The sequence below is a fragment of the Elgaria multicarinata genome, chromosome 1, assembly GCF_023053635.1.
Source record: "Elgaria multicarinata webbii isolate HBS135686 ecotype San Diego chromosome 1, rElgMul1.1.pri, whole genome shotgun sequence".
Classification (NCBI taxonomy): Eukaryota; Metazoa; Chordata; class Lepidosauria; order Squamata; family Anguidae; genus Elgaria; species Elgaria multicarinata.
Window position 1 is genome coordinate 116,838,945 of NC_086171.1, and position 130,296 is coordinate 116,969,240.

The 130,296-nt window shown below is 39.7% G+C and overlaps 3 protein-coding genes across 4 annotated transcripts in view; all 3 read right to left on the reverse strand.

Moving 5' to 3' along the window:
• Window positions 1-8,655: 8,655 nt before the first annotated feature.
• ZNF281 (zinc finger protein 281) lies at window positions 8,656-13,782 on the reverse strand. The gene has a single exon (XM_063135283.1). It carries the CDS (start codon window positions 13,658-13,660, stop codon window positions 10,967-10,969), a length of 2,694 nt encoding a protein of 897 aa, XP_062991353.1. The 5' UTR covers window positions 13,661-13,782; the 3' UTR covers window positions 8,656-10,966.
• A 65,151-nt stretch (window positions 13,783-78,933) lies between these two features.
• Window positions 78,934-117,743, reverse strand: KIF14 (kinesin family member 14). Its single transcript, XM_063117438.1, has 29 exons — window positions 116,614-117,743; window positions 114,625-114,876; window positions 113,789-113,879; window positions 112,186-112,284; window positions 111,175-111,227; window positions 109,910-109,940; window positions 108,884-108,991; window positions 107,524-107,640; window positions 106,810-106,928; window positions 103,926-104,098; window positions 101,861-102,008; window positions 99,927-99,990; window positions 99,490-99,674; window positions 98,528-98,630; window positions 98,188-98,348; window positions 97,384-97,531; window positions 96,514-96,666; window positions 94,884-95,001; window positions 92,213-92,303; window positions 91,683-91,821; window positions 89,152-89,252; window positions 88,529-88,614; window positions 87,103-87,324; window positions 86,768-86,952; window positions 86,391-86,549; window positions 85,145-85,267; window positions 83,842-83,916; window positions 83,283-83,421; window positions 78,934-79,333 (listed from the first exon to the last, which is right to left on the reverse strand). The coding sequence occupies exons 1-29, from the start codon at window positions 117,741-117,743 to the stop codon at window positions 78,942-78,944; spliced, it is 4,965 nt and encodes a 1,654-aa protein (XP_062973508.1). The 3' UTR covers window positions 78,934-78,941.
• A 4,958-nt stretch (window positions 117,744-122,701) lies between these two features.
• DDX59 (DEAD-box helicase 59) overlaps window positions 122,702-130,296 on the reverse strand; it is a 14,746-nt gene continuing 7,151 nt past the window's right edge. For both annotated transcript variants that reach the window (XM_063117459.1, XM_063117451.1), the window contains exons 5-8: window positions 128,211-128,462; window positions 126,095-126,247; window positions 125,031-125,159; window positions 122,702-122,989 (exon numbers count right to left, since the gene is read on the reverse strand). In XM_063117459.1, coding sequence (XP_062973529.1) covers window positions 122,729-122,989; window positions 125,031-125,159; window positions 126,095-126,247; window positions 128,211-128,462 — 795 coding nt within the window. In that variant the 3' untranslated portion in view covers window positions 122,702-122,728. The remainder of the gene's footprint in view (window positions 122,990-125,030; window positions 125,160-126,094; window positions 126,248-128,210; window positions 128,463-130,296) is intronic.

The following is a 130,296-nucleotide window of genomic DNA, read 5'->3' on the forward strand; positions in this document are numbered from 1 at the left end:
GGGGGCTTTCAGAAACTTATGGACCGGGTTTTAGAGGGGCTGGGGGCTTTTCCATATGTCTACTTGGATGACGTGGCTGTGTTTAGTGACACCTGGGGGGCAGCATTTAGAACATCTAACCCAGGTGCGTGGCTGGCTGCAGGAGGCCGGGTTAACAGTGAAGGCCTCCAAGTGTCAATTCGGGAGGGGGGAAGTAACATACTTAGGACATCGAGTGGGACAGGGAGCGTTAAAGCCTATGGAGGCCAAAGTAGAAGCAATCCAACAGTGGCCCACCCCGCAAACTAAAAAGCAGGTCCAGTCCTTTTGGGGGCTAGCGGACTATTATCACAGGTTTGTTCCCAGCTTTAGCCAGCTAGTAGCTCCCCTGACGGATTTGTGTAAGAAGAGACAGCCGGTACGGAGACAGTGGATGGAGGCCTGCCAGCAGGCATTTGAAGGGTTAAAGGAAAAATTAAAGCGGGCTCCAGTCCTCCGAGCACCCGACTTTGATCAGCCGTTCGTGGTCCAAACGGATGCTTCCGAAGCGGGGTTGGGGGCGGTGCTGCTTCAGGAAGGAGAGGGGGGCAGCTTCAGCCCGTAGCGTTCATCAGCAAAAAGCTGCTGCCCCGAGAGAGGGCCTTGGCTACCATCGAAAAGGAATGTTTGGCTATTGTGTGGGCAGTGGGGAAATTGCGCCCATACCTTTGGGGACGGCCTTTCCAAATACAAACTGACCACTCCCCGCTATGCTGGCTGTCCCGGGTCAAAAACACCAACCAGAAACTGTTAAGATGGAGCTTGGCGCTGCAGGATTTTGATTTCACCATCTCCCATATCAAGGGCAAGGAGAATGTTGTGGCGGATGGGCTTTGGACGGGAGGGAGAAGTCAAGGGTTGGTGCAAGAAACCCCTGCCCCTGCGTGGGCACAAAAAAGAGAATAAAAAACAGGGGTCAATGTGTTAACTGGGGAAGGTTAAAGGGAGATAGGATGGAATTTTCTAGAAATTCCATCTTAAGGGGGGAGGTGTAAGGGTAGGGTGAGAGTTAACTGGGCCTTGGGACTGGCATGTCTTTTAATTTATGAATTTTATGGTTCCATAGGAAGGGAGATAAGAACCAGGCAGCTGTATGAGGGGGAGAAGACTGGAGCCAAGCCGATTGTAACTGTCTTGTGTCCTTGACCATCCCGGGCAGAGGTGTGAAGAAATTCCACGCATCAAAGCTGAAGGGAGGGGGGAAGGAGCAAAAAGAATAGTATAAAGACTTCCTTGTGAATAGAACAGGGGGTGTCGGCTGAGTTCGGTCTGGGTGACGTATGACTTTGTAGTTTTAGTTTTTAGCTTGCTTGTTCTGGGTTCTTATACATTTATGCATGCTTTTATGGTTTTATTCTGCTAACCCCATGTATTCCTACCCTTTTCCTAATAAATGGTCTTAAACCTCATCTTGTGTGAGCTGTGAGTGTCTGTGCCTGGGGATCCGTGCTAAATCCAGTTAAGAAGCCAGCAGGTTGCTGGGCGCTCTTCCTTTACAGCCCCGCTTTCAAGGGCACGGCTCAGCCTTGTCTGCACATGCAGCAGAATGAGATAACAATGAAGTAGGACACGGAGATGTAGCACACTATAACACTTCAGGCTATAGGTGGGAAATGGCAGTTTTCAAGGCTCAAAGCCCTTTGCAAGTACGGAGAAAAGGGAAAACTAGAATATCGGAGGAAGAGTGAGAAGCTGTAGTTCAACTCTCAACTTGCACTGTTAGTTTCCTGCTTGCAAGGATATATATTAATGCACAGAGGAGCATTCAAAACTGTGATTCCTCCACCTGCAGCCTGAAAGGATACAGTTACTACCTAGGGATGCTGGAGAAATTCAAGATGGACTAAAATGAGTTTGGATTTCTAAGAATCCAACCTGCAGAATCCACTTCAGACCAGCCTCCCCAGGCTGCACAGAGTCGGCAGACTTCCAGATTCTTATATTTACTTTCCTGAAATTTACGCAAATTCATTATCAGGAAAATATGCACATTTCTGCAAAGGGATATGCCATGCTGGAAAATATTTATGTATTTATTTAAAATATTTATATAGCGCTCCCCATTGGAAAATTTCAGAGCGGTGTACAAGATAAAATGAAAATAAAAACAGAATAAAACAGTTAAAACAAAATTTAAAAGAAGCAAAAACAGAGATTCAAGGCTACATATTAAGGAAAGGCTTCTTGGAATAAAGATGTTTTCAGGAGGCACCGAAAGGAGTACAAGGTTGGAGCCTGCCTGACCTCCAGAGGCAGGGAATTCCACAGGAGGGAAAAATAGGGTAGGTCGAACGGAAAGGGGGCACAATGTTACATACCAACATTAGTCATGTAAATTGTTGCAACTTTCTTACGAATTTTTGTATTTTTCCAGATAACAGCAAAAAAAATCAAATCTGTTTGTGAACAGACTCCAGAATGAACGACACTGCGCAATCCATGAAATACGGAATGGATTTTACACAATCCATACATCCCCATCACTATTACCCCCAGAGAGCTACTGTGTTATTCTGCCACATGTGTAGACCAGAGCTCATATGCGTGCATAGATCACCACAACAGGACCAAGAGTGGCTGCCACCTCAGCGAGGTGTTGGTGTTAGGCCACAGTTGTAGCATTGTGCTAGCACTGGAACCCCAGGCTTCTTTTGTAGGCACACTGGAAGCTGAATGTCAACGTTTCGGATGGAGATATTAATTTGCCAATTGCTCTAAAGGTATTTAGGGTATGCATAAGAACAAGATACTTTTAAAAAAGTAATTAATATCAAATTATATTTCTTTCTTTTTCTTTTGCTTGAAATTTTACTAAAATGTTTTTCCAGGTACAACTGCAGCATAAAGAAAACTACAGATGATGGAAGTCAGAAAGAAAGAACAAAAAAGAAAGAGCAAGGTCTCTATAACACCAGGTGTGCATAAAATACACATTGTTTGCACCTTAAATGGATCTCTTCCTACCACTTTCAACAAGCATAACTAGTACATTTGTGAACATGTTGTCCAACCTACTAATATTGGAAAAAAGGAAACTTGCACCCTTCTGCTCTCTCAGTTCTTGTAGGCAGTGCATTTGCCTTCGTGTCAAATCAAAATATTGATCCACCTTTTAAAAACGCGAGTCTTCAAAAGCCAAAGTGTCTTTACCAGGCAAGAAAGACAGGTGACGAGTTATCAGGGTAGTAGACAGGAATCCAGGACTGTGTTCTGAGGATGCTGCATCTCTGGAAAAGCTGACTGTTTCAAATTATTTATTGTCTCCTAGACCTGTTATTTTTATTTTATCAAATTTAATATAATTGTATCCTGCTACCTAATCCACAGGGTCACTTGCAGCAGCAAACAAAACATTAAAAAGTTTTAAAATGCAGTAAAAGACAAAATTAAAGTTCTAGTCACAAAAAATAAACCTATACCAAAAGAATTCCAGCTGAACCCAGCAATACTGATTTGTCAAAGAATGCTAACCTTTGAAAATATTTTGAAAATATTTATTCCAGAGTCTGAAGACTAGACTGCCAAACCACCAATCACCATTTAGAGCAAAATAAATACATACGTTTCAATATAAACTTAGAGCATAAAAGATATGTTATGTAAAAGAAAGAATGTTGACATAGTCTGCCCTTTGCTAAGTGTGCATTCATTAGGGAATCTTAACACAAAAGCCAACTGTGGCATAAGCATAAGTGTGTGTGTGTGTGTGTGTGTGTGTTTAAGCAAAATAAGGAAAAGGTTCAAAGTTGCTAATATGTTTTTTTAAAGCACAAAAGAAATCTATGGCAAAGAAATAAATGTTTCAAAATCTTTTCAAGAATTCAAATAGACTTTTGTTCAAACTTGTTAATAACCCACCCACCCACCCACCCACACAAAAGACATCCATGGCACAAAGATGTTTCAAAATCTTTTCAAGAATTCTGAGGAAAATGAGATTAATTTCTCACGGGACAAAATGGCTATCTTTTAAGATCCAGAGAATTCAAAGAACACTTTGCTTTTTCATGCAAGACTGAATGGCAACTTATATGGGAGAAGGAAAATGGGTGTACTCAGGGACACCATTGAGATGAAGTCTAAACTGGTCCTCTCACTCTGGTGACCCCAGTCATTCAGAATCATGTATGTACCTATCTGATTCTAAATATAGCCCTATTGACAGTGCAAGTTCCAATTTACTGGGAGCCCTTAGGCAAGACATCTTCAATGGACCCCCTTCCTCAGTGATGTCATGTTGTGTTTCATGGTTTTAATTGTGAACTGCCCAGAGAGCCTTGGCTATTGGGCAGTATAAAAATGTATTAAATAAATACATAAATTGATATATTAAAAAGTATTGTGATTTACTTCTGCTTTCATTTTTTTAAAAAACACCACTGTAACTGCCATACCATGCTTTGGGCTAACACTTTGTATGTGGACAATAGATAATCTACCTTTTGGGAAAGGGCCACAGGTCAGTGGTGGGGCATATGCTTTGCAGGCAGGAGGGCCCAGATTCAACCCCCACCATTTCTAGGTAGGGCTGGCACAGACTGCTGTCTTATTCAGGAAAACTTGTTGCCATTGCAGAAGACAACACTGAGCTATATGGCCCAATGGTCTGGCTCAATATAAGACAGCTTCCTATGCACTAACACATTCATGCAGTTCATTCCGATAAGTGAATGGCACATCACATTTAGAGCCAAGCTGATGGAGAGTGGCGGAGAGGGCTTGAGGCATGGGTTGAGCAGGGCCCTGCTTCCAGCAGCCTAAGAGCAGAAGGGAAAGGAACTTTTGGATGCAACTCACCAAGTATATTTTTTTTTAAAAGACTGGAGACAACACATCCACTTCTTCACACACAATGAAACTGAAGAGCTAGGTTTTATTTCTATCCTGCAGTTATTTCATAACGTTTTCTAACGGCCTTGGAAATAAGCCCACAAATGTTACTAGCCTACAAAAAGAAAAAAACTAACTGCCTGTACATCAGTGTTGAACGTGGGAGACAACTCACTCACCTGCTTTGAATTTCTTGCTGCCCAGGATAACCAGACAAGTGCTTAAAAATAAACATCTGTACTTACAATCAGAATGGCACACAGTTTACAATTTTTCCAAATGTTTGCTCTCTCAGTTGTGGATAAAACATATTCTTCCGAATTCATATTCTGCAATACTCACCAATAGTCCTTAAATGCATTTATTTTAAAAAATATTTCCACAAAACATAGGGGTCTAAAACTGCCAAGTCAGTGGGGAGGGCGGGAATCTAAGATGTTTCCCACATTGTACTAAGTAAAACTGAACCATCAGCATGACACCATCTACACTGTGAATTTTTATGAATACCCTCTGAAGAATATTCCAAATTATTGCGGCACCAAAGGAATTAGATTACCCACCTCAAAAATATTCTGCATCCCCTCCCCCAGCCCCACTGTAAAACTTTTACTCTGACTGAAATTTATAATTCTAGTATTTAAACCTGTCACAGACTTCTTTATTAAATGCTCCGAAGTATACATGTCACAAAGTATACATGTGAACTGCACTTACTGTACTTCTCCCAGGCATTTAACAACATATGCTAAGTTTGTTTTTAATGGACCCCAGAACTTTTATTGTTTAAATGGATAAACTCTGTGTGTGATTTTAAGGCAGCTTTAAAGACTAGCCTTTTCTGGCAGGCCTATCCAGATCAATGTAAAATCAAGAATTTTTAAGATGTACTAATGTACTTTCGGTACTAATGTTGTTCCCCACCTCGATCCAAAAGGAGAGACGGGTAAGAAATATATTATATTATTTATTATACTGTTGTTTTTATGCTTTTGATGTTTTTAAATTTTGTATACTTTTTAAAGTTCACTGTTTTAACTTTTGTAAACTGCCCAGAGAGCTTCGGCTATGGGGCGGTATATAAATTTAAGAAATAAATAAATAAAACAAGACACTCCAGGAGCATGAAAAGCAGAGAATGGGAGAGGCAAGCAGGTATACTGGGCTGTAACCAGGGTCAAGGGCATGTTACCTGTGCCACACATGTCAGAAACTAACCACCCAGATCTATCATTATTGCAGTCAAAAGCAGACTTTTCCAACCTGGTTTTAGACTTTAATTCCCAGCATTCCTGATCATTGGCCATGCTGGCAGGAGCAGATGGGAAATGAAGTACAAAACGTCAACTGCAGGGCACCATGTTGGGGGAAGCGTGGTCTAAAGTAGCAGACTACCAAAACGTAAGTAGGGGATGTTGGCATGACAAACCCAGAATTATCTTCTCTGGAGCAAGCCTGACAGTTGGGATTTACAAGGTCTGCCTTTTTCCATTTTGGTTGCATGTGGACTGGTTCTCTTAAACACCGGGATAGTTGATGTGTTAACCAGTAAAAAGTGGAGGCTGTTAACCTTTAATACATCCTCTCTCAGTGCAGCAAATCACACTAGATTTATTTCTGGGCCATTCCAATGTATAATATCTTCAGGTGTCATCCAAATATTTAAAGCAATTCTGCCCTTGATTCTGGTATTTTTAAGATTGGAGCATAAAGTAGTGCAATGAAATTACTAGAAGGCAAAATTATTAGTTCCTACTACTACTGAAAAGAAGGGTTGTAGCTTGTCTATATTCTGAATGGGACAATGTAAGGAAGAAGAGAAATAACTATTGGAAAATTCTTAAAAGCCCAAGCAAACATGCTTCCACTGCCTGCAAGCGCTTTGTGAATTTTCTCCTAAATTTCATTTCTTTTCCCTGCTTCAGCCTAAAATACATTGACTTTTAAAAATGAACACATAATTGAATTTGGAGGATACTGACTATATTATTTAATCATTAAATTTTAATACCATTATTCACCTTTTAAGAGACTAGAAAAACCGGTTTTACAAAAATGGAACAAAAATTGTTTTTAAGCAACTCTAACTTCTGGAGAACTTTTGCACAGCTCATTGTCTTCAAAGGAAACACCTCAGCTCAATTTACTTCAGCATCAATTTTTACACCCATGCTATTTCATACCTATGACTAACAATGTACAAAAGCTGTACTCTCAATAGTAGTCTTTCACTTCTTTTGTAACCATTAAGAAATCTGTGCTCGATTTAAGATGGAGTTCAGTGTTTAAGTAAAAAGGGCAACTATATTATCATTTATAGGTTCTCTCCTATGTCTCGTTCATAATCAAGTACACTGTGTTGCATCCAAAGTTTCCCTTCCTCTAGAGGAAGAAGAGAACTTTTTGATGCAACCCCATCATTTTTGAAAAGATTAGAGACTACTCATCTGCTTGTAAAGAATTGCTTTACAGTTTACTCTTATATGAACCAATTAAATATAATAACTAATGCTGCAATCTCATGGCTGTGTACTTGGAAGTGTTATTGAACAGATTCATGCATATGTACTTGGATGTGTTATTGAACGGATTATTTAACCCACAAGCTGTGGCACCCACAGACAGCCAAATGAATATGCAACATCCACAGGTGCCATATTGAATGTACAATGCCAGATTTTATATGCAACATCCACATAGGGGTTGTCCTGTTGTGCAAACCCAGCGAGCATATATTATTCAAGGGTTAAACAACCCTTGCAGAACTCTAAAACAGACCATAGGTTATGTAAGAGATGTTTAACCCTCATATATACCATGCTCACCAGATTCTCATAAGACAATAACCCCCAAACAGGGTTTCCATAATCAAAATGGTGTCTGCATACGTTGCAGCCTCACCACTGATTAAATAACCCATGGCAGGTTGTTGTGTTGTATGAACAACCCCACTGTGTTCAACAGGGCTTACTCCCAGATATGTATGTTTAGGATTGTAGCCTAAGAGACTGATCATTGAAAGACAAAATGCTCAGTTAAAATCTTGCCTCTGCCATGCCTTAATCAAACCAGTCTCAGCTTCCCATCTGTAACAAGGCAATAATAATGGGAGGCTTCTATGTTACTATTATCTGCTGTCCCCATGTTTTTAAATTATTTCCTTATTAGGTTTTAGTACTGCACAACACTTTGAACATTTTTAAATGGAAAAGTGGAATATATATTTTTAATTTAAATAAAATGTAATTTATTCAGAAGTGGGACATATATAAAAACCTTGTTGTAAGGATTAAGATGTTTATGAAGCACCTTAAAAATGCTAAGAATTATTATTACATGTGAACCAAAACAATCCAGGTGGCATACAAGAAGTATACACACTGCTCTCAGTTACTCAAGTAATTTCCTATCCAACTTAAGGATTCACATGAAGAGGCTTGCTTCTAAGCAAGTAATGTCCACAGCTGGATGGGGACGATGCAAGACTACAAGTGATTTTATTTATACCTTGCCCCTCAACAGGTTTCTAGGTCTGCTGGGAACCCAAACAGGCAATATTTAATTAATGACAACACACTATTTAGAACTAAAAGTCGCAAGTGAGTATGTGGCAAATTCTTCCACTAAGCATAAAAGGAATCAAAAACACAGAACCTAACACATTTCATTAATTCAAAACAGTATCAAACAAATGTTTCCAACCCAAACATTTCAAAGATAAATTATTTAAATCTCAAAATAACGAAAAAGAGTGTTTTTATTGTTCACCTAAACAAGTTTTACAATAAAAATACCTTTAAAAGCAAGCAAGTTATTCTTCTTCTATTGTTCCAGCAATTTAGTTTAAAACATTTTATGGAATTTTCTTGACAAAGCCAGTTGTGTAACTGGATAGATAATACAACAGCATCTTCTTTTCTTAGATTTTTGTGAATAGCAGTTTTAATTGGTCACAGTCTAAAGCAAACAATCCCAGAACACACACACACTATCCAGTACACACAATATAAAGAAAATAAATCATAACCGCTGTGGAACAGAATACCCCCAAAACAAAGACAAAACCCATAGTAGAATTACACAGTGGTTAAGGTACACTTGATCCCTTGATGATAAGTTGTGCTCTATGCCTAGATGGCAGGGGAAATTAACAGTACTAATTTGAAGGACGGGAAATACATAATCAAGTATATATACTTAAGTGGGACTTAATTAATTATGCATTAGTAATAAGGTGGCAGTTCATTTGGTGAAACGGTGTTCAGGTTGGTTTGGCGGGCAGAGAGGAGAGAAAATGGGTATGTTTAACATTTTGTAACAATTTAAGAATTTCATAGTTCTGTAACACCACCTTCATAACAGAAGTGTTTTACACTTGTACAATGTTAATTACTTTATTTTACATGGTAGCCTGCAATAGGCCAATTACACAATAAGACTGCACACAACCACTGGTACTTTTCTGCCTTCAGAAAGCACGTAAGATAGAAACATCACCAAAAGTACATTTTAAAAAATCTGCATAAACATCACCAAAATTACATTAAAGAACTAATTAGAAAAAAAATACATCTGAAAAAAAGTGGTTCTGGGCAGTGCAACTGCTTTTTAGCAGTTTGAAAATAGCCACTAAGTTTTCTAGCAGGTTTCCGTGGCTCCACAGGTTCTAAATAAGATTCACATATCATAAATAATGTACCACAAAATATACATGAATTTGAGCAACAATTACTTGGGAAGATTCTGGCTACAATAAGCCACATAGATATTAGTCACATGGTTCATATATTTAGGCCAACCTCTGAATGGAAGTAAAGTTTTAAAACACAAGCCTGCAAAGTGTCCTTCTACACTTCCATGTAACCACATGTAATCTTAACCCCACCCCCCCACCCCAAAATACTCAAGACTGCCTGTGGACATGGATGACTAAGCTAGTAGATCCCAATACATGTTGCAGGGCCTCTCTATGTACAAATGAGTAATTATTTATTATATCTTGTATGGAAACCGTTATGGCCTTCTAAAATAAAGGGGCATTCAACTTTTTTAAATTGTTCAACTTTTGATGTCACTAGACATCAGAAAACACATAATAAGTTATGCAATCTTCTGGAATGTAAATCTTCTTAAATTCCAGCTGTTTAGCTAAAGGGAACAGGAATGGATCACAAATCATGGAGAGTGGGCTTGATATAGAAAATAGTTGATAAAAGAAGGGGATCTAAGACACTAAACAGAAATACTTAAGTAGGGGAAAGAAGGATTGGAGGCCAATTTGGAGGATTTAAAATATATATAATAAATAATGCATCCCAGAATTATATAAATTATTCCTGTAATTTTAATTTGGGGTTTCCAATGACATCAAATTGCCACTTTAAAATTCCTCTTGTGGATTATGCCATTCAAATCTCTTTACAGAATTAGTCTCCAGGAAAAAAATGGGGGTGGACATTATTGTTTTTATTAAAGCTATCATTCTAGGCTTATACCAAGGATCTGAGAATATCTATCCCACCAATCTGGAATGAATATCATCATCTGGAAGAAGAAATGAAGTACATTAACAACTATAAACAAGCTGTAGGTAGCTATGTTCTCAGAATTTTATATCACCCAGATAAGAGACAGCAATTTGTAATGTCTTAGATCCCTTTGTTAAATGGTGAAGTAGATTTGCCACTTATTTGTAAATTGAAAACTCCAATACACCAATAGTGCACAGAATCTCGTTGCTTCATTACATTTTCCTGAGAGTAAAGCAATTAAAATAAACCTTAATCCTAGGAACAAAGGTTTTTTGTTTTCTTTTTTTCGTTTTTTGCATTTTGCAACTTTTGGGCTATTCCCTGACAATCTAAATATGTAAGTTTGATTGCTAAACACTGTCACATAAAAACAAAAAATGCAAACTATCAAGTCTATTGATCTGATTAAAAACCATAATACAAACTGATCTAAAATTACATTAACAAAAACTAAATATGAAAAGTTGCATTGAAAGGGCGTATTACATTAGTTGTATTAGAATTGTGTAGAAACATTCCAATGGCAGTGTTATCAAAATAAAACTAATACATTAAGACCACCCCAAAAGCTAGTCGCACTTGGAACTTTACCTATAACTTTGGCTAGTTGGGGTCTTTACTCTTGTACTACATGGCTCACTTACATCAGACATTATATTTGTATACCCTGAGAAATCTGATACTGAAGTCCTTACTCTATGGTCCACTTCCCCATTAGAGTTAGCAATGAAAGTCATTGGCACCCTGCTGCCCGTCTTAAACTGAGAACCAAATGCTTGTGCAAAGGTCTCTATCTGATATGTTGCTCGATGCTCTAGGTCTTTTTGAGGATCTATCTGGTTAGCTAGCTCCTGAGATGGAATTGGAAAGCTCGTTGAAGATTCTAGGTTTTTTTGTTCCTTCTGGCTATTCAGTTTTTGAGGTGTAGACTGATAGCCCGATGAATTGTCTATGTTTTTCTGGGAGTCTATCAGATCATCTAGTTCTTGTGAAGGAGTCAACTGTTGATGGGTTGCCTCCAAAGCAGATAAATAAAAACCAGGCTGAGATCCAAGCAACATCCCAAAAGGAGGCTTTGATAATGCAGAGGTAACAGATTGGCCGAAACCACACTCAAGTGGAGATGTAGTGTATATTTGTTTGTCTTGAAACAAAGTATGGTTATGAAGGCTTGAAGATAAACTTACAAATTGGAAACTTGGCCCAAAAGCAAAACCAGTGCTATTGGTTGTTCTTTCAAAAGCATGTTGGAGGTATTTTGAGTATTCTTGCAACACACTTGCTTTGTCATTTGAAGCTGTTTGGGAGCTGGGGCTCAGATTCTCTTCTTGAACCATCTCTGTGTGGTCTCCTGAAGCATGCAAGTCCACACGCTGTTCAGTGATGCTGAAGGGATCTTCTTTCTGGCCTTCTGATTTGTGAGAGTACTGCTCCAGAATACTTTGCAAGACTTCATCAGGAATGCTAGACTTGTCATGACAAGATTTGATGTCAGCATTTAAAGATGATGAGTCAATAAGAGATAATGGGGTTTCACTGTCCATAACACTTACACCTGCAGACTGAATAACAGACGGTTGGGAGGCCATATGCCCAACATTTATAGAAAAGGCACTGTTACTGCTGGCAGTTTGCAAATATCTTCTTTTCTTTGAAAATTGCATGGCATCATCATAATTGCTACTTAATTGACCTGGTTTACTACTTGCAGCTTGGAGAAGGCCAATAGCATCTACACTAGTATTTGCAACTATGCCAAGAGAGCCACTTGGTTTTCCAGACAATTGTTTTTGACCAAGAAGGTCCGGTAATGGTGACACAAAGTTCAGAAAACTCTTGTCTGTACCTTTCCTGTTTCCTTTTTTAAAGACTAATTTTGGCACCTTTTTCTGTAGCTCTTCTATCCCAGTGCCAATCAAGCCACCACTGGAAGACACTATAGGAATCTCCACCGCATAATTCTGCAAAGTCATATTAGATGCAATTTGTGACTCAGATACTTTATGACCAGGCTTATGGTCTTTGTTTTCAGTGGATATACATTTTGCTTTGCTTTTTCTCCTTGACGAACCTGTATTTCCCTGAGACAACATAGACAAGTTGCCCATGTTATGGTTTGATGGCCCAGGATCCATTCCAGCACTTGCTTTCCCTATGGCTTCTCCACATGTACGTCTGTGCTTCAACAGTCTATCAGTCCTTGAAAAATACTGCTGACAGGTTTCACATTTGTATGGCTTTTCTCCACTGTGCGTCCTCTTGTGTCTCTCCATATGATACTTCTGGATGAACTTCATACTGCACTGGTCGCACCCAAACGGCTTCTCCCTGCTGTGGATCTTTTCGTGTCTCTGTAGCAAATACTTCTGAATAAACCCCATGTTGCACTGGCTACACTGGAAAGGCCTCTCGCCGGTATGAATGAGCACATGCCTGCGCAGGTGATAGGAACTCCTGAAGGCAGCACTGCAGTGTTCACAGACATGAGGTTTCTGGCTAGGGGACAGCATGGCAGCTTCTCCATCTCCCGTCACAAGGGGCTTAGATGAAGCGCTCGACTTCCTCTTGGCTTTGATTCCCTGAGATTCCGACTTTGGCCTCTTCATCTTCCTGGCCTGTGTGTCATGCTTGGGCTCCTCCGAGCCAACAGGACCCACCTCACCACCACTTCGAATGCCCAGCAGCAAGTCTCCTCGGTGGGGATGGTGATGCAAATGGTGGAAAAGGCCGAGGTCTTGTATCACACTCTGGCTAGCCCCTTCCACTCCGCCTCCACTGCTACCAAGGCTGGGGTGCCTCTCCTCCCCAGCTATCCCAAAGAGGCCCCCAAAATGGTGGTGATGGTGATGCTGCTGATGCTGTTCTTCTTCCTCCTGGTCGCTGGGCTTTTCCTGCTTGATATTCACCAGGGAGTGGAAGAAGCCCCAAGAGCCCCTCTGGGATGAGGAGCAGGGGGCAGTGAGAGGGAAACCCCCCGCCGGCTCTTTCTTAAAAGTCATGCCCTGAGGGTGAGGAGGAGGTGGCGGTGGTGGGGCGGGGGGCTCGGCGGCCGTTGCATTCGTCGCGGTGGAAGAAGAGGAGGAAGACGAAGAGGAGGAGGCGGCGGCGGAGGCCGAAGTCAGCCCACAATGATGCGGGGGCGCGGCTGGCCGGGTGAAGCTGGTGACTGGCGGCAGGCGGTGATTGAACATGACCATGCTGGGGGGGAAAGTGGGCTCCATCGCCGCCCTCTTGGAAGAGCCGCCGCCGCCGCCGCCCAGGAAGCCGCTGCCGAGTTTCATATTCCCCTCGGGGACCGGGACCGGGGAGGAAGGAAGGAAGGAAAGAAGGAAGGGGCGGAAGGCGCGGCCCTCAGGGACTGCTGCTGTTGCTGCCGGCCCTTGCAGCCGCGGCCGCTCGCTTTTTAACTCACTGGCTCACCCGCCGCCGGCTGTCTGTCCGCCTGCTTGGCCCGGTCTCTCGCTCGCTCGCTCGCTCGCCCGCCTGCCTCCGCGCTTCAGCGCTCGCTCGCCCGACGGTCTCGGCAGCCGCCAGCCGGGCGCATCCTTCGCCGCCGCCGCTCGGCCCCACCCGGCCCAGCCTAGGCTCGCCGCCTCCGCCGCTGTTTTCTCCTTACGGCCGCCGCCTCCGGTTAAAAATTTCGCCGTCTTCGCTCCACAATGGAATTAGCAGAGCCCCCCAGTAAGGCCCGCACTGCACATGCGCCACGCGCGGCATGCTGGGAAAGATTGCCCAGTCAGGAGGGCAAACAGCGTTGTGGGGGAGAGGGAAAGGCGCAGGCGCGGGTGGACCCCCTTCGTCTCTTCTCCTCCTCCTCCTCTCCCTGGTTCGCTCCCTCGACGCACATTACCTCACCCTCTCACCACAGCCGGGCCGGTTTCGCTCCGGTCAGGCACCCACTCAAAAAGGGGGACTCCGGTGTCCTCTCGTTAATGATGAATTGGCCCTATGAGAATAAATACAGTTATTTATCCCTCGGTAGCGGGTTATAAATGGGCACATATCACGCCTTATATCTTTTACATGTATTGGAGGGGAGGATCACGCTAGGCACACACAACATTGGTCCAGTCATATCCATTGCCTGCATCCTGATGCCTAATCATGCTTACTCGGGAGTAAGACCTATTGATTCTAGTGGGGCTTACGCCCCTGGGATGCAATGTAACTGTAGAACTGCAGCCTTAAAAGTTCCAGGAATTAATCGATATAGCAGGAACGAGCAACAAACGGCCAGGTAATTTCGGGAAAAGAGGAAAGCAGAGAAGTTTGCATTGCCCGCAGCTAACCATTGACGTCCCTGACTGAGTCAGCGTTTACATTGCCAAAGAGCGGCTTAAATGTTCAAAAGGCTACCATAGATTCGTGGTGGATACCGGGAAATACTTCCTGACTGTAAGGCCAGTGTTGAGCAATAGATCAAATTAGCCATGGGAAGTTGTGAAATTTCTGTCCTAAACAATTTGGATGAGCTATCAATGATAGATATTTAAAGGCTCATGAGTTTTGCAGCTGGAATAGGTTGAACCAAGGAATTCACAAGTTTCTTGCCACTTATCTCAATCGATGTTTTCCTGTTCACTCCATTCACTTTATAAACATGCCTGTTTATAAAATATTAGAGATTAAAAATCAATCCCATAGCCAACTGCACACAGACAAATTACCCCATCTTTTCGTTAAGAGACAACTTTATATAGCATTGTAATGCCCATTTTTGAACTGAAAAACCCGCACTGTGACTTGAACATCAATCCCAGCCAGCACAGCCAATGGTTAGGAATGCTTGGAGTTCTAGTCCAAAACATCTGGAGGGCACCAGGTTGGGAAAGGCTGGTATAAAGTCCTCCTCTGGGTGCCTACTCCAAGGGGAGCTCAGAGGACGGCAACAAGAGAGAGGGCCTTTTCTGTGGTGGCCCCCCACAATTGTGGAACAATCTGCCCGACGAGGCCCGCCTGGCGCTGACATTGTTATCTTTTTGGCGCCTGCTCAAGACTTTCCTCTTCTCCCAGGCATTTAGCAATATGTAATTAGCCTGGGTTTGTTTTAGTATGTTTTTGTGATTTAAAATTTTTGTATATTGTTTTAAAGTGTTTTTATCCTATGTAAACCATTCAGAGAGCCTCGGCTATGGGGCGGTATACAAATGTAAATAATAATAAATGTACCAGTTGCCTTCACATTGCATATGCTGTGGCACAACACTTTTTCAGAAACTGCATTTCCAGGTGCTCTGCAACTTTAAAACAATACGTTATTCTGGCTACAATCTTGGAAAGAGGGGCAAAAATCACTGTAATTACTGCTCAGAGGCATTTTTCTCACTTTTATATGATTGATGAAGAGAGAAAAAGTCAACTTACGGGTAAATAATTTAAATGCCTGCCTTTCTTCATATACAAATTAAAGGACAATTTCTATGAAATTAGGTAAAGTGACAACAAAAGGCTGAAGTGGATATCACCAATCTTTAGTGAAAGGTAGAAATCCCAATATATTTAAAATGGAACACTTTTTGTGAGGGATTATTAAGAACAATTTTTTTGGAGAACGCGAAAGTCTTTTCAGAACTATGAAACTTTTGAGAGTTGAGTCAAATACTCATAACTCAATCAAATAAATAAAATAAATAAATAAATAACTGTCCAAAAATTCCTAATGTACCCTCAATGTGAGGAGGGGTACCTATAGATTTTTGATACTCTGTTACAGTCTTTGTTGGTACTCAAACTTTTATATACTTCTGCTCTAATCATTTGCACAGCTAAGCACAACGCACATGGTTTTGGTTAATTTTAAAAAAATCTTGAACCCTTCTAAAAACAAAAGCTTATGAAAGAAACTGCAATATTGGGGCATATATTATACACATTATACAAACCTGATGATTCAAAACTTCATGTGTATGATATCGATTATGCTCAGATAATATTTTAATATTGTATTTGTTTACGTGAATCTATCAGCACTATAGCCACAAGGAGACCTGGCATCCTCTGGCATGTTGCAGGCCCTGTCCAATTGCTCACTAAGATGTAAACCTGATCCAGTTTCCAATGTTCTGTTGAATGAGTGCAAAGGCACTGGGATAACTAATCTCAGAGAGCCACTCTAGTGCTGGATCTACACTACTGCTTTAAAGCGCTTTATAACAGTTTTGATAACTGTATATGGAGTGTGTCCTGGGCCCCAACAGTTGTCAAAACTGTTACAAAGTGCTTTAAAGCAGTAGTGTAGATCCTGCTGTAGCTAGAGTGCTGGACTGGGACTTGGTTCTGAGGTCTGAGTTCTGAGTTCTAGTCCCCAGTTGGCTGTAAAGCTCACTGGATGACTTTGAGCCAGTCACTGACGCACAGTCTGACCTATCTCACTGGGTTGTTGCGAGGATAAAATAGAAAGGAGGAGGATCACATAAGCCACCTTGGGTTCCTTGTAAGAGGAAAAAAGGTGGGATATAACTGTAATAAATATATAAATAAATACTAGACACACATTTTTAATGTAAAATTGAATGCAATGTTATTAATATTGAATAGCTTTAAACATATTAGGCTATTCATATTTAGGTTCTGGCTCTTGGGCATTGATATCTGCACAAACGTATACAATACCCCGTGTAACCTTAGTTCCCTTCACCGCAAAATTTCCGGCTATAGGCCTGTCACTGCCATCTATAGTTAATCACGCTAGCTACACACAACAAGACTTTTCTGCACTTGCTTCTATCAATTAACAACTAATTATATTAAGTTCTAGTCCAGAGAATTAAATTCAAGTTGATTATCATGCTGGCAGCTAAAGATAGTACATATATTAAAATATTTCACACTTAAATGTACGAAATATATAAGAATGCCATCATAAAACTATGCATGTGTGTACCATTAACTACCTAACAACAACATAATCTTGAGGAAACAGTTAACAAGATAAGTTCTGGGAATCTTTTCTTCCAAAACCAACATGTATAAAATGAAGCAGTTCAGTTAAATAAATTTGCAGTTATATTTGAGGAGATTTAATATACCTAGAAATGCTATTTTACCTTCTCTTGCATAAAAAAATAAACTGAAATGAATGTTTTAGCACACATTTAATATATGCAAACATACTTAGGGGTAAAGCTCAAAATATCCTTCATTACAGTATACTAGAAAAAATGACTACTTGAAAAAGAAGGTTGCAATCTGCTGTGCACTTTTACTTGGGAGGAAGTCCCATTGAATTCAGTGGTCTTACTTTTGTTGTTCTATTAAGTAAGCACCCATAGGATCTGCCTTTCCCCTTTGTATTTGATACTAAATAAACTATGAGGTTTACTTTAATAAAATTAGAAACAGTGTCAACTTTTGATTGCAAAGGTATTTAAAAGTTTGCAATGTATTATCATGCAAATCTCTCTGGAATCTCTTAGGCATGCCCAAAGTAATTTCTGCAGCTGATTAACAAGGAAAGATTTAACATTTATCTCTTATACTGTTATCAGAAAACCAAGATGATCAAATTAACTTGCACAAGGTTGTCTGCCACGTTCACAAAACCCTGAAGGAGTAAAACACACGCACACACGTCTATAGCATATGCAAAAGGATACAAGCCAAAGTGTAATGCATCCAGCTGAATCTGCATGCTGTTCAATACTATTATTTTTTAGACTTCATGACAATATAAATGGCACTCCACCCCACCCCCTCTTAAACAATTTGAGAAAGTTCATCTTTTACTGCATATAAACTGTAACCTGATTTTGGGAAGTTTTAAGACTGTCAAGTGTAGCGAAGTGTTAAAAAGAAAGACTAGGAATTCAAAAACTTAAAGCAGCAGTAAAATATTAGTCAATGTCTATGAGAAATGAGTCTGTCCCTTTATTCAGGGTGTATGTGTTTAATGGTAAGCTGGGATGCATATAAGCTAGTCCAAGCATGAAGGGCAGTAGGACACTCATATGGAAAGCCAACTTTGTCCCTCAGTTATCAAGATAAGAAACCTGTCATTTCTCTCATTCACTCTGTCAGCCTTGAGATACTCTAAGCAGACTTACCTCTGTGTTGTACACCCCATATATCAGGAAGATGAAGAGACCCTGTAAAATAAAATGGAGGGAAAAAGCTGTTAACTCTAATCATTTCAGCAGTAGAAATACCTGAAATAAACTTTCCTGGGAACAGACAAAAGAAGACACACTTCATCAAGGTCAATTTATTTTTCTATTTTTCAACATTATATGCTGTACCTTGAGCATTTATTTGGTAACGTGGAAGTGCATCGCCTACCATATTTGAGCTACTGAACAATTTGGCATAAAAGACATCAAATATCTAGACTGTTAATTAATTAGACAAATGCACGTGATATCTAAATAGTGCATTATAAAACATCAGAAATGTGGTTTTAAAAAACCACCAGATTGTTGAATTTTTAAATACTTAGTGAAAGTTTTCATTATTGCATTTCATTGCTATGTTCAAATTGACAGGAGCACAAAATATATAAATATGTATTCAATTCTGCTTGCAATTACATTGTTCAGTGATACATAAAGAGGATTTCTAAAGCTAAAAATAGGGACCTATGTAGACAGTTTTCCATTTAGTTGATCTCTCTAATCAGGGATTAATTACTAATAGATTTTTCGGACAGGCAGAGTTTACAGATGTAAAATATTTTACAATATAGTAAAGTTTAAACCAGCTTCCTTAGAATAAACAGGTAATTAATTTTTTCAAATAAAAAGAAGCATTGATTGAATTCATTGTGAGTCGTTGCCAAGTTTCTGATCTATGCACCTTCAGGATAAAGTCTTCAAACTGTGCAAAACAATGCTAACTCCACCTAAATGTAGGCAAAACATAATGATAGTTTAAAAGACACACAAGCAAGGTATTGATGTTTCTCTTTAGGAAGAATTTCTATGTTTCATCTATCTTTTCAATTATTTTAATATTCCTGGTTTTTATGTACAACCACTGTGAAATAAATACATGAAAAGTGACTAGTTTCCTGGATTCAAGGCCCCATTACAGATTGTGTGATTATCTTCCATTATACAGCATTTTTATTTTTTGTGATATATCTATGTAGTCTGTAACTTCACAGTGCACACATTTTTCTAAAGATGAAATGAAACAACAAAAATATATTTAAAATCTGTATGCAGTTTGAAATTATTGCACTATTTCTACAATTGTCACAATTTCTTCAAAATCAAGAGGCAATCATCTGAAGAAGATTGTACAAAGCACATCTACTACTCCAAGGCAATATTTCTAAACAAAGTCTGGACATTAGCAGAAAAAATATTTCTTACACCAACACAATGCAGCTATTTTGCATCTGCAGGCACAATTACTATTGCCTGTGTTGTGGATTTCCAATTTCCATAACACCTGTTTAACATGAGTGCATTCTGACAAAAAACCCACAAAGCGTACATAGCATTGCCAGATTGTACATTTGTCTTTGTTTCATTCTAGGCCTGATTCTGCAAAAACCTGCGAATTACACACAATGGAGGTTATAAACAATGCAGAGTGTGTGTGTGTGTGTGTGTGTGTGTGTGAGAGAGAGAGAGAGAGAGAGAGAGAGAGAGAGAGAGAATAGTGCCTTAGAGCACAATCCAATGCATATTTATTCAGAAGTATCACTGAGATCAATATGGTTTACTTCCAGCAAGTGCATACAAGTTTGTAACTTGAATTTGATAAACTGAAAGCTAAATATTTCCATTGGTTTCAACTTGTATATCTAAGGTAGCAATCCTATGCATGGTTAGATAGAAAAAAGCTCTACAACTCCTAGCAACCCTCCAGTCAGCAACACTAGAGTAAACATGCATAGGGTTGTTGTGGCGTTACACCCCACAAGTCAGTTCCCAAATGTATGTCTGCAGTTTGTAAGTCTGTGGGTTTTAGAATGTTGGCCTGAGTGGGTGGAGTTAGAATGTCTTGGGAGGGGGGGAGTGATATATAAGGGAATGACTGAGGGATTGTGGGGGACTTCTTAGGCACTCTTAGAGTCTTTAGTGCTCTCTGTGTTTAGGGGATTTAAGTTCTGGGAAATTTGAGGGTCAGTGTAGAGAGTGGTGTCATTGGAGTGTGGTGTGCACATAGTTGATGTATAGTAATCAATACTGATAATAAAGAAAGCTCAAGATTGATTGTGTGAGAGAAAGGAAAGTGCGTATGTGAATGAGTGAAAGGACTGGATGAAAGGTTTCAAAAAGGTTTTTTAATGTTTTATTTGAAACAAAGCTTGTGAACTTTTAAAAATAAATTTTAATTATTTGGTTTTTAACTACTACAAAAAACCCACGTGTCTGTTTGGCATTTATCATCTGAGGTTTACACATTTAGCACCCACTCTGACAATAATTCACCTCAGCACATATAACTCACAGTGTTTCATTTTATATATTAAAATCCTTCCCCATTTAACCCCTTTCTCCATATAGTTTGGAGGAAAGTGGTTTTTATCCCTTGCCTCAGGCGTATCAAGCGGTGGTGCTTGACTTGAGCAGGGAGTAGCTGTGGCCGGGCCTGTTGTTCAGAGCCTGTGTTGTGGCAGTTGTACCCTTAAGTAATGTGTTTGGTATCAAGAAGTTAGAGACTTAGGCTGAGTTCGAAAGACACACTAATCAACGGGAGGGAGGGTAATAGGAACAAAATGGAAAACAACCATTGATTAGTGTGTGGTCCAAACTCAGCCTTAAAGTGCAATCCTGGTCATGTTTACTCAAAAGTAAGTTCCACTGACTGAACTCAAAGTGTGTTGGATTGCACCATTAAGTTTCACCAATTAATGCCATCTTATTGGATAGTTCCCATTCAATTTAATGGGGGATTTGCACAAGGGACGTTCCCAGTGAATTCTGCTTGTCAGTATTTTCTTGACGAAATTGCAGTTGCTTGGGCTGCAATTTTATCTATAGTTATTAGAGCAGCCTTCCCCCAACATGGTGCCTTCCAGATCTACAACTCCCATCAGCCCCAGCCAGCATGGCCAATAGTTAGGAATGCTGGCAACTGTAGTCCAAAACATCTGCAGGCTGCTAGGTTACAGAAGGCTGTATTAGAGCATAAGCCCTGTTGAACACAATGGGATTTCTGAGTAAACATTTGAATAATTGCCCTGATGGGCACTGATGTCAGACTTAAAGCTAAATTCTTTAACATTTTAAATCTCAATCAGACTTTCAAATAGCTTTTGTTGCTTTGAGCTTTTGATAGATACTAGAATTTCATACTTGGATTTTGCTTTGTGCATAGTTTACAGTTTTCTGGCTAAGCAGTAACCCAGAGTATTTTAAGACATAAAATTTTAAGAATAAATAAGTTGCTATGGCTTAGTAAGGATGTGGACTTAATTCTGTTGCAATCAGTGAGGAACAAGATTGCAATCCCAGTATGACCACTTTCAGTGAAATCAGTGAGCAATAATTTAGTCTTCAATCCTTTGCATATTTAGGATTGACAGAAATTCCCATTGAACTCAGTTGGACTGACTTCCAAGTAAACATGCATAAAATCAAACTATTAATTTCACAATAGCAAATCAATGTGTCTACCTTAGTTAAGACCAAAACATCTGGAAAGCACCAATTATGGGAAGGTGATATATTTGATTATGCCACTGGATATTTGCAGGATCAGGGACCCAGTGGCATTTCAGAATGTTAACCAATTAATGAATCTAATTGCCACTATATATCACAGGGATGGGCAACGAGCCAGACATTTTGGCCTACACCTCCCATCAACCCGAGCTAGCATAGCCAGTACTGACTGATGATGTGAGTAATAGCCAAAACATTTGGAGGGCCACAAGATTGCCCATCCCTGGTGTATCAACTTACCCTTTCACTTGATCAGAATAATTTCCTGATTAGCCAGTCCACAAAATAGTCTGAATCACTATTGTGACTGACTTGAGACATACTGGATATCTATAACCATTAGAAACAACAAGGTGACATGATAGCCTTTAAAATGACTGTATCTTCACTAAGCTAACATTACAAAGTCCCTGATAGCTTGTAAGCTGCTTGTAAACTCAGTACAATAGCTCCAGCTATGTCAACATCTATGTTCAGCTGGAGCTTTGAGACAGAATCATGACAGTTAAACCTAGCACATTTTGCAGGAATCTTAAACCGGTTTCTTTGTTTACAAGCTAAAGGGAAAATGACTTCAATAATATGTCACCCCACAGGTTTGAGCAATATTATAGTGACACTTCATCCCTGGTTATTTGGAACAACTGCTCAGCCTCTGTTTACAAATCTGTAGACTTCTGGCAAAGCAATAGCTTTATAACCAATTAGATAAAGTAGGATAGAAGTTTGTTTAATTAAAAAAATATATTGGTGAGTTCAGAGACTTACAAATTCTTCATGTTCTGTTCTGTTCTTGTTGGAGTCCAATCCTATGCATATTTACTTGGAAATAAGTGCCACTGAATTAAATAGTAATTAATCCCAAGTAACTCTGCATAGGCTTAAGGACTAAACTAAATATTATTTCATCCAATGCAGATTCCGAAACCCATGTTGTCAAAGTAATGTAAATGGAAGTGGAGGAGGATGGGGCTTGGAATAAATTGGTGCAATTTATTTATTTATTTAGAGTATTTATATAGTGTCCTTCATAATACATATGCTAAACAATATGAAGATAGGATGCTTAACTTTAACCCTGATCTGGAAATATGCCCCACATGTTCATTTTAGGAGAATGAGAATTTGGGGGGGGGGGGGAATTATTTTAAAATGGCCAAGATGGCATATGTAGGGGAGGATTGGTAAATACTGAGATAAAAATACTGAGATACTGAGATAATTCAGCACCCTGTCCTGCCTGCCACTTGTCCCCGGCCAACACTTTTAACTTAAATTTAAATTTTACTGTTTTAACTCTGTATTTTAATCCTATATCAACTTTGCTGTGTGGTTTTATCCTGGTTGCGCTTTTTATACTGTATTTCGTAATTGTGTTTTAACCTGTTGGGTGTTTTACTGTGGTTTTAATTTTTGTGAACCGCCCAGAGAGCTTCGGCTATTGGGCGGTATAAAAATGTAATAAATAAATAAATAAATAAATAAATGCCCTCATTCTACCATATTTGTGTGCTTTATTTATTTATTCTTCTACTGAAAGCATACAACATAATCATAAAACTATCAATAAAAACAAGTAGCAACCAATTTCTAAAGGCAAAAACAAATAACATATAATATAGCCAACACTTTACCAAAACAAAATATAACAGCCGCAAGGCTAAAAGATATTACACATTAAAACTGGCAGCAATAAAACTAGGTGCTACACATTAAAAGCCCATTGTAATAAAAGTGCCTTCGATGTCTAGCAAAAAAAGATACAAAGAGGCAGTCCGGCTAATTTCATTTTGGAAAGCATTCTAAAGTCAAGGCATCACCACAGAAAATGCCCTGTCTCTTGTGCTCAGATATCAACTATCCTAAGATGGCACTAAAAGCAAGGCCTCTGACAGAACTTAATTCCCAGGGAGCCTAGTAAGGAAGGAAATGATCCCTAAGGTAACTAGGGTGTGGACTACACTTGGGATAGGAGATCTGGGGCCTTCTAAATCACCCTTCTCCAACCTGGTGCCCTACAGATGTTTTGGAATACACTTTTTTTTTTACACAGGGCTTATGTCATGTGATCAAGGTTGGCTGCTCACAAAAGTTTGCGGGTCCTTTACACAATGTCATCAACCTCCAGGACCCCTCCTGCAGTTTATGACCTTTAGCCCGCTTTCTAAAAGATGTGAAATAATTTAATAAGGGTGTTATTCTTATCGTTCTGCTGTGTGAAATGCTGGTACTGCGCTATAATTCAGCCAATCAATGATGCTGTGTATTGGAAGAGATAGAAAAAGGAAGAATTCGACTCAACTCAACTCACATATTCACCATGAAAAAGAGCCCATCGTAATCTCAGAAAGAAACCGGAAGTAGAAAGCCTCTGTAAAGATGTGGGATTTTAGCCTGGCATGGTGAAGCCATATGGATTCCTGACTGTGGCCATGCTGGCTGGGGCTAAGGACAGTTGTAGTCCAAAATATCTCAAGGGCACCTGGTTTCAGGCCCTTTTGTGGCAGATACATTGCTGCAATTGCTTCTCACTGGGCTCACATCAATAAATATTGCATAGTATCCTTTGTGTCTAAAACATATTTTTGTGCTACGTACCAATGGGTAATGCTGCAATTGTGAGAAAAATGAGTGCTGCTTTCAAGAGTATGTGAGTAGTGTCATGTCATTTTCTAACATAATGCTGTGTCACATGTTGCTCAATATTGTTTTTGTTGCATTAGAAGTGGGAGATGGTTGTAAGATAACCTGTGATGGCTCTGAGATTTTATTTTTTACACTGTTTACTGGACAGAATTTTTATATACCACGGCTATGATCTCTTCCATTGCCCTGCACCTTGTTTTCTTTTGCTGCCATTTGGGAACAGCAGGAGCTATTAATGTCAAGAGGTTTTTTCCCCTCCCTTTCCCCCAAATTAAACCTTATGCTTCTCCCTCCCGTCTATCAAAAAGCATTCTTCAATCCCCACTGAAAACCAACCTGAAAGCCACGTCCAATGCTACCCCAAGTGCTATGTCTCAAACACACCTCTTTGCTCATGCCTTGCCTGCCACCCTCGATATTCATGTCCCTGGAATTAAGCACCACTGGAGTAAGCTTTCTAGAAGTCTTTTCAGAAGTAGTGGGAAGCCACTGGTCCATAGTCTCAGGGAGCCGGCCTTAGGAGTGGGCGAGCTGGGCGATCGACCAGCGTGCGACGCAAGCAGAGCTCAGTGAAAGTGTTTTGAATGTACTGTCTGCGGTGAGTTAGGGTGGCAAAAAGCAAGTGTCTGTAATCTTTTTTTCAAGGTTCTACAGGTTGTTAACATCACAATCCTATGCATGCTCAGAAAAAAAGTTCCATTGAATTCAATGGGGCTTTCTCCCAGCAAGTGTGTATAGGATTGCAGCTTTAGTTTGGGAATCCTCTGGATGGTTCTGCGAAACAGACTAGGGGAGGCGGGACCAAAGGCACTCCTTGCCCAGGGCACTATTTATTCTAGGATTGGCCCTGCACAGGCTGGATGTGGCTCTTCCTATCTGGCCCACAACCTCCCATTAGCTCCCACCCCTATGCAGCAATCAGGCCTTCTAAAAAACCCATTGCCATGCAGGAATTCCAGAAGGCTTGAAAAGGCATTCCAAACCTTATTTCCATGTCAAAGGAGGGAGTGGGTAGGGAAGAAACTGAATTCGCTCATAGTTTAAGCAAGAGATAAGAAAGAAGTGGGGGACTCTTCAAAGGAGATGGGAAAGCTGACTGAGCAAGGCCTGCCACCCCTCAACCACATCTTAGAGGCACCTGCTGCTTATATCCCTTTTCCCCCACACCACTCCTATTTTTTCTGCCACTGTGGGATAGCAAATATATCCTATTCTTCACACAATCATCTTTGCAGATACATTAATATGAAAATGCACTCAATCATAGCTATAGAGCTGGGTTGGTGCACATTACAAAATAGTCTTTTGTGGCTGTGGTTTTAATGGCTGAACATTCAGTCAACAACAGTCAGAAAATGGAGGACAAACTCCTCTTTCCTCCTCACAGAGCCACTCCCCCCACCCACCCAATGTGAAAGGTGAAGGTAAGGAAATGAGGTTGCCAAACTGGTTTTGCATGCAAAAGCCACTCCCAATGATGACTTACAGCAGCACACAGCTTCTCCACACCACAATCACTACTACATGGACAACATAATAAAGGGGGGGGGGAAGCTTTCATAATAGGGGTCCACAAGATATTGGAATAAAGAGTCGGAAACTACTAGTTGGTATGTGCATCATATGTGCTGCTAGTGATCCAAATGTTGGGGTACCAGGGGAAAAGCCTGGTGTAGATTGGCCCCTGGTCATAAGTCATTAAGGCTTTCAAGGCTAGAAATGAATTGATCCTGGAAGTAAATAGGAAGCCTCAACTGGTACAAAATGTACCACTTGAGGCTTCCAGGCTTAACTTACTGTCTGGAAGGCTTATGAGATCTTTGTTTTCAGCCAGAACCTTGAGATCCACAAAGTGCAAGAAACAACCTTCAAGTACAATTCTGAGTGCAGGAATTTGTTTTGAGTACCAGAACTGAACTTAGCTCAGAGGTAGGGTGACCATATGAAAAGGAGGACAGGGCTCCTGTATCTTTAACAGTTGCATAGAAAAGGGAATTTCAGCCCATGTCATTTGTATGTAGGCAGCACCTGGCGAAATTCCCTCTTCATCCCCACAGTTAAAGCTGCAGGAGCTATACTAGAGTGACCAGATACAAAAGAGGGCAGGGTTACTGCAGCTTTAACTGTGGTGATGAAGCAGGAATTTCGCCAGGTGCTGCATGCATACAAAGAATACCTGCTGACATTCCCTTTTCTATGCAACGGTTAAAGATACAGGAGCCCTGTCCTCCTTTTCATATGGTCACACTACTCAGAGGCCTACCACACTTTATTTATTTATTTATTTATTTATTTATTTTGCCAAACCATTTTCTAATTCCCATTGTTAAATTATCAGAGTCATTTTGTAGTTCCCATTGTTAAACTATTAGCCATTAGAAATCCTTGCTGGTCTACTTCAAATCATCCCAAAATCTCCAGATTTACCTTCTGTCCCATTCCTGCTGTAGAATGCATCACAATAATCCAGTCTGGAGGTATCTGAAACATGAATGTTAGAAGTCAAGCCTGCCTTCTCTTGAAAAGACTGGAGTGGTATATCATTCAAAGCTGATAAAAGGCACTAGTCACCTGAACAATGAATGCTCATCACCTGAGTAGTGAAAACGATGGATTAAGGAAGACTCTCAAGCTACATACCTGCCACAGGTTTAACTACCTCACCTAGATTGCTGGAGTTCTTGATGAATAGTATCTCCATATTATCTGGATTAAGTTTCAGTTTGTTAATCCCCGTGCACCCCTAAACATGCTCCAGAGACTGATTTATTACTTCCACTGCTTCCTCCCCAGGATCAGATGATGAGAACAAGAGGCAAAGCAGTATGTGACATCTGCATATTGATGACATCTCAATCCAAACCTCTGGATGACCTCTCCCAGTGGTTTCATGTAGATATTAAAACACATGGGAGACAAGATGGAACTTTCTTGTATCCCACAGGCCATAGAACATCACCACCTTCTGGATCTGGCCTTCTCAATAGGAATGGAATCACTGAAGAGCAGTATCATGTAAGCCCATTGCAGCCAGATGGCCGTGAACAATGCCATGGTTGATGCTATCAGAATCTGCTGAGCATTTGGCCCTAAGGCTACAATTCTATTCATATTTAATGGAGCACCACCAATATATTTCTGGGTAAACATGCTTGGGATTGGACTGCATGGTTGGTGTGGGTCTGAATCCTGACAGCATAAGAATGAAGGTTCCAGGAGAAAAAAATGGGAAATACCTTTCCCTATATCTATGAAGTTTTAATTTAGGTGCCTGTTAACCGAAGGTATGATTACTTTAATTGCAGATTAATGATCCATCTTTTTAATCAAAGGTTTTCAGTGATTGGGAACTGAAAGGGACCCTTATGCACAGCCAACATCTCCTGTGCACATGTGCCAGACCTCTCTTATGCTGCATTGGAGGCTGATTTGGAGGGCTTCCATGACTTTCTGGAGCCATATTTGGGGGAGGGAGAAGGCACAAGAGGTTGGAGTGGAAAGAGGGGTGTGATGTTGATAATCCTGGGCATAATCTAGCAGCAACCTCTCCTGTGTAGGCAGCCATGAAGTCATTCAAGAGAAACTCTCATCTTATTCATTTCAAATAAATTGGCACAAACAAAACTAGTGGATTATGCTGTTGGTTCTAAACAATGTCCATGCTTTTTTTTCTTTGAAATATCTTCTTTAAAATGTTGCCTCAAAGAAGGAATGATTTGCTTCTCTTAAAAATGGTTAGATTTAGTAGATATCCTCAAAATGCTAAGATGCTACAATATTTATTTTAATTGTGCATTAATTGACCGATCAGTTAAAAATAAGACAGCTAAAACATTTGAAAGCATCTTAGTGGTTGACAGCTCTAACATTAATGCTTACATTTTTCAATTACTAAAAATAAAACAGGAAGGAAACATACAAAAATCAGGATTTCACCCTTAGCAAATAAACTATTGATATGAACAAATAAATACCACTTTAACGTATGCATCTAATATTAACAATCTAATAAAACTGTTTATTAGAGGAATAAGTTCCTACACTGAAAGATACTTACAGTTATAAACGTACAACATGGGGAGACAGACAAAGAAAGACAATACTTCACATTAAGACATAGTGAATTAATTATGCTCATTTATTCAATGAACAAGTGTGAGGGCATTTTCTGCCTTAGCATTTGTCAAATGGAATTTTTTAAAAAAACAACACCCTACTTAGATTAGGAAAATATTTGTCACATTATTTATACAAATAATACAACAGAGATCCCAGTGAATTATATCAAATGTCGTTTTTGATGAAGGTATAAAACATGTTATCATTTCCGGGCTACACACCACATTCTAGCTATCTTTGTCTTTGCAGAAGTGGGGAGAGGGCCTCTATCCCAGTATACTGGTTGTTATTATTCATGCTAAAGAAGAATTAGAGATACTTTTTTTCATTTTTCATTTTCTATCTTTAAAGAAAAATCACAAAACTCTTCCATGCTTAATGTTGAATCTTGATGTTACTACTGAAAGCTGTAATAAATTGTGAAGGTTTACAGCAAATGACCCCTGTCTAGTGAACCCCATGAAGCCCACAGACTGATGGACTGGGAATCCTCAACCATGGGGCTGTCTTCACAGCGGTGAGTTGGTGATGCCTCACTCCAAAACCTCCCTCCACGTTATTGCTCACCCACAGCGTTGTCGGGTAATCCCTATGCCAAGGGGGGAGTGCAGGGTTTCCGGAGGCCATCCAGGTACCAGAGCTGCTGCCCCGCCCTCTCCCTGGTGGAAGGTTATCAATTGTCCGTCGCCTTCCACCAAGGATTGGCCCCAGGAATGAGGTCAGATGGTGGAAGAGATGTACTGACCTCACTCTCATTGAAAAAGTTGGGGTAAGTCGACTTTTTCAATGTGCAGCTTCGCAGGAAAGCCCTGCACTGGCTGCAAATCTGCAACTGTATAATATAACTGACACAGCACAATTCGTAGCCACCGCAGGGCTTTCCTGATGTATAGACAGCCCCCATGTTTCCTCAGTCCCATACCTAAAACAAGTGTACAGTCTATGGCAACCTGCACATTTACCAGCAGGTTGCATGCCATAGATGTCTTAAACCTGCTTATGAATCAAAGGCAACAGAGGCACTGTTGCTATTCTCTTCCTTGCCTGATTTTGATGCTGTGTGAGTCAAACTGTACTATACTGGCAAATCTCTGAATCACAGACTGATGTATATACATATCCCTTCCTAAAGAAGCTTGGATGTGATGTCATGCACACATACACCTATTTCCATATGTCTAACAACTATACTGAATCACATTTATTTAATGTCCACCATGGTCTAGACATCCCCCATCAATTAAACAACTTGAAGGGGAAGTTTTAAATGTAGTATTTCAATTTGATGAGTGGAATAGTTTGAAACAATAAAAAACCAGGGCAGGGTAAAAAAAAACACCCTAACATTAAAAAGCCTCATCCTATGCCATTAAACGCTTGGGAGAGTCTTAACCTGGCACAAAAATAGGACAACATTGGCACCAGGCAGACCTCACTGAGGAGAGCATTCCACACTGCATGCACACTGCATGACCATCAGCCAGTCAGCCTAACTTACTTCATAGGAGCTCCTTGGAGGAGGGGCAGAATAACAATGTAATAAATAATACACTTATGATATTTTCCAACTCCATGAGAACTTTCTGCAGCCTGGTATCATCCCTTGCAGTGTCCATTACAATTGCTGTGCTTTTACCACATTCCTCATTCTTAAATTCTTACTAGCCAAATAGCAAGTGCTTTGGTGATGAAAAGGATGGTAAAAAGTTGTTCTTCTACTCCTCCACCATCTTCCTCCAGTTCATTACTAAGGTTATTTATTGCCATGAGCAGAGCAATATTAAGAGAGCTTGCTGGAATGTTAGTTACTAATTCTATATAAAGAGATAAACCAAAATTATTTTATTTTGGTTCGTGATCATGTATTTTTGATTTTAATTTCAGGCAATAGTTAAAATAGTGGATGATTTTTGAAGACAAGGTAAAAGTTATGTCAGGTGAGGGACATAGGTGATTTCACTTTAAGAAGAGCTGCAAATAGGATCTTATTCTGTCCCTACTCCACTCACTTCCCCTTCCCCAGTAGACATATATGCTTGAATGCAAAATAGAGAAGTTCAAGACTCTTCGTTACATCCTCTTCTGATTGGTATTTTTAGTGATTTCTTTATTGAAAAAGCTGAACAGATCCTTCCAAATAAGAAAATAACATACACAATATTTAGAAGATTTTTATTTGTTTTACATCTCAACACAGAAGTAAATACTTAACGTTCATTTAGTGTTTTGTTTTGTTCTTTATAGTGTTTGAAGCATTTAGCATTCATTATCTGGATAAACATAGAAGCCCGGGACCTGGTCTAAACCAACTGTCAGGAACCAGAAAAGGTCAACTGAAGGTCTGCACCTCTGGATTGATCTTGCTTTTAAAACCGTACTATTAGCCAACCTTTAAATCTGCCTGTAGCTCCGTTGTTATTGTTGTTACAAAACAAAAAGGGAAATTCCATGAAGTGATAATAATGTTTGTCCACATCTGAAGACACACAGTGTGGTGAAAGTGATCAATAAATATTCACTTCCCCCAAAACGAATGCTTTTGGAATGCAGTGTTCAAAACATTTTATCACACTTTAGAATTTATATCTATCACGTCAGATGCACAGAGAAAGAGCTCGTGTAGGTAGGGTGTTGCATTGTGGCGGGATCCACCATTGAACTGCAGGTGTTCATTTCAACATTTGAAGCAAGCCTACAAGTGTATAGTGGTGTATGCATAGGCAGTGATCAGACATTAAAATGAACGTACAGAGTTCATAGTGGAGCTTATTTATTTATTATTACATTTATATCCTGCCTTTTTTCCTCCAGTGAACCCAAGGCAGCGTACATACCGTATTTCTTCGATTGTAAGACGCCATCAATTGTAAAACGCACACTAATTTCAGTACCACCAACAGAAAATAAATAATAATAATAATAATAATAATAATAATAATAATAATAATACAGAAAAAACACACCAAAGATACACCCGCGATTCTAAGATGCACCCCGTTTTTAGAGATGTTTATATTGGGGGGGAAGTATGTCTTAGAATTGAAGAAATACGGTAATCCTCCTCCTCTCCATGTTCCTGACATTCTGCTCCACTCTCAACCTACATGTGTTCTTTCTCCATGCTTCTGTCTTCTGATTTGAACAGAAGATCTTCCAGTAACTTCAAAGCTTTTCCCTTCGCCAAAGACCCAAGATATTTTGATGCATGAGGAAAAGGACAAGATTATATTCTCCCAACCATTCTACATGGAGAAGACAACTGGACTGGTTGACTATTGCTTCAGCACTGATGATGGGATAGTGCCCTCCACCATACTGAGAGCAGCGGGCTAGTTTAAGGGGCCTAGGTCAGACCATGTGACATACTCAGCTCTATCCTCCAACAGAAGGGAATGGCAGTGGGGAAGAGCCCACACCCACACATCTGCTGTCACTTCACTTGCCCTAATGATACAGCCAGCCCTGCTCATAGCAACTACACTAACCTTCCTCAACTTGCTGCACTCTAGATTTGTGGAACTACAATTCCCATCTTTCCTAGCCACTATGGCTGCAGTACACTATTCCAATAATTAGCAGATGGTATTTTTTAGCATTGCTTTTAATGCTTTGCTATGGTTTTATGTTCTCAACTTTTTATAAATTGCCTTGGTTGGCAATACAATACAATACATAAATGTAGAAAAACTCACCTGTAGGACATGCACTTGGGATCTAAGCCAAACTAAAGGTTTGGAGTTGCAGATCTTATATCTTTACTACAACACGCACTAGGGGACCTTTAATACCATGTAAAGTTTGAGATGTTGGGCAGTATAGAAATGTAATAAATAAATAAATAATTCTTAGTCTCTGTCTCCAGAGACTTATTAGCACCTTGGCTCACACCTCACCTTCTCTACTTCATCCCCCTGTTCTAAATATTCAAAGCTCTTCTATCGTTTAAATATAACTCCCCAATCAATTTATGTAATAACTACACACACAAAAGACAGCATTCCTTGTGTCTGTCAATTAAAAAATATATAGAATCTCTGTGGCTGAATGCTCTCTTTTCTTATTTCCTCTGTACAAACTAAACCATGCATCAAAAAATAAATCATGAAACATACCCATTTTAATTACACTTGCAAGTATGTGTTAATTTGTATTTGTTTCTCACTCTATCTTGAAGGCTTAGGACAGCTTGCATTGTTAGAGCTTGTCCTCGCCACTGGTTTACATCAGAGGTGGGGAACCTCAGACTCAGGGTCCTAATCTGGACTTCCAGGGTTTCCCCAGAGGGCCATGCCCCTTCCCCAGCTGCCCACTTCCCCCAACTACTTATCATTTGTACAGTTTTCCCCCCTTCTAAAAAAATGAAATGGCAGAAGTAAGAGCTTTACTTTACAAGACAGTACTATTTTTTGTATTTTTTGCCTACCGCCTTTATGTTCAGACTTGCCCATCACTGGAATATGCCCCACGAGACCTTCTATGAAATTAAATTCATCCTTGGGCTAGAAGAGGTTCCCCACTCCTGGCTTTCATTATCCCATCCTTGCCAATGAAAAGGGCAGGGTTTAATTTGAGCTAGGGGTCACCAAGGGCCAAAAGAGACATTACTTTATATTCATATTTAGTAGTTACACCTTTTTTCTTTTTCTTTTTTTTACAAAAAATAATAATACTCTAGGCATAAGATCCCCGATCTGAATCTTAAAAGCTCCCCTGCGTTCCATTCTAGGGTCATGATCTGGACCAAGGGCCCTATGGCTACTCTAGAGTATAAATGAAGGGGTGGAGGGAGATATAGCTGTTAGATATGGACTCGGAGTAAACTTTAAGTTAGATACAGATTTAAAGCAGTTCCAGTGCACTATCCCTGTTTTGTTTTGTTTACCCTCTGAGATCCCAATAGCAATTCCAGGAGGACAATTTAGATTGGGGAAATAGTGCAAGTGGAAAGGGTTAAACAGCCCCTGCACCAGCACTCCCAGACCAATCAGGCTGTTTTAAAGTAAAATTTAACAAACTCACACCACATGTAGTTTTGTTGTTATTTCCTAGCCCTGATTTTAATCCTAGGGATTATTCCTGGATCTTGCTAAAACTTTTCCCTACCACTGAGTAGCCATCATACATTTTCCCAACTCTAAGATTAAGATGAAGGGTGTTCAAGGAAGCAGGGGAAATGTTCTGAAACATCAGCAATATTCTACCACGGACCTGGGACCATTTTTCAATAGTTGTCAGTTAATATTATCAATCTCCAGGGTCCCCATATTGGGTGGGTCAGAGGTAGTATTTGGGGCATCAGAAGATACCCTAATGGAGAATGCATTGTCAGTGTAATTCCAGCCACCTTCTCTTCTTGCTAAAAAGAACATCACTAGCAATGAGATAGTATATTGGCCATGTGGATAAAAGCCGTCAAGATGTGAAGGGAAAGGAATCCACAAAGTCCTCTTTACTGGAGCATGCTTAATATTCCTGAGATGACACCTTGCAGCATTACCAATAATGGATTGACAACATGTTTTCATGTGTTTGTACCACACACAGTACTAATTATATTCATGGAGTAAAACACGCATCAGGGTTTTCTTTGGCCAATGGACTGAGAACAAAAATCCTGACTTATACGGTTATTTGGTTAAATAATAATTTGATGGTTAACTCATTATGGAACGCCTTCTATAAAAACAGTACAGTACATCTATTCTGGGATTGTAGGGTTCCGGCAGAATTCTCTGTGATTTGTTTATGATGTAGTGATGATTGACTCTGTCAGTTACTAATAAATGGTAAATAAAAAAAAGTAACCTGTGATATTAAAGTACTACATTAGCTACATCGCGATTAAATTACAGTAACATCACCAGCTATAAACCTTTATAGAATCTTCTCAACCGTGCAGTAATTCTCCTAACTATACGATTATGTAGAGCACAAATATTTCTTTGTAAGTCCGAAGCAATACATCAGGGGAGCATTTACTGCTAAAGCTAGATTGAGAGTAAATGCATCTTGGGTTGCTATGAATAAAAGCTCTAGCTTCTCATTACTTTATGACAAGACACAGAAATTCACTTTACTTTTCATTTAAGCTTTTCTGCTCCAGTTTATAGATGTATGCCTTCACGCTTTTATTCCCTTCTCGCTTCAGCCGTACGTAATAAATGATTATAAATTTTCACATTTGACCACCTCTCTGCTAGTCTCATGCTTAATGCACAAAGTTAGGAAGCTGCAGGTAAAAATTTCACAAACACTTTTATTTATGATGTTGTCCTTGGTAACGGAAATTTCAATGTACTGAAATGAAAAGTATGATTAAAAGGATACGACGACCTGACAAGGATAGTAGAGGGCAGCCTTCTATTTCCCACAGAAAATATATAATACTTTTTTGACATCAATTTCATAGAGAATAGACATGGGCTATTCATGAAAAAAAAGACACAAACATGTTTCTAACTTCAAGCGCTCTTGTCCCTTAAATGAAACTTCTGCCAAAACCCATCGTGACTCTGAATTAATGAGTTTCTCATGCAGAAATGAAACATAACTAATTTTCAATAAGTGTAAATGGCAAAACAATTTAAGATAAGTAGAGAAAAGCTACATTGGCCTTAAAAATCAGTTTATTTGAAATCTAAAAGAAGTTATGTCTTTTGTATAGCACCTACTTTGTTTTGAGTGCTTAACAAATAGATTAATACTTATTATTATAATAATAAAAATAACAGTCCCTATAAGTATTTCATTTTTTCCCTATTTACTGTTGATTGCAGCTTCCTTGCCTGTCTTGCTACTGATATTAAAACAAGCCAATTTTAACATTTCACTTATATATCCGACTTGTATTATTTCATATATAATTTACAGATTTTACATTTATCTATTATTTATTTCTTTTTCAAATTCATATCCACCCACTCACTTACTTTTGTGGTCACAAGAGATCCTCAAACCTTTTTTTTAAAAAAACGTATCAAACAGTAACATTCTAAGAGCAAAATAAAGTACTAGAATAAAATAACATGTAGAAAAATAAGATCCACCTGCTTGGTGGTTGCATAATTAGTTGTTCATTGCTTGTTCAACAGCAATATCAATGCCGGCATTGGGCATTTCTAGCACAACAACATTTTGTTGTCCAGCATTCCACTTATATTCCCATCATGGCAACAGTGTTTGGTTTGATTGACAAGTATCACACCCATGATGCTTACAGACGCATATGTGAAGTAGCCATCTTTAGTCATTTCCAGTAACACAGAGATGGATACCATGCCACTGAAGAGCAGCCACCACTTTTGATATTTTTATTGTATTACTCTTTAAAGTATCTGACTGAAATTAGCTGAGCTAGCTCCGGCTTGGCTCAGCTCAGGTGCTCAAGGAGTTACAGTTTGCAGTTCAGCTTGCACGAGCAAAGAGAATGTTGTCAGATTAAAACCTCACAAAGGTGCAGGGTGAAGACTGTAAAGACATCCTGAAAGAGCGGGGGTAGGAAACTCAGAGGCAAGGAAGCTAAGGAAAGAATGCAGACTAAGTAGAGACTAGACTGTGAAAGAGGAACCTAAAAGAAGGGTAGAGAGTTTGACAATAAAAGCAGAAAAGACTTAGCTATATGGCTTGTTTACCCTAACCTAAATGTGGATATTCCCATTTCAGGACACATGACGCAGCCATCCATTCACCATAGCGCCGGGTTTTTAACACGATAATGCGCATATTCGTAGTTGCGATTTACCACGACTTTTGGATCAAATTCGAGTTTGCACCGCATTATGATTATGTGTCTTTGGGGGAGTTAAATCGCATTTTGACATATGGGTGGAGCTTTGAGGGTAGGACAACATGATTGGCTGATTTCCCACCTATCAGCTGCCTCGTTCCTTTGCGCCATTTTTAGTTTGAATTCTCTGATTCTGCGGAGCTCCACAGAGAGAGCTTATTGAAACAAAAAGGGGGAAACAGGCATTCCCCTCGTTCCTTCGCCCCCTGCTCCTGGTTTGTCTGTTATATGAATCTGCGGAGCTCCACATATAAAATTTATAGCTTCCATTGTCTCTACTCCGTAACATCTAATCATCGTATTTGCGCATGTGCGCATTTATAACTGCACTATTTTAAAAAGTTCAGGAAATTAATCGCTGTTGCTGCTGCAGTGTGGCACTCTTTACCTACTTTTGAATCAACAAAAATTCGGGTTTATATTTAATGAGGAGCAATCCCGTTGTCATATAGACGGGGGCATGGAAATGGCATCTGAATCTAATCAGAGAGAGGACTTTAAAGGATCTTCACAGAGAGTTATAAGGTCAGGAGAAACTATATGCTAGGCAGGGAGACAGGAGTGCTAAGGCTGCTGGTCAAGAGGCATAAGCCCTGTGCTTGCACCAAGTACCAATATACACGTGGAGAAAGCTGATGGAGGAGAGTTGTGTTTGTAGTCAGAAATTTTGTTATGAGTGGCTAAGGGGCAGAGAATCATTGCAGAACAGTGAGAACATAATTATAAACAGCCTAATGTGTTTAATGTTATTTAATTTTAATAGTACTTGGTGATCAACTGAGTAGAAAAAGGAGCTTGGGTTATCCATGGGGGGGGGCATACCCCCACAGGTCTGCCTGTGACTACAGCCCTGATTACAATAGCTGGTGCCAACTGTGACCTCAGTCAATTGTTCAGTACTTCTGCACAGAGGCCTACACGCAGAAGCGGCTGCACCGAAGTTCTGCAAGCAGACATGCCTTACACCCACACCCACACACCTTCTGTACCACTATGACCATCTGCACAAGGTTAGGGTACTTAAACGAAGCAGTTGCTAGGGTTAGACTAGCCTTCTACTCCTCCACATCTTCTTCAAAAGGCAAAAACAGGGACAGAACAGGGACAGGGACCGGAAAATACAGCCAGGGCTCAGGCTCAAAATCTAGAAGGAAGAGATCATCATGCTTTTATATCTCCAATCTTAGAATATCTCCCTGACAGACCCAGCCTTTTCATTTGCCACATAATATAAGCACACACGCACACATCATGGACCATAGAGTAGAATCTATTGCATATTCAAGGTGGTCTCTACCTGAGTTGTGACAAGGTATTTTGCTATCTTAAAGAACTAACTTTGAGGCCACAATTGATCTTTCAAAAAGAGAGCCTTATTCCTTAGAACCAGGCTCTCCTAGATAATGCTGGAGGTGTAGCAAGGTGAGAATTGCTTTGTTTTTGTTTTCTCTGTATCTAACAGTCCATCAAGGCTGACTGACACAGACTGACACTCAGTCCTTGCTTCTGGTACCAAATTGAGAAGCTTTGTTAGAGTGGCATTACCGTGGGATGGAAGCATTCACTCAATCTTCCCATCTCAGTAGTAAAGCCCTCTATGCCTACTATTAATTATAAGAATGCCTAAGACCATAAGAGCAGAACTACTGGATCAGTTGGTAGATCCATCTAGTCCTGCATCCTCTTTCTCATAATGGCCAAGATACCTATGGGAAGCCTACAAGGAGAGCACAAAGGCAACATCCCTCTCCTTTTGTCCCACCCCACCCCACCAGCAATTTGTATTCAGAGCCATACTGCTTCTGCACCTTTGGGTCCTCACTCAAAATAGCTCTGTTCTGTTCAATAAGTGCTACTTGGAATACGTTGGGACCTTTTGAGCTAGAGATGTATCCTCCTGAACATGTGCAGAGCACTCAGATGGTGTTAGTGGGCTGGACTTCCCTTTCAGGGAAGTTACAAGCAATTACAAGAAGTTACCTATCAATTACAAGCAATTTTGTCACCATCAAAATTCTCCTTTATTTTAACAGTTCTAGATTATATCTTTTAATTTCCAGCAATTGCAACACCTCCATATTATCTGAGGAATGCTTCTGTTCAAAGACAGACCAAGACATTGATGGTGCCTTCCCCTGAGCCAAAGTGAATAATATCCAAATCTGGCCAAGTTATTTTGGTACCAGAGATAGAAAATACCACAAGCACCTTTCCCAGGGAATTTTTGGAATTACAACAAAAATAAATTAAATAAAAAATAATTTGCTACCCTTTCATGCCCCACCCCATACAGCTACCTGAGGCAGCCGCCTCACTCTGTCTAATGGTAAGGCCGGCCCTACTTTTGTTGCAGAATGAAAGAAGTGCCTATGAGAAATCTTGCATAGCATATCTGCTAATGTTGGATAATGACAATAAGCAGAACGGAACTTGCTACACTGCACATGACTGCAGTTATTATTACCTTGTTAGGGAGATATTTCACGGATCTCTATACTAAATAATTTGCAGTATGCACTTGTACTCCAGAGCATTACAGCCTTCACAAGGAGGAAGCTGCAAATACTTTGTGACAGATTCCATTTGTCGGCTGGCAATTGCAAAACCCTGAAAACATATTATGTCTCATGTCAGCCATAAAAATAACACCACAAATTACAACCTAAACAAAATTATGTGGCAATTATCATTTGGGGGTCTGTTTTAATCCATTTCAGATTTACTGTTAACCTGGGACTTTTTTTTTTTTTTTACACCTAAAGATCTGATATCAGGTCAGTCAATTATAAGCTACTGTGGCCCTTTAAATTGCTCTCTTTGCAATCACTGCTATTATAATGCCAGCAATCTACATTGCTGAGCATTCTGTGTAGTGTCCCCAACACAAAAGTGTGTTGCTTTCTAAATAAATTTGATTTTTGCAGTTTGAAATTTGACAAGAAATGCTTTAAAAGCCAGCATGTGGGATCAATTACAGAAACACAGCAAGCATACAGGTTAAAAGTGCAAAACCAGAGCTCGCACTTTCTTTTAACTTCCTAATGTCTCTGACCCCCTTTGCACAAAAGTACTTTAATCAACATTATATATATTATATTTTAGTCTCACCATTTAGCCAGCTGTAAAAAATGTTTGCCCGTCAATTATACACATCAAGTTGATATGCTGCAGGACCAGGGGCCATTTAAGTTTGCAATTAGAGCTGAGAACGTTAAAGGATACCTAGAGAGGGTATAAACTGGGTTTTCTGCCCTCTTAAAATGTTTTAAAGTTTGCAAGCCAAAAGGATGAATATTAATTAAAATAAAAGCAACCTGAGACAATTATTTCAGGGACCGGGTCCTTCATGGAAAATGCATTTGGGTTTTATACACATGGCATTTTGTTCCAATCTTTCAAAATCCTGACACAAAGTATACTTCCACAACAGCCAATAGCAACAAAATTGCCCCAATGATGTAATTGCATTAGATAAATTTGGGAGCAGATTTCATTTTAAGGCCCTAATACACTGTTGGAACAATGACCTGAATCTGGCTACCAATAACTGGTATGAGACATGGGTCAATGCACATAAGTGCTCTATTTGTAACCATAAAAGCAAGATAATGTATAGGATGCTAAACCACTGCTTTACATTCCCTTCACCTTACGAGGAAATTGATGGTCCATGTTCATTCAAGGAGGATGGGAAGAGAGTGGTCATTTAGAAACTTGATGCTTGGTCTGGCATCAGGTACTTTTAAAGCTCCCTTTATGTCAAGTTCTTTTGAAACTGTGGGTACTTTTAGCTGCCAACGCTCACTTGGACCACAACACAGGAATCAAACTTTCCACTATGAAAACATTCAAATTTATTAGCTGCATTAGGAAACTCTTATTGGCCTAAATGTCCTTTGCATGTTGTAAGGTGGATGACTCCTCTATAGTTCAATCACTACTATTAGCCAGTTTATACATTTATTTAATATGTACAGTTAATTGCTTTTTCCTTCTACACAAATTGCTGAATTGTGAAAAATGTGTATCAAGTTATGGAAACTACTTTTGAAGATGCCTATTTTGCTGTTGTGGTGGGGGTTATCTCAAAGACCATATCCTCCCTTACGAGCCTGCCTATACTCTGAGATCTTCAGGGGAGGCCTTTCTCTCAGTCCCACCATCATCCCAGGCACGCCTGATGGGTATGTGGGAGAGGGCCTTCTCAGTGGATGCTGCAAGGCTCTGGAACTCCCTTCCCAGGAAGACTACGCTGGCTCCCTCTGTGCTACACTTTCGGACGCAGGCAAAAACTTTTTTGTTCCGGCAGGCTTTTGGAACTGCTCTGGACCTGTGTTAATGTATTGGATTCCCCCCACCCTTATAATCTGTTACTGGTTTTTTTTAAAAAAAAATTAACATGTTTTTAATTTTACTGCAGGTTAAATTCTATTTTATTTTGGTAAATTTATATTTATATGTTTTAATTGTACATGTTTTAATCTTGTAAACCGTCTTGAGTCCCAGTACTAGGGAAAAGGCAGGATATAAATTAATAATAATAATAATAATAATAATAATAATAATAATAATAATAATAAGTGGAGGCCCAGCTGCCCTGCTTCAGAACATCTTTAGATGTATGATTCAAAACATGACATTGTATTGCAAGCTGCCAGGGTTAGAACATGGAACCTACAGCTGCCCTGTGTAGTGGATAATCAGGTCTATAGTTTGCAGCATCTGATATTCCAGCTGATACACCAGCTGCGCCCCTTCCTAGAGTCGGAAGACCTAAAGACGGTAGTGCACGCGCTGGTAACTTTGAGGCTCTTCTGCAATGTGCTCTACATAGGGCTAACTTTGAGCCTAGTCTGGAAGCTTCAATTAGTTCAAAGTATGGCAGCCAGGTTGCTCATTGGTACACCTAGGGGGGGGATCACATTACACCAGTTTTAAAATCTCTTCACCGGCTGCCAATTAGTTTACAAGCGAAGTATAAAGTGTTGGTTATCACCTTTAAAGCCCTACATGGTTTGGGTCCAGGCTACCTGCGGGATCGCCTTCTCCTGTACAATCCGCCCCGCACACTCAGGTCCTCTGGGAAGAATTTCCTTCAGCCAGCCAAAATTAGGCTGCCAGGTATTACCCAGAGGACCTTCTCTTCTGCTGCTCCCAGACTGTGGAATGGCCTGACGGAGGAGACTTGTCAACTTAATAATCTTTTAGCATTTAAGAAAGCTATAAAGACCGATCTATTCCTGCAGGCCTATCCAGTGGAATTTTAGGATGTTTTAATAATGTATACTATGTTTTTAATTCAGTTTTACGTATTTTGTATTGTTCCCCGCCTCGATCCAAATGGAGAGATGGGTAGAAATATCATCATCATCATCATCTGCCTGGGTGGCAAAGGCTTCCAAGCTACCCATCCAGTTTAGCCATTGGCTTTCCATAACATTAGGAGGGGTTATAAAAAGGCCTTTGTAAGATTTAGGTTGGGACTTTGCCTTAGCAACTGTTGTTTTCCTGGGTCTGTTGGGTCTGGTTCCCTGTTCCTAGATCCAGCTCAATAGTTGCCTACGGCTCAGCCCTGACACAGAAAGTCAGATGTTACTTAAACTCACAGTTCTGATTTAGAAATATGAGTCTCAGGGGGCTATAATGTTTCTATCAAAAATTAGATGAGCTTTATGAATTATTCTCCAGTTAGAATTCAATGTGAGGATGATAGTAGAGGGGATTTGGAAGATCACAGAGGTTGCGGGCAGGGTATTGGCAAACCGAAGCAATTCAAAATGGGAAACAGTTCACCCTTTCTGAGTCAGAAATTACTTATTTATTTATTTTTATTTATTACATTTTTATACTGCTCAATAGCCAAGGCTCTCCGGGCAGTGCACAATTAAAACCATAAAAACACAGTAAATATATAATAAATTTAAATCATAAATTTAAAAGATGCCATTTAGACAGGCTCCTGGTCTGTGCTCCTACAGGAGTAATAGCAAAGAGGGGCAGTTCCAGGACAGGTTAGGGAAAGCTTTGGATCCTATTCCCCCAAATGCTCCTGGATAGCGGGGAAATATCCACCAGCCTTGGAGCTGGGACTAATGGGAGGGGAAGTCTGGAAGCAATGCCCCTAAGAAGGGGGAACAGAAAATTGCTAAAAATTTTGGATTTGGTGGTTACTCCACCACTGATTCTCTCCTGTTCCCATAGGATTGCCCTGCCAGATGAATTTTTAAAAGGATTATACACATTTCATGCAGGATGAATATAAATAGAAGCTCCATTTCTAGTGGAAGTATAACTCTGAATACTGGGGGCAAAAAATGAGGGAGGGTTGTTACCATCAGACTACTTAGGAGATTCCCGGGGTCACCTGGCTGACCACAGATAGAGGACGTTGGACTACATGGACTATTGGTCTCCTTCAGGAGGATTCTTATGACCTAGTGTTCTGGAGACCAGCATTTAAATTGGATTGCATATTGTAAAAGTACCTGGAATAGCCATTCTGCAGTTCTCTTGCCCAGATAAGGGTTACAAAAATGTGGAACTAACCGCAGTTCCTAGTATAATAGCCTTTTCCTAATGAGGCAAAATCATTCACTGCAAAATTCCATATTCAGTTGCATCTCAGTTTGGTATAACAACAACGATGATGAATGATGCAAACCTGAGAAGATATTCTCTTTCACTTTTGTAGAGACTCGTAACTGGGATTAAGTAAAATTTCTAATTTATTTCCTATTCACAGATGTGTCTTCAGCCCAAAAGTTGCCAAGGTTTTATAAGGCAGCAATAAAGCTTTCTTTGCATTAAGCAGCCAAGCACATAAACATTTTAATGAACTGTTTTTACACGCTTCATTGGAAAGCTCCTAGTATCCTACAATACAAATCACTCCTCTGTCACACTCAGCTCTCTCAGATGGTGCTTACATTTCAGTTTACTAAATGCTAATTGAACAACAGCACAAACGGAACTTCAGCAAATACCAAACTAGGGAACCAGGCAAGCAAACCCCTTCTTAGCTGCATGTCTCACATAGTTTATGCAGGGATAGCCAACAGGCAGCCTCTCCTAATTTTTTTATGCCCCAGCCTCCCTTCTCTTCACCCTATGCCCAGTTGGAAGTGGCCAGCCTGGCCAGCCAGTGCTACTCCATGAGCAAAGTCACTCAGATAAATGGCAGCAGCCAAGACAATCTTCTGGCCTGGCTGGCATTCATCCCATAAGACTTTGTGTTGTCACAAGAGGCATCTGGGGTGTCGTCAGTTTATTCAAGTGCATGCTATGCTTCCCCCACCAGGACGCAGGTTGGCCACTTGTGAATCACAGAAAAAGGGGCATTGCCAAATAAGATAACAAATATGATACCAATTTGCATAAAATTTGCATGTGTTGATTTATATGCAAAGATGCAAATTTATGTGCCTTCCTCAATCTGTTGCCCAGGTGCTGTAATGGCCAATTTCAAGGCACAAACTTTCCCTTTTGATGGTTCTTTTTCTATTTTCTTTATACCGGGCTTGGACTGGATAGCCTTTCATACAGAAGACACCTTCAAAATACAGTACACATGGCCACCTACCGGGAAGCACAGTCCAGGGGAAGATCTGGCCCTCAGGCAGCTTAGTTTGGGTCCAGCCAGCCACTCAGACCGAAAAAGTTGATTATTTCTAGTTGAAGGGACTGCATACTGAAACAAAGGGTGCTTACAGACGAGGCTGTTGTCATGCAATAATCATTCATGACATTTTATGGAGGGTCAGTCAATGGAATCTTCAATTTATAACCCTCCTCTGTTTTCCCACTGCTTAATCTTTCTTTTTTGTTTCCACAAAAAAATCTGTTAAGGAAGAAAAGCCACAATAGCAATACAATGTCCTTTGATTGGTAGCACTACAAGCCCTCGGTCTGGATGTACCAAAAGATACAATATCACCAAGCCCAGCAACAAAAGCTTTCACAAAAAGGTAAAGTTGATTGTTAATGATCAACGCAGGCTTGCTGTTTCCTCATTACACTGATGAGAAGACTTAAAACAATGTGACAGTATTATCATAGCATGTTTGGGTGCTAAGTTATCATTAATATTCACCGAAAAGGTTATCTCCCCAAGCAGGTATTTATTTTATAATGACCTGAAGGCGGTACTGAATTATTAAAATTAACATCAATGCAGAACTCTTTAGTATAATTAAAGCACATTAATGGCAAAAAAATTTGGTACATTCTACTGAACTGTCCAAAGCAACATGGAGAGCATCAAATATTTATTATCATCTTGTGTGTGCACATGTGCGCGTGCACATACCTGTGTTTCTAATACATTTGAGTACTGTTAGGGTTATTAATATTTTACCAGTATTTTGGTGGCCCAACAAGCAAAACTGAGTTTTATTTCAGGTAAATCAGGTTTTCTGTCAATACAGGGCTCCAAAAGACATTACATTCCAGACTCTGCCAGTCTCTCTCCTCTAAGCTACCTGGTTCATCTCTGATCCACTGGATTCTATCCTGGTTCTACTGTTGTTTTCCAGATTCCTCCAGGCTCTGCTCCTGACCCTTATCAGGTGTTCAGTTGCTTTGCAGCTGACCCTCAACTTCTGCTCGACTGCCACTTCCAAAGTTACAACTTTGATCATTATGAATACACATTATAAATGAATATTTAACAAACCATAACATATATTTATGTCTTAACATATCCTCTGTCACTAATAGGGCCAAGAGAGGAATTGCTTCATGATAGATCATCCCACTGCCCAAGGATCAGGCATTTTCACCTTGATGTGACCTTGTTAAAAATGAATTTATTAACATTTAAGATGTTTTGTGTTAACAATAACATTAAAAAGAGGATTGTTTGTGTCCAACCAGCCATGCAACAGTAGATAATATTTATTTTTCTTAACAAATATATTTGCCCATTTAATTCTGAAAAAAGATCCAGAATGTTTATTCCTAAAATGAGCCCAGGATTAAGTGGTACTAATGGTACTATAAAGTTGTTATATGGTGTTAATATAACCTGAGTATTAAAAACATAATGGATTCACTATTTATGAACCATTAAGTTTTACTTCACCCCTCAAATAAACTTCATATCATTATTGGCCTATTAATACATTTCCCGTTCTGTCTTTTCTCCTTCAATCCATTGTTTCTACACACACACACACACACACACACACACACGAAGATCATACAGCTAGGCATAACTGAATGCAGCAGGATGTGGTACATAAAATGATATGATAAATTGCTATCTGGACAAAATCAGGTTCATATTGACTTCAACATGTACAAAATAGCAACATGGATCAGCCTTATGAAACTAAGGCTGCAGGTAGCACAGAATCTGGAACTCAGGCACAAAGACACATTCTAGTCACCACTGTAAAGTTACCAAAGCTGGTCTCCCCATAGGAAGCCATATCTGTCCCAGCCATAACCTCTACAAATATTCCCCACATGGATTGGCTTTATGCCCTTTGACTGCTGGGAAAATGAAATGAGGATGTGGAAATTCATAATTTAATAGTGCCAATCTACATGGCAAGACCATTTAGGCATTATAGCTATGACGGGAAGGTTGTTTTTGGCAATATCTCCATTGAACCATGTTTCTCCAATGCATACTGGTGACTTGAAGATGTTTCCTTAAATTAACATTAACTGCTTTGGTGGCTGGTGACTAAGGAACACATCGTACTTGGATGCAGGGCTTGGATGGAATCAGTTTGGAATGTTGAATGTAGCCTATGAAAGAGACAGTCATTTGTAGCTGGCTGGCAAGATGCAGCATTTTCAAGAAGCGGTTCAATTGCCCTAGGGTGATTCCAGGCGGAGGGCTCCTAGCACAATCAAAACACATTGTGCAGCCTTTTCATCTATTCTTCTGTAACAGATTTATTCTGGTAAGGAAAAAAAATGGAAGAAGCAATGGGAATACATAGGAGGGTTACAAATTGAAAACAACATTGTCTGGATCCCCTGTAAAATTCAGTGAACTGAGGCAATGTGATTGCACAATACAAGCCTTGTCTGGAAGCACCTCTAGTGTTTTAAATCAGATACGGCATTCTTCAGGAGCACCAAAACATTTGGCCATCTCACTGATTCTACCTACTAGCCTATTATTCTTATAAATAATTAAATGGACCCATATTCTAGGTATAAATGGAAAAGGCACAACGCTCTCTGCTTCAAAAAGGGTGAGTATAGGACCTAAAATGATATTTCTATCATGAAGGACAAGCTACATGTAAAGATATATAGAAAGATATATACATATATCTCAAACCAAGCTTCTCACACCTATTGACTACGGTGTCTCCACCTGCAACTCTAAAAACAAAACAAAAAAAACTGCTACACGTAACTCACAAATCCATATTACAAAGACACAATTTTTTTTAATGAAAAACAGCTTTGGAATTAAAATTTTGAGCAGAAGACTGGCATGGGGAAGGGATGGAAGGGGGCAGAAGAGGAACTGCATCATCACATGCCCTGTATGAGAGAAGTGACAACAGAGGAGGGCAGAGCAATGGCGAAGGCACTGCCCCAAACAATCTTTTTCCTTCTTCAGCCATATTTGCCGCTCTTTCAGGGCTGGATGCAGGTCAAGAACACAAGGAGAGTCCTGACAGATTTCAGCACTGGCCAACCAGATACCTCTGGAGACCTGACTAGCAGGAACATGAAGGAAAGAGCCCAGCCCAGTTGTTAGTCCCCAGCCTCTGGTACTGAGCACTCTACTGACTTTGGACACAGAGATTTCACCTGGCCATTAACATGGAAGGCTTAGAGAACACCCCAGGCAAGAACTTTATTGTCTCTCTCAAACAAGAAAAGAGCAGACACAGGAAAATCCTGACTAAGTCCACTGCCACGTGGCTATTATGACTAGACCTATCCTTTATGAATTTGTCTTCTTTATCAAAGCTAATTCGTGCACACACATGGAACAAGGCCCTGGTGGTTACTTCTGTTAGAGAAAAGCAGCTTCTGAATGACAGAGTGATTTTCAGCAGAGAAGCTGCAGGGGGAGAGATATGTACTTAACTTTTTTCCCACCTGCCACTTTCTCAACACAACTTCTCCTTCCTAAACTGCATGCGTTATTTATTTATTTTGTACGGCTAAGATCGAGTGTCAGTGCCCAACATGGTGCAACAAAGGCCAAGGTCCACTAGGTCCAGAAAGCCCACCACAGCTGAGACTGGCCTCCCCTTTAAAAAAAAATAATCAGTAAAAAATCAGGCCATTTTCATTCCCCCCAATGCCTCTCGTACACGATGTCAGAGGCCAGAGGCATTCTGGAGAAATGAAGACGTTGGCAGTGGCTGTTGCTTCACCCAGCATTCCTCTTCTGTGCCCCAAGTCGCTGGCACTGCCTTCCACTCCCCACCCCCAGTAAACTGTGTAGGGGTTACCAAGGTGGGGATGGTGGCCTGGGGAATGGGAGGATACCTTGCCCAAGGCCCTCCTCAAAATAGCCGTGTCCAAGAAAACCTGGATGTGAACATAAGTATTCATGTGAGAGGCCCTAGTGCTTCACAGCCTGCTACAGATATTGTTATTGGGTGACTGTACTGGGAGCATTTCCACCTGGGAGACAGGAGAATGAATGTTTCCATCCCCCCGCCCCCTCAGGTGAGGTCTTTTCTGTCAGAGTTTATTTGGCCTAGCTGCCACTGAACAAACCTGTGTCAGAGCTGAACCCACTTCAGATTGCAGGTTGAAGCTCTCGTTATAAACGAACCAACAAAATCCCTCCCCATCAAGAACTAGGGCTTACTCAAAACAGAAATACAAAGACAGCACAGAACAGATGGATTTGACAGCCTGGGTGTTAACAGCACTCTAAAGACTATGTATGTCTTCTAGAACAAGGCAAACCAGAAAGATGGTTACAGGAGGGTCACCCAGAAGTCACTGAAAGTCGCCAGCATTTTAAAAAGGCTGTAGTTTTGTCTCAGGTCCTTCCTCCTTCTCTCTACAATATCTCCACCCCACCCGAGAGGAGAGCGCTCTCCCTTATTAAAGCTGCTTACCGCATCCCTTCACTTTACTGGTCCTTTCCACTCCTTTCAGTTAGTACCATGTCTTTGCAGTGGGGCAGTGGGAGGTATTCATCTCAGCAGGGTGGCATGTCTGGAAACAGGGAGCCAACAGTGGGGAAGTCAGAGGACCCTTGAGCAGCTGAGTAGAAGGTGCATCTATCATACTCCTTTGTGTGAAAAAGAAAAATACCTCCCTGAAAGTAAAAAGCTAGTAAAACAGGGAACAGAACAGACTTGGACTTTTCTCACTAATGTGCTAGTTTTGTGGTGTTTCTTTGGTGTGTGGTGGTGTAGGTGGTATGTTTTAACTCAAATGATTTTTTGTTTTGTATTTTAATCACCATCATACTAAACAAATGCCTTTCAACTTTTCGTTTTTATTGTTGCTTACTGCCTCTTTAAGAGGCAAGCCAAGAAGGCCTCCCTGATAGCTGGTGAAGTGAGAGGAATAGAAGGGGATACTTGCATAGCCCTGCTGGGCTCCTGTACTAGCTACTAAGGACAATTGTTCAGTTAAATTGTTTATGCTCCTCTAGCAAGTCAAAGTTGCTCTGTGTTTTTGTTAAGTTATAATAAATAACTTTCAATTTGAAAACAAGTCGTGAGTTCTTCCGTTTCCCATATAAAGTAATCATAATCATAATATGATGAAAAGAGTCCATGTTTTCAGCTAAAAGTGATTGACTAAATGAAGCATTCCTATAACAAACCTAATTGTTTAATTTATATATTTGGCTATTTCCAAAACCTTAAATTAACCATTTTGCCATTTTTGGAGTAAATACTACATTTTAGGAAGTGTTTAGGAAGTATTTACTACATTTTGCAATAGTAAATTCATGGCTCCTCCATAATCATTCTCAAAAGTGTTGAAAAGCAAAGTTAAAGGTTCAAATTATAATTTCCAAAGAAATTATAATTGCTTTGGATTCTAATGTGCTTCAATAGCATTTATTATTTATTATTTTCTAGATTTGCATCCTGCATTATTGCCAGAGCCACATGGCAGTGAATGATAGTAAGTACAAAACAATTAATAAAAACTCTGTGTGTGTGTGTGTGTGTGTGTGTGTACGTTTATAATATATAAACACACACATACCATTAAAAATCTTTAAAACCCACTAAAAGTGGCAGATAAAATAAGAATATAAGGGGTCAAGAGAAATCATTTTCAGAAACTACTTTCCTGATATTGTGGGAACCACTGTCATTTGATAGGTACATAGCTAACACAGCCAGATATTAATACCATATTTTGCAGGCGTGGGTGGCATATATTGATTTATTGGGCACCTTCCACTGATTGACATTATTAGTAGTAGTATTCACATCACCTTCCATCAAGACGATGTACAACAATTTAAAACCATAAAACTGTAAAACAAAACAAGAACATTAAAAGCATTAATATATAAAGCTACACATTTGAAAAGGCTAAATTGAAAAGACTGTTTCATCAGTTGTAACGTTCTTATATGGTACAGAGCATTTTGGGAAAGTCTCACAGTTAAAATGATCCCCAAAGCTCAATTTCTACGTTTTGTGAAAAAGGATAGCTTGGATGGGGTGTGGGAACAGCTTTTCTGGTTCCAACTGGGTGAAAATGTTGCCCCAAAACCGTTTGTGGTGACGTTAAGAAAAGTGAGTAATTTGTGTATTATAAAAATAGAGAAATGTTGGTTTTTCACCCTCTACATCCCTTCCCCATATGAAACGTTCAGAACAGGTTCTGGGCTCAACATTTGTAGACATAAAGAGTAATTAATAAGTATTTGTTGGGGTTGCATTGATCTCCTAGCACCTGATATGCAGTGCTTTTTAGTTGCCTCAATCATTCCAGTAGTGGTAGAATTGACCCCCAAAGCTGTAAGAGTAAAACCACTGATTTTTCAAGGAGCTCCTCCCTCTACACACACACGAACACATGTCAATTCACACCCTGTCATGGTTGAGGATTGCCTGGAACATAGAGGGCTTTTTCAGTGCTGTTGGGGGTGTTTGACCCCACCTATCATTACACATTTAAACTTCTAGGAGTCCACCCCATCCTCTTTTGTGTCTGTTATCATAATTCCATCAGCCTCTGAACTGGGGTGCTGCAGACAAGAATGCTATCATGCAATCCACAGAATTTTATGGGAGGACCAGATCATGATGCCTTCCATTTGTAACCCTCCTGTGTTTCCCACTGTTCCATCCATCCTTTTTTTTCTCCACAAAAACATCAGTTAAGGAGGAAAAGTAGATAGCTGCACAATGCCTTTTGATCAGTAGTGCTAGGAGCCATCCATCTAGAAGAGGAAGAGGAATTGTGTGGCCAGATGTTATTGGACTGCAACAACCATCATCCCCCACCATTGGCTATGATGGCTAGGGCTGGTGGGAATTCTATTCTAAAAACATTAAGAAGGAACAGATGTTCCTCACACATGTTCCAGACCCCTGAATCAGTTCCTCTACTTTTAACACTAATATTGGGGAAAATGTTGGGGAAAATATTTTCCCCCAGAGGGGGAAACTATGTGGCTTCTCTTGCTACTATGGCCATCTTTACATTAAATGGAAATCGCGTTGCTTACCTGGTGCATTTGTGCATCCAGCTCTTTGACGTGATTGTTATAGGCTTAATTATATGGACGGACAGGGGCAGCCATGTGGTTTGAATTGAATACTTCCCCTCCATTCAGTTCATCTAGTGCCATCTAGTGGCGGAAGATCACACTTTTTTGGATGTTACCACTTTAAAAGTGGTTCTTTTCATGACAGAATATCCAACGGATGCCGCGGGAGACATCCTGGTCATTCACAACTTCATTTAAAAGACCTGCAAACTTTTGTGAGTAGCCAATCATGAGCATGCAATAAATTGCTTGTTTAGAGGCGCCCTAAGAGTGCTTTTAGGTGAGTCCTTTATTACAGCAACAAACCCATTAAGGAGGGAAAGACAGGATAGTTGCCTTTTGATTGGTACATTAGGAGCCCTCTGGCTGAAAGCACCCTGTTTTCAGGTGAGGAAAATCTAAGGGCAGGCATGGCAGAGGATATGGTGGAAATGTCAACAGAGGTTGTGGCAGAAATGTCAAAGATATAAATATTTCAGAATTGGATACTTGAAGTATCCACAACTCTGCTTTGAAGTTCTGGAAGGAAAGCAAGAAAAGAATGCAAGAGAAAAAAAAGTGTGTGTGTGGGGGGGAGAGAATCAGTATCAAATCAAACAGTTCAGTAACACAAAAACCTATTTAAAGAACAGTCAGTATTGCACTGACAAGGACTGTGTGAACTGAAAGCCCTGCTGTGATTGCAAAGCTACTCCATTTTCTTTGGATATATTCTGTCCTCAAGAAATAAGGAGCCATAGAGGGAAAGGGGGAAGAGGGTGGGGGGAACAGGTACACAAGCAATTTAGATGTAAAAGGTAGCACTATTTGGACTCGAGTGGCATGCAAACAGCAGTCAAGGATCAAACAGTGGCTTCGTACAAACAACAATGCTTTCAATATTTCTACATGCAACCTTAGGAATGACGGCAGGGTGGGAGGGGGCAGATTCTTCCCAGAGGTATAGACAAAGAAGATAACCTCCCTGAGGAGCTGAGCATGATAAGTAGCCACAGCGAGAAATGCTGTGATCAGTCAGAAAGGCAGAAGAGTTATTAGCTTAGCCCTGAACCTCCTACTTAATGTGGGACCAGTGGTGATAGCTAACAGACCCTGGCTAAGGTGACAAGCTTTGGACCTGCTCGAGGAAATCCAATTGAAAAGCAGCCAAGAGGAACAACGAGTTAGAAACAGATGTTCCAGGCAGGAGGATGTGCACACATTTAAACAGAACATGTTAAAAAAAATTCTAAATATAGGATTTCATCCCTTCCTGTGGTTCTGTTATTGTCAAATATTGTTATCCTTTTAGAAGGGAGGGGAGCTAGATAAGGGGAGCAAAATTCTTCTAATTTTGAAACACATCTTAAACATCCTAGTTGCCTAAGTTACCATCTTTCCTGAAGCAAGATTTTAAAATAGTAGTCAAGTTCTTGATTGATCCCTGAAGATAATAACAGTACTCTGCACATAAGCAAGCAAACACACGCACGCACATGCTCTCTCACACACACAGAGTCATCTTCCATTTTTTGAGGTGGGGGAACCCTCTGATTTCCAGCACAAGCAAAAATAATTACGTTTAACTTACAGGAAACAAAAATATTATTTAATTTTCCTTTGACTCCCAGGTTATTTTTAGGAGCTACTCTTGATTATGTGCCGATACACATCTAAATGTTACCAAACACAAAGAAAAGAAGAAAAAGGATTGTTAGAAGGAAGTCATTATACTCTGAGGAGAATAATATTAGCCTCAACAAAAGAAATGTCACTACCCTGGGTAAGTCCTTTGTGCATCTTTATATACTATGCTATGTCCAAGAACATATACACATCTACAAAAGTGTTAATATCTAGTACATAGAGCATATATTGAGCAATATTCTCTTTTGGGCTGTATTTCCATAATTCTCATTAACATTAATGGGAGTTATATATGCACCCCAGGAGGGGACAGTGGTCCCACTGTGTTGATTTTTACAACGTATTTGCTATTCTTTATGCAATATATCCGGTATATATTTTGAGTTGATCCTATCTAAGTAAATCCAACATTTCAAATGAATTTCTCTGTGGCTCTGCATTAGAGAAACAGAATAGGAAAGGATAGATATTAATAACCCTGGTCCTTATAGCTAATTAATTTAACAGTTCTTAATGTGGGAGGGCTCAAGGGCAGCAGCACTGTGTATTGTTAAGATTGTCTCATATACTTTTCTTGGGTCTCAATTTGGAGCATGTCTTGCGATGATGAAGAAATAAATGTTTATCTCAGTCATCTTATTTTTAAATTGCTTTTACTGGAATAGTTACAATGTAGGTACTCTTGGGAACAAATTCAAAACTGAACGCATGAAGTCTTCAGCTGAGAAAATGTTTGTGAAACACTTCGGACACTTGAAATGTGCAATACAAATGGAAAGTATTATTAGAAAGCTGACATAATATAGTAGATAGAGCAGGGCCCAAGCATTATTTTAGAGGCCTAGTAGAAACTTGCAAGAAAGCTGCAGTAACAATATGAATTACCTCCATACACATACCACAATCCCATCCCATGCATACAATCTCATTATTTGCATTTATATAGGATGAGCATATAGAAAGGAGGACAGGGCTCCTGTATGTTTAACAGCTGTATAGAAAAAGGAATTTTAGCAGGTGTCATCTGTATGCATGCAGATACAAAAAAGGGCAGGGCTCCTGCAGCTTTAACTGTTGTGATGAAGAGAGAATTTCACCAGGAGCTGCAAGCATACAAATGACACCTGCTGAAATTCCCTTTTCTATACAACTGTTAAAGATAGAGGAGCCCTGTCCTCTATTCTATATGGTCACCCTACATTTATAGCCAGCCGGACATGGCAGTATGGTGTATGCATGTGTACTAGATATTTACACGCACATGTTAATCCTTTGAGCAACACTGACTCCCACTGCCCCTGAGATCAGTGTCCCTGGTTATTATGATGCTTTGAACTCCATTACACCAGCGTTTTATCACACTTTCGTCCTGTCTTGTTTATCATTTTGCCCTGCGTTCCTCACACAGCGTTGTCCCTGTCCTGCAGTCATCTCGCCTCTTCCCCTCTATTTTCCGTGTTTTTCTAGGGTGGAGAAAGTGCAGTATTTTTTCTCCACAGGGATAAAACCACACTTCTGTCCTCATGTATTGCCATCCTCACGCTAAGTCGCAGAACATCCCTTCTTTAGGGGGGTGTTCAAGGGTGGACTTGCTGATGAAAGAGGAGGGTGGAGGTGGTTCTCTTCCACTCCGTAGAACCACTCAACTGCTCAACCGGGGAGGGCGAAGGAGGGAGAGAAGGTGCGTGAAGACCCCACACAAAAGGAAACATCATCTCACCTCTAAAGGCAGAAACAGCACCCAGCCAGTGAAACATTAAACAACAAAACCAGAGGGTAGGAAGACACCCACGCCCATCACAGTGTCCATCAACAAGAACCAATGAGCTGGAGGGTGAAGGAAAAGGGGACAAGGTAGGGCGAGCACAATAGTGGAAGAGCGAACAAGTGAAAAGAGATTTCACCAATACAAGCACTTGACACACTAATGAAACGGAGGTGGGAACTGCAGATCGTACCTGGAAGAAAAAGTTGGTGTGATGGACCCCTTTGTCCCTCCTACCACTTGTCCCCGCCCCCATCCTGCCTCTTCACAGGTAGCTCTGGGATTGGTAGTTCTTGAGAGAACATGTCACACAGGGAAGCACAAAACTCTGTTTCTCCTAGTTTAACTGCACAAGCATACTCTCTTTTTATAGAAGAGCCTATTGTTCAGAATGGTGTTTACCTGCTCTAACTTCTTGTTTTGTTCGTTCTGATTTATTCCTGCATATTTCACAAAATCTGGACAATATATACACACACACACACACACACACCAGGAAATTTGTTTCCATAAATATCCTCAAGTATGTTCTATAATTGAGCCTCAAATTTTTACTTAATGGTAATGGGGTTTAGCCTGGGCTGGGCCCTCCAGATTCTCCAGTAAAGTATATCCTCCCCCCACCCCTGCAGAAAAAGTGTGTTGGACAGGTTCAAATCCCTCTTCGGCCATGGGGGAAGAACTGCAAGAAGCTAGTAAACCATTATTCTACTTGTGAACCTTAATTGTGGTATTGAGTTAAAGGGTGGTACATGAGCCAGGTGATAGAAACATCTGTCCTTTGTAGAAGAAACAAGAGAGACATGCCGAGTATGTTGTTATATAGAACATAACAACCAAGGCAATGGGTCAACAAAAAAAATTCTTTTTTCTTTTCTTTTTAATACTGTTAAGTAGTATCCAATATTATAGGATAGTTCCCAAAGCGTTTCAGTGTTGTCTTTTGTCAGGGAATATATCCGAAGCACGATTTGCTCATACACATAAGTACTACCTTCCACCCACCATTTAGGAAGAGGAACTTTGAACTTCACTTGGAGACACAGCTCTTCCTGCTAAAAGCAGTAGCAATTGTGTGTCTGAGCAACTAGGAGTTCTTCCCTGACACTTTAATGTATTGGGAGTAATTTAGATCAAGAAAGCAATACAGAGAAAAGGATTACACACATCCAGCGCTGCTACTCTCATCGAAACAAGAGTTCTCTATGGCTACTTTAAAGTTTTAAAAATATTAAACACAAATCTGCTTCTCTTTCAGTGCTTTATTTTAGTCTCAAATGCACTCAGATTCAATGTATTCACCCCTGCCCATCTTCACCAAATCCTGGGATAAGCTGCAAAAGCAAATTGCCTTCTGCACATAGCAACTCATTCACCTTCATAACCCCCATCCATGCTCAGATGAGTAATCTGAAGAATCTTCAGTTAACACAAACATACAGCACTACAAGTAATACATCTTTTGCATCACTATGAGTTGTCAGTCAAGAACAACCCAAGAAGAGACCTCATGGTTTGTTGTTGTATTGTGTGAACTTTGCATTGTTCATGGTTAATAACCCGAAGGTAAACTGTAGTGTAGGGTTCATACATAACAACAACCTACATGTCAACAACCACCCATGATTCAACTGCAACCTATACGCAACCCATCTTCTGGGTTGTTGTTACATACCAAGCAGGGAATTATTTCTAGTTCACCAACTGTAAAATCAGAGAGATAATTAATGTGCTTATTGAACAGGGATGCTGCGATACAACAAGCCGGTTAAAACAAAAACTGTGGGCAGACATTGATTATTTTTAAGTGGGAGAAAGTCCAACAAGTGCAGCTTATCAATTGATATTAAGGTTGTCTTCAGGACCCTGTGGCAAAACAAGGAAGATGAACAAGAAATTTCCAGAAGGATTAGAGGAATGCCATCTGAAAGCAAGGTCAGGAGGTGGGGGTAGGAATACTAGTTGTTGTTTTGTTAAGTAGTGTTGAAAGTCATTCTGCACTGCCCCTTCTGTTGTTGTTATTATTGCAGTTCTTATTGTTTTCACCGTAGACCATTTTTGTCTGCAATTGTTTTTTTCGGTTTTACTCTTTAGGGAGTGGGATGTTCATGTTATTATTTTCACTGCCTTTTATTAATTCTGATGTTTATTGTTATATCGTTTTTATCATGCGAGCAGCCTTGAGAGGGTTTCTTATCCTAAATGGGGGTCTAAAATATTTTAAACGAACAAATAAATATGTCCACTTTGCTTCCAGTTGAATGTATTTTATGGGAACTCACCCTAATAGGGTGGCCACTTGCACATTGCTGAGAAAGAGGAAGTGCATCACCCAAAATCAGAGGACAAATGAGGGCCCAATTTGCATATATAAATTAAGAAATGATTGCTATAATTTAAATAGCAATACAATACATCCCACCATAGTGAGGAAGACTGTGACCAGATGACCTGTGTGCCTGCCTGCTCAGGCTGCTATTCAGGTGCTAACTGTTGATGGGCAACAAAGGCCCCTGCTCTCTTCTCTTATCGTTCTTTATCTTTAAACTGGCGTCGGGTTGTCAAAATGAGGACTGTCCTCTCTAAAATAGGACACTGGCATCTATGTGGGTAACTGCACTGCACTTTCTAGCTGGAAACGGACCGCACAGATTTTCTAGTATACTGTTGTATGGACTTCATTGGGATATATTGGGTGTCACCATAATTCAGGTTTGTGTATAATTCCACTATTCAGTAAATTTGGTGGTGTCTTTTCTTCTAGAGCAGCTACTGCACACCCTTGTGCATTCAGGGTGCAAGTTTGCATCCCATAATAAAAGCAAATGCTAATTTTAACTGGAGCCACTTCATAGTTACTTCTCAACAGATCCCAAGACACTAGCATTTTCATATGTTTGCAAATTATTAAATTCAATAAAACACTTCAACTCTTTAGATGTACTCCACATATACATGTATAAGAAAATACAAATGTAAATCTCTTGCAAGTGATTGGTGTGTATAAAGTACATAGTTGATTGACACAGGCTTTCACTTAATGAGGGTAATTACAAAGAACAACAATTCCAAACCACATCTGTTCAATGTTACAGTCTTGTAGAGCCATACAGCATACATTGAAAGCTATCAGAAACGCCAGTTTTGCCACAATTCATGCACAAGCACACTTGTAAGACAAGAAACAGATTAACAAGCATCAACACATTCCCATAAACACTTGTTGAAGAGAATAAAAATTGTCCGCACTGAAGAAAATTATCACAAAGTGGACACTTTCTCTTGGAGCAGGCGGGGAGATAACAGGAAGGACAAAAGTCCATGCGTGAAAACTTAAAAAGAATATTTAGTTTTGCAAGGGACTTAAATATCAAAAAGCCAACATCTCTGTTTCACATGAGATTCTCTGCAATAGTTTATGGGATTCTGAACTAATATCTTGATTTAACTGATCTGAATGTGGACATTACTTTGTTTTTCTGAAATGTGCCATGGTTTCAATATATAGTTTTGAAAGAGACTAATAATGCTCACTTATCATTATTATTATTATTTTAAACTGCACTTTACTCAGTGTTCTGAGTCACTTTCTCCTGATTCCCCACCTCCAATAATAAAGGGCAGCCAGTGGAAGCTGCAAAAGAGGGCTAGATAGGACGTGTGGTGCTTAACCCTTCCCATGCGGATTATTTCTCCTTTCCAACTCATCCTCCTCCCCCCAGCTGTTTTTCTCACCGTAGAAGAAAATGACACAGAATTCAACATATCGTGCAGTTTGCCCATAATGCTAGAAACGGACCGTTGCTATTTTTTCAGAAAGTTTAAAGCAGATTGAAAGCGGGAACACTGCTCAAAGAGTGTACACTTGTACTTTTGCCTACGTTTGTTGAATTGTGTATTGTTTTAAAAAACCTGCACACCCTAAGGCTGTAATCCTATGCACATTTATTTGGAAGTAACACAGATTGAACTCAGTGGGACTTAATTTTGAGTAAACATGTGTACAATTATGCCGCACATCTGTTAAAAAAGAAGAATGTATTTCTCTTCAGTTTCAGCAACATTCTTAGGAAGTACAAAATAGTATTCAAATAAACACACATAGTAGAAACAACGAAATCATAAATAATATCATGAGCTTTCTTAACTATATCCAAAATATGGGTGCTTTTATTCAAATGCTGTTTAACATTCAGGGTCATGTTTTTAATAGCAAAGGGGCATGGAATTATAGCCAGTCAGTCATATGATCTCAGACAAGTCATTAATGTAACATGACTTTGTTTGCTTTTATATGACAGAAGACATTACAAGACATGGCTGACACATGGTATTATAGTTGAATAAATAAATAGTTTGATTTTGAAACACAAAGGTTCTTAGATATGTTTTGTAAAGTAATGTCTTTTTTTAAAATGTCTTTAAAGCCCAAGATTTATTCGTTTGTTTGATGCAGAAATACTTTTCCATCAAACATGTCTTGCTCAGCTACAAATAACCAAAGTAGAGTTTGTCATACTTATAAGTGTTAGCATACGCTATGGAAAAGCTAACAAGCAATCTTCCTGGGGATAATATATACACACACACACATACACACACAGTTTCTGACATGACTCCTTATACAGCAGCAAAAATTCATACTGATAGAATACAAACTTTACTCAAACTTAATTTGTGCTGGGGCCGGGCACATCCGAAATGAAGCTCTGGAAATCATGTTCTCTTGAATTTAGTGGGATAGATTTAAGGATGTGCTTAGATTTCCTGCTGAAATTTTATTTATTTATTTATTGCATTTGTATACCGCCCCATAGCCGAAGTTCCCTGAGCGGTTCACATAAGATAAAAACACTTAAAAATCAATGGCACTTCAAAGTGACAAACTTTGAATGGTTTAAGTCCTTAATTTTAAATTACTCAAATGCTAGAATCTAAAAAAGTGATTTAGAGCTTTTCTCCACAGGACATTTATTGTGTACTTATGATTCCTTATTCATCTTTGTTTACGAGTTCTTTAAACAACATCGTGATCCTCCAGTTTCGCTTCTGTTTTTTAAGAGCACTTTCCTGGGTGTCTTTAAGTAGGTAAAATGAGGTATTATTTCTGAAAGCAAAAGAAAATGTATTTTCCTACTTGTGTAGTTGATATAGTCCACTATAGCACAGTGCCATCTAGAGGATATGTAGCAGAAATGTAGGAAAAGAAGAGCTCTTTGTGTAGAGCTTGGATTTAAATTCTGCAATTAATCCGGAAGTAGATATAACGATTAACAGTCTTGCACAGAAAAGTTGTTAGGGCTTTTCTACATAATGCATTTATCATGGGCTCAGCATTCCCTATTCACATGGGTTCTTGAAACAATAACATGACCCTCCAGATACAATTCAGTGTGAAACGAGCACTTTCAGCAATTTGTTTTAGAGTAGGGAAAATGCTGCACTTAATTATAAAAGTGAAAGAAACCACATTTTCCACTTGTGTAATTGTGTTATTCTGCTACACCACAGTGCCACTTAGAGGTTATGTAGCAGAAAATCAGGAAAGGAAATGTTCCTCATGTTGTGCTCAGATCTCTATTCTGCAATGAAACTGAAAGTAGATTAATGTTAACAGCCTCATGTAGAAAAGCTGTTATTGCTCTGGACATTTTATGCACCTGGGCACTTTTACTGACATGTTTTACTCTTTTTTAATAAATGACACACACCCTCAAAATGTCATAGAACAACCTGCTTTCTAAAGTACAAAGTCTCTCAGTTTGTTTTACTGCATTAATTTTGGGATGGGGATTTGGATTCCAACCTGATAGTTTACAGAAGCCAGGTTGGAGAAAGCTGATTTATCCTCTCAATACATAGTGAACTCTGAGATACCAAACCACAGTGCTGAGAAACCCTTCTGCTCTTTCCCAGTCTACTGGATCTTGAGCACATACTTCCATTGCAACCAAGTACAAGTGCAAAAGAGTTTTGGAGTGGGTGTTTAGTCAACAAACATTCATATACAGAGTACTGTGTTCTTAGAAGTAGCTCCACTGACATCAATGGGAGAATTCGCATGACCAAAATTAAGCATCAGAGTGAAACCAAGCTGTTGCCCTTTTGTGCCATAACACCCACTTAGCTTCTGATGATGACTTGCATATGTGAAACCACTATCACAGATCAAATCTCACCGATCTACATGACTTCGAACTACTTTCCAATGGAAGCAGTTCACACCAGCAACACCTGACTTCCACCTCCCACTAAACCACTCCAATAGAGCTTGATCCTCAGGGTCCTAGTGCCCCCTGTTCACTGTTTCTGCAAGGAACAATTGCTGCAAGCAATGTTCTTACCCATACTAAATATGTAAGCCTGAAGCAAATTTCCAAAGAACCAGCTGTTTCTGGGGTATCTTGGCATCTGATTAAATGGTTTGCCAAAAAAAAAAAAAAATCCACAGAGGAAGAGGTACTTTAAAGGCTGCCGGAGAGTGCGATAGGGTTAGAAGAAGAGTGAAGAGGCACAGCTGTGACAGCTGAAAGCAGAATAAGCCACTACTGATCTGTTTCCCTGCTTATCACAACACCCATTAATCAATTCCAATCTCAGCAGGCCCACCAAGTCTACCACACTCCAACTCTCAAAAAACTGACTGCTCAGCCTTGTAATCCACTTGAAAAACTGTTCATCTGAGGAAACGGCAGTGGAACTGTTAACTACTAATAGTAGAAGTATTAATGTAATGCTTTGTTATTTTTTTATTTGTTATTTTTTTTTTAAAAAAAAAACATATTTACAAGTTTCTTACTTTGCAGGACTCTTTTGCCCCACTCACCGTTTCTTTCTAAAATGTCTTCTTTAATTTTCACACAAGTGGTGCTTGTCTGACTTTGTTGTACGTGTTGCTACAGACTTTTCATTGTAGGCAGCCTAAATCCCATCTGTTTACTGTGACTAAATTACAAGCTAACCTTTACCCTAGCCAGAATGAAGAGAGTCATTAAAAATATATCCTAGGGGTATGTAAGGAAATTAATTAAGACTCTGGGATCAAGCTTTGAAAATAATATCACAAAAAATACGCCAGTGATTATAACCAAGCATAGTCAACACAGTTGAGACTGAATACACAAAATAATAGGCTGCAGATAGACAATAGTTTTCCCCCACCCCGTGTTCAGGGTATTGAAGGTGGTATATTAGCAACACTGTTGCATGCAATGTATAATTTCATTCCACCCCAAAAAGGTTCTAGAGGCTTTTGCTACTTTTCAAAACCAGAAAAACATTTTGTGTAGGAATGGCAGTGGGTCAAAAGAAATGTCTGTGTATATCAAAGACAATGATGACTGTATTGTATTTCTTCCACCATTATTTCTTTAAAAATATTTGGGTTAAGTCCAACATTATGCTAGCAGAGGTCCACTAGTGCAGTGAGATTTCTTCCTTGCCCCTCCCCCTCTGCAGCTCTCTGTGCCACCTGAAAATCTGCTCCTGAGGGTTTCCCAGTCCCCCAGAGCAGATTTTGAGGGCAGATGGGAAGGGCTTAAGGGAGAGGGAGAATTGCACCCCTCTTCATTCCACCAGTAGAATCATGCCGTTGGATCAAACCCATTTTCTCTCTTCAACTGTTTTCTCTTATGGATTATCCAGAATCCAACATTTGGGATTCATAGTATTATTTAGGTTTAAAATAACACTATTTGGGTTCTCAACTCAATCTGTTTTTATGTTTTTAAATTCTGTATATATGTTTTTAATGTTCTGTGTTTTAATCTTTGTAAACCGCCCAGAGAGCTTTGGCAATGGGGCAGTATATAAATGCATATTATTATTATTATTATTATTATTATTATTATTATTATTATTATTATTATTATTATCAAAATTGGTATTCCAGATCAATAACTTGATCCTCAAAGGTCATGCACAGCACTGGTATAACCCTCACCTCTTACCCTCCCTGCTCACAAGAGAATTGTGAATGGAACCCAGACAGCTTTTACTATTGGGCGGTACAGCAATGGATTTCTTTCAAACACACACACAAACAAAAGTTTGATCAGTTGAGCTGGCTGGGACAAAGAGAAGGTGTACAATTCCTTTATATTGGCACTGCTTGCCAAGGGAGGGGCTGCTCATGATGACCTGGGTGAAATGTAAAAGAAATTTATCTGACTTTCCAAAAGGACCAAAAGCTGCAGACATGACCAAAGCGGTACAAGGGCAATCCAGATTGAGACTATGGTGTGGGATGGGTTCTTTAACCCCCTTGCTACCCCCATGGCTGCTATTTGCATTGAGAGAAAAGCTCCTATTGGACTAGACTATGGATATGGTTAGTCTTCCTTCCCAACAATGTCATCATCCTGATCTGGAATGGGGCTCCCTGCAGCTGCTATAAGTAACCAGCATACAGCTGTGAATGCCGTGAATAACATCATGTCTAGTTTGGCTTTGCATTGCCTGATTTCTTAAAATGTGGCATCTCTAGTCAGTGAACACACACGTACTCAGAAGCAAGGGATGGCACAAAATACAAACAGCATTGCAGGCCCAGAAAATCCTCTCAGTGGCCCTGAAAGTAGCCCACAAAAATATGTTCACATAACAAAGGTTCACATTTTTAAGCCACAATTTTAAACACAACTGTTCTGGCAATGAAACACAAAGAACAGTTTCGTTTCTCCTCACTGCCTATTGCATTGCCTGTTGTTTTCCGTTCTGTGTTTGACCTAGGCGATCCCTGGATAACCAATGTTATTCTCAAAGTAGAACATGAAATGGCTCACGCATGCATTTGCAGTTACTCAACACTTGATGATTTGCAGTTGAACGTGTGAATGGACTCCACTGAAAAGTCCTGCAGAAGCACCTTGTCCTTTCCGTCATAGCTATAATGGCCTTGCCTCCCTCCTGTTCTTATATCCAGATACATACCTGACCCTGTCTGTGACTTTCGCTCCCTGATCCTTTGGGTAGGCTGTAGCCCTTCTGAAAATTCCCCATGCACATTGATGGCGCTATATAAATAGGTAAATACTATGAGCAGTACCTTGTACACCATTAACACAGTGCTGATGTAAGCAACCTCAAGTGTGATGACAATAGCATATGCTGGTCATGCAGAATATGTTATTTCTGTTGCACTAGAGGTCACTTACACTGGTGCTACTTCAATGGTGTAAGTGGCATTGCAGTGCTGGATACTGCCCTGTGTTTAAAAGCTCCATCCAACGCTGCACACTCGTTACTGGACACTCACAAATTACTCACATGACGTTGTCTGCCTCTCGCCCGTCTTCCACCCCTTCTGGCCATTATTGTGATGCAAAAACCACCTCACTAAGTCCAGTTGAAGCTCTCTCCTACCGGACTGAATGGGGCTAATGACGTCCTGTTTTCAGGAAGCTACGTGGGTGCAGCAACAGAAGAAGCGACGGGAGCCGCGCATTTGACTAGGTGTGATGCAGTTTTAAGTCAATATTAAAGTTCTTCTATGTTCGTTTATGTGATAGCAAAATGCATATAACCCAAAATCTGGTTCCATTGCAGTACTTTGGAGAAGTAAATAACCCTATGGAATTCCCAAAACCATATTTAACTAAAAAGATAAAAGAAAAAGAAATTCAAAAGTGAACAATAGATTATAGGAGTGTGTGTCCCATTACTTCTATATAGTCTTCTTCTTCTAAACTGTATACAGTAGCCTTTCCCAACATAGTGCTCTCTGGGTGTGTTGGAATGCAACTTCTATCATCCCCAGCCCATACCATGTTAAGGAGGGCTGCTGTATACAGTGTTGTTGTTTTCAACTACATAATTAAATATCTAGCTTAAAAACATAATTCCAGAATAATTATTCAGTTAACTGCCTCTTTATTTGCCCAGTTATCATTTATTTGTACATTTATATTTGTAGCTTTTTAGGTGAGGAGCTGGGGAAGAGCAAGTGGGTTTGAAAAGCATTATCCTTTCTCAAGAGGTGGATTCATGGAGTGGCAATTATGGGACATCCCTCATTCCTCAGAATTGCTCAAGCACTTTATAAAAATAGTATTGCCAATTCATGCTGTTTTTAGTGCTTTGTAATATGCTTTACTAGGTAATTTATGCACCAGACTCTTGCCTAAACACTACCAACTCAGCTGACATTCAGAAGAATGAATAAGTGCTCCAGTGCAGTACTCAGTCATAAGTCTGCAACAGTTGCATCACTTATACTAGTATTACATTCCACATAAAAGCCATAGGAAACCCACCTGTACCTTAGGGTGAAATCCTATGCATGTTTAGACAGAAAAAAACTCCTACAACTCCCAACATCCCCTCAGGCAGCTATTCTCGCTGCAGCATACTGGGAATTGTAGGACTTTTTTCTGTCTAAACATGCATAGGATTGTACCCTTAGTGAATTGTAGATTATGCATTTGTTTATTACTTTTTTTTATTAAATTTATAAATCACGCCCTCTGCCTACCAGGCACCTGGGGTGATGTACAATAAAAAAAATGATTATGTGTCTCATGAAACCAAGGAACTCAAGGAACACAGAAGCAAAACTCAACATTTGTACCATAGATGTTGAGAGTGATGTTAAAATTAAAGAGTGACAAAATATTATACAGAGTTAAAAGCCTGATAGAACAGAACAGTTTTTATTGTCCATCTGAAACATAATAAGGAAGGATCCCGTCTCAACTTACTTTGGAGAGCGTTCCAAAATCAGGGTGCTGCTACCTGCTCAAGTACCTACTAATCTAGCCTCTTTAGGTGGTGGGACATATAACAGTGGTCCTTCAGATATCCTGGCCTCAAACCATTTAGGATTTTGTATTCCTACACACTTGAATTGTGCCTGGAAGCAAACTGGAAGCCCTTGAAGTTTTTCCAAGACCAGTGTAATGTGGTCTACGAAGCATACTTCTGACAAAAATCTAGCTGCCAATTTTTGCACTAACTGTGTTTCTTATCAATTTTCAAACGTAGCCCCATGTAGACCATGTTACAGTAATCCAAACGAGAGGTGATAAAAGCATGAATCACTGTGGCCAGATCTTCCTTTCCCAAGTAAGGCCACAGCTGGTGCATTGGACAAAGTTGGGCAAAGGAACTCCTAGCCACTGCTGACAGCCAACCTTCCACAAGCAGTAATGGATTCAAGAGTAGTCAGGGCCATTTTTCTACCCATCTCCTTCATATCTACAACTATCAATATATCGTGTATATATGTCTGTTATTAGAAATCACTCCTAACTTATATTGATTGATTTATTCATCTTGCACTTTAGTTCTTTATCGAGAAATATAAAAGGTTATTGCCCTTCTGGAATTTATATATTTCTATAATACCTTCTCCAATCTGGCATTCTCTAGATGTTTCAGACTACAACATCTATCACCGCAGCCAGCATTTATGCTTGGCTGGGAATGATAGAAGTTGCAGTTTAAGAGATCTGGAGGCCGCCAGGTTGGGGGAGTTTGTTCTAAAAGAATGGGTGGAAAAGGAAAACAAAAGGACATTCACAGATGGGAATGGGGAGATTTGGCTACTATGCTTTCAAATTAAGGGAGCTGAAAGAACAGAAATCATAATATATTTACTGATAATATTTGTTGCTCTGAAAAACACTACATGTAATTGTTACTAAATTTTACTTTCCAACTGTATATTAGAAAGTGTATTTTACCCCTGTGTTAAACCCTCCCTAATCTATTGCCCTCCAGATGTGCTGGGGTACAATTCCCATCATGGCCATGTGGGCTGGGGATGATGGAGGTTATAGTCAAACACATCTGGAGGACATTGGGTTAGAGAAGGAAGACGGAGTTACATTAGGACCAGCTAGGCTAAATTACCACAAAGCAAAATTATATTTTTAATTCCACCCCCAACATTACTTCTGTTCCACCTCTCATGCAAGCTCTCTCATTTCAAACTTGTGTCCCCGTCTCCTTTTAGCAATTTAGTGCAACACTGCCAATTTGCAATGTTTAAGGCCCCCCTCTCACACACTCTAAGCAGTGTGGGAACCATTTCCCTAGGATGAGATCCCATGCCACCGTGAGCAGGTATGAATACTGCAATCATGTTGACTGGGACCAAAACTTTGAGTCTTTCCCAACCCATTGCCTTTGTGGGGGCCTCTCCTAGTGTACTCAGGACCCTCTTAGGATTCCCACTCAAAACACATCGTGCAGCTATTCTGCCTTTCCTTCTTTAACAGATTTTCTGTGGTAAGAAAAAAAGATGGAAATGGTGGTGGGAGAAGGAGAGTTACAAATAGAAGATGACAGTGTCTGGATTGCCATCACATTTAATAAAAGCCTCATCTGGAAGTACCTCTTCTTGAAAGGTGTTGGGGAAATAATTTATCCCTTTCTAGACAGTCTATTACTACACTGGACCAGTCCTATCCAACAGAGCTGAGAGAAATCTAGGCTGGTTCCCAGCAGCACAAGCATTTACAGTACCTTGTACTTGGAATAAAATCAATGTGATTTGAAGACTGTCTCCAGCTGAATCAATCACAGCTAGTCAGAACATTATAAAAAATTATAATGGTTGCAAACTTCTCAAACACAGCTTCTTCCTTTTTCAGACTGTAGTGGTTTATCTCTCAGATCTAGTCGAACAATTGAATCAAACGAGGAAATTACCTAAAGTAAGGGTGTTAAGCTGAGGCCCATGGGCCAAATTTGGCCTACCCAAGGGCCAAATCTGCACCCATGGGATTCTCCAGAGGGCCATGCCTTGCCCCCTTCCCTGGCCCCAACCGACATTCATTTGGTGGTGACAAAATTCAGCCCTAGCTAGAATAGCCAATGATGAGGGATGATGGGAGTTGTAGGCCAAGACATCTTGAGAGCTTCACATTGCTCACCATAGGTATAAAGCTTCTGACACACCACAGCTGTGTGCCATGACTGTGCTCCATGTATTGTATCCCTGCTTGTGAAATTTCCCGGTCTGTTACTATGAGCCAACAACATTGAATAAAGTCCAGTCTCACACAGAATAATGAAGGGAGCTGTTAGCCTTAAAGGGAAACCCAACAATCAGAGCTGAGGGGAGAAGAAAGTGCTCTCCTTGAATTTGTCAGTAGTTTTATGGGAGTTTGAGCCAACCTAAAGTCAAACCAAATCATTTGCTGCCCTGTTGCCAGAACCCTGCAATCAGCACACTATGTTATGACCTTATTGAAAAACCATGCTCAGATTCTTTGAGCATGAGACTTTTAAAGACAAACAGCCTCGATTTGCAGATGGAGCTGCTTAATACACACACACACACACACAGAATGCAGGAGGGGGGGCAGGGGAGAACAAGATACTGTAGGTGTAGCCATAGTTTTAGAGAGGTAGACCAGGGTGGTGCCATATTATTAACCGAAGAGCAAGACGTGCACCAATTTCTGATCCATCTCCAATAGCCTTGATACCATTCACTAGCTCTGATGCAGATATATTTGTGTGAAACAACATTCACGTATCCTAAGGGAATGCTTGGGGATACACATTCCCAGCAACAAGGATGATCCAGGGGTCTGGAAGCAAAATCTTATGAGGAGAGGCTGAAAGAACTGGGCTGCTTAACTTTGAGAAGAGAAGACTAAGGGGAGACATGATAGCACTCTTCAAATACTTGAAAGGTTGTCACAAAGAGGAGGGACAGAATCTCTTCTCGATCCTCCCAGAGCGGGTTCAGAGGAGGGCAACGAGGATGATCAGGGGTCTGGAAACAAAGCCGTATGAAGACAGACAGAAAGAACTGGGATGCTTAGCCTTGAGAAGAGAAGACTAAGGGGAGTGCTACATGATAGCACTCCTCAAATTCTTGAAAGGTTGTCCCACAGAGGAGGGACAGAATCTCTTCTCAATCCTCCCAGAGTGTAGGACACGGAATAATGGGCTCAAGTTACAGGAAGCCAGATTCTGGCTGGACATCAGGAAAAACTTCCTGACAGAACAGTACAACAATGGAACCAATTACATAGGGAGGTCGTGGGGTCTCCCACACTAGGGGCATTCAAGAGGCAGCTGGACAGCCATCTTTCAGGTATGCTTTAATGTATTAAAGCATGTGTTAGACTTGATGGCCTTATAGGCCCCCTCCAACTCTACTATTCTATGATCTGCATTGCACCACACCCCGTATCCACATCTTACAGCCGTACAAGCTGGGAATGCTCAAGTTCCACTAACTGAATACTACAGGTAGACTCATTTACCCTCAGGCAATATTCTCAAGCAGGCAAGTAAGCTTACGGTCCTATCAATATAAACTCCATGGAACATTTTGTCATGAGAATTGTCAGCTGAGCTGGTGGCTCACTTACAAAGAGGACATGCTGCTTTCAGCTATTTTGACATTGAGCATTAGTGCCCAGAAGGCCACTCTCTAGGACATAAGTCAGTTTGCAATTTAGACAGATTAATCAAAATGGGCAGAAACATCCTCAGTCCTCTGGTAATAAATTCTGTACAAATCACTAACTTGCTAAAACCAAAACTTTGTGAGCAGTAAAATAGCTAGCTACACAAAGCCTACACAGCTGCAAAGCACTAAATTGACCCCTTTGGGTGCTCAGTATGACATTCATTCCCTAAACATTGTTTTCTTTTATTTTGGAGTGCCCTGCAAATTTGGGGTGGGGCCACATGCTGTGCACCCCAGAAGTATACTGGGGGGGAAATGACCAGTTCAAAGTATCAATAGATTTGCCTCTGATGAGGAAGGAACCTCCTGCCACTAATTCCCCACACCCCCACATCTCCTGAAACAGCTTTTCCTTAGAAGCAGACGTCTGGGGTTTTCTTATAAATGGTTCTGTAACACTGGGGCCTCCACTGTGGTGCCCATGTTCACCAATTTGTCCACAGTCACCTCTCTTGGTGCCCACAGGACTCCCCCTTCTATTTATTTATTTATTTATTTATTTATTACATTTACATACTGCCCCACAGCCGAAGCTCTCTGGGTGGTTCACAAAAGTTAAAACAGTAAACATTAAAAATTATTATTATTATTATTATTATTATTATTATTATTATTATTATTTTATTAGGAGGCTTAGCATGCTGCAAAATGAAGTTTTGCCTTCCAGTAGCATCTTTATTTGGGTTCAAAGTGCTTTGCGCTTTGGAGCTCAGACCCCACCTCTGCCTTGTACATAGGTTCTTGGACAAGTTAGTTTTCTTTTAGTCTCACCAGTTTACCTGGTGACAACATCATCTAAAGAACCTGTGAACTACCATGAGTAGAGAATGACAAGCACACAATGAATGCCTTTTATAGAAAAGCCCATAGACTCTTACCTTTGAAAGTACTGTGGGCCAGCAGTGTTAATTATGATGTAAATTACATTGGTCAGATAGTATATTTCTTGTTTTTAATTAGAGAGTTGGTATATTATTATTATTATTATTATTATTATTATTATTATTATTATTATTATTATTACTACTACTACTACTACTACTACTACTACTACTACTACATTAATACAGGTCCAGAGTATTTCCAAATGCCTGCTGAAACAAAAAAAAGTTTTTGCCTGCCTCCGAAATGTAACAAGGAAGGAGCCAGTCTAGCCTCCCTGGGAAAGGAGCTCCAGAGCCTTGGAGCAGCTACTGAGAAGGCCCTCTCCCACGTACCTATCAGGTGTGCCTGTGATGTTGGTGGGACCGAGAGAAAGGCCTCCCCAGAAGATCTCAGAGCAGGCAGGGTCATATGGGAGAATACGGTCTTTCAGATAACCTGGACCCAAGCCGTATAGGGCTATATAAGTCATAACCAGCACTTTGAATTGTGCCCAGAAACAGACTGGAAGCCACTGGAGGTGTGTTGTAACAGGGGAGTTGTATGCTCCCTGTAACCATCCCCGGTCAGCAATCTGGCTGCAGCTCTTTGAACCTGCTGAAGAGGCTTTTCGAACCTCTTCAAAGGCAGCCCCACATAGTCTGTTACAGTAATCCAAATGGGATGTAACTAAGGCATGTGTCACATGGCCAGGTCAGACACCTCTAGGAATGGGCATAGCTGGCGCACTAGCTTTAACTGTGGAAATGCACTTCTGGTCACTTCCGAGACCTGGGCATCCAGGCTCAGGATTCAATTTAGGAGTACACCCAAGCTGCGGACCTGTGTCTTCAGGGGGAGTGTAACCCCATACAGTACAAGCTGATTCCCTATTCCCTGATCTATATTAGAAACAAGTGATCCACTTCCTGAATGAGTAATCTCTCCTAGCGGGTTTTTTTTTTTAAATTCTCAACAGATATGTGTATTAATAAAATACACATTTAGTCTCCAAAACACACAAAAGTCTTAAGTAGCCATATTGGTTCATTAAAAAAAAAATCCAAAAGCCTTAGTAGGGTTATACCTTTACTAGAATAAACTAAACTGTTGAGAACGTATTACAAAGTTTTGAACAAAACAAAGGGAGGAGCTTGCGATCTGCTTGGTGCTGGAAATAGATCCAAGTAATTCCTAGCTTTTAATTTTAAAAACAAGAGGGCAGTCATTACTATTTTCTTTGGCCCAGTAGCCAAATTCTAAAATGGTCTAATTTAATTAAATCTACACAACTCTGCCTGCATTTCCTCTTAAGACTACTACAAATTGCAGACAGTGTGTGTATGTGGGGGGCCTAGGTTCCTTTTGTTTTTGTTGTTTTATATAACATCCAACCTAAAGACAACTTCTGGAGAACTCAACAGCTTGCTCACTACTTAGTGTCATGTTAGTTGGGCCTAACAAAGATATGACCCAACTATGACTTTTAGACATTAACACTGCAATCCTATACACTCTTACCTGACAGTTGATCAGACATGTATAGGATTGTGTTGTAAGGCTATGATCCTAAACACATTTACTAGGAGTACAACGCAGGAGGACTTACTTTGAATAAACATGCATACAATTGCACTGTTAAAGAGTATGTTTTTAAATATTTTAAGGCCCCTGGAAAGGGATTGTAACGCCTCCTTGTTCTGCATGGGGAGTACCATAGTAATGCTGCTAGATGAATAAGAAATAGTAATTGTCAAAGTATCCGATAGACTTTAAGACTAATAAGCAAGAATGTTTTTTGCTATTATTACATTATAAAACACTTCCATTACCATTTGTAGTCAAAATCATACAACACACACAAAACAAGTATTAAGACACTGAAAATTATAAATCATAGAGCAGCAACTTTTAAAAAATAATTTACTCCTAGACAACAATACCTTGCCCCTAAATTGACTACCCACTAAACAATGGGATCCTATGTGTTTCTACACACAGCTGGTATAGTATTGCAACATCAATGTTTGAAAAAAGTACTTCATTAGCTCAGGAATCGCATGCATTTAGTTTTAAATCAAGTCCATGGTAAAGAATTTGTCAGTCTGCAGTTTTCCAGAATCGTAAGATTTTTCCTTACTATAAATTAGAGATGATAAAACTTACACAGGCCCCTAGAGGTGACTCAAGAAAAAGGCTTTCACTCTTATTGCAGTGCATTTATGTACAAACAAGAAAGAGCACTGTCCACGGGGAACATCTCGTATGCAAGGCCCATCAAAATGAATGGAGCCACGCACAATGCTACAGTGATGCTTCTGCACAGCTGCCATTAATTTCAAAGAAAAGTATCCAAAATAGGAGAAGAGCAAACATTCACCCATCTATTTCTCTGCTTTCCTTTTTTATGCAAGCAAAAGAAAACGCAAAAAATACTCGGTAGGGCTGCAAACTACAGAATGTACACTAAGAAAGCTTTATCTGTCACTCTGGTTGAAATAGTTCCAAATCTAATCTACACATACACTGGGAGTCATAGGACTGGGAGTCATAGGACTTCCCTGCCCCCCCATCTAAACATGCCTAGGATTGTGCCCTAATACAGCTTTGTATTTAAGCCTTTGCCTGAAAGTCATCACTGGCAAGCAATTGGATGCAGGCAAATGCGTGGAACTCTATGCAAGCAAGCAAGTGTGGTGTTTCATCCCTCCTTTGCACCACCATTGGGTTGACCAGCAGGCAGGTAGAAACTTCTGCAGACTCATCAATTTGGTGGGGTGGACTTACAAGGCTGGATTAATATTTTAAACAGAACATTAAAATTCTTGGCTATCCTTCTCATTTTTTTGAAGCATGCACATAGTCTATCATCCAGCCATACTTAACACCGGGCAAGCTTAGTCAGTTGTATGTTTTTCTTTGAACAATTCCCACCTAATATGCTTTTTGTGAGGAGGGAACACAGGTCACTGGGAGAGCATCTCTTCAGCTTGCGAAAGGTCCCGGGTTCAACCCCTGCTGTCTCTAGTTTTCAAAAATAGTTCTAGAGGACCACTGCTAGTCAGAATATGCAATGCTGGGTTAGATGGTCAAATACTATGACCTGGTACAAAGCAGCTTCCCATGGAAATTATCAGTTACTCAGGAAAGGGCTCTTTCTGCTGCTAAATACAGAAACGGATGGGTTTTGTTTCCATTAGTTTAAAAAAAAAATTCAACACAGAAACCGTGTTTCAAGTTTGTGTTGGGGGGGGAAAGTTCTTTTTCTTGAACACTGATTGTTTTCACACCTTGGATGATATGAAAGGCTCCTTAAAAGACTGTGATAGCATTGTGAAATACTTCCATCTAGTGGAGAAAGTAGAAACTAAAATAAGGCAAAAACCCGAACATTACACGATGTTTCAAAACATCCTCAATCATACCCCATTATATTGAAGACAGGTTTCCCCCCTGCGTTTTAGATATTTTAGTGTGTTAATTAAAGTCAATCCCATTATCAAGACATTCTACCGTTTGGTAATGTATTGGTAGTCCAAGAAGAGGAAGATTGTCTTGCTAAACTGTTAATATTCTAATTATGCCCCTGTCTACATTTTTCAAAAATGTCTGTTAAGTCAGTATCTAAATTCCTGAAAGCAAAATGACATTCTAAGCTAAGCAAATGACTTCTCTGTTCTCTCCGATATACTTGCTTAAATGTACTATGTATGTTTTTGATGCCAGTCAAAATTGGGACTGGCAAGGTACTGTATTTGATGCTTCAGTCCCTTCTTTTTTAAATCTTGTAGACACACACATACACGCAGAGTTTGCAGGTCTGCAGCTGAGCAGTTTTTTCAGCCACTGGAAAAAAAAAAAAAGGTCATGGACAGGCTTTGGCCTTCTTCTACCACAATACATAACCATGCTCAGCATGGTTATGTGTGAGCTGAAAGTCTCAAGTTCAGCTGAAAATCTCCAGGGCCAGACAATTAAAATACCTAAGACTTTTCCCACAGAATACAGCTTCCACCTATGTCCTGCAAAACCGCAGCCTTCATTGCCCATCCTGGCTGGATTTTTGGGGCCCTTCTTGGCTTACGTAGAAGATGCTCAAGTCGGTGGATGTAGCTGTAAGCTATAGTCAATAGCATGCAATTATCATTAAAGAAACATAACTATCGAGTGGTTCGACATTAATTAGAAGTACCAGTTTTTAAGTTTAAAAACGCTCATGCTAGGCTTGCCAAAAAGGAAATGGATTTTACTTCAAAATGACTTGAAATAAAAGCAGATGAATGCTTTCCCCTTGAATGTATAAGCATTAAAACAAATACATGACATCACTATCCTTGCATTTCCCAGTAATTTTTTCCAGGATTGAACTTTTGTGGCTGCAAACTTAATTTTTTAAGGAATACCAGCTGCACTTCAGCATTTTGTGGGGGGAGGGGGGAAGAAACATAACTAGCTACCCTCAGGCTTGTAAGCACTGAGTAATAATATTACTGTAACAAAAAGAGTTTGATTTGCTGGTTTTCTATTATGTATCAAGAATCTGCCCCCCCCCCCCCGCTCAAAAAATGCTCTTTTCCTGCATTATACAAAAAAAAGTGAATGTCAAAAACAGGGGGGTCCAACTGAACCTGAACCAAACTTATACCCAAGGTTTTGTGTTTTAAGTGGATCAAAATTAAACCCAAATCTAAAATCTTTCCATCGCTACAAATCCAAATGAGACCTGTGCATGGGTGCACACACCCTTTAAAAAATCCAAATATTCATCTTAACAGAAACAGATTTTCTGCCTCCACCCCACCCGCATGGCTTAAGCATTGTATTCATAAGTAGATTAGAAAGTGAACAAGTAAAGTATAGAGGCCATGTGCTTGTAACACAAAACTAACCTTGTCTGCAGGATATTGAAATAACTGCAATATGCTCTCTTACCTGTGGGTGCCATTATTGAACCGAGTGAAAGTTGAAGCTCAAAGTCAATGATTGCTGTTGTACTGAGTAGTCTTTGGAGAGAGAGAGCAAATATGCATTCTCATCCCTAATACTAACTTGATTTTTTGGGGGTGGGTGGGAAATGATTATTAGAAGTCCTCTAGTCGAGCATTCTTAATTTAACAATGTTACTCTAAATTTAACAATGATAGATGCTTGAAAAAAATTGAAACAGAAGGAAATTATTTGAGACACCTACTTAGGAATGTTAAGCCACAGAAATTTTCATCACCAGCATAAAACAAAAGTAGCTAGATAAATGGAATGATTATTTTCCTTCCTCTCGACCAAAAGGAACTATTAATTCACACAGGGTATAGTTAAACTTTGGAATATGCTCCTACAAGATATAGTAATGGGCATCAACTTGGATGGCTTTAACAGGGGATTTGACCAATTTATGGAGGGTAAGGCTATCATTGGCCGCTAGTCAAGATGGCTATATGTTAGCTCCAAAGGCAGTATACCTAGGTCAAAGGCAGTATACCTATAACATGACTGGGAGGGTGCTGTTGTACTCCTGTCATATGGGTTTCCCTGGTTGGCCACTGTGTGAACAAAATGCTGAATAGATAGACCTTTGGTCTGATCCAGCATGGCTCTCCATATGTTCTGCTTGTTAAAAAAATAGTTTACAGTCAGCAGCAAAGATCTAACAGGCCCAAAATATAACCTAATTCATTCTAGAGAGCCAGTATAGATTTTTGCTAATCCCAAATTTGTAATCTCACTAGATCACATCGGACCTCTCACCTAATCTACTTTACAAGGTTGTTGTGGTGGTGAAGTGTGTGTGTGTGTATAAAATGGATGAAATACAAAATATAATACATAAAATTACCTACAATGCTTAAACTGTAATCCTATGCATGTTTAGACAGAAAAATGTCCTACAACTCTCAGCGTGCCCTGGAACATGCTGGGAGTTATAGGGCTTTCCCCCACCCGCTGTCTAAACATGCATAGGATTGCACCCTTAGAGAGTCAAGTCTAATCTGTATCTCTGTTGGCAGAGAGTCAACAGGATGTGCCCATGAAAACTGGCCCATCAAGATAAACAAAGATCTAAGAACTTTGAGTCAGAATTTGTTTTAAAAATGTTGTTTTCGTCCTCATAACCTATTAAGGGGGAAAGAACTATTTCCAGAATCCTTTTTAAGTTTCAGTTTAAAAACGAGCATTAATATAAAGCTTGCTTATTCATTGAGGGTGAAAGGATGAGGAAAGTTTTTAGCAAACGTTTTTACCAAAATTATCCAGTGTTGGCTGGCATGGAAATTGGCTCAGATACATAGAGAGGAAAGGTCAGTGTTAGTTCAAGAGGAAAATCGAGTGTAGGCAAGGAATAAATGGACAGCAGAGTCTGGAAAGCACAAAGTTTGCATTTTGTTGATTTGCTGCTTAAAATGGCTACACAATCACTATATACAGACATTCAGCTTATCAGAAGGGGCTGAAGTTCAGACAACAGTATTTGCCTTCTCCTGTTAAAAAGGATTTAACGAGTAGCAGGAGTAAAAGAGAGAAAAACACCTGCTTGCAAACCTGGGAAAATGCCACCATGAGACAACCTCATATTCTACCAATGCAATCTTATCTTAAATTTAAATTTTTAAATTTGTATTTTTGCATTGCTGCTGTTTTTATCTTGGCTGTGCTTTTATATTGTATTTTATATTATGGTCTTATACTATTGTTTTGTTTTGAATTGTCTTAAATTTGTAAACCGCCCAGAGAGCTTCAGCTATTGGGCGGTATAAAAATGCAATAAATAAATAAATAAATCTACTGGCTTAAAAAGCATCCATGTTTAGTGTTGAATGTCCAGGGGCATTGGGGGGGGGGGCTTTTAAAACTTGAAAGACAGGGTGTTTCCAGACAGAAGACTCCTAGCACTATTACTCACAGGCATTGTTCAGCTATTCCACCATTTCCTCCTGAACTTATTTTTTCCCCTGGAAAAAAGTAGTGGTAAAACTTGGGGGGATTACAAGTAAAAGTTTGTTGCCTGGATCGCCACAGCATTAACTGAATGGAACAGTGCAACTGCACAGTAAAAACCTTGCCTGGAAGCACCCACAATAATTTAACCCTACACTGCTTGGTCGTGTGTGTCTATGGGTGAATTACTTTAACAGTAAATGGTTAGGATCCAATGTGTGCAAGGCAGCACACGGGGGCTTCTCACCCTCCCTGTGCTGGAGGCACTGCTGACCCTGGGTCCCTCCAATAGGACGACCAATTCAGCATGAAGAGCTGGCCCCAGAAGGGGAAGATTTCCGATCTGACACCTCTGCAGTGCACAGCTCTTTAGATCATAGAATAGCAGAGCTGGAAGGGGCCTACAAGGCCATCGAGTCCAACCCCCTGCTCAATGCAGGAATCCACCCTAAAGCATCCCCGACAGATGCTTGTCCAGCTGCCTCTTGAAGGCCTCTAGTGTGGGAGAGCCCACAACCTCCCTAGGTAACTGATTCCATTGTCGTACTGCCCTAACAGTCAGGAAGTTTTTCCTGATGTCCAGCTGGAATCTGGCTTCCTTTAACTTGAGCCCATTATTCCGTGTCCTGCACTCTGGGAGGATCAAGAAGAGATCCTGGCCCTCCTGTGTGACAACTTTTTAAGTATTTGAAGAGTGCTATCATGTCTCCCCTCAATCTTCTCTTCTCTGGGCTAAACATGCCCAGTTCTTTCAGTCTCTCTTCATAGGGCTTTGTTTCCAGACCCCTGATCATCCTGGTTGCCCTCCTCTGAACACGCTCCAGCTTGTCTGCATCCTTCTTGAATTGTGGAGCCCAAAACTGGACGCAATACTCTAGATGAGGCCTAACCAGGGCCGTATAGAGAGGAACCAGTACCTCACGTAATTTGGAAGCTATACTTCTATTAATGCAGCCCAAAATAGCATTTGCCTTTCTTGCAGCCATATCGCACTGTTGGCTCATATTCAGCTTGCAATCTACAACAATTCCAAGGTCCTTCTCGTTTGTATTGCTGAGCCAAGTATCCCCCATCTTGTAACTGTGCCTTTGGTTTCTATTTCCTAAATGTAGAACTTGGCATTTATCCCTATTTCATTCTGTTGTTTTTAGCCCAGCACTCCAGCCTATCAAGATCACTTTGAAGTTTGTTTCTGTCTTCCAGGGTATTAGCTATCCCACCCAATTTTGTGTCATCAGCAAATTTGATCAGCGTTCCCTGCACCTCCTTGTCCAAATCATTAATAAAAATGTTGAAGAGCACTGGGCCCAGGACTGATCCCTGCGGTACCCCACTCGTTGCCTCTCCCCAGTTTGAGAAGGTTCCATGGATAAGTACTCTTTGAGTCCGATTCTGTAGCCAACTGTGAATCCACCTAATAGTTGTTCCATCTAGCCCACTTTTTGCTAGTTTGTTAATCAGAATATCATGGGGCACTTTGTCAAAAGCTTTGCTGAAGTCAAGATATATGACATCTACAGCATTCCCACAGTCCGCAAGAGAGGTTACCCGATGAGATCAAATTAGTCTGACAGGACTTGTTCCTGACAAATCCATGTTGGCTTCTAGATCCCAGGTAGTAACAAACTACCCATGCCTGCCTGACAAAAAATAAAAAAATGAAATTAAAAAAAACACAATATGAAATAAGCTTCAAAAGAGAAACCCATAAATTAAAAGAAAAACTTAAGATTTTTATGATTCAATAAAATAGTTTAATATGACCTTTTTGTACAGCAATTTAAAAGTCTGCTCAACATACAGAACTCAAGGGTTATAATTTAAAAACACTCATTTTTACAGTTTTCTTAAGCTTTGTTTGTAGAAATTTTACGGTTTGATTATAATATTCACAAGCATTTTATACATACGGGTAGATACCTTTGCATAGACAGTACATGATTATGAGCATAGTTCATGTTTAAATCAAATCTGATATTGTTTTAAACATGTGAAAGCCAACACTGCATTTTTGTTTTAATAGATTTATGTTTCGGTTCCAAGCAAATTAAATAGCATTTCCTGCATTCTGAACTTTTCAACAAATTACGCAATAAGTCATACCCAATATATTCCAGAAGGTGAAGATTCCCCTAAACTTTCAGGTAGAGACAAAAGTTTATATTCCCGTTTTTGAACTCCTTTCTGGTTCCCAAAGTTTATGGCTTCACCTCTTTCAAGTTGTTTTCCTTCCGACTGAGTACTTTCCATACAACTGCCCTGAATTTTCAATGCATTCTCTCCCAGGTCAAGTTCAAAACTTATAAGGAGTGACTTTGCTACAGAATCTAATTCACTCTGGTTTACAAGAGGCTCTGGGATTTTGTGGACAAGATTGTCTGCTGAGTTAATGGATGAAGATGATGGATTGCAGAGAGCGTTAATATTCTCAGCTAAAATACAAATCTTTTCTATAAAATATCTGAGTGGACTTCTGTTTCTGTATGCACCTGCAGAAAAAAACAAATGACAAAGAGACCAACGTCCAATAATTAATAAGCAACAGTTGAATAATCTCTATATAATTTCAAGAGACTCAAAAAGGAAAAAAATATTTATGTACTTTCAGCTTAATTCCTTTTTGTTTGACCTTAATAACCACGAAAGTAGATTACTTGGCTGTCAGCCTAATGCAGCCTCTCAATGGTTTGCAAACATGTTGTTTAACATTTGTTCACCATGTACAATGTAATAAGTTGAAGGCTTCCAAAACTGTTTTGTGAATCTATATTTTATCAGAAACATCAATGAGCATGTGAAGAGTAAACTGCCTTAATCAGCCATAAACCTTTAGGAAAATATTTTAGGGAATGGAGAAGCACAAGAAGGTTATTGCATGGTTGAGATAATGGCACGAGACAATATTAAGGAGGAAAAAAGGTGAGTTTTTAACCTCCAGGTTGTCACTCAGACTGTGACAAAGGAAAGCATTTGCAGGAAAACCAGTTTGTTGGGTATGCCACAAGTTGTTCTTTTGTCTGGGATTGCAGCCAAAGTTACACAAAACACTAGAAACATTTTAAACATTGATTGGTTTGCATATCAGGACGGCAAATCATGGATGATTTAAGCCATGATTCATGAGGATGCATGCTGCACGTGAGCCACTTCCTATTTCTGTAAACAACCTCCGATCAGCCCATCAGAGGTTGTGAGTGTGACATTCAAACCTGGACCAATGTGTTGTTTAGGGCTTAAATAAATAGCACAATGGTTAACCCATGGTTTGATGTTGTGTTAATGCACAGGTCCAGATTCACACATCATGCTCTGATTATACAGAAAATGGAAGCAGCTCACACATAGCACGCGTTTCAACAAATCATGGGTTGATTAATTAACCCACGATTTGTCGTGATGTGTGAACTGGCCCATTGTCTGGCCGTTTATCTCCCTACAGTTTCTTCTGCTGTTGGACTGATGCAGCTACAAATACCTCCATTACATGAACCTATAAAAATGTGGCTGCTCTCTTGCCATACACCCACAAGGGAATCACATATACTCTAGTAGTCTTGAAGAAAACATAGAGGCCCAAGCATTGGCAATGATGGAAATATGTAAAAGGGGGGAGTATATATAACCCTTTTATTTGATCGAAATCCATGGGCATGGTATCACCTAAATCAGGAAAGTTCAGGTTCGAAGCTTCAAAATTGTTTTTATTGCTTTTTTTTAAAAAAAAAAAACCTGCTGGTTTTAATTGGTCAACGATTTAATATTTTTTAGCTGTGCGTATTATTTACGTTTATATTGTTCTGATTTTATCTGTACGCCACCCTGAGATCCCAGTGAATGAATAAATAAATAAAATGTAAACTGTTTGCATTTTGTACTCAGCTAAGGACAGAATTCAATGCACATGTGGCAGTATTTATTTTATTCATTACATTTTTATCTTGCCCTTCCTAATGTTATCCTTTCAACAACTGTGACATAGGCTGAACTGAAAGAAAGTCAGGATCCCCTAGTGATCTTCATGGCTGAATGGGGACTTGAACTTGGATCCCCCTGGTCCTAAGATAGCTTTCGAACTATACCACACACAATGTACTTTGGAGCAGCAGTTAGGAAATTATCACAGCCACAGTTCTGTATATATTGCGAGTAAACAGATCTGTTTAAGCAGACACATGCCACCCATAAGTGACATAATCCCATACACATTTTTTGCTGCCTACCTGTAACCAAATATACAGAAATAAAGTGTTGATCAGTCTTTAGTTCTCAACTTTCACATGCATATCTTTGCAGAAACCAACTTGGATTATCTGCAAAGCTATATTAAATGCAAAGCTATCAACACCCACTGAAATGTGGAGTTCTTATACTGAATCATTGCTTTCATCCACATACAAGGATGTGCTTTAAAACCACCTAAATTACCTGTAAGGTAGTCACAACATTCATCTGGAATAGAGCATCCCCAGTACAGTCAGAAGAGGATTTGTGGTCTTTTGAGCCATTGCCCACAGTTTTTAAATCCGTGCGTATATAAACTAAACAATGGCAGAACATTTGCAGTTCTGCACTAAAATGAGCAATGACCATTGATACATGCAGAATTGGAAGAGGTGAAGGAACTCAGCTCTAAGGGTGTCATATAGACAAATATCGTGGGAAACCAAGACTGATTTGCAAGGGACTTGAAGTGATTATATTTATTTTTTTATTTATTATATTTTCGACCTGCCCAATAGCAAATGTTCTCTGGATGGATTATCAAACAAAAAACTAAAGTAAGAACGTAAGATGAACTATGCTGGTTCAGACAAAGTGTCCATCTGGTCCAGCATTCTGTTCACATAGTGGCCAAACAGCTTTCTGTGGGAAAGCTACAAACAGGGCATGAGTACAATATCATTCTCCCACCCATGTTCCCCAGCAACTGCTGTACATAGGCATACTCCCTCTGATACTAGAGGCAGCACATAGCCATTGATAGCCTTATCCTCCATAAATTCATCTAACCCCCTTTTAAAGCCTTTGAAATTGGTGGAAATCACTACATCTTGTGGTAGTGAATTCCATATTTTATCAATGCGCTGTGCGAATAAATACTTCTTTTTATCTATCCTGAATGTCCCACGAATCATCTTTATGAGATGACCCCCACTGAGGGCTAATATTATGAGAGACGGAGAAAGATGTTTTCCGGTCCACTTTCTCCACACCATGAAGATGCAGTACAAACATTTAATGCAATACAATTAAAAATATTAAATGCAGTGCACATATTTAAAACAATAAAATACAAAACAAAACCACAAATGACAAAATATACAAATAGAGAATCAGTCAATCAACCATGTTAGATTTTAGAATGCTTAGCAAAGATGTAAAAGACACCTTAGAACAGTAGTAGGCAATCTGGTGGCCCCCAGATATTTTGGACTTCAAACCCCATAATCCCTGACCATTCAGCATGCTGGCTGGACTGATGCCAGTTGGTGCCTTGCAGATGTGTTGGACTACAAGTTGCCTATCCCTGCATAGCCCAGAGAGATTCAGCTATGGGGCGGTATATAAATGTAAAAAATAAATAAATAAATAGAAATTAATACCACCAAATGCAATAGTTCTTTTCATTATAGAATGTCTGTGGGACATATTTTGGAATGCTCCACTCCTTGAATTCAGAAAGACATGTGCAACCCACTTGGCCTCTCATGATGCATGTACAGTCATACATTGAAAGGCCCTGAGAATTCTGCACTCTGCATACCAAGTGCAGCAACCATAAGCATGTAATCCTTATGGACAAGGAGATAATTATATCCCAAATGGAACATGTGTGACAATCCATATATTAAGGAATTAAAACTCCACGGAAACAGTGAAATAAATTTCAGGTATCTAAACTTCTAGCACGTTACATACGGGTGAAACAGTGGCGTTTCTGGTCTGAATGCTGTAAGATCCTTACGGGAATCTCTCTTTATTTGCTTCATTGCCGTCTGTGGTGAGGCTGTCACTACAAAATTGCTTTCTCATGGTGGACTTCTGCTTTACATCAGTAACGTGTGAACAGACAGAGCCCATGCTCCCAATACCTATTCTATGCCTTCATCAGGACTAATGATGTTGCACATTGCTATCAGAAGCAGCACATGGTCAAAGCCATCTAAGCAAGTGGCACTTTTATTAAGTAGCCACCGAGATGCAGGAGTGGTTTCAGAAAAGTGGTTCTGTGGCAACAATACTACCACAGAGTTAATATGTGCACATGGCCCCAGTCACTGATCAAGAAGGGAATAAATTTGCTTAAAAAGAAATTATCATAACGGATGGGTTGCATCATAACAAAATAGAGGAGCCCAGCACTGACTCTTGCATCTCTTTAATGATCATTTTAAAGTAGTTTTGTGGGATGGCAAATGTAACAACTTAGCAAAATACCTTGTAATGAAGACGTAATGATCTGGTAGACTTGATCTAGACAATGATGCAATGCCAAGAATTCAACAGCTGTACATGTTGCTTTCTCTAAGTCCTGGTCAACAGATTCTTCTCTCCTTAATAAACGTGCGACTTCCTTCTGTGTTAATTAATAACAGGTTTTCAGGAGGTGTGCAGACAATGCAAATAGTTTTATCAAGCAGAGGTAGCACAGACCACTACCATCAAGCTACTGCTCCCCACCCCAGCATTGTTTCCAATACAGATTTTGAAAGACAAGTACACTCAAGAGCAGTGTGCCTAAATAATGATCCCTTCACATATACACCTAAAAATGGAAAGTGTCAACAAATGATTGAAGGCACATGCATTAACATGGGAATATCTGGGATTAGCTAAGTCTCCTTGATGAATGTACACATTGTGGCACAATTTAAGAACATCGAGAAAATGTTGAATTCTAACAGTATAGTTAACAATACTTCATTGTAACATGCAACTAACACTACCCTTGCTAAGGACCAAATGAAAAATGTAATTGAGCAAATGTTTTAGTTACCTTTTTACAATCAGATACAATATTTTCAATGACTTTAGCCAAAGCTCTAGCTTTATTCTTCATTCGATTCTGAACCTGAAAAAATGTTAGGCGTTTAAAAATATATTGTATTAAATCTTCAACCATAACCACATAACACTTTGTTAGACAAGCCAAGATATATTAATAATTTGGACCGGGCAGCGCATAAAAAAGGCACCGCCCATCCCTTTCTACCACACAACAAAAGTAATATCCTGATGTAGAGAGGCAGTGACCCATTTCACAGTTAACAGCAGCAAATCCTGGGTTAATTAACTCATGACTTCCCATGATGTGTGCCCGGCACATTTGGTGGCCATTTTGAATATTCAACCCCAACTAGGCCGATCAGGAACCACTATGTGATGCTTCAACTTGGACGTTGTTTTAAATAGGCTTTTCAAGAAGCAATTATGCAAAAGTTAATGAAAAGCTGGGGTGGGGAGTCCAATTTGTTAAACCAGGATTTGTGCTTTTTGAGCCATTTTATTCGAACACTATTTTCCTTGAACTGCAGTCACCCTCCTCCGCTCATGCCACATTGTAGTCTACGTTTGAAAACAGTTTGCGATGTGGCATCAGGGTGGGTGGGTAAGATGTCAGCTGCTCAAAGAAAAAGAAGCTACAAATTCTATTGAGTGTGCCCACCAGACCCCCTTTTTAAGCAAGAGTTTGCATTTTTGCATATGTATTTTGGCATACTATTATACTTCTATGGAAATTCTTTTTAAACTATCATTAATATATTACAGCTGTCACAAGAAATATGTGTCACATTTTGCCATCAATGAACTAAGAAGATCCCTTGTTAGTTTTATGGGGTGATTAAATGAGGAGCTTCTTTACCATTACAAATTAACATTTCTCCCTTAATTCTACAGTGTGCCTGCAATGGCAGCAAAACAAAACAAAAGTGATATACTTCTACAGAAAGTATTCCAAGATTTTTTTAAAAAAATTCTGCTGCCATTGTAACAGACATGTTTGTACAAACTGTTCTGTTCTGGTGTAAAGAAGTGAGAAGTTTATGCAGTATAGAGTTTCAATATCCCATATGCAATAGGTCCTAATGTTTTACATGGCCTCAACAGCTATCATAATAAACCATGAAGTGCAAACAGAGATAAGTTAAAGATACACAATTATACATTTGAGAACAACCAACATGTTCCAGGATTTCACTAATAATATCCATGAAAATCTTGTCAAAACATAATTGAATTTGTGACATGGTTAAAAATGCTTCCCTCAGGCCTAGAAGAGTTCAGTATCTCCACATCACCTCATTTTGTGGGTACCATTTTGAGAGTTCATTCTGCATCACTCTAGATGTTTTCTGTATACAATCTAAAAGATGCTCCAATCCCAAGTTGATTCCTTTATAGAGGTCTGATATGAACTGCTTCTGATAAGAAAGAGATACAGTGAGATTTCTTTTAAAATGTAGAGTTCAATTATAAAATTGTGGGGGGGGGGAGAAATGCTAATACCGATGTGTGCCAACAGTGGGCTTTCAAACACACTTTTATCGAGTATTAATTAATTCATTAAAGTATTTGTATGCTCTCCTTCAGCCAATTTGTATTTTAGTCCGGTGTACAACAAAAGAAATATCACATCGCAAACAACAGACAGCAGGTGGGATCCTAAAAAGCAGATTAGGATTTGGAACAATTTAAAATGCCTGGGTAAATAAAAATGGTTTTGCCCAGAGCCAAAAAGATTGAAACATAGGTGCCAGGCAATTCGGTTGTAGAGGCCCAAGATTCTTATAGAAATCCCTGATTAGGTTATAGCACTTACTCAATTCAAAACTAATAAACATTTTCTTAAATTTAGATTTTGTTAGCATTATCGAAATCTCAACATGGGTGTTTTTATGAGATGGCGAAAGAAGTGTTTGTTAAACTGTAACTTCTCTCTCATTGCTGGAAGGAACATACATGTTTTAATTTTTATCTCTTTACTCCCTGTTACAGCAACACAGATCCTCCTCCTTCTCCTCCTTGTTGTTATTATTAATTATCCCACCCTTCTTCACAAGTAGCCTCAGAAAACATGTCACAGCCCCACTTATTAAAACAAACTCCAGCTAATTAATCCATCTATTAAACCACGCAACTTTATACAACTCTGTACTGAGATGTATCAGTAGGTCCTTTTAGTAATTCCTTTATTTACTTTCTAGCCCCACTTTATCAGAAAGGATCTATTTTAAGAACATATGTTAGTTGTTAAAAGTTTTAGAGATAACTGTAAAGTCACAGACACGTTGCCCTCAAATCTAGAGCACACACCTAGGGCAATTCAAAGACCACTTACAGTAGTACAATTGCATAATGCCTTAGTATACTGAGGCTGTAAACATATAGCCACTTACATGGAAGTAGTATGCATTGAATTCAGTGGGATTTACTTCTAAGTTGACATGGATGGGAATGCCCTTTCAGTAGTCACTGTTGGACTTAAGTCTGATAGAATCAGCATAGAGATTCCCCTTCATCCATACACACACACAATTATTTTACCTTTGGATTGCTTGTATCACCTTTATTTTCTGCTGCAAAATGTAGGTCTGAGCCAGTAAGTGCTGCCAAGTGCCCTATGTATTTTACCATCTCTTTCAACATCTGCATTATTTTTCTCTGTGCCTCTGCTACTACCGACGACAGATCGGAACAACCACCCTGAGAGACAAAAGTACAGCTAGGAAATGTGTGTTGCATGCATTTTTGTCATTGATTCCAATCCACATTGTGAAAATAGTATAAACTGGATTACTGATTCAGCGTCAGCACCATGATTTCGCAATATTCATGAGATACATATAGAAAGGACGCAGCCTAAACCAATACTTCCAGTTCTTTTTTCATTTTCAAAGGACGTCTGCAATAAGATCCCTTACCTGCAATAGCAATTGCAGATATCCTCCCAAATGTTTTATATCTTCCCTTAGTTCATCATAAATTTTTACAAATTCGTCATTTTTTCGGAAACAGTTCAGCCAATGCTTGGTTAGAACCACAAGCTGTTCAAAACTGGACGTAATCCTGATGCTGGAAGACTGAGCACCATGATCAACAATGAAAACTAAAACACATTGGAAAAAATAATTAATTAGAAGACCATTCATTTTGGCAAGAAGGGTTCAGGAGGGATTGGAGGAAATACACTTCAAATGATTTGTAAATAAATGGAAAGAGACTCAAAATGTGGGCTTGATCATAAAATGAAGCTTACAGTTCTCTTGACTTTCTTCAGCTTCCTCATAAGCCTTTGTCAATGCACTGACTCCAGTATATATGGTGCACAATGTTGTTAATAGGCTTTGTGCCATGCTCTCCTCTTCTTCATGCGTCCGTGCCAGCGTATCCAGAGCTGAACCTATCATTTCCTTACAAATACCAGGTAGAAATGATTCAGGTGGATCTGAGCTCAGGCTGGCCAGTGCATTTGTTGAGCCTGTGATAACAGAACAGCTTCATGAAGTCATGCATTTAGATAAATCACTAAGTTAATACTCTGGTGGATTTCTTGCCTAACATTATTATTATTATTATTATTATTATTATTATTATTATTATTATTATTTATTTATATAGCACCATCAGTGTACATGGTGCTGTACAGAGTAAAACAGTAAATAGCAAGACTCTGCCGCATAGGCTTACAATCTAATAAAATCATAGTAAAACAATAAGGAGGGGAAGAGAATGCAAACAGGCACAGGGTAGGGTAAAACTAACAGTATAAAGTCTGCACAACATCAAGTTTTTAAAGACTTGAGCATCATTATAAGTAATAGATACCTGTTTTTAATCATGTTTGCAATCTGAAAAAAAGTAAGTATGCCTTTTCAAAGGGTTGAATACAACAAAGAATGCCATCCTCTCTCTATACAAAATATAAATATAGACATTTTTTAAACCTTCAGGGCAGTATCCAATGGGGCGCTTATGCCCCCACTGATTTTCCTGTGTCCCACAGATTCCCATCAGCAAGCAGTGCCCACTGCTTACCCAAAGGAGATCTAGTGCTTCTGGGGCAACCTGAAACAAGCAGAGATACTTCTTTCTGGAAGAAGACAGGTCCCATAAAGGAGCTCCACCAACCTGCCAGCATTTCTGTTGATATAGGGCAGCGGTTCTCAACCTGTGGGTCGGGACCCCTTTGGGGGTCGAATGACCCTTTCACAGGGGTCACCTAAGACCATCGGAAAACACATATTTCCGATGGTTTAGGAAACTATTGACTGAACTATGTCATGTATCATCTTTTGTATTATTAAAGCTATTGTTATGTATTATTTTCATTAGCAAACCATCCCATGACAATGGATCGTGTAGAGAAGAACGAAAATAATTTTATGGTTGGGGGTCACCACAACATGAGGAACTGTATTAAAGGGTCGCGGCATTAGGAAGGTTGAGAACCACTGATATAGGGGCTTCCTCTAGGAAGCACTAACTCCCCCTTGCATAAGTGGTGGGTCCTGCTCGCAGAAGGCAACTGGCAAGACTCACCGCTTCTGGAACGTAATCAGCAGACATAGAGGATTGGCGGGGGCATAAGCATGTTCTCAGATACTTTTTAAGGTAAACCAAAAGCCACAAAAAATGAATGAACCATTAGCTTTTGAAGGTCAGTTGTATAAATACACACGCACCTGGTAAGTATGAATTGTGTAGCCTCATCTTTACCTCAGATAAACATCCAGAAATTCGCTTGCTCTTCCTTAGACTTCTACTTCTCCTGACATTGAGCAAGAATTGAGAAACAAGAGGACAACAGTTCTAAGTTTCATTAACTTCCATTTCATGAAACTCACCCATAGATTTCTTTACAACTGCATTTCTCAACATAAGTATTATTCATTTATATAATGAACACAACAGCAATTGTAAGAATGCTAGAAACCATTCCTGGCTACATATATTAATCAGTGCTGGTACATATATTACCAGCAGTGTCCCCCTCAGCAACAACTCTGGCTGTCCTATGAAGAAGGTGAAGAAAGAACAATCTTGGTGGGACATACTTCACATGCATTTCCTGCTTTTTTCTTTTTGGTGGAGGGGGGTTATAAAGAAGCTTCCCATTACCAAAACTGTTTATTTTAGCAAGGGTAGATACTGCCAGGTTGTAGGCAGTACCACATTGAACTACCTATAAGTATCCTTAGTACTCATCCACATAGCCTCTTTCCATTCACAATTAGTATATATTTATCTCGGCAATTTTTGTACGAACGCAGAATTTAACTTTAAACTCAAACAAGACATTATTTACCTCCTTGTAGAAAGGAAAGAAACTGATGCATTTGAAAAATCGGGTTCCCATTCATCAGTGGGATCATAAAAAATTTCATCGGTTTTGTTATTACTGTTTGTCTGGAAAGAAAAATAATTCCATTTTTGTTATAGTGCCATCATTTCCACAGTTTAAAACAAAAACCTAACATTCAACCACCTATTGATTGATTGATTTTTAATTTTATTTACAATATTTTTATCCTGCTCTTTAGCCAAAAAAAAAAAAAGGCTCTCAGAGCGGCTTGCAAAGATTAATAATGAGACAATCCCTGCTCTTAGGGTTAGTATTGAAAAGGTTTATAGATAATAATCTTTAAATTATTCATAATCTTTGCACTTTAAATCAGAAAGCATCTACCACATTCTAAAAGTCTTACTCAAAACTCTTTACTCTCTTCAGCAAGATTTAAGCCTCAGCAAAAAACTTTCCTGCCTTATCCTGCAGCTAAATTTAATCCAGCCCTCCTCCCCCCAATATATATCAGGAATCCAAGAAGAAGGTGATCTTTAAGTGGTCAGCACTTTAGAACTGAAGGTAAAAACTTCAGTCAATGAATCTTACTCAAACACCAGACTGGCATGCATGAAAAGAGTCAGTACCTTTATTGTATATTTTTGCCTTCACTGGCTGGCTTCACACAATACAACAACCTGAACTCAAAATTGAGTATGGGTTCAGCATGGGTTGTCGTTGAACCACAGGGTTTTGTGTTGTGTGAACCCTGCCATGCTAACAAACTATGGTCAGTTAACCGCAAAAAACCCACAATTCACAACCCAACCACAAAACATGGGTTTTCTTTCTGGGTTGTTCATGGTTAACAAACCATGGTTCATTAGCGTGGTTGGGTTCTCACAACACAACAAACCATGCATGGTTGAAGAACAATCCACACTCAACCTATACTCAACTTTGAGTGTGGGTTGTCATGTTCATCCTGTCTGTCTTTCTCTCCTCTTCTCCCTCTCTCCTTCCTGCTGGTCTGCATGACAGTTCGGGCTTTATGGCTGCCTCCCCCATCCACCCACCCACACAGGCTGATCTGTGAGTTGTCAAGGCCAGGCCACTTGTTAGCTTTTGATGACTGCGCAACACCTGTGTTTGATATCACTTCTGGATGTCAGCAGCCAAGACCAACCTGCACAGGCTCTTCTGTTGCGATGCCAGATGAGGTGGTATTATTATTATTATTATTATTATTATTATTATTATTATTATTATTATTATATTTATTTGTATCCCGCCTTTTGCCCAATGCTGGGCCTCAAGGCGGCCTTACAAAGTTTAAAATATACATGGGGGGGGGAGGGAAACAAAACCATAAACAATTAAAAAATACACAACAAAATCATAAGACATTAACATAGATGGAGGGCCAGATTATTCTCCAAAGGCCTGCTTGAACAAAAAAGTTTTAGCCTGCTTCCGAAAGCCCATCAAGGAGGGAGCCAGCCTAGCTTCCCCGGGAAGAGAGTTCCAGAGCACCGGAGCAGCCACCGAGAAGGCCCTCTCCCATGTTCCCACCAAGCACGCCTGTGAAGAAGGTGGGACTGAAAGAAGGGCCTCTCCAGAAGATCTCAAAGCACGGGCAGGCTCATAAGGGAGAATACGTTCTTTCAAATAACCTGGACCCGAACCATATAGAGCTTTATAGGTCATAACCAGCACTTTGAATTGTGCCCGGAAACAGACTGGAAGCCATTGGAGCTGTTTTAACAGGGGAGTTGTATGCTCCCTGTAACCAGCCCCGGTCAACAACCTGGCTGCAGCTCTTTGAACCAGCTGGAGTTTCTGAACACTCTTCAAAGGCAGCCCCACGTAGAGCGCGTTACAGTAATCCAATCGGGATGTAACTAAGGCATGTGTCACCGTGGCCAGGTCTGACATCTCTAGGAACGGGCGCAGCTGGCGCACTAGCTTTAACTGTGCAAATGAACTCCTGGCCACCGCCGAAACCTGGGCATCCAGGCTCAGGGCTGAATCCAGAAGCACACCCAAGCTGCGGACCTGCGTCTTCAGGGGGAGTGTAACCCCATCCAACACAAGCTGAATCCCTATTCCCTGATCTGCCTTTCGACTGACCGGGAGCACCTCTGTCTTATCTGGATTAAGCTTCAATTTGTTCGCCCTCATCCAATCCATTACTGCCAACAAACAGCGGCTTAGCACAGAAACTGCTTCCTTGGAATTGGGTGGAAAGGAGTAGTAGAGTTGGGTGTCATCAGCGTACTGGTGGCACCGCACCCCACAACTCCGGATAACAAATTCTCAAAGTGCCTCTTCCACATAAAAGCATTATTTTAAAACAATGCACTTTCCATGGCTTGTAATTAAATCAATCATGCCGCTCCATCTTACTGCTCCTTGTATTGCTCTTATTGTAATTGTTTTTAATATTGTATTTTAAAGGTGATTTTAATATTTATATGTGAATTGCTTAGCAGTACATAAGCATTACAAATATATATTTTCAGAGGCAAGGGTGTTTTTCCCCCTCCTAAACAAACCTCGTAGACCTCTTTCATTGTAGCGAGTTTGTCTTCAAATTTCTCCAGGCTCCAGAAAGTTGAAACACCCAGCCTGATGTTACGGACCTGCACTTGAAGAGAAGGGCTGGGACCATTTTCTGTATCCATTGCATCATGTCTGGTAAAAGAAACAAAGGAACTTACTCCCAGAATACAAATGATTAATAATCATCTAAAGAGCCTCCAGATTATTTATAACTTTTAGGGGGAATCAAAGTTGTATTTTACATACAGTTTACAAAGTGAAATACACAGGAGCTTAATTTTAAAATGAAACATTTGCAATTAGCCAAGAACTTTATAGCAGCATTTTTAGAAATATTCAGAGCCCTGGGAATCGCACTGAATTTTCATTCAACTCTAGATCCTAAGCGCCAAAATCAGTTTGCTTGGGTTTCACTTTTGTTTTGTTTTTCAAAAAGGACTAGAAATACCTCTCTGCGGTGTCATCATAATTTTAGTCAAATCACAGCAACATAAGCATGCACTGCTTTAGTTCAAATACTTACCTACAAAAAACAGTGTGTTTTTCTAATTTACTGCTAATAGTGTTGGCCTCCTTGATCATCATGGACAGTTTTAAAGAATTCCAGTTTGGTTCTGCTAAATATTTTTTTACAAAGAAAAATAAAATATTTAATGGCTAGTCAGTCAGTGAATTATCAACCCCTGAAATTATGAAAAAAGTAATTATTTATAATAGCACTATCAACAGTACATGGCACCTCGTTTAGGAATTAGTCACCTTGAAAGTTTGACTGATATTACAACTGTTGGGGTGTAGATATTAACAAAGTATATGTGCACTTCAGGGATTTGTCTATGCTAAGACAACCATCTGCCGCCTCTCAAAACAGCGATGCAACTGCACACTAAGTAGTTCTCAAATTTTATGCAAAGGCTATTCCTTCTCAAGTCTACCCTAGTTTTGGAAAGAAACTAAAGCTGCAATCCTACACCCAGTTACCTCGGAGTAAGTCCTACTGAATTCAATGGGGCTGATGTTTGAGCAGACAAACCCTGTTCTTATCCTTGTGTAAATATCAAAGCCAGTACATTGATTCTGCTTTCACACGCTGTTCCACAAACTGTTGCTCAAGGCATTGCACAAAATGCTGCACAATTAACTACAACTGCATTAGACTAGGCATTGCCTATCAGTACCCATGAAAATGGAACACCAGAAAGCTCTTACACGTTTAAGATTTGAACAAATGGATACTATGATGAAATGGGGGAGATTCCATGGCATACTAGTAGAAGACAGGTTGTGTGTTTGTGGACAGCCAGTTCCAGAGGACTTAGCACATTACGTATTTGACTGTCCCTTATACACAGACATAAGAAAAAGTCATTTGGAGCCTGTCTTAAAGAAAGTGAAATACAGTGTTAAGGAAAAACTAAGTTATTTATTACATTCAACCAACCCATATGTGATTCAGTGGGTTGCACTATTTGCAGCGAAAGCTAATAAATATAGAGCAAAGTTTTTGGAAACTATTGGTGTGAGGTGCTATAAAGATTCAGAGATATAAATGGTGACTGAAAAGTAATTAAAGGTTTCTGTATGTCTGCTGTTCACAGAATTATAGAATAGCAGAGTTGGAAGGGGCCTACAAGGCCATCGAGTCCAACCCCCTGCTCAGTGCAGGAATCCACCCTAAAGCATCCCTGACAGATGGTTGTCCAGCTGCCTCTTGAAGGCCTCTAGTGTGGGAGAGGTCACAACCTCACCAGGCAACTGATTCCATTGTCGTATTATTTATTTATTTATTTATTACATTTTTATACCGCCCAATAGCTGAAGCTCTCTGGGCGGTTCACAAAAATTAAAACCACAATAAAACACCCAACAAGTTAAAACACAATTACGAAATACATTATAAAAAGCGCAACCAGGATAAAACCACGCAGCAAAGTTGATATAAGATTAAAATACAGAGTTAAAACAGTAAAATTAAAATTTAAGTTAAAATTGAGTGTTAAAATACTGAGTGAATAAAAAGGTCTTCAGCTGGCGACGAAAGCAGTACAGTGTAGGCGCCAGGCGGACCTCTCTGGGCAGCTCGTTCCACAACCTGGGTGCCACACTGGAGAAAGCCCTCCTCCTAGTAGCCACCTGCCTCACTTCCTTTGGCAGGGGCTCACGGAGAAGGGCCCCTGTAGATGATCTTAAGGTCTGGGTAGGTACATATGGGAGGAGGCGTTCCTTCAGATAACCTGGCCCCAAACCGTTTAGGGCTTTAAATGTCAATACCAGCACTTTGAATTGGGCCTGGACCTGGACTGGCAGCCAATGAAGCTGGAAAAGGACTGGCGTAATGTGATCTCGTCGGCCAGTCCCTGTTAGTAAACGGGCTGCCCTATTTTGTACCAGCTGAAGCTTCCGGACCGTTTTCAAATGCAGCCCCACGTATAACGCATTGCAGTAATCCAAGCGAGAGGTTATCAGAGCATGGATAACTGTAGCTAGGCTATCGTACTGCTCTAACAGTCAGGAAGTTTTTCCTGCTGTCCAGCTGGAATCTGGCTTCCTTTAACTTGAGCCTGTTATTCCGTGTCCTGCACTCTGGCAGGATCGAGAAGAGATCCTGGCCCTCCTGTGTGTGACAACCTTTTAAGTATTTGAAGAGTGCTATCATGTTCACCCATTTGATTTTACCATCATTTCAGTAATGGATGTTATGTACTTGATAGCTCTGTAATTTTAACCATATGTAGTATTGTATAATAGTACAGTAAAATTTCAAGTTCGTATGTGTTGCAATGATCTGTGGATTGAGCAATAAACGTTATGTGACTGCTAGGTATTGCTGGTGATAGTTCTGACAGCAGTTGTGCAACTGCTACTGGAACAACTGCAACTTTTGTCATTTTTCCGTTAGCATATGATTGGATATAACCCACATACAGGATTGCACTGTGAAAAGCAGTGTATTCAACAGCTCTGCAGTCAAGGGAGAAGAAATATGAAAAAAGGTCTGCCTTCCAAGCAAAAATGTAATGTAAAATCATATACACAACTCCTTCAACTTGTTGAGGGAAAGATATATTTTCAGGAGAGGGGCAGAGAGAGGAAGGGGACCATCCCAGATGTCTGTGGAGGGATTAAATAAGATACATAAAATGCATTCATATTTGTGAGAAAGCACCATTCAGGTAAATGCATTCTAACCATACCTTTATTTCTATTTCCCCGACTCTGCTGAAATATTTGCACTTCCTGAGCAATTTTCTGCTTCTCAGATTCCAGAGCTTCAAGAATCTTGGCACGACAAATTACATGATCTTCTAAAACCTAACACAAAACAAGGATTATGAGCTTTTTCAGCAAAAGCTGGACAGCTCTTGAGAAGGGTATTTAATACCATACTTTCCATACTTAGACTTCTTCACTGCATTAGTTGCTCATCCTAAATTGGATCAATTCTATTAATGACCGTCTCTTACCCATTATACTTAAAACTTATAGACTGGAGGATCCTGCCTTTAAATACATACAAAAATGGTAGTGAAATTATATGTTCCATCGGAAATTCAGATCAGTCAGCAAGGGTGGAGGGACAGAAATTTCAGTCCGAATTTAACAACCACCACCTAATTAAAACTATAATTAACTAAACTGAAGCACTGTAGCTCCAAATACCAGATGCTATGTGCAAAATGACAACAAAAAGTGACAGCCGTCATTTTCATGACTTGCATATGTCCGTCCAGAGGCCTTGATCTGACTCAGCAAGGTAGATATGATATATTTATTAACTTTATATTTCAAGAAGTGTGGCTCAAACCAAACTTTGTTTTGCTTATATGCCATTTTTCTACAGTGGACTATGCCCTCTCATCTCTCCCCCAGAAGAGGCCGGGAGCAGCAAGAACAAAATGCTGGTGACTGACAATGGGGGCAAGTCCTACACCCCAGCTTTCCAGGTATTCTGGACGCTAGTCCTATTATTATTATTATTATTATTTATTTATATAGCACCATCAATGTACATGGTGCTGTACAGAGTAAAACAGTAAATAGCAAGACTCTGCCGCATAGGCTTACAATCTAATAAAATCATAGTAAAACAATAAGGAGGGGAAGAGAATGCCAACAGGTACAGGGAAGGGTAAGCAGGCACAGGGTAGGGAAAAACTAACAGTAGAAAGTAACAGTAGAAGTCTGCACAACATCAAGTTTTAAAAGCTTTAGGAAAAAGAAAAGTTTTTAGTTGAGCTTTAAAAGCTGTGGTTGAACTTGTAGTTCTCAAATGTTCAGGAAGAGCGTTCCAGGCGTAAGGGGCAGCAGACGAAAATGGACGAAGCCGAGCAAGGGAAGTAGAGGCCCTTGGGCAGGCGAGAAACATGGCATCAGAGGAGCCTAGGCTTACTCTATCCTTACTACACTTTCGAGCCTTTAATTATTCCTAAACTGAATTGATGTTCCATTCACAAGGAGAGAGAGGTATCACTTTCTTCACCATTCACATTTGCCAAGAACAATTTTAAAAAAATATCTCACTGCCTTCCAATACAATTCCAAATACCTGACATGGCAATGAGTGATTACGCAACACAGCCTCAAGAAATGCCTTTCAGTGGACCAATTCTGACTGGCAAATCAGCAGGGCACTCAAGTTACATAAACTCTTATTTCCCAAACATCAGCTGGCTTCACCAAAGGGGAGAGCCAGAGGACACCCGAGACCTTTTCTTGAAATTGTATTTGACAGAACGTACAGAGTCAGCAAAGGAATACTAAATCAGTGGCAATGTCCAATTGATGCGACAAGATGCTGTTTGTTGTTGTTGTTCTTTAATTTACCTCTTTGGCAGCCAATTTCTCCATTTCCAAGTGCTTCTTGATGAAGTTTACCTCTAGCTCAAGACCTCGCTTTGCTTTCTCCAGCTCTTGAATTTTGTTTGCAGCCATTTGATTATTCGTTTCCTGCAACTGTTTCCTACGGGATTCTTCTTCCTAAGAAAACAAAGGAGAGAATGAATAATATGTACCAATAATAAAATTCTTTACCCTGTCAAAGCCATTGCCCCAAACCAAATAACATTCTATTTCGCTCACTCTCTCCCCCACCCACCCCCACACACAGCATAGGCAAGCAATTTTTACAAGGATTCTTGAGGCCAGGTCTCTTTGTCTTTTTTCCCCCAATTACCCCACATCATTCTTTCTAATACTGCATGCTGGTCCTGCGCCTATCAGCTCATCAGAGAAATGGGCCACCCACAGACAAGGGTATTGATTTCTGCATACTTGAAGACCCTCAAGAATTCAGAAATGTATTTGTTTGTAAGTCAGAAGGGAGAGGGTGAACTTTTAAAACATCCCAATAAAATGACTATGCTCACTGCACTGCAGAAGCCATGGAACTTTGGAAGAAGTGAAGCATCTTTTGATGGGAAAACAAGGGAAATGAGGGAAGGGGGGACTGGCCTTCTCAAGCTCCTAACAGTTTACATTATCCTGGGGAGGGGGATAATGTGCAAATGTCCCCCTCCTGAACTGTACGGACAGGTGTCATGATGGGAGAGTGGGGGAGAACATCATTTTCATTTACCACCTCCTCATCTGCCTTGTGTGATGTGACACAACCCATAGTTGCATTCAGAGCTAATTCTGAATGCAACTACAGTAGGATCAAGGCCATTTACTTTAAAATATTCAGTAACGACTTACCAGCTGTGTTTCTAATGACTTTATCTGGCTCTCATAATTCTTTTGCTGAGAACTAAGCTCTTCTTGAGCCATTTCTTTTGCAATTTGAATGCCTTGCATCATTTCTTCCTTAGCTTTTAGCCGTGCTTCTTCTATTTCTGATTCAAGTCTGAAGGTGTTGTGAAAAGCAAAGTAAATGCTATAATTTAAATCCAAATAGCCACAGTTGTTTTATAGCATTTCTTTTTAGCACAGAAGAAGAATGGTGTTTAGTGATTTAGCTCATCACTAAACACCATTTCCAAACCCCATACATACATAGACTAAAAGTATGAGCTTTAACCCTCTTAACATGCTGTGCAAGACCTCTAACGATCCTTTCACCTAATTGCAGTTTCAACTTAGGCCTAAATCTTTCCTTTTGGAAAAGTTGTAAGGGATTCATTTTCAAATTTTAATATATATCATTGCTTTCTGGCATAAAGGGACCCTCACAATCCAAGGAATAAATGAAAAATCCTAGGAGAGTACAGCAAGTCTGTTTTGCTGTAGTTCAAGGAAAACAACACATTAGTTCTAGAGGCAACCATCAATGCCTAAATTTCAGTGTGAACAGGATTTCTGCTTAATAAAAAACCCCAAAGATGCCATCCTTACATATTAAAATAGACAGACATTTATTTTCTTTCTCCTACCTATACAAAAATGACCACATCATTTGAGTTTTAAGTCCACTCAAAGTTCTAGAAACTGGCACGCAACTTTGTCATATGCAAGAGGGAATACACAGTTACCATTTAAGGCAGAATATCTGCTACTACTCACTGAGCCCTCTGTGCAGCCAGCAATTCATCTTTTGCAAATTCAAAACCTTTTGGACCATCCTCAGGAAGGGAAGCCCCACAATGCAGACTTTTGACTTTCTGAACCTCTACTGGATGATTAAATCGAAAATAGTGGTCACCTCCAAGAATGATGCGATCACCCTATAAAATGCAGAAGGTATTTGATAGCTTCATGTTATAATGAATTTGGGGAGGAATCAAGTCATGTCAGCTCAGCCATCCACAGCCTGCTGTCAATCAGCATACAGCCCATGATCTTAAACTCTTGTCTCAAAATCCACATATAAATAATCAAGTTATGCCTGTTTCAATCAACTTACATGACGCAGAAATGTAGGCCCTGAAATGCATTTCCCATTAACGTATGTCTTCGCTTCTCCCAGTGGAATAATGCTCACTGCACCATCCATCTGTTTGATCACACTACAAATAAGAAGCATTATGTCAGTGCACCAAAGCGGTGCTAATCACTATTGGATACACACATAGGCCAGGATCCAAACAGCCGATTACTACCACGGCGGTACTGGACTCCTTTGCCACATTCACAACCTATGTTGGAAACTACCCTCAGTTTCCAAGGCCATGCCACAAGGAGAACCACTGTTTGGGAAACACAGCCTTCTGCTTCCTACAACTCACAGAACTAATTTCACAGCTCTTTAGATCATAGCTGCCATTCATGTTCCCAGCACAGCACCAAAGACTCTTGAAATGAATAGGATTTTTAAAGCAGTTATGTCAGATTAAAAAAGATACCATGAGAACAGAAGGGCAGACATGCTGAGTCAAGCCATAAATTCATCTAATCCAGCATCCTGTTTCTCACAGGCCAAACTGGTGCTTCTGGGGAATCCATGAGGACAGGAGAGCAATGGCCATCTCCCATTGTTGTTCCCCAGCAATTGGTCCTGAGAGGCAGACAGCCTCTGAACATGGACGTTTCTTATAGCCTTCTGTGGCATCCATTATTAGTCTAGATTAAGTCCCATTCATTTCAATGGGTCTACTGTAAGCAGAACATTGGAGACAACCCCATGACTAATAGCCATTAACTGTCTTATCCTTCCATGGATTTGTCTAATTCCCTTTAGCCATCATCCTAAACACATCAGTGTGAAACCCTGCCTCATTTCCCTCCAATTATATTTTAACTTGGCTTATAAACCTACACAGCCTAACCCACATAATTATTTCAGAGGAATTGCATTGCCCTTACAAAGACATTTGTGCACAGGAATAGCCCATTTCTCATTATGTATTTGTTTAGAGGAACACCTACCAATGGTCATCAGCAATTAAAATGCCAGACAACTGAATATCATGACATGAATTTGGCTTGCATTTCCCAACGGTAGTTTCTCCTTCCTTTATCATGTACAGCAACATCTCAGAGAGCTGGGGATCTTCATTGAGGTTGACCAGGTTAGGAAGACTGTTATCTACCTTGAATGTAATACCTGCTTTCTAAAATGAAGGATTCAGAAAATGAGAGACTAATTCTTGTAATCAAAAATGGTAAGTTCACTTTTTTAGGAACATAATATAGGCAAAGAAACTGCCCAGAGAGCTTCGGCTATGGGGCGGTATACAAATGCAATAAATAAATGAATGAATGAATGAATGAATGAAAGAAAGAAAGAAAGAAAGAAAGAGAACTTAATTTTGATTAAGTCCAGGATTTTGCATCAACACCTGGATTTGCTTAAAGAATAGTACCTGTAACTCCATTGTTTCTTCAAATTTCTTTTTTTCTGCTTGTTCAAGTTTTTCTTTCCAGGCCCTTTATTTATTAGGAGGAAAAAAATGACTATTTAGTATCAAATAGTAAAATATTATTATTATTTTTTTGCAAGTGCCATTCTGAGGCTAACAAAACTGATACATAATCCAAAGAAGATTGGAGTTACAACTGAACAGTCTTCCTTTAGGGACAACAAAGTTTAAGCAAAGAAAATCATCATCATCTCATAACAGAAAGTGTACTAAGATTGTGGAATGAATATAAGAGTGCGACATTGAAAGTATTACCAACCTTGTATTATTTTGAATTTAACCTCGGTGGAGCTCTTAGAGAATTTGATTTATGGAAAAAAATACAACCGATGCATGGATTTACTTTATACTAGCCAAGAGAATATTAACACAGTCAGCCATCTGATTTTAATACCTATATCTACAGATAAAAAACTGCATATGGAAACTATAAGAACAACTTAGAGAACAACCTCCTTTTGAAAATATAAAAATAGAACACATGGAAGAATTTTATAACTTGGACGCAAGATCTAGGCCATTCTATGAACATCTACATTTTAGAACATAGCAGGAAATACAGTATTAAGTTAATACAATGTCAGAAATTAAGAGAAAATAGTTACACAAAAGTATAGGCCTCTCTACTGAAAATAAGCCACACAACACCCTCCACCCCAATCTATAGTACACTTTCCACAGATTAAGATCTTCTTGTTTCATCTCAATAAAACAAACAAAAGAATTACTGGAATAGCAATACCCCTTGAACCTACAGAAATATATGAAACCAATCAATAGCAGGTGCTTATAAGTGTTATACTACACGATAACCACAGCTAGAACCAAACGTCGGCAGGAAGATGAAACTTCAATGATTGAAGAATGGGAGACCAATGTACAGGAATAAACAATCATGGCTTAATTTTTAAATTTCTTAAAATCTAAAGAAAAGTGTAACTTTATTTATATAATTATTAAATTTTATTTATACAATTAGTATATTGCTCCATATCTGAAACATATTCCAAACAGTGAGCATCAGAGTTAAAACAGCAAAAGATACAAAAATTAAAACATCATTAAAATTATACTTAAAAAAACAACACAGAATGTCAATAAAAATCATGGCTGTTAGTCAAGGAATATTTCCTAAAATAAAGCTGTTTTCAGGAGGTGCCGAAACCAACACAGTGTTGGCGCCTGCCTGACCTCCAGAGGCAAGGTGTTCCACAGAAAGAGGGCCACCATCCTGAAGGCACTTTCACTGGTGGACTCCAATCAGACCATAGGTCCGTGTGGAACCAATGTGCTTTGTAACTTCTTTAATAAAAATTAGCATGCATTTATAGATTATCGGTTTAACAAAGCACATTGGTCAACGGAAGTTAAGCGTGGGTTGGATCCAGACTTTAGTTATCATAGAATCATAGAATAGCAGAGCTGGAAGGGGCCTACAAGGCCATCGAGTCCATCCCCCTGATATTCTCCAGTACTGCCCGCAAGCTAGCGTGATTTACCTCTAGTGCAATGAGAACCCAGCAGTTCCTGAAGCAATCCAAAGCAAGTAGAAATGTTTAGAAAGAATGCAGATTAGCAGTGCTCATAGAAGGGAGCTCCACTAACCAGTCCCATTCTGAAAACTAGCAGAGACTGAGCAACGGTACTGGATGCTATCCAATGTGAAAACTTAGTGATTTCAGTGGGAACTAATTGCAACTAACAGTCTGGATCCAACATCATGTATTGAGTTTGTTATTAATTGTATGTAATTTCTACCCATGTATGTCAGATTGCCCATGTTGTTTTTACCATTAAAATGGAAGCTAACAACAATATTATTTGGGGCACTAATAATTAGCAATTCATATTACCCAGAAGATTGTAAGTACTATTACCTTTGCATCTCAGCCATCTCCCTCTCTTGTTGGTGTAGCATCATTCTTAGAGATGTTATTTCTTGTATGTAAAGTCTCTGCTTTTCAGGGGCAACATTCTGAACATTCCTTTGAGCCAATTTCAGTTTCTCAATTTCAGCCTTCAATTCTGTATTTAACAAGATGGCTCAGCACTTAGTCAAAGCAGTACCTCTTATACTAACAAATATTTTGGTAAAATCTGTGAGAATTATGTGGTGATTCATCAAATTAAGAAATATTTGCAACAAATAAAAGAAACCAATGACTTGGTTTGCATAATGAAACAACTCATGGTTTGTTAATCATGGTATGTTTGGGAGCGAACAAATTGACTCCTGACCACTTGCCCATTTCTGGTTCACGAAATCACCCAGGGACATTGCTGGTGTTGTTCTCCTTGTCGTACAAACCTGGAACTTCATGTTCTTGAGGGAGAAACAACCCAGAGTCATAACACATGGTTTGTTCTTGGGTTATAGCTCTGGGTTGTTTCTTCTGGGTTCAGACATCATGGCGAACAACCCAGGGATGGACTGTCCCTGGGTTCTTTAGCACACCAGAAGCGGACAAGCAGTTGGGAGCAAGCATGATCACTCATGCCTGAACAAACAATGAATTCTTAGATTGTGCAAATAGGAGTGGATCAATGGGTTGCATACAAACGTTGCCCTCGGCAAACAGAAGGCAGTTTCTGTTTCCAGAAACGTTGTTGTACATCTGACACTAAACATTGTGTCAAAAAGTATGAGAACCACCGGCCTCATTCGGACATAACACTAAACCTTGGGCTTACAAACTCCCCCCTCTCACTTTGGTGCATCGACAAGAGAGAGTGTGCAGGCTTCTGCTTCTGTTATTTTTTACTACCTGCAATTTAGCATAATGTCCAAACCTAGAAAAACTGTGGTAAGTCTTAACTACGGTTTACTGAAACAAGCCAACTTTAAAACATGATTTGTGAAGCTGTCTTAAGTAAACCATAATTAAGATTAACCATAGTTTAGTATTCAGACACAACACTAAACTGAAGTTTATAAAAGATGAAAGCAGATGCTTCCAATCCCCTCACGGAGGAGGGTGGGGGTAGTACATGATCCCGTGGCTCACACAGTCTTGTCTATGTAATGCTAGTGCAGGGGTAGGCAACCTTCTGGACGGGGTTATTTGAACATTTGGCAATTTGAGAAACTGTCCTGGACACCACCACAAAATGGCTGCCATGGGAGGCATGGCTAGTCACAAACAACAAGTAAACTGCCCAAGAGATAGAGTACGAAGGCAGAGGAGGGATCTGATCCAAAACACAATAAACTCCTTTCACTAACAAAAAACAACACATTTTCTCTCCCCCACCCCTGCCCTTTACCAGCAAACATGGGTTTCATGGGTATAGAATAGAACGATACAGGCCACAATCAAGCACAGAATTAGTGAATTTCAATAGAACTGTGTTTTCATATCTATACTTGATTGGAGCCACGATGCGGGACGTTTAAACATTCTGCTTGTGCAATGAGTAAAACCAAATACTTTATTCTCTTAAATCTAGTATTTTAGGTGTACACCTAAAAATGAACAATGTGAACGGAAAAAAAGCACACATGTAATATACAGATATAGATACACACAAAGAGATGCATGACCTGTGGTTGGCTGTAAGTCACCTTGGAAACGTCAGGAAGCATTTTGCACTGCAGATTACTAATGAGCATGCTAGTCTTCCCCTTGATAACAAGTCAATGCACTGAGGCAAAGTTATCACAATGTCATGCAAAAAAAAAAAGTTTTTTGCACCACCGGTGGATTTCAACTACAATTTTCTGTCGCTGAATTGGTACAAACATCTTTCCAATCGCACCCTGTTAAGTGTACACTCCCCGAGAAATCTCAGCATAGGGTGTGAAATAGCGTTTTAAGGTGCAATCCTATGCATATTTAGCCAGCCAAAAGTCCCACAACTCCCATTAACCGACAAAATTAAGGATTACATCCTTAATTAAGGATTGCGACCTTAATTAACCAACAAAATTACTATAAACCTTACCTCGGATTAACTTAGCATTGATGTCTTCATTTACTTTGGCAATATTGACTATGAAACAAGCTTGCTTAGCATATCGAAGAGTACTAAGAGTTTCCTCTACATTACTGGCAGCTGGGCTTATTGTGGCAATCATAACAGTTTTTGAATTTCCACCAAGGCTTTCCTTGAGCAGCCTTCATTTGGAAGAAAGGGAAATAAAAGGTGTTGAAAATAAAACGGCCAGTATCCTACTGCCTTTATACAAATCTAGGCTGTGACCACACTTAGAATACTGTGTACGGTTCTGGTCACCAGACCTAAAAAAAAGATATATTATAGAGCTGGAAAAAGTGCAGAAAAGGGCAACTAAAATTATTAAGGGGTTTGAGCATTTTCACTATGAGGGAAGGTCACAATAGCTGGGATTGTTTAGCTTGGAAAAAAGGAGGCTAAGGGGAGACATGATAGAAGTGTACAAAATTATGCATGGTGTGGAGAATGTGGATAGGAGACATTTTTCTCTGTCTCACAAAATACTAGAACCCAGGGTCATCTGATTTGGTGGGAGATTCAGGACAAATAAAAGGAAGTACTTCTTCACACAACGCATAATTAAATTATGGAATTCACTACAATTTTTCTCCCTCTCTCAAAATACTAGGGCCCGGGGTCATCCCATGAAGCTGATTGGTGGGAGATCCAGGAGAAATAAAAGGAAGTACTTCTTCACACAGCGCATGGTTAAATTATGGAACTCACTACCACAAGATGTAGTGATGGCCACCAATTTGGATGGCTTTAAAAGGGGGTTGGGTAAATTCTTGGAGGAGAAGCCTATCAATGGCTACTAGCCCTGATGGGTTGTGTGCTATCTCTAGTATCTGAGGCAGTAAGCCTGTGTGCACCAGTTGCTGGGGAACATGGGTGGGAGGGTGCTGTTGCACCATGTCCTGCTTGTTCATCGCTGGCCAATGGCTGGTTGGTTGGCCATTGTGTGAACAGAGCGCTGGACTAGATAGAACCTCAGTTTGATCCAGCATGGCACTTTTTTTTTATTTGCAAATATAGAAGTTAAATATTAACATAATACAGAAACCAAACATGCAAGAAATAACAAATTACATGTGCTTTTTTAAAAAGAAGAAACAAAATGCTACATGGTCCAACACTATAAACACACAATACAAATTATTTATCATTGGTTATTAGGCAGTTTTAAAGGATAATTAATTAATTAATAGGAGGATAGACCCCAAATCAAGGCTATTTATTTTAATTATTGTTATTCATTTTATTTTATTTTTCTCCAGAGAAAGTATTGTAAACATAAGCTGTTAAAAGCAGTTGGAATCTATGTTGGTGCTGTTGTTTTGTTTGTGTGTGTAATAAAACATGACCCTCCTTTTTCTTTTGTCCTCTTAATACTCTCAAACGTTGAGTAAGTTTCTCTGAGTAAGTTATTCACTTTGCTTTTTGTGTAATATAGGTTGGTTTCAGCCATCAAATTTATTAAGCAATGCCAATTCCGGTGTTTTTATTACTGTTGCTTCCATTATGATGGATATTTCTTCAAAAATCTCCATCCAAAATCTGTGAATATGTTCACAGTCCCACCATATGTGAACACAGGATTCCCAGACCCCACATCCTCTCCAGCATAATAGTAAGACGTCTTTGCTATTCTGGATGGCATTACTGTCTTTGGAATATATTAAGTGATATTTATGTACATTTAGCTAATATGGCTTTAGAAGGAAATTTTCCACACATTTTTGTCCAGTATTCTTGATCTATTCTAATAGCCCAGTCAAATTCTCAGCAAGTTCGTAGCACTTGTTGTGATCCTAAATGCAGTTTAAGTAGTAATCTACAGAGTAGTTATTTGCCCTTTATCTTTTTCTTCTCTGTTAACTACCATACTTTCAAAATCTGCCAAGTTTCTGGTGCCTTGCTGTACGATATATCGCTTTCTAATAAATGTGGATAGTTGAAACCATGCTAACCATGTAATATTTGTATTCCTCAATGATGTCCTCCAGACAGTCCTAAATATGGGTAATAAATCTATAATCTATCCCAGTTGATTGTCTTTTAAAGCCTTTTTATTTATCATTCTATTAGGTGAAAATCCGGGTGTCCACAAATTGGTATCAGTGGTGATATCCCAGGCATCAATGATTCCTTTCTGTATTTCCAGACCTTTAATATGGAAATAATGCTTGTATGTTGTTGTTGTATACCATTTTTAATTTTAATTTATTTTTAATGAATGGTAGTAACGTGAGATCTGTATCTTGAAAGACTTTTCTATACAAACCCAATGTTTGTCTTGTGAATCATTAATTATAGACATTAAATGTCTAAGCTGAGAGGCTTCATAATGTTTTAATTGGGGTATTCTCCATCTTCCTTCCTCTGTCCTCCTGTATCTTTTTTTTTTTTGGTGTACTAGGTCTTTTACTTTTAAACATGAATGTGTCAATTGTTGATTGCCATATTTTTTAAAAAAATTGGTGCAATATCAATGGGTAACACATAGAACAAGTATGTAAATTTTGGCACCACCATCATCTTTATAACTGATATTCTGCTCAATAGCGACAAGTTCATTTTGTTCCATCTTTTAATATCTGCTGTTATTTGTTTCCAGATTGTTCCATAATTTATTGGAAGGATATGTTCATATATATATATATATATATATATATATATATATATATAAATTTGGACTCCTAAATAACGAAATGACTTGTGAACTAATGGGATTTTTAGTTGATTAGACATGTCAATTTGATCTTTGGGAGGTATATTGTAACAAACATAGCAAATCTGAATTTGTGTAATTGACTTTCAGTCTTCGCTACGACCCCCCTTTTCTCTTATAGCACAGAAAATATGTACATACCATGTAAGGAGAGAATCTCGGTATGGAACGAACACCTTCTTCCTGCTCTGATTTTGCTCAGACAGTGCAGAAATAACTTTCCCCAAAGTTAACAGCGATTTGTTTATACTCGCACCTTCCTATATAGAGGAAAGAAACAGCCATATCATCAACATATTACAACCAAGGTTTCCTGCGGCAAACATAACCAGAGATAGGTCAAACCAGACATTACCTCCTCCCCATGGTTGCAATCCCTGGGAACATGTACCCCAGAGACATTTTGAGCTGCTCAGTGCAGAAAGATCTCCAAATGTCTGAGCTGATTCTTTCCCCCCGCTAAATTTAATCTAGAAATGGAATAAAGAAGCGCCACAAAGCTATGGCTGTAACAAGGGACATGCCAGCCATATTGCCACTGCAGAAAATCTACACTTTCTTGTGGCCACATAGCAGATTTTAAATCAGTACTATAGCTCAGTGGTAGAACACATGCTTTACAAGCTGAAAGTCTCAGGTTCAGTCCCTGGTACCTCAAGTAGCAGGGCTGAGAAAGACCCCCATGAGCTAGACAGACCAGTGGTCTGATCCTCTGTAAGACTTATTTTGCAGGCTAGGTGTTGCAGCCTCATAAATTATGCTATATTAATGTTCGCTTGGCACAGGGACCCACAGAGCAGGTCATTCCACTGGAGAGCTGCCTTGTACCTGGCACAGTACATATACACATTTTACCTTCAGTCTTTCTCCACTGGTTTGAGCTGTAGAGCAGCGTTCACTACCCGCTAGGTCTATCAGATTAACACGACTGATAATTCTATGTTCACGTTCTTCCTTTTCCACAGTATCTATCTAAAAGAAAGAAATGACTACAGTTAAACATCTCTATCCAAGTTGTAGCCTATGAATTCAGCTGGAAATAATTCTAGAGATTGTATCATATATAACATTAATAATTGGAGAAGTTCCTCCTTCACATGTCATTATAGTTCTGTAACAATTAAACCTTCATAAAACAAGATAGCAGTAGCATCAATAGGAAGCAAATGCTAATTTTACATTAGAAAAAGGAAAATCTTACTAGAAGTATACTGGGCAGTCACCTTCCATGAAATTACTTCACTTTGAAATATTAAACAAGTTTTGTTGATGCTCATTCTATTAACAATAATGAAATTGCTTTTTCAAAAGGTATGAATTATCAAGTCCACTATGGATAAAAGAGGACACTGGCTTTCAAGCAAAGTAGAAACACATACAATTCAGGAAGAGCCCAATTCCCCACTCCTGTCTGACCCTTTTTTTGCCAAAAGCATCAATCTTCCTTCTCGGACAAAATAATTCTGATTGTGGAAGGCTGGAGAATTTGGCTTTCCCAGGACCGGCATCCTCAGGGCCTGACTCTCCCATCCTTCATGATCCTCTCGAGGTGAGGGTGAGTACCTTCACACTGACCTGGCAGCATAAAGGAAAATAGTCCCATGGAACCTTCAAAGAGTTTTTTGGGTGGGGCGTGGGGGGGATTCTGACTGCTGGTTTTTTCTTTATATAGGGGAAAACTTTCTTTCACTCTGCCCTCCCACCCCATCACATAGATATATTGTAAAAACTGGTCCGAGAGCACCTGCCAGTTAGAGGTATATTCATTTAATAAAAATAGATTGTTCTTTGTGGCTGATATGAGAAAAATATCCCTTATTTTAAAAGTCTGCAGTGGGTGCATGAACACCTATACCGGTCAGGCACATTTTTGGCTAACACTACACTTCAATTTCATATTATTTCCCATAGTATCCACATCAGATGGCATTAATGACAGGAATAGAAACAGACAGAACTACCAAGTAAAATCAGCATATCGATGCCAATCGGGGGACCAAAGACAAACAACGTTGCTGGAATACAAATATCTGGCTACGTAAAGATGCAGCCTGGAAGTAGCATTAACAAAGAAATTATCGTCTCCTCATTGCTTTTAACACAATGAAGAAGAGGGGAAGAGTTAATTTGTTGAATTCTTCAAAGTTGATAAAACTTGTATTAGAAAACTTTAATAACAAGTATACTTTTAAAAAAGAAAAAAGCCTCGCAGTACCTTCGTTTGTGTCATCACCAGTGTGAAAACAGAATGAGATCGAGAACTCTTGTCATTCATGCCTGTAGCAGCCGTAGCTCTGTATTTATTTCCTAACTGGAGCCAATGCTGATAAAAGAGGCAGGGTGTGAAATTTTGAGAAAACATGTTGAACATCATGAGGTCTTTTAACATTTTTAAAAAATACACTGGAACAACACAGTTCTGGGTGGGTGGGGCTGGCAGAATTACACCCTAAAAGCTTGCCCAAATGAGGTTTCACAATTGCCCCCTGGCTTGGTGGTACTGATTTTGTTGGAGAATTGGTTGGTGGTTTTCTATTTTATTTGTGATTTGACTCGTTCTTTTCATAAAAGCAGTCAGATACCCTTACAAAACCAAATAAATAGCATAGATAACATTAATGCAAACGCACAGCTTTGGCTGCGGGGCGGTATATAAATGTAATAAATAAATAAATAAACTGTTCAAAATTAGATACCGTAAGGTAGCCGCCTCCAGAAACAACCTCTCAACAGCAGATAGTTGCTTCCTTGTTCTCATTAAAATCAATAACTAATGTTATTGATGGGATTTTATGCGATAGAGAATATTTAAAATACGATTGGGCTTATCTACCTGGTAAAATAGCCAATAAAGGGGGTGGGGTGGGGTGGGTGTGTGGGTGTGGGTGTGGGTGTGTGTGTGTGTGTGTGTGTGTGTGTGAGAGAGAGAGAGAGAGAGAGATTTCTGACATTTAAAATAGGCACCTCCTGAAATAATAAAAGTAAACATATAAATAAAAAGAAAGTCTTTGATAATGTCCCACTGGGGGTCAGGGAGAAGTAATACAATCAGAAATACTGATCCTGCAAGTAACTTTCTATCAGTACTGGATTAATTGCCAGTTCATAGACGCAGGCAAGATGTCAGAACCACCCCCCTCTACATTATTCTATAAAACCCTTTTTATAATGACTGAAGATGAGGTTTTTTGCATATGCTATTGAAAGACCCATAATTTACACTTCAACAACAAAAATTTACCTGAATATCCGAGTAAGAATTAACAACATTCCTAGAAGGAAAAAATAATGCTGTCATGGATTTGGGGTGAGTGGAGAGTAACATGTAAACACAGGCTAAATCCTACAAATGGTTCAACTTAAATTTAAACACCAAGTAGCTTCTGTGAAGCCAACGGATACCTCACTGAAGATGGATTCCCCACAGAATTGTGACACTATCGTGGCCCATGCATGTACAGCTACAAGAATGAAAACGCAGACCTGCTCATAGGTTTATGGGAATCAATATTTTATTGTGCTTGTGAGGATGAGGCCTCCAATATCATCTGGTGCTGCTCACTCACAAAATGTAAAAATGAGCAGCAACAGAACATTTACAATCCAGCTTTATGAGAAAAGGGAAAACAATGTATTTGGTTGGGATTAATACAGACAAAGAAGGACAGTCGGCATGTAGTAGAGAAGTTAAGGAAAGCAGAGATAGGGTGGCTGAAGGAAAGCTGAAAAGTAGGCAATGAATTGAGAAACAAGAGCCTAAAAGAACAATAGGTGGGGGAACCTGACGTTTCTAGGGAAAACACAGTGTGCAGCGGGACAGAGCGTCATTGAGAGAACTTCTGTGAGAAAGACTGGTAGGACCAACAGGAACTTTCGGTGAGGGCTGATTTTCACAACTAATTTCAAATAACCAACAAATTACTTGACTGCTGACTTCTAGTTTCTAACTAAGACCATAGCTAGACGGGGCTTTACCCCAGGGCGAACCCCGGGATCATCCCTGTGAGTCCACATGACGGACAGGGGATCCCGGGATCAGGGAAGGATGATCCCTCCCTTGCTCTGGGATATAGCCCTCCCCTTTGGCCCCGGTTTTTCCGCGGTCCAGGGTTGAGCCCGAGACCGCGGAACATGTGCCCAGTTGCCGCGGGCTAACCCAGCTCTGCGCGATTCCTCATGAGGAGCCGGGAGCTGCGCCCATCAGGTATAGGGTGGGGAGAGTGGGGAAAGTAAGTTAAATTTTAAAAAGGACTTATCATTTGCGCACGAGCGTTCGTGCGCTGCTGGTCCTTTAAGATTTTTTTTAAAAATGGAGGGTGCGACACCTCTCCTTCTGAGGCCATCTCGCGTTATGTGTAAATAGAGGAGGGATCTTGCGTTAAACACAATGCAAGATCTTCCCTCCTCCATTGAGAGATAACAGGTAGGTCTAGCTAAGGCCTAAGAAGACACATTGCAGGTCAGTACATAGTTATTTGTGGAGAAATTCAAAATATGAAGACTTACACTGTCAAGTCTTCCACATAAGGTCCAAATACTGGATGTTCTCTTACACGAAGCTGTTAATCAGAAAAGACAATACTGATTACAAGTCTATCATAAAACTATTTTAAAATTTATTTCTACATGCCACATTATAAAATTTGATAACCCTTGAAACAAGGCGATCCACATTTGCACTACAATTTATTTATTTTTAAATCATGGAGAAAGTTCTCCCCTGCAAGAATCACACAATGCAAAGTAGCATGTGGGCAAAGCTTTAAGAGGTAAACCTCTGAAAAGTAACAAAAACAGGGTATTTGAACAAAACAGGGGAGAGAAAAGCTAACCTTAAAGTTCAAGTAGGTGCCCTTCCATGTGGAAGATGCTTACTCATGAACAGATCCCACACAGCTGGAAAACCCCACATGGGACATGGCTACTTTGTGCAGCAAAATACTGCCACTGTCTGAGCAGGCCCTGACAATACAGAAGCTGACCATCCTAAGGTGTATCCCTCAGTATATCCTTGCTGAAGCTCAAACACAATCTTTTGAATAGATGTACAGTTGTTTCTATGCTTGTAACAGCTGAAATTGCAACCACTGAGGAGAAATAATCTAATTCCGGATGACAATGAGAGCAGCTTGTATCCAAAGTTATTATTCTGCATACCAGGGGTGTTCAACTTCAGCTCCGCAGGCCAAATCCAGCCTTCTGGAATTCCCCATAAGGCTATGCCCCCTTCCCTGGCTCCACCCTCTTTCCCCGAACCACTAATTGTTGAGAGATTTCCCAGCTGATGATTTCCCAGTTGCAGGTGTTTCTCCTCATTCTGAAAGTTGGCATGCCTCTCCTAAAGCTTTATTACTAGCAATAAGGGTTCTAAGCTAAAACATGCTGTTATTTCTGGTAATTTGGTGGTAAACCATCCCACCACTGGAATGTGGCCCCTGAGCACTTTTCCAAAATTGAATTCGGCCCTGCTGTGCACTGGTAATATCTCAAAGAGGCAAAACACAAGCAGCAACTTACAGGTACCTTCTTCTGCCAATTTTCAGCTTTGAGGACAAGCAAGTCATGAATTTTTTCATTGTAGACTTCAAAATAGCTCATTTCAAGATGATGAATAATCTAATAAAAACACAATAGTTTGGATGGATGGTTACACTCTTTAGAAAAACAAAGCTTGAAAGTTGGCTGCCTATATAGCAGTGTGAGAGCTGCTTTTTGTGGGTGTACCCCCACCATGGAAAAGAGAGGGCTTGAGAGGATGGGTGAATGAAGCAACCACATGAGTAGGGCAAATGGCACAGGATTCTCTCACCTAGTTGGGTCACTCTGAACAGAATGCCAAAAAACTAACTCTCTTCTCAACCCCACCCCCTCAAGAAAAGCAATGAACACATTAGCTCAGCTGTATCAGCATCTAACAGCCAGTTCACTCAGACACACACACCCTCGAGCAATTTCACCTCCCCAAAGTTCAAGTACCATAACAGCTACATGGAGATCAACTATGGGGAAGTGATACATCACACGAACAGTACCTCCATAGAACAGAGGTTCAGCCATAAACCTACCTACCTGGAGGGGGTCCCATGTGTTTGAAGGCAAGTGTGGGGACTGCCACCATTTGTGGAGCAGCCCTCAGCCAGCAAATAATAATAGCAAGAGCTGAGGAAAATATCCTACAGACTAAAATCAAAAGCTCAAAGAACTCTCCATCACCAACAGTATAGGCATCAACAAGCTGCAAATTCTTTTTTTTAAAAAAGCTTTTTTGTTTAGGGATCCCTTCACCTGATAATAATTAAATCGGTGTATTCTTTTGGACTGTTTGTAATGCACAAACTCATTTTAAATGTACTAATGAAGAAATGTGCTAATGCATGTCTAGGCTGAGCAGTGAACAAGGATTATTGCACCAGAATCCTGAGGTTGAGATATAGGTACCCCAGGTGCCTTTCTGCATGCCAGCACTATTTTTAAATGTCCCAGAGCTTTGCCCAGCGTCTAAATGCAGTAAGTTACTCTACAATACTAGCCATGCAAAGGCCTGCTTTAGGATACCTAGAATACAAGCTCCAACTCAACTGTTCATAGAAAATTTCACAAAATATCACAATTTGCCATAGCCAGAAGACAAAGGACACAGCATCATAGAGGTGTGAAAAAACAGCAACACTGCTGTAAAAGAACAGAATAGATTTCTTATACTGACTACTTGATCACATATACTTTATGATACTGCTATTTCAGAAGTTGAAAATCCATAGCTTAACATAATATATGGCCTGGATCATAGAACAGTACATGAACTGTATATAACGTGACCTGAGCATATCCATATGTACTTTCCTTCTATACCATATTGAAAGGGAATAAATCATGCAAACTAGGTGGCATGTAAGTACACCTAAGATGACATATGATTTTTTATGCACAGTGGTATGTTCATGAGAGCCCACTTCTCACCATATGTAGGCTATTTCTGAGCAAAAGCCTGCACTCCTGTAGCAAAATATGGGGACAAATCCCACTCCCCTTTGAATGATAAAAGCTGATGATGAATCTCAAAAACCTTCTTCCTCTCAGAGGCAAAAAAAGCACAGATAAGGCCATACTACAACAATACCTGTTGAGTTTGTGGTTTTGCTATTTGAGTAAAAAGATCTTCACAGAATCTTGGTATTATTCCTTGTTCACCATCATCAAATCCCATCATGCTGTAACAGAAATATTATATTTATAAGCTCAGTTCTTAATTCTGCAGAAGGATACTTTTAAATTTCTCTAAATTACCACCAATATACTGTATAATATCTAGGACAACCTTTAAGTGATTCTGCAGAATTGTTTTGTAGAATATTATGAAGTCTAATAGAATTTTTAAAAAATGATTAGCCAAATTCATTGACCAGCCTGGAAAATTTAGCCACTTTCAATCCACCCCTGATGCAAATTGGTGTAATAACAATAGGAGCTTCTTAGAAATTTCTTCTGAAACATGTCCAAGAAGAGCCACAATGGCCCAGTTCACATGTCACAGCTAACTAGGGTTTAAACAAACTCTGAATAGCCATGAACGACCAGGAGAAAACTGGCTCCTGCCTGCTCACCTGCTACCATTGAGTTAAACACCCCAGAGATGCTCCATCCCTGGGTTGTTTAGCATGAAGTCCGAACCCAGAATTGGAGATTGTTAGGATTAGAATAACCCAGGCTTATAACTCATGGTTTATTCTTTTTACTCTAGTCAACAGATATATCACAGTCTACAGGACTGTATTTCTTACAACTTCATTCAGTTAATATATTTTTTCTAGAGAAATTTGAATAGAACATTCTCCATATTGTTTGTTTAGCTTCATTAACTTTAGAAAAAGAAACGAAAAAGAACACCAGAAGACAACCAATATTCAGCGGCAACAAAAACAAACAAACACTTGGATCGTGTCCAATCCAACTTACGTATATGACTTTCCAGAACCAGTCTGTCCATATGCAAATAGGCAGGTATTGTATCCTTCAAAAGCCCTTTCTAGGAGAGGCAGTGCCAAGGACTGATATACCATTTCTTGGCTTGCAAAGTTATGACACTTATCAAAAGACCAGAATGAAAAGTCAAACATGAAACTGTGGGTTTGTTTTGTATCTGGATGGCAAACAACAGTCTCTTGTCCAGCCATGGAAACGACCTGGAACGTTTCTTCATTTTTGTCTCTGAATAAAGGCACAAAATATAAATTACTTCTGGGGTAGGGGGAGATATAAAACCAAACATATTAGATCTAGAACAGTCATAATTTCAATTACATGATAACTGTACAAAGAGGAAGCAGTAAACATTTCCCAACACTGTTTTTTCTCTCTGCTAAATTCCTCTTAAAAGAGATTTCATTATATGTATTGGGCGGTAGAAAAAGGAAAAGGGAAAAAAAAAACTATCAGTGAGACATATTAAACAACTTTAGTGAAATTTAAGATCATACACCAGCAATTTATAAAACTGATATGTAAAACAGACCTAGGTCAAAGTAATTCATTAGTATATTGTTTAAGCTCTGATGCTAACATACGTTTAAGTAAATCTGAAATCAGTAGGACTTGCTACAATATAACTATATGCCTAGTATTACAGTGAGATAACCAAAAAATACACTACCCATACTTTTGATCAAAGCTTATATTTTCAAAGATTAAAGGCATGACTAACTAGCAATATAAACAAAATCTTGACTAACTAGCCTGGGGTTGAGCGGCAGGTGGGGGCAACCAAGTCCCCGGTTTCTAACATTTGGCGTTAGTGTCTGGTGGGAATTTGTAGCATATTTTTTTCCTAACCTTCAGCAGAGCTGGCTATAAAAAAAAATTCAAAAGCCATGGTTATGACAATACTTTTATCAGGATCAACCAAAACATCACAAAGTTGTAAGCAAGATTTCAAGTTCTCCAGAACTTTTCACCAGGATGAGTGTTAAAGAAAGCAAGGGGAAAGGAGATAAAGCTGGCCATTGAGTTGCTGCTCCAAAGTCTACACTTTATTAACAGTCTTAAAATGGAGCCCAGGAGAAGTTGTATCCAGGGCTACTGGGACAAGGAAAAAGAAATGCCTGTTTCCAAAAAAAGATCTAGTAATTACACAGTTGTTTCCAGCCCTAAGGCAGAGAAATATTATATTAGCAAAGCTGAAGATTAATTGTAGGTGGTACACTAGGTACAGAGACAACAAGAGCCAAATTGGGTTGTGGTACCTTGGAAGGCAAGTTAAGCTACTCAGTATCTTATAAAAGAATATATTAGTGTAAGGTTTATTACTTGAGATCTACCAGACCGATTTTGCTTATTTTTGTTTTAAACTATTTATTTATTTATTTATTACATTTTTATACCGCCCAATAGCCGAAGCTCTCTGGGCAGTTCACAAAAATTAAACCCATAATAAAACAACCATAATCAAACATAATCAAACTGAAGTTTGAGCGGATGTGAAGAAAGTTTTGAAAGTTCAAAAAAGTTCAAAGCTCAAGCTTTAATAGCAATTAATATTCTCCATGCCAAACAGGCAGGGCAACCCCTCCCCTCTGCGGTGTAGTGGCTAAGGTGTTGGACTGAGAATCGGGAGATTGGGGTTCTAGTCCCCACTCAGCCATGGAAACCCACTGGGTGACTTTGGGCCAGTCACACACTCTTAGCCCAACCTACCTCACAGGGTTGTTATTGTGAGAATAACACAGAGGCGAAGAGATTTATGTTATGCTGCCTTGGGTTCCTTGGAGGAAAAAAGGCGGGATATAAATGTAATAAATAAATAAATAGGGGGCTGAAGAGCAAAAAAAGCAAGAAGGGAGCAGGACTACTAACACCCATAGTGACATGGGCTTTACACTAGTCTTGGTAGAAGGACATAGCAACTTGTATCTTCTCTGATATAAATCCTGAAAAATAATGATTACATACCTGATGCTAAAGGGGCGTACTCTCACAGCCACAGTTACTTTACTATTCTCTATTTTGAAAGGGTCGTTTTTTGTGCACATATTCTGCATTAGAGTATCTTCTTTCAGTGAAGCAGTTGGTTGAATATATGTAGGATTTTCTTGCACCCTTTCATTTTTACTACTCAGGGTAAATGCATTTGAACTACTGGTATTCTTTTGTGATACTGTTTGAAGACATTGTGTCTTATTCTTTACAGTGGAGAGAGCAGGACTCCTGGCATACTGAACAGGTCCACATTTGGGAGTAAATCTAATTCCTTCAGCTGTACCTTTCCTTGGTGTCTTCTGCCCTTCCAAATTTTCATTTTTAAGAAATCTTTTTAGTGTGGTTTCACTTCCATTTTCCTTACTGAAATTATGTTTTTCAGTCACTTTTGTTGCAGATGCCCTATCACCTGGTTTAGCTGTCGTTAAGAGCGACGATCTAGGAACCTCGTTTTGACACTGTGAATCAGCAACAACTGTCCTGTATGTCAAAGGCGTGTAGCTACCAGTAACATTTGAACTACTAGGTTTAAAAAGCAAACCATTTTTCATATCAGGATTTATCTTTCCATCCCTGCAGCCTTTAAGTGATTGAAGATCACTCTTAACAAGTGGAGGGTCACTGCTGTTAGTTTTTGGAGGAAATGAAGTTTTGTTACTCTTCTGTGGTAGAGACACCGCATTTTCTGCTCTAGCTTCATAAATGTTATTTGCTTTATGTTTCTCAGTCGATCCAGTTCTCGTACGGCGCTGCAGCATCAATCTTCTTTCTGTTTGTGTGTTTTCACTGTCTTGTGTTGCATTCTTATTGGATTGTTCTTCATTTGCCACAGTTCGTCTCTGGAGGGTCAACTTGCCCTCAGTTGTAACAGCAGGCAAGGCATCAGCCAGTTTGGTACAGGCCGAAAGCACATAGGTCCTGTTTATGTCTTTCGTTGTACTAAGGGACTGTGACAATGGATTGCTTTCCTCCTTTGCTGATATGTGTGGTGTAAATTGTTGTCCAAACCTGTTTCTAGCACAGACAGTTTCTGGGGGATGCTTTTGTGAAGAATCACCAACCACACTAATATGGCTTCTCTTCGGAACTATATAGATAGGCATTGAGGCCTAAAGCAAGCTGCAGTTGCAGGGCTGAAATACAAGCTCTTCCTGAAAGATACACTTGATGTCTAGTTCTATTTTCTCTTTAACACAAGCAGAATATGTCACCATGAGACCTGTTTTAAAAGAACAACCACCAGTTATTCTCAAATTTTATACTCAGTATTCCTCAGGTGTGTAATATTTCCATATCTGTGCTAATCGTACAGGCTTTCTCACAGCGTGGATAAAACATTTAAATACATTCTTTAAACATATTTAAATCTTGTAATCTCATTTTACATAACTGAATTTTAAAATTCAGTACAAATGTGTTATATTTTACACCTTTTAGAACTCAGATAAGGCCGTAGTCATGTGCCCACTTACCTGAGATTAAGACTCACTGAGTTCAGTGGGACTTACTTCCAAGAAGTAAGGGTTGCACTGTCAAACACACTGAATTACAGCATGCTTTTCTATAGAAATTTTTAAAAATGTAGAAAAATATTTTTACTTTTGAGATAAAGCATTATGATATTGTATTCATTATGTCAGCAAATTGTGCATATTTATGATATAAAACTAAAGGAATGGCCATTCACTTTCCATATCATAGAGAACTGTTTTGCCCAGTCATTATTAGGGTGACTAGATGCAAAAGAGAATAGGGCTCCTACATCTTCAGTAGTTGTGTAGAATAGTGAGTTTCAGCAAGAGTTCACCAGTCTTTTTTTGCATCCGATGACCCTGGACATTATGAATCTTAGTTCTGGGAAGTTCTGAGTACTTGGCCTACAATCCAGCATATCTCATTCTTGAACCTCAACACTATTAATGATCTTTCTTTTTGTCCTTACACGCATATAGAAAGCCAAATAGTCCAGCATTCTGTTTCTAACAAGCCAGATAGCACTCAGCACTGACAACCAGGAAGGTGGGGAATTATGAAGCAATGGCCCATCCCCTATTACTTATCTGCAACATCTGTTACTCAAGGGTACACTCAAGCTGGCTAATATGGTTAAGGGTGCAATCTAGGGTGACAATATCAAAAGGAGGACAGGGCTCCTGTATCTTTAACAGTAATGTAGAAAAGGGAATTGCAGCAGGTGTCAATTGAAGTGGGTGAAATTCCCTCTTCATCACAACAGTTAAAGCTACACTAGCTATAGTAGAGTGGCCAGATACAAAAGAGGGCAGGGCTTCTGCAGCTTTAACTGTGTTGATGTAGAGAGAATTTCACCCTCTTCAATTGACACCTGCTGAAATTCCCTTTTCTACATTACAGTTAAAGATACAGGAGCCCTGTCCTCCTTTTCATATGGTCACCCTAGCAATCCAATGCATATTTCGACAAGAAAAAATAGTCCTACAACTCCCAGCATTCCTTATCCAGCATAGTTGGCTAGGGGATGCTGGGAATTGTAGGACCTTTTTCTGCCTAAACATGCATAAGATTTCACCCTAAATTATATATGAAGTCAAACAACAACAACATATGTAGCAAGAGTAGCCTGAAGTAGGGAGAACAGCGTATCTATCCGTTTGTGTAAGTAAATATTTCACTTTAAAATAAATATTAATAGTATGCCTTGGGGAGAAATAGAGTTAATTTCTCACATAAAGGGCGGGAAGCAGATTTTAAAAATCCACTTGAAATTAACGGTGCTCGCTTTCAGCCCCAGCAAAAACTGCTGCACACTGTTAGAGGAAAAATAGGATCCCCTGCAGCCAAAACATTAGAGACTCGCCTGATGAGGAACTAAATCAGACTTCCCCAAATTGGTGACCTCAAAATATTCTGGACTACAATTCCCAGCATCCGCCATCCAGTGCTACACACCGACGCCTGCTCCTCGGCCAAGGCGGGGCTTAAACTGCTCCACAAGTCCCGGGAGAGCCTTTTGCGACAGTTAGGAAAATCCCGAGACAGTGAGTGGTGGTCTAATCCCTCGAAGAGAGTTACCTGCTCGGAAGTGACCGCGTCGCGACTCACCTGTCTTCTGACAATCAACCAACAGACCATCACTTTAGTGACCCCTCTTAAATCTCCGTTCGAATGCGCCGCCGCCGCCTGCCATTGGCCGAGACGGCCGATGACATCACACGCAGTCCCGAGAGGGAGGGAGCGAAACGGAAGACTACCCGTTTGACACCGTAGCACACTTGGAGCAACACCTCCGGTTCCCAAATGAACCCTGTCCATATGAGGGATTACAATGCAAACAAATACGGATATACAGCGAATTCCCCCCATTCTGCATATGGTAGTGGCCACATGAGCGAGGGCTGTGTGTGTCGCCCGAGAGCCTGGGGACTTTCCTCCCGTCTCAATGGGAGTCACCCTAAAGAAATACTATACATTTTCCTCCTAGATTTTAGGACATATTGCCCATACCAATAGCTGTAGAAACCTAAGTATGGCTTTTCTTTCTTCCACCTCTCCTCTTCTTTCAGTTCACACAGAAATGTTTTGCAGTGCTATATGGCATCACATGGATTTACATTTATTGTATTTATAATCCACCCGACAATAAATAATTTAGGGCCTTCCTTCCAATAGAAGAATAGACTGCTAGTTCCATTTACCCTGTTTGCTACTGATTCCCACCCACCCCCAAGACCTCTTTAATGATATTGCAACAATAATTTTATTCACCTAGGTCATATTTCATCGGTTAACCAAAATCAAGTTACATCTTAATTCGTACCATATTCAAATTAATAAATACACACTATATTTAAGTTGTGTTTTTTTGTACAACTTTTGTCAGTTTTGTATGTTCATATTAAGACTTGTTCAACAATTTATTTATTTTGTAAAAAATAGGACAGAATACATTTTCTGGTATAAAACCTGAAAGGTACAGAAAGCATGGATTTGGATCAAGTCAGAGTCCTACTTTAATCTTCCATTTGAAAATTTTAAGTACAAAAGTGAAGGAAGAATGAGGGATCTTTTTTCTTTGTCCAAAAAAAGGGCTTATGACACATTAAAGATTAAAATATTTCTGTGGCATTTTTCTTTGCTGACAATTCATTTAATCCTTGACTGCAGGTCATTTGAGTTTAACATTTCCATATGAACATTTTTTAAAAGGTTAGAGAGAGGAAATCCGTTGTGTTCTAATGATCGATTCTTCATATGAAGCTGCTTTGCTCCTACTCTGGTGTTTGTTTTTTATTGGGGGATGTCTTTCCCAGTGCCCTTAAGGAGAAACACCAGGAATTGAACCTGGGACCAACGTGCTAAGCATGTGCTCTGCGTCTCAGGTATAGCTTTTCTCCACAACTTCCTAACTGCTCTCATGTAGTTTTATCACTCCTCATTCTGTTTTTCTAACATACATGTAGAACTTGCTCAACTAGGGTGACCATATGAAAAGGAGGACAGGGCTCCTGTATCTTTAACAGTTGCATAGAAAAGGGAATTTCAGCAGGTGTCATTTGTATGCATTTCGCACCTGGTGAAATTTCCTCTTCATCACAACAGTTAAAGCTGCAGGAGCTATACTGTAGCTATACTGTGACCAGATTTAAAAGAGGGCAGGGCACCTGCAGCTTTAACTGTTGTGATGAAGAGGGAATTTCCCCAGGTTCTCCATATATACAAATGACACCTGCTGAAATTCCCTTTTCAATACAACTGTTTAAGATACAGGAACCCTGTCCTCCTTTTCATATGGTCACCCTAGCTCAACAAAGGTTCTTCAGCCAGCCAGCTTTTTGTAATTTCTAATTTAAAAAAAACAAGAACCTAAACTGTCTTACGCAGAATTGTTACTCTTTCAAAATGCTTACTTTTAAACTAAGAGTCTGAGCTAATAACCGTAACAGACTTAAGCAGGAGAAGAGTATCTAAATTCAGCCCAATATGATTCTTTCCTTTCCTTTTAGATTTTATAGGCAGTCCCTCCCGGGTCAGGCTAGCAGCTGGAAATGTGAGAATTAAAAGTATTTGCCCAATTAACTGCAAGTCTAAATTGGGACCGGAAGAGATTATATAACCCACTCACCCCGAAAGAGGAAGATAAATCCTCTACCTACCTCTCCTCCGCTTTTTTCAGTCTGTTGGTCAATAAGGTAACCAAAGAAGCATTCTCCTCTAGGCAGACTTGCTTAGCTGCCCGTGTCTCGACACTTTTTGAATTTGAGCTAATCCTCCCAACAATAAAACTTTAAAGCCTACCTGAGTTTCATCCTCCTTATCCCCTCCTCCATGCCTGTAATGCTCTTTTCTCTCTGCGTTCAAACCAGCCATCACAACAAACAGACTTAGAACCAACTGGCATTTTGCACACTCACAGCATCTCTACTTGTCAATCACACAGCCAACCTCTCTTAGCTAAACTAAGTCTAACTGAAGAAATGGAAAGCCACACAGCTCTCTCTCTGCTGCTCTATACTGGGCAAGTGTGAGGCATTTTTGGTTGCCAAAAGTAAAAAAGAAATCCCTGCCCAGTAACCATATTTGTGGAATGTAATGCAGCATATTACTTGAGATTGATACCTGCACATTTCTAATCACTGCTTCTACACTGCAAGGGAAGCCAGCCTTTTTGAGATGTGCATGTGTCATTCATGGTGCCATGTATGTATTTTGCCATTTAACCTGAGGTACATTTTGTATACAAGACTAAAATACAAAGTATGAAATGGCTCCCGATTACCATGCTCACTAGATGATTTGGAGTAAGTCACTAAATCAACTTAACAAGAGTGCTCTCATGGAAAAATGCTGCTCTGGCTACTTATAAAAAGGATGGAATACAAATGTGACAAGTCCGTTAGATATATGAAATAATCCAACCAAATTTCAACACTTTGAAATCCCACTGATTTCAAAAGAAGAGATTCAAGCACTTGCTTAACTCTCCAACAGAAATCACTGGGACTTCAAAGTGTTTGACTTTGGTTAGATTATATCCATGTAATAAACAATTGAAATTCAGCACTTATTACTAATTACATAAAACTTATGTTTACAAATACAGTACAGTTTATTATTTCTGAGAAGTGCTTTTGTCATGTTTTCTAATAATGTCCATAAGATTATCACCTGTTACAAGATTCTGAGAACGTTTATTTCTCTGCTGTTCTTTTCTCTTTTGGTCATGTAGATACGGAGAATTTAATAATTGGGCCGGGAGAATAGTGCCAGTTGGTTTAACGCGCTTTACAACATCCCAGAAAAGTCTCTTGCTGTTGTTATTAACAAAAGTAATTGCAGTTCCACTGTGACCCAGCCGACCCGCTCTTCCAACCTGAAAGTGAAGATAAACAGTATTTAAAGTTGGCCAAACGGTCTCAAAACAGAGAATACCATGGCTAGTTACATTCTTTAAAATAGAATCAGAGGGTGACAGATCAGGGTAGTATCCAATGTTAGTCTTACAAAAAGTAAACCCATTGAAATGAATGAGACATAAGTTAGTCAAGACTTACTTGACCCATTCATTTCAATAGGTCTACTCTACATAGGACTAACATTAGATACTACCCTCTGAATCAAAGTTTAGGTTGTGCACAATAGGAAAAAGGAAAAAGACAGCCTCTCCAGTTTAAGTAGCTAATTCAACTGTCTTCAAGAGGAGCCAGGAGGACGAGGTCTTCCTGACTGTTGAACAGTCAGACATTCCATCTGAGGCTGCTGAAGGGAAGCCCTGTTACCAAATGTTGCTGCTGAGGCCATCAAAGGGAGAGGACGCAGCAGCCCTTTTACTGTGTCCATGATCTGCTGAACTTTGCAACTAAAATCTAGTGCCTGAATTTGTTTGTTTTTTCCCTCCTCCCTCCCAATCCCCTTTCCTTTTGTGTCACATCTTTTAAATTATGGGCAGGGACTGCCTTATTTCTTACCTTTGTAAGATGACTTGGGAAGCTTTTTGACTAATGGGTGGAATAAAATGCTATAAATACTTGCTTTTGAACCACCCAGGGAGCTTCGGCTATTTGAAGGTATAAAAATGCAATAAATAAAATAAATAAATGAATAAATAAAGTTAACCCATGTTAATTAGTAAATATATATTCCTATTATTTTGTATATTGTTTTCAGAATGTATTACATTGAAAAGCAACTAATAAGCCTATAAAAGAAGATAAGATTATAAACACAGAAATAGGATCATTTTGAAGGTATGGATACCTAAACTGGAAATCTCCAATTGGACACACACACACCCAAAAAAAATAACCAAAAAATACCCACTTGGATGGAGCCAGAGTTCTGCTTAGTGGAGTTCTATTCATGCTGGAAGAAGAGGGCGAGGAGGTGACCTTTGTGATTCCTCCTTCCTGCTACAGTCCCCTGTGCCTCCTGAAAAGCTACTGTGAAGGGTTGGGGGTCATCTCGAGGAGCATTAGAGGCAACGTAGGAAGCTTCAGGGAAAGGGGAAATTGGTGATCACCTCTCGCCCTCTTCCTCTGGCAGCAAGCATCTTCTGGATCCTAATGTTTTCCATGAATGGAAGGAGCTCTTCTGCTCATGAATGACCAAACTGGATCCAATCATAGAATAGTAGAGTTGGAAGGGGTCTATAAGGGCAACCATAACCTAAATACAACATGGCTCTTTGTTCTCAAATTGCTCCTTCAGAAAGAGACACACACTGTTGTACTCTTCACCTTTCATCGATTGTGAAACCTCAGCATTTAGTAACACTCAGCCAATGTTATTTAAATTTTCCTTATATCAGAAAATGTAAAATAATTTACACACCCGGTATCTATAGCCACTTGGGTGTGGTGATCAGAATGTTGGACTGGGGTTTGGGAGACCTGGGTTCTAGTCTTGCCTGCGCCATGAAGTTCACTGGGTGACTTAGCCTAACCTACCTCACAGGGTTTTTGTAAGGATAAAGTGGAGAAGAGGAAGACCATGCATGCCACATTAGGCTCCTTTGAGGAAAGCCGGGATACAAATGCAGCAAATGAACGAATGAATGAAACTGCTCAAGACATTATAACTGGCCCTCAGATACTTCAGCAATAGGGTCCCATAGAAGAACACAAGGCCAGCTCATGAGATGGTTAGAAGCTGAAATGCTACCACTAAACAACTATTCTTTGCTTTTCTCTTGGTCTGGCGGGCAGGGGGTCATGATGTTTTCATATATAATTCTAGTTCCATTAATTGCATGTGGGATTTATGAAAATAAAAGGAAAGTCATTTAAATGTACGCTGGTCCTATGTTCTATTTTCTTGAAACACGTTTGTGGGATCCATCCCTCTGTTTTCACCTTATCCTTCTGAATCTGCACTATCAATACACTGTAATATATAAAACAGACAGGCGTGTTTACCTGGTGTACATATTCATCCATACTGGACGGCATGTCGAAATTCACTACCAGTTTAACGTTGATAAGGTCAAGACCACGTCCCAGGACTCCAGTGCTTACTACAACTTCATATTTTCCTTGAAATAATCCCTAGTACAAAAAACATACGAAGACTATTTCAGCTCTTACTGTTGACATACAGGCTAAAACCCCTAAGTAATGAAAGAAATGTTTTAAATCAGTGTACCCATACTTCTATTGCTGGGGTGGGGGTGGGGGGACTGCATTTTCCCATTATGTAACATCATGAGGATTGTTGTCAAAAGTAAGAATTTCCAGAAAAAGAAAAAAGTCACAGAAAAAATTACAGTGAAGCTAGAAACCATTTTCAATACATTTCAAAGCAAACAAAAACAACAAGGGGCAATAAGCAAAAAAATACTTTCCTAGAACTGGAAGCTATTTTTTCTTAGATGTACACTCTGAACTTGAAATCCCCAAACCTATCCTTCCCTAGATGCCTCTGTGTATGTTCAAATATTCTTAAAAATATCAAGAATAAGCTATATCTAAAACTAACCTTACTAAAGGGCCAGTCCACAATATCAGTACACCACTAACTCTAAGGAATTATTCCCTGATAGGCCGCTGTTTCAATATCACTTCAGCCATAGACTAGGGCCTTCTTCCTCAACTTGGTGCCCTCCAGGTGTCTTGGACTGCAGCTCCCAGAATTATGAGAGTCACTGTGCAACATGTCCAGAGGGCACCAAGTTGAGGAAGGTTGGGAAAGGTCTGTGTAGTTTCTACACAGGCAGATCAAATTACTTTGCCAGGTCACAGCCAAGTTGCCAGAACTAGCAGGGCCAGCACGTTTTCAACCTCAGGTATGGCTATGTTTTGTGGGGATTGTGGGGAATCTGTACTGCACCCCAGAATGCTGTGAAGTACAGGACTGTCATGGATTGGACCCTTAGCAGCAATCACAAACGATTTCACCGTCTCTCATAAATACGTGGCGCAGGGCACAAGTAATTAAGAATACTAATTTTTAGAACGTGGGGGTGTCCCAGATGTCTACAAACCTGCAATATGGCAGTTCTTTCCATCTGGGATTTATCAGCATGCATAGATACAGTTTGCAAGCCTGTGATTTTATGAACAGCGTCGCTCAAAAGATCTGCGCCCAGTTTACATTCTACAAATACCAGTACTGGAGGCTTGAAGAGTTTTTTATCCTAAAAAACAAAACAGAAGACCATAACTTAAAGCCTTGTATATCGCCACAATTGCCATAGCAGTTATAACAGCACCTTTTCTCTTAAAATAGTTCAAATACATCCTACAGAAACAATTCTCATTAAAAATAAATAAATGCCAAACTGGCAAATAACATGTCCCAATCTTGCAATTGCACACGGGAATCACATCTTATCAAACTCGAGAAGTGGTTTCAAATGGAAATATTTGTTTCCTCAAGACAGTCACCCAAAATATTTTTTACATTGGAGACAGGTTGTAGGAGTAATTAATAATATCTGGAAAGACCCAGAACTTAAACCCAAGAACTTGTTGATCTTTATAATACAGAACATTTTTAAAGGTAAGGAGACCTTGCTGTTCCCCCATGATTACTGCAGCCAGAATTCTATACGGCAAGTATTGGAAGGTTAAGCATATTCCTAAACTAAAGGAACAGGATGTTAAATAGTAGGATTTGGCAGCACTGAGCACAGTAACATAGTCCTTCCTTCCAGGTCAGTTAAGGATTGTGTAATACTAACAATGAAGTACAGTGGAAACATGTCAAACAACCCTTCCTATATTATATAATCAAAATAAGAACAGCTTTTTCTTGGCCACAGTTAAATGACCTTCCCTTGGCAGATTAGGAAGGCCATCTGAAAGATATGCCCAAGGAAGGCAGAATTTGTTTCTGCAATTCTTTATGCCTTGAAGACGTTACTCATTTTGTCCTTGAATGCAATATCTGTCATGATCATACAGTATCTTGTCCTTGTTGGATGAATGAAAGGTCTTTCCTTACAAAATGTTTTTTTATTGAATGATATTAATCAATATATCACATTTAGAAAGGACTAATTCTTTGTGTTAGCCCTCTAATTGCATGCAAGGGCTAAAGGGACAGATGTGAAACGACATCAAGATGGGTTTTTTTTTCTGGTTGAGCTTTTATATTGTATTTTATAGTATGGTTTTATACTGTTGTTTTATACTTTGAATGTTTTCAATTTTTGTGAACCGCCCAGAGAGCTCCGGCTATTGGGCGGTATAGAAATGTAATTAATAAATAAATAAATAAATAAATTTCTCTCATTGAAGAGCAACGAATGTTCCCTCTTAGTATTAATGTTTCACATATAATACCTTGCTGCTACATTACAATAAAATTGACTATGACTTTTGGGATGCTAAACAAAATTCAATCATCAGTCATCACTTTCTATTATGGTAGAAATAAAATGTGTTTTTTTGCAAGGGTGGGAATTTAAATACTATAACCGGGATCCAAAGAGCTGCTTAAGACTCTCACCCAAGTTTTTTGTGCTTGCCCACATGACATGTTTTCTTATTAAAAGAGGGGGATATTATGCCATAACACAAACTGTAAAGCACTTTGTTCCAAAAGCAGATCGTCATGTAACAGGGCAGGGCTGCTATTCAAGAAAAATGATACCTAAATGTACCTTGGATCTTGATCACGGTCCCTGGTCATTACTTCTAATCATACTGACACATAAGGAACAGAGCTGAGATTAATTTCAAACAGCTTTCAGCATCACAGCTTCAAAAGCACGATGTATGCAGTAATATTCAATCCAACGTTACCAATAATATTGGAAAAAAATCAACATTTGGGGTGGTAGTCAATGTTAGTCCTACACAGAGTAGACCCATTGAAAAGAATGGGACTTGTTAATTGTGACTAACTTGTCTCAGTTATTTCAATGGTTCTACTCTACGTAGGACTAACATTGGATACTACCCTTGGTTTCGTCCTGCACACTAATCCACAGAGGTGTTGGCCAAAGTGGATTACAGGCATAATGGGGGATTTCCTAAGAACAGAACATTTGTAGAACAGATCAATACCCATTTGGTAGTTCTTTTCCTCCCAAGCTCCAAATATCCACAATTTGTGGTAGAAAAACCAGGGGTTCTCTTTCCATGGATACTAACATTTAATATTTCAAAAAGCTTTTTCTTTTTGGAAGGTTCCTCCACCCACAGAATGATCTGGCGAACGTTGGAACAGGGGAGGTTCTTTTCTCCAACTGTTATTTTCACGGGATTTTGCAGAAGCTGATTTGCCAACTGCTCGATCCCAAAAGGCATCGTGGCTGACACCAAAATGGTTTGACGATCTTTGGGAATATTTTCCAAAATATCCAGCACCTGCTGCTGGAAACCCATCTTTAACATGGTATCAGCCTATCGAAAAAAGAAAGAAAGAGAAAGAAAGAGATCCATTAGTATTAATTTTATTTTTTTAGAAGCAGAGCTGAGAAAACATACCTGCACATTCATTGCCAATGTGTTGCATTAAGTGGGGGAAAATGGATAAAGATTGAACTCACTCTTTTGAGGTACTAGTACACCACTGTTAGGAAACCTGTACAACAGAGGTGCAACGTTCAAGATTATGTGGTTGTCATATAAAGCCCTAAAAAACTTGGCATCAGGATATTTAAACGACATTTAATATCATCAGAGGTGGCCTTGCAGGTTATTCCAAAACAAATGGAATGTCACCATGAAGAACCCCAATGGGCCTTCTCTGTAGCGGCACCCACCCTCTGGAAAACCCTCACCCTCTGGAAAACCCACAGAAAATGTGGTATCTTTCAAACACCTCCTAAAAACACGTATTTTCACCCAGGCTTCCCTGGGCTGTAACCGCTGTTGCATTTTACTTTGATTTCCCATGTCACTTTGAAACGTTTAAAAGTTTCATATTATGTTTTATAATCTTATGTAAACCGCCCACAGAGCTTTGGCTTTGGGGCGGTACAGAAATGTAATAAATAATAATAGTTTTTGTCGTGTTGGATTTTATGATTTGCATTGTTGTGAGCTGCTCGCAACAACTGGGCAGTATAGAAATGTAGCAAATAAATAAATAATCCTAATAACCAAAGGCTTAAAACAGCCTTCCCCAACCTAATTCCCTCCAGTTGATGTTTGGACTTCAACTCCCATCAGCCCCAAGGGTCAAGAATGCTGGGAGCTGTAGTCCAAAAGTCCGGAGGACACCAGGTGGGGCAAGGCTGGACTCCTTCCAAAAAAGAGAGAAGCTGCCATGGCACCAGCACTTTCACATTCTTCTCTATGTTTGTCTCTCCCCCACCAACAACTCTTGGCTAAAACAACAGTCCAAAGCGCCAGCTGTGTGTTTGGCAGCAGCCCCTCCCACTCTGCAAGAAGCACGGGAACTGAAGTGGGCGAGAGACCTGTTAATCCTCAGCTGCCTGTCGGCCAGTGAAAAAGGAGGGCCCTCCCTCCAGAGCTCAGTAACAAGTAGCGTACGCATGTTGCTCTGTTATAAGGCTGACTCATAAGATACCAACTAAACAACATTCTGAGCACACCATGTGCTATACTTTGTAAACTGTACAAACTTTGTTTACTAAGACCTACTGAAGGGGTGGGCAATGGGGTGGGGTGGGGGCTGAGGCTTGCATGGCCCCCAGAGAACCCACCAGGGGCAATATGAGTGCACTGGGCTGGTAGTGAATGGGGTGGTGGGGATGGGCCCGGGACGAGGACACATGACCTGTACATCCATCCCCTCCTCCACCTCAAATGATCCTGATCATTGGGTGGGTGGAGGGAAGTGCCCACCCTCATCACGCAGGCCTACCCAGTCAAATTTTAAAATGTCTTAAAAGGTTTTGAGATTTTAATAATGTATTGGTTTTATGTTTTTAATCATAGAATCATAAATTAGTAGAGTTGGAAGGGCCCTGTAAGGCTACTGAGTCCAACCCCCTGCTCAATGCAGGAATCTACCTTAAAGCATCCCTGACAGATGCTTGTCCAGCTGCCTCTTGAATGTCTCTAGTATGGGAGAGCCCACAACCTCCCTAGGTAATTGGGTCCATTGTCGTCCTGCTCTAACAGTCAGGATGTTTTTCCTGGTGTCCAGCTGGAATCTGGCATCCTGTAACTCGAGCTCATTATTCCGTGTCCTGCATTCTGGCAGGATCAAGAAGAGATCCTGGCCCTCCTCTGTGTGACAACCTTTCAAGTATTTGAAGAGTGCTGT

What these genes read in the sequence shown, in the direction of transcription:
- ZNF281 (XM_063135283.1), bottom strand. Translation starts at nt 13,660, where the DNA reads ATGAAACTCGGCAGCGGCTTCCTGGGCGGCGGCGGCGGCGGCTCTTCC.
- KIF14 (XM_063117438.1), bottom strand. Translation starts at nt 117,743, where the DNA reads ATGCCTATCTATATAGTTCCGAAGAGAAGCCATATTAGTGTGGTTGGT. An exon ending in ATTGGCAGAAGAAGGTACCT is followed by an intron (nt 111,228 to 112,185) that starts GTAAGTTGCTGC and finishes TCTGATTAACAG; the next exon opens with CTTCGTGTAAGAGAACATCC. An exon ending in ATTCTTACTCGGATATTCAG is followed by an intron (nt 108,992 to 109,909) that starts GTAAATTTTTGT and finishes CTCTTTTATCAG; the next exon opens with CATTGGCTCCAGTTAGGAAA.